Source organism: Kogia breviceps, chromosome 17 (assembly GCF_026419965.1).
Source record: "Kogia breviceps isolate mKogBre1 chromosome 17, mKogBre1 haplotype 1, whole genome shotgun sequence".
Classification (NCBI taxonomy): Eukaryota; Metazoa; Chordata; class Mammalia; order Artiodactyla; family Physeteridae; genus Kogia; species Kogia breviceps.
The window spans coordinates 43,914,076-44,040,869 of NC_081326.1; the positions used below are offsets into that span (position 1 = coordinate 43,914,076).

At 42.0% G+C, this 126,794-nt stretch overlaps 2 protein-coding genes across 2 annotated transcripts; one reads left to right on the top strand and one right to left on the bottom strand.

Annotated features, from left to right (window-relative positions):
- Positions 1-4,204: 4,204 nt before the first annotated feature.
- SNX31 (sorting nexin 31) lies at positions 4,205-71,801 on the bottom strand. The gene is made up of 14 exons (XM_059042981.2): positions 71,469-71,801; positions 71,284-71,358; positions 60,246-60,360; positions 56,732-56,796; positions 44,439-44,549; positions 40,075-40,165; positions 39,027-39,114; positions 35,697-35,766; positions 26,874-26,966; positions 22,288-22,491; positions 17,341-17,454; positions 14,326-14,403; positions 8,983-9,039; positions 4,205-6,496 (listed from the first exon to the last, which is right to left on the bottom strand). The coding sequence occupies exons 1-14, from the start codon at positions 71,532-71,534 to the stop codon at positions 6,404-6,406; spliced, it is 1,320 nt and encodes a 439-aa protein (XP_058898964.1). The 5' UTR covers positions 71,535-71,801; the 3' UTR covers positions 4,205-6,403.
- On the top strand, positions 61,201-63,080 carry LOC136792949 (zinc finger protein 211-like). Its single transcript, XM_067018049.1, is given in 3 exon segments — positions 61,201-61,364; positions 61,679-62,155; positions 62,158-63,080. Coding segments are annotated over 3 exon segments (1,560 nt in total). The 5' UTR covers positions 61,201-61,204.
- Positions 71,802-126,794: the final 54,993 nt, after the last annotated feature.

Here is a 126,794-nt window from a genome sequence, read left to right on the forward strand (position 1 = left end):
TGAGAACATCTGTGTGACTCGATAATGGATTTATTGAGAACATCTGTGTGACGCGATAATGGATTTACTGCAGGCATTGCGTCTCACACAACTGGGAGAGGAGTCCAGGAAGTGAAGGTTTGGAAGGAGATACTGGAGGCTCAGATAAGAAGTTACAAACTTGTCTGCCTGAGGGGGCCCGCTGAAGTGGGGCCACAAAGGGGATCTTTAGGACCCGCTGCCTCTGTGCAGCCAGCTACTTCTGTGTGAGGCCCCCACCAAGCATCTGGTGGTGGGCCTGTGCTGTGTTGCTCAGCAGGGCTAGAAGGCAAGAAGAAGAGCTGGACATGAAGTGGAGGGGGACAAGGACATGCCAGAAACTGCCAGGACCTTGCCTTTCCATGTCACTGTATCTGATTGTGGAAAGACTGTCAGAAGATAACAGCCGCTGCCTTGCTCTGTCTCCCAATTCTCCTGGAAAGTCCTCCTTGTGCTAATTTTAAACTGGAATCATACCGGAGAGGGGACACTGGGAAACATAGTTCCCACATTAACCAAGTTGACCAAAAAAACAAAACAAAAGAAAACAAAAAAACAGCACACATATAGGCTCTTACAACTAATTTTGCAGATGAGAAAACTAAGGGCCACATAGTTAGGTAAATTGCCTAAACTCACATTACTATCTCAAAGCAGAAGCAAGCTCAGAATTTAAGTCAGAGGGGTTATCTTCCACTCCACTATCATGCCTCTCTCATCCTTTGTGGTACTTAAGTATTTCAAGAAAATGGTAGAAAAATTTCATGCATCACTTCTGAGTTCCCTTCCTAGGCTAAGAGTCTTTGAGTAGCCAGTGTACCATCACTAGGCATAAATCAGACTATCTTGCCCCGACATAGCCTGGGCATCTGGGTTACAGGGGCTCTTTAATGAGAAGTTATGCCTGTGGCCACCAGATCTCAAAATCATTGAGTAATGAGATACGAGCTATTAGGCATATGTGATGGATCGTCTTACTTGGGGTGGAGGATTATGGGAGAACTTGGATTCCAAACCACCTAAGAATTGATTGCCCAGACAGGACTGTTGCATATCATAGAAAACATCAATAAAAACTCTGCAAAGTGCCTAAGAAATTAGGATGTCCATATATTTGATCATTTCCTTTATACTTCAAAACAAGCACCAGAAACTCATAAAGTCAAAGGTATGTAAATTTTTTCAGAAACGGACAAGGAAAGGCAAAAGGAGATAACACGGGAAAGTCCAGGCTAGCTTTGCCTTTTTCTATTCCTTTCTGGCGCTGGGTTTCCTTTCTAACCCTTTAACATTCTCACTCCTTAGAAACCACGCTAGTTCAGGGTTTGTTACATCTGGCCAAAGAAAAGCTAAGGAAGGGTTCATACTGATCCCAGAAGGCTCTGAGATGTCTTCTTGATCCAGATAATGAGCAGTGTAGAAGATTCCAGCAATCTGTGTTGTTAAAGGGTCCGCTTCAGCCCTAGAATGACACTTAGCTCACCCCAGGGGCTCAAACCAAACTGAAATTTTAGGCTGAGAGGGATCTTACCTCTCATCTTACTCTCACAACAAACTCCTGGTGATCATTCAAACAGAAGCAAAGCACATCTTCCTAGTCTTGAAATATACTCCAGGAAGTGAATTTTATCAGAACGGGCCTCAATTCCACTCTCTTTCTCTCAAAACACTGATCCTGTGATTTCATTTTCATCTTCACAAAATTTTGATGCCAAAGTCAAGATAAAGTCCAAGCCTATTCTACTTTGACAATTATTTTCTGCAAACATGACTGGACTAAAGCATCTTTTGACCAACAAGAAAGGAAACTTCTGACATTTTTATAGGGAAAAAGAGGTGGAAAAGTCATACAAATTGCTCTTAGCCTATGCATTTGTTTTTAGGCAAACAGAATGAGAAAAGACTTACAAATGATTTTATTTCTTAAAAACCCCAAAAATGTATTTTACATGTTTACCTTCCAATCTCACAAGGTACATTAAAAAAAAAACAAATGGATTTAGTTACTTTTTGTGTTTGTTTTTGTTTTGTTAATCATCTAGCAGGATTTTGTAAGTCCTAGGTAAGGAACTTTGCAATAGGGCAGTAAGGTTTTAGAATTTGTCTTCAGTGAATTCACTACCTAAGATCTCAGCCTATCTTCACTGTAATCTCCAGACTGCATGTCCCCTGTTTTAATTTTGACAAATGAAAAGGAAAAAGAGGAGATGAGGTAAGAAAAAGGGGAAAAAAGAACATCTGTGATACAGACAACCCATAGTTAATTGCAAAAGACTAATATTTACATACATAATGGATATATATTCAGTTACCTGTAAACATCTTAGGTTTAACCACTGTGGTACGTGTTCAGTCAATTACATGAAAATAAACTCTGATGTACAATCTTCCTATTTTCTTCCTTAATGTGGTGCTATACAAGTGATGGGAGTAGAACTGCATTCCCTCTGAACATAAGGATGTGTACTTGTTGGCCTAGTGCTTCTGGAAAGCATGAAGCTCCACCAGCTCTTGTGAAGCAAAATCCGGGAATCAACTCTACGATTAATTGATTTTTGAATAAAACTCGTCTCCAAGTTGTTGATTTTTGCAACATATATGTTTAATAACTGCCATTTCACTTGTCTTACTCATCATTTTTGTTCTGACCTTCCCTTGATTGGGACCCCAAAGTAGTAGATTTACATCATCTCTTCCTCTGCTCACTAGACCCCATTCCAAAGGATTGGAGCTCCTCAGAAATTCCACAGGGACCAGTTTCTAGTGAGAATAAGAGCATGCATGTGCACAGCAAAGCCAACTCAGACTTTTCAGTCTGCTGCTCCGAACGCTTCCACCCCAGGCAACTGCTGTACCACAGACCCCATCAAATATGTGCTCATGTGGACAGTTGGAAAACCCATTAGGAAGTACAGCCAACTCTGTGTTCCCACATTTCCAGGAGAGAAACCACATTTGGTGCAAGAGCAGTGCAAAACCACTAGGGTCAGTGCCTTTAAATCAACTGAATGTCTAACCTCTTCTAAAATATTATACAGGCAAAGTCCATATGGTTCGCTAAAGACTACCCTACAAAATGTACATAGGCTGGGGCTACACCAAAGACCCAAACCCACTACGTATTTTTTCTATAGCTCTTATCTAATTTTTCTTATTTGGAAAATTGTTATACAAATGATTTGCTTATTAAGAACACTAACAAATAGCTATTATAAAGCAACTTATAAGTACAATTATAGCTCAATAAAGTGGGGGGAAAGTACAATTAGAAGACTGAAAAGCCATCTTCTAAGGGATTATTAGTTTGCCATACTTTTTCTAAGTTAACTCAGCACATCTTTTTTGGGGGTGTTATGAGCCAGCAAAATGTACCTAACTTTTTCTGGACATTTTTTTCTGGGATCACCGATGGCAGGATTGAGAGCTTCCTCATGAAGGAGAGAATCGCTTTCTACTCCATCTCCTCCCTGAGTCCACATGGGCCCCTCCTTGAGCCTGCCTGTGCACCATTGCCCACACACTGCAGGGGGGATGGCCAGAAAGCACCTGGAGAAGTAGCTGCCTCCATGTGGAGTTTTCTTTCATTCTGTATTTTAGGGTCATTTTGGCCATTATTTTCCCACTGAGGCTTGTAACCTATTTGGTTTTCTGCAAATTAAGATGCCTTAGCTCTTCTTAAAATCGCTCTGAGGGGGAACGTAAGGTAATTTCTAGTTTACATATTTCACATAAAATTTGCTTCCCGATTGTCCACATGGGGACGTGTGCAAGCCGTAAGCTCACCACATCCTGGCGGCTTTGGCAAGCACATCAGGTCTTCAAACAAAGCCCGCACGTGCTTCCCTCTGTGGGACGCAGAGGCTCGGACCTCCGGGCCTAACTACAGTTTAATCAGCTCTGTCCTTTTTTTTCTCATAATTATTTTTGTGAAATTTTGAAACCCAAGTGTGTTTGCCCACGGGCAGAGTGCTTATGACAGTTATTTTAGGAGTTTAAACCTCAGTAGAAACAAATGCATATGTCTACGCATGGAGAGAAGTGATGTTGGTGAATGTAGATGTAGCAGGAGAAAATCTGGCTGAGTGGGGACCGTGAGGAGTGAACCTATAGATTAAACCATACGTTAATTTGCAAAGCCACATCACACCCCTTATGAGTTACTTGAAGGAATTCAACAGTTGCCTACCTTTATAACCCATGCCCTGCATGATGTCTTCTCCCTTGCTGGATGGTTGTGCTGTTGGGAAGGTCCTGACCCAGCAACACCACCTGAAGAGTGAAGGCATCACCCCCAGCAGAGACGGGGTCTCACTCTCCATCTTCTCTCGTCACCTGCAGCAGGGCAGGACACTCTGACAGGGGGAGCTTAGGCTTTTTACTCAACGATGAAGTGCTTCGATCCACAAGTGATTCAAACTCCCAATGCCGTCTAGAGAAAGATAGGCCCAGTAACCCCCAAAGGGGCTTACAGCCCCTTCTTCTCTTGCATAGCTGCTGAGGAATTTTATTTTCTGCTGTCTCAGTTCCTTTATTCTTCATGTTGTATACTGTGGAATGTACTTCACCACTTGTATTTTTCTTCACTTGTATTATTATGATATTCATGATCATCTCCATGTCTTGGAAAAAATCTATTAAATTCAATGTTTCAATTTTTGCCATCTTCAAATGGGGATAAATCGCTCTATTATATTATAGGGATGCTGCAGTCGTGTACGCATATATACTGATCTCTCTTTCCTCTTATCTCCTAATCACTCCCTTAATCTCAAACTTTGCTACAGCACAGTTGCTTATCCTTACCTAAACACCGTATTCACTCTCCCATCAGTGTCTATGCTTTCCTTTTACGTGTGTGCCCTCATCTCTGCCTCTACTTGTCTCTACTCTTTCTTCAACTTTCCTCTTCCCCTCAGGCCTTCCTGACTCACCCCACCCACCAACTTCCTGTGACACACAGGTCCACACTACACATTGGACACCTACTCCATGCTGTCTTGGATTACTCGCAATTATGTATCAAGTTGCAACATATGAAATGGGTAACATTCAACTATTTTTGACCTACAAAACAGCAGTTACATATGGTTCCATCTAATATATGCATCTTCACACCCCAAATACAAATTCTCTTTGCATTCCTAGGGTCTTCAATAGATCCTTATACGGTGTAGGCATTTGCCATTAAGTAGAAGTAGACTTTGACTATTCCTAAACTGGCAAAATAGAGGATAAGCTTCTATTTTAATCTGAAAATGCATCCTAGCCCATTAATGCACCCACCACGGGTGAGCTGGGATGTTTATGATTCCCCCTTGCAAAAATGTCCCACTACAGCCTAAAATATAAATATAAAACTTTACGGCACTAGAAGTTATGGCTAGAGACATTGCTTTATAAATATTATAGGGCTTTAATAGATTCTACACTTCAAAAAATGATTCACAGAATCTTCATCAATAAATTCTATGTTCACTGGAATATATTTCATATTTATTATATAATTACACAGCCCAGTTAGAAAAGAACATTATAATATCACACTTTACCTAATTACATTGATTCCTCTGTCCCTCTCCCTTACTGCAATCTTAGTTCTATATATAATTCTATTCTATAATTCTATTAATTAATGATGAACTGAAACTGAATAAGAAAAAGTCTAGAGAAAAAGTATACATAGCTTTAAAGCTAAGGTATCTGATATCAAGTGCAGGGCCCCATTGGTTTCCAAAATAAAAATATTCAAAATAGTGTCATGACTATTGAACTGATTTCAGTATTCTAAGAACAGAATACAACTACAACAGTGGAGAAACAGAGAACTGGGCAGCCTGTTACTTTGAGTACATCCATATCGGTAGGCTCAGAATTATATAAGGAAACAAATCGGTATTTCATCAACTCCTTGCTCTGGTGATGAATTAGTGAAGTCCAGATTTCTTTTTCAATGATTCCATTTCTTAGAGCTACAGCTGATGAGTCATGTCCTCAGATCTTAACCCAAAATGCATTTTTAGTGTTTTATATTAAGCCTTTCATTCATGCAATATCAGAACATATAAAAGGTTTCATGAAGCCAGGTAAATATCTATTTTAGGAGGGAAAAAAACCCAATGAGCTTTGTACTAATTGGTTCAGATTTGCCATTTGTCATATATAAGTCACTGAAAACAAACTATATAACTTCGTTTTGCATTTCCTTTTAATCTAGAGATGAGCAGAGTTCTGAAGTAGTCTTGATGAATATGGTCCATCTTAATGTGAAAAAAATGGGAAGGAGTCACATTTCTTCCACTGGTGGTAGGAAGCCTACTTTCAACCCCCAAGCTCTCTCATGGTCAAGACAGCCTTTGAGAACATTTAAAAGAGTTAGACTTTCTCTTCAAAGACCTTCTTCCTTTATGGTCCCCAAACCACAGTCAACTCCAGCTGTCTTAATCTTGCTTTTTCTTGGCAGAAAACTAGAATAGTCTTTCTGTTACGAAGTAAACGGAGAGGTTAGAAATATATAGGAGAGGAAATAATTTCCATAACAACAATAATAGTTAAAAAGCCAAAGTTTAAAATAATATAAAAAAGGCAACTAAAAGGTTGTATCTGTTAAGCACTGGTTGTCTTAAATGGTTTTATCGTGTAGAAGCTTTGTTTCCGAGGTAGGTATACATCTGTTAGTGCTGGGAGTGCTTCCTACCGGTATGGAGAGGTACGCATGTCCAGAGCACCTTTCCAGGCACTGGGATCTCTCCAGGTAACACTTGAACTCTGCCTCTCTTGTCTTTTTCCCCTCTCTTAAAGACACGTGACTTTCAATTGTTAACTTCACCCAAAACCTTTAGTGCACATCCCACACAAAGTTTTAAAAAGCATTATAGTTATTTTAAAATATTTTAAGAAGTTATGATTGCTGCAAACCTTCAGTAAGTGAACAGTTAGCTTTCAGTGTTTATAAAATCTCTAAGACAGGGCCATGGAGAGTGGGCTTTGGCCCTGGTGAAATAAATGTGTGGCAGCTCACCAGGCAGAGCAGCTAAAATTTTTTTTTCTCTGAGAGATTTGTCTTGATAGAGAGGCCCCATGGCAGAGTGGTTAAAGGAACAAATAAACTTTATTTGTTAAATAACAAATAAAGACTGCTTGGGTACAGATACTAACTCCGTCATTTACCAGCTGTGTGACCTTGGGCAAGTTACTTAACCTTTCTGTGTTTTCAGTTACCTTGGCTACAAACCAAGGATAATAACAATACTTGGGTTGCTGTGAAGATTAAATGAGTTATATGTGTAAAGTAATTATAACAGTGCCTAGCTCAGGATAAGCTCTCTATAAACGTTGGCTAAAATAAGTTGGAATTCAATATAATTGGACGCCAGGCCCCCTTCCGACATGCTGGCCCTGCTCAGAGCATGAGGGAGGTTTGCCTGCTTCAGCATTGCTGCTCACCCATGCTGACTATTGTGTTGTCTGTTGTTCTAGGACAGCGGCTCTCAAACTCAAACATGCATCAGACTCAACTGGAGGGCTTGCTAAATACTGATTTCTGGCCCCCAACCCCAGAGTTTCTGATCCAGTAAGTTGGGGGTCTGAGAATTTGAATTTCTAGTAAGTTCCCAAGTGGAGGGTCTAGGGACTCCACTCTGAGAACCACTGTTTTAGGATAATAGTTCCAATCCTGGCCGTACTTTAGACCACGTGGGGAGCTTTAAAAAATTCTGCTGCCAGGCCCCTCAGATCAGGTAAATCAGAATCTTTGCGGGTGCGGCCCAGCCATCATTAGGTTTTCGAGCTCTCCAGGTGATAACAATATGCAGCCAAGGTTGAGAACCACGGCTCTATGCCATCACTCTGCTGCCGAAATGGATTACAGATAAAGAAGCTGAAGCGTGGTGCAGTGTTTCCCACTGGAGTTCTTGCTACAAATGCTGATTTACTGAATCCATCTTTGGGGTTGAGGCCCAGGAATTTGCATTTCAGTAAGCACCCCAAGAGTCCTTATACACATTTAGTCTTTTGAGCTGCCTGAAGACACACAGCCAGTAATTGGTGGAGTTCTCACCTCCTGTCTCTGATGTAAGCAGCCAGAAATGCTGTTATTATGTAGGAGAGACAGCTCTGCACTTACTCTGTTTTTGAAACTTTTCTCTGAGCTCATTCACTCAAGGAAGGACCTTATATATTTATAAATACTGTACTTATATACTATCTTTATATACACAGCAGACTCTGTGACAGGAGCTGAACCAATAATAAATCTCCCATTCAAATGCTACTTAGAGGCTACCTTTATTTTGTTCACCCACACTAGGATTTGAACCTTGAAAGGAAGAGTTAGGTTAAGGGCGCGGCTCTGGAATCAGACTGCCTGCTTCCTCCTACCATTGATAACTGTACAACCTGGAGCAAGCCACCTAACTCTCTGTGCCCCAATTTCCTCAACTGATTTGCAGGATCATGGTAAGGATAAATGCATTAATCCACAGAAAAGTGCTTCGAACAGTGCCTGGCAATGAGTGTCTATTAATGCTTTCTATTATGATATTTATTGTTATTCTTATCTGCACAGTAGACCTAAATGCTTGAAAAAGTAGTTTATAAACTTAAAAGTTCTTTTATACAGAGTTCACGGCAGAAAGTCGATGAAACTAAAATATACAAACTAGAAAGAGGATTTTTTAAAAAAATGTATGGAGTGTAGAAGAAAATTACTAAAGAATTTTGTATGCTTCTTGGAAGTTTTCTATATATAAATTCAGGAAAGTATTTCTCCTCTCCCAACTGGATGCCATGGTAAAAAAACACTATTTCTATGATGGTTGTCCAATTGGACCAGCCTATATGGAGGAGCTTCTGTGAAAGACAATTCTGGCTTAACCTTAAAAGTAGAATGACTGGTTACTTAAAGGGGAAAAACGGGCAGATTTATCAGAATTATAATATATCCATTACATAATTTTACTCACAGACCTGGCTTTGTTGACTGTGGTGTTTTTTACTTTTGCCTTGTTCTGGAACTTCAATCTGCTAAACAGATTAGTGAAATGTCAGTCAGCACAGCCGGAGAAGTGAGCACACAAATAATCTATTTAACCAGCACATTTCTCCTTCCACAATAATCCTCTTAATGGTCCCAAAGGCTGCCAGTCAGCAGGACACCTGCTCATCATCTGCACAGGCCCCCTTCGTTTGCAAGTATCTCAGCGTTACAGAAATTGAGTCCCCAAAAGTGAAGTGAAGCTTCATGTTTAACATTGGTGGCTGCCTGTGGATTTTGTGATTTAACACAGCTTTTAAAAGGACTTCACACGAAATGAACTCCTAAATCCAGAAATAATCCACGGAGCTCCAATCCATATGCTGAACCAAAGCCAGATGGGGCTTTGATTAATCAAAAGGCATCATTAATCAAGGGAAGAATCAAACCAAAGTTTAAAATACTTGAATATATCTCATGCACATAAGGTAAACTTAATATAACGGTCAGGGACCCAGCAGAAAACAGATGGCCCACTCCTGGAGTAACTGAGGGGAGTTTCTAAAAGAAACTGCCTAATGGAGGTGTGGGGAGGATTCAAGTGAATCCGTGACGGGGTGTGGGAGCCCTCAGAGGCTATCAGTGAGGGGCTAGGGAGGGTGGGAGTAATCCTTACTGCTTCTAGGCCTGAAGGGGCGAGGGCAGCAGCTGGTACTGGAACCAGAGTGGCCGTAGCAGCAGGGAGGAGAGGTCACCTACAGGAGCTGCGGCCCTCAACAGAGGGCCGGGCCAACCCCAGAGACCCAGCTGGGACAGAGTTGGAGAAATAAATACCCCAGTCTGCATTTTCTCCCACTCTCCAACCTCACTGGGTTTCCCCCTGGGTGACACCGGTCAGAGGCTGGAGGTCAGAGGGCAAGGTCACAGCACACAAAGGTCAGTCTCCTAGCCAGGGTTTAGGGAAAGTGCTCTTAGACTCTCCTTATAGAAAAAGAAAAGAACTGCTATTAAACAACTATGCATTATGTGCGTATCTCAACTTATCATTCTATAATCCTGAATGTTTCTGTACTAATTGCCTTTCTCCTTCAACAAATAAACTTCTTAACACTGGATTCTCAGTTTCTAGCCACTGTATGGTAAATATAGGCATGGGTAAATGATAGAATGAGGGGGTGAATTAACTAAGTTATTTTTTTATTTTTTATTTTTTTTGTGGTACGCGGGCCTCTCACTCTTCTGGCCTCTCCCATTGCGGAGCACAGGCTCCGGACGCGCAGGCTCAGTGGCCATGGCTCACGGACCCAGCCGCTCCGCGGCACGTGGGATCCTCCCGGACCGGGGCACGAACCTGTGTCCCCTGCATTGGCAGGCGGACTCTCAACCACTGCGCCACCAGGGAAGCCCCTAAGTTGTTTATTATTGCTTATTATTCATGAGACTATAGAGTAGGACATTAAAAATAAGTGGGATCAATAACATGACACTGCAAAAGAGCATTATCTTTTAACTTAATTTTGCCATAAAATACATTGCTTTGAAGGTGATATGTAGGACTTCCTTTAGGTTAATATTCTCAACAGAGATAGTTATATAGTTGAAGCCTATCTCAATAGTTGAAAAAAATCATTATTAGGTGTTGGCAAATAGGAAATTAATGTTCTGATATCTTATGTGTTTCATTATTATTATTTTACGATATTACATTATAGTTTGTAAGTAGTCTTGTGCGACGAAATACAGAAGTTGGGAGAAACCTCCCCAAATTTTTCTCTCTCCTAGTCTCCTTCCCTTCCCCCTCCCCATGTAGAAATGAAATAAAATAGAACCCACTACAAATGTTAAGCAATTTCTGATATAATCAGTTTCCTTGACTTATTTCAATAGGCTTTATATATTTTATATACTGGGGTAATCAAGTTGGGGGGAAAAGGTAATCCTTTTTTCCTAATGCAGTATTCCTGCACTCTCTCTCATCAACAGAATTTCTGTTAATAATATAACCTTCATTCCTGCACAGTAACTTCCCCCAGCTCTCTAAAACTTTGTCCTCCTGCTGTGCTCAGACCATTCTTGTGATGACTGTAATGTCAGTACATTTTCTGTTTTCTGAACTGGACCAGCGATGCAAAGGCTACCATTCTTGGGACATCAGGCACTGCCCTTGGTGTTTTCCCTTCTCATCACATAGCAGAAGCACACTTCAAAGCACCCATCTCTGAACCGAGTGGCCTTTTACATAGTCTGATCTTGCCCCAAATGAAAGAGGAGTGGAGAGAGAAATATTTACGGCAATGGTAGTTGGGGAGGGGATGGGAGGTATGAGGCAAGCTGGAATCAGAATGCTACCTGTTCTTTGCCATTTTTTGGAAAACCAATTTAGAGATTCAGACCCACTGAAGATGGTAGAGCAGAAAGGTCTCTGGTGACATCATGGAGTCACCATCCCAGCCCCAGACTGCCTACTTCTTGGCTTCTTTTAGATGAGAGAGAAACAAACTTTAATTTTGTCCAAGACACTTATTTTGTCTTTTGTTTTTTGTTACAGGAAGCCAAATCTACTCCTAACTAATAGACTTTATTTTCAAATAAAATAATCCTTTAACTCTGTTCTAGTTACAAGTAGCAAATATTTTAAAAAAAATTTAGGTTTCTGTGTAGGAGCATAGCTCTAAGAAAAATGTTACACTTCTTTTTCCCTTTCTGGTTTTCAGTGAATACTGTCTGAAGAATTTAACGTGTTTTTTGTTGCGTGTTTACATTTTTCTTTAGTGCATTTGTTTGACTTCAAATTTTAATGATCTCTTCATAAATGATTCAAGTCTTACCTTTGAAAGCATTGCTTAAAGCTAACTAAGCTAATTAACTTTGTTAGCACTAAATTTTTTCTTTCACTCCTTCCTTCTCACCAGGATAAAACAGTACTATTTAATCTCCCTAGGGACCATCTGCTTTATTTCTGGGGCTCATTTGGTTACAGTTTTCTTAATTTCTCTTTCCCTCCCCAGATTCTTCACAATTATCAAAATCTTAGAATTTATTCTGCCTTGCATATTAGAGACCTCTGTATCTTAGTCCATACAAGCCTTCTATAAGCAATAGGTGTCAGTTCAGATGTTATGTGTTTACCTAGAAAATGAGTGAATGTCACAGTCAAACATTTATATGGCTACTTTAAGCTCTATAAAATGACTTGTTCTCATCAATTGTGCTTTGTGAGGAGGTCTAGAACTTAGTCGAAGTTCAAACAGCTGATCTGTCTGTTCTCTTTCCCTTCCAGGGTCCCATTCTACCCAGGGGTTTGTAGATGAAATTCCAGAGTAAAATGTGTACTATTCCTACAACATCCAATTTTCAAGAGGAAGGGTCTTAACTTTTCTTTCTAAGAACCAAAATAAGGGAAGAAATAAAGAATTCATGGAAATAAAACTTGAGTATTTGGATAAAGCAGTACAAGTTTTATTGACTACCATGCCGATTTTGCTGTCAGCCACTGGGATAACTATAGATTTTAATTTGCGTGCAAATCTAAGGAATGTGGTAGCGTGCTTGTTTTTCTTTAAAACTTTAAATAGACTACTACCTTCTCCTATTATAGAGCAAACTCTTTTGCTATTCACTGTACAAGTATTTCCTGCATCAAATAGCTTACACTTTACTGAACCACATTTGAGAGTACCTTTCCCTTTTAATGGGGCTACTTTAATTACTTTTCTCTCTCTGTCTCTCTGTATTTGTCTCTCTCTCTCCCTACATATATATATATACACACACATATGTATAATGACATGATACATTTGTTTATACATATTTATCATATATATATGTAAATATGTAAATTGGAGCCTAAGAGGGTCCATCCTGCCTAGGAGGTTAGATTTTATTACTCTTTGAAAAAGAGCATCCTTGGGACTTCCCTCATGGCACAGTGGTTAAGAATCCACCTGCCAATGCAGGGGACACAGGTTCAATCCCTGGTCCAGGAAGATCGCACACACCATGGAGCAACTAAGCCTGTGTGCCACAATTACTGAGCCTGTACTCTAGAGCCCACAAGCCACACCTACTGAGACTGCGCACCACAACTACTGAAGCCTGTGCACTCTAGGGCCTGTGTGCCGCAACTACTGAGCCAGTGTGCTGCAACTACTGAAGCTCATGTGTCTACAGCCTGTGTTCTGCAACAAGAAAAGCCACCACAATGAGAAGCCCGCGCACCACAATGAAGAGTAGCCCCCACTAGCTGCAACTAGAGAAAGCCCATGTGCAGCAACAAAGACCCAACACAGCCAAAAAAAGAAAAAAAAAAAAAAGACACGTTCTTAATTTTAAAAAAAAAGCATCCTTGATTCTTTCATTGCTTTGATTTGCTACTTTCTAGCACATTTTGAAGTGTTCGAACACCAAGGGGCAGTGAATTTTATCTTCCCTGGGAAAATATTTTCAGTTCTAGAAGAAAGAGAAATAAGTATAAAATGCAAGTTTTTTCTTAGAAAAAAGCTGCTAAGTCAAGTAAAGATCAATGTTAAACTAACGGTATTATTCACCCTTTAATAAAACACTAAAATTAAATGAAAACATTAGGGGAAGTTTTCAAATATTTTCTGTTGTATTTTTAAACACCAGTGTACTATTCTGCAAGAGAATTATGTTTATAAATGTCAACCAAGCATTAGTATTTGTAATCATTTTAAATTTAGAACCAAACTGTACTATCTTATTTGGGACAAGCTTTTTAATGATGGTGACAAGGCAAGTAGAAAGTTTAAAATCTCAGGAACTCTCTTTATAGCACCAACACTTTTAGTGAGTAATTAGGCCTTTATTGAAGAGATGAAGACTAGAAAAAGTAAATTTTACACTGAGGAAAAATTATAGCCTTGAGAGCTTCTTTTACTCAATGGCTTCTCCAAACTGCTAAAGGCATTTTAATTTGGCACAGTGGAAGTATTAAGAGGCTGTGGGTTCTTTCTAGAGATAAAACTGCAGAGCTTATGTAAGCTCATCGCTGCTGTGTTAAAGACCTCTTAAGATCCTGTCTTTATGATGTTGCTTTTGTGGTAAATCTGGAGTCTTCCGTTTGGGGGAAGGCAGAAATACAAGGATACAGAGTAGAGGATTAGAGAGTTCTCAGCAATCCAAGGACGACTTCTCCTTGGAAAAAATGGCTTGCATTCTGAAGACTGAGCTCCCAGAAGGCAGAGAAGCTCACTTCTGGGCAGTTGGGCTCTTCCCTTGAGGACCAGACTTGCTGGCCCAGGGAATTCATCAGTGTAGTTTAGTGTCAGCTGATGGTGGAAATAAAGTGAAACATATACACAGATAAGAGCACTTACCATTTCTGGATTCTCTGCAGCTTGCTTTACCATCTTTTCTGAGATCATCTTTTTCAAGCAGCTACTCAGCAAAAAAGCCTAAGAGACCCAGAAATAAAGAACTCTCTCAATTGAAGAGACCCTCATTCTCTTCCTTCCCTCTTCATACAGCAAAGCAGATTTTGTGCTCTGCCCTACAGCAGTATGCTTTTAAGCATTTAGAGTTCTTCTTTAACTTTCATTAATTTGCATAAGATATAATTAGCAAATAACCATAAATTTTCTCAATTACATGGATATATTCGCAGTGATTTTTTTAAAAGGTAGATTAAAAATGACCAGGATCTCATTATTAATCTTTTTCCCTTTCAAAACTCCCCCCTTACATCCCATTTTTTTCCCCATTACTTTGTAAACAGCTCATGTCTTATGAGCAACAAATAATAAAAACTGCTCATAATTGCAATCAAATCAACGGATGATGGTCAATTTTATATTTAACTGTATGCATAATGACTGAGGGACCTATTATTAGGCATGCATACTAACCTGTTTGAAAGAATGTATGAGTACCTTATGGCTTTTACTGAACTAAAGACAAAATTAGTTGTTTTCCTTAATTTTAAATTTTCTGGTATTCTTAATCGTTCACTGTCAAGATTGTCCGTTGCCGCCAACATCACCTGGAGCTTTTATCGCTGGCTCATCACTGTTAGTGCCAAGACACACATGTCATCCTTCTTGCTGCACAGAAGCCGGGGCTAAGATTCCCTGTGATTTTCCCATTTGCTCCTTTCCCACAAATCCTTTTTTTGCCCTCTTTTATCTTCTCTCAACTCTTGGCTTGTTCTTTTCTTATTCAGCCCGACTGAGGTTTGAGACAACCGAAGCTCAAAGCTTGAGACTATAGCACTTTAGTATAAATTTGTGCTCAAGGATGGTCACTGAACAGGGTGGCTGGGGACTGGGGAAATGAGGGAGAGGAGGAGCGGGGAGAGGGAGAAAAAACTCAGCTAGGGGTGGTAGCCAATATACAAAACCCTTGGAGGACAGGACATAGAAAGCAGAATTAGAGGGCGACTGGGCTACAGAGAGGGAGGATTCCAAAGTTTTGCAGGACTGTAGAGCATGATGGGTTGCATTTTATTCAAGGGGAGAGAAAGGAGGGAAGGGAAGAGAAAGGACTGACACCAACAAGAAAAAGAGTCACAGATGTGGGGTTTATACACAGAAACAAAATTTGCCTTCCTGTTTTAGCTGAAAACTAACCCTGTTTATCTGTGCATATATGTAATCTATGCAAAACCAGGGTACGACATAGTTAAACAACAAAGTCTGAGCTGATGCAGCTAGGAAGAGTGTATAGTGGTGTCTCACAAGGTGGGGACTGATTCCATACTCCTATACAAAGTTACAGAGGTATGTAGGTTGGGATTCTGCTATAAGCCAGGTAAGGCTTATTAAATATGAAGGGACTGAGCTTCCGTTTAAAGGGCTAAGGAACGATTTGGGCCCCAGCCCTCTTTTGTATTTGCAAGGCACACAAGCCACATTTCTGTCTTTTGCAGAAGTAGCCCTTGGGTGCATATCAAAAAACCCACACTCCAAAGGAAATAAGACCTTACCAGGAATCCTTTAAAAGAATGTTTATTGCACCTCTCTATAGTGGCTTAAACTCATTTGCCTCGGACTAGATTAAAAGACCAAAATAAAATTTAACTACTGCACATAACATTCTAGCGGAAGGGCGTGGTTTCACTGCCAAAATCTCTCTGTGTCTCTCCACGTGACTGCAGATCTCGCCTCAGCAAACCATCCTATCATTTCCCTAAGAATGTCTTCTATTCAAGGTGAACCTGGGGAGACATTTCTTTAACCTAGGATGTTGGTTTAGTACTTTGTGTTTTTCAGAGGATGTTGATATCTATTATCTCCTGATCAACACTGTACCAGTAGGAAGTTGAAAGGGAGCTTTGTGCCTGAGACCAGAATGCTCCATGGAACACAGAAGTGAGTATGATCACCAGGGACTCAAGTTGAATATAATGTTGATGCAAAGATTACTTTGATATTTTGGTTTCATTTTAGAACTTTTGTAGTTTTAACTCCAAATTGAAATAGTTTATCTCGGTAAAAAGAATTTTCAATTGGATTTGGCATTTAGAAAATTCGATTTTTTAATGGATTTTTAATTTCAATTATTTCAAATTTACTTCAAATTTAATTACTGCTACCCAACAGCCATTGTTCCTTCTTCCCTCATAACAGAACACTGATTTTGGAAGTACCCAGCTCTAGGCAGTGATGCTTATTCTAAACTGATCATGAATCCAGTTCCCCTATGCTAAATGCTTGATTCCCAGACTCCCTTGCAGCTAGGAGTGCTCATGTGACCCAGTTCCAGCCAATGAGACAAAATGGAAAGTCTAATGGGGGGCTTCTGGGGTAAGGCTTTTGCTTCCCAGATAAAAGGGGTAGCTTTTATCCACTTGGAAAATGCCAAAAGAATTATAGATATGCCAATCATTTGCCTCCAGTATTCTTATTAAATGAGATGACAAATATCTGTATTGTCTAAGCCAGGGGTTGGCAAACAAATCTAGCCACCCCACCTCTTTTTATAAATAAAGTTTTATTGAAACACCCATTCGTTCATGTATTGTCTGTGGCTGCTTTTGTGCTACAATAGAGTTGAGTAGTTGCAACAGCAGCCTTATGAACCTCAAAACCTAAAATATTTACCAACTGGTTCTTTGAGAAAAAGTTTACTGACCCATGGTCTAAGTCACTGCTAGTTGAGTCTTCTGTTACTTGGTAACTAAATTCATTTCTAACTGACATGAAAGCTTTGGTGACTAGTAAAATAAAATAAAATGAAACCAAACAAAATAAATGACATCACAGGCTCAAAAGAGCATGTGTAGCATACTCTAGTACTCTGCTCCAGTTGGGTTAGGGTAATGTGCTTTGTCCACCCCAGAGTGCAAGAAAGCATTTTAGCACAGAAGGTTTTCCTGCTCTGCCCTAAGAACTTACCTGTTTGGTGTAAATAACAAACCACTGCCAGTGACTATCCTCACTATATTGAAATCTGAACTCTAAGTTCTGGTTGAGAGTTTGCTGGGGTCCATCTGTATCCAGCAGAGTCCCCTACAAAGGAAAAGATATTATTTGATATTCAGTAGAAATGTAAGTGGCTATTATGTGCTGGGCAAAATATCAAAACAAGTGAGACTATTCCTATTCTCAAGAAACTATAAATATCAATCTATTTGGGAGCCATTAAAATAAATCATAATAGTGTAATATAATAAGTATCAATATTATAAGGGAAATGAATACAGGTCTACGGAAGTAAATAGGATGGACACCTAATCCAAACTAGGATGTAAAGGAAGGCTGGCGGAGGCTGGGGGCGGGGGGAGGGGGCAGTGTTATTCAAGCAGAAGTAGAAATTATCCAAGTTTGTTGTATGTTTTTTGGGGGGGAAGCGAGGTGATGGTGACAAGTGGTTCCTGGTAGAAGAAAGAACAAGTGCAAATGCACTGAGGCCTGAGGGAACCTGGCACACTGGAGTGTGGCTGAAACACAGACTGTGAGGCATGGGAGGTGGTGAGAAAAGGGGCTTAGAGAAGCAGGGTAGGGCCAGATCCTGAAAGCCTGGAGAAAGCCCCTGTGGTTTTTGCTATACAGCATCTACCCCTTTCTCTTCTAGTACTGGAGTTTCAAATTCCCTTGGGAAAAATGTCCCTCTTCGCTGTGGCTCTCTAGGTAGGACTGTCAGGAAATGCTGCCCTCCTGGAGGGTGGCACATGTATTGCATGGTTTATGAATTATATCTCACTAAAACTGTTACAAAGGAAGAGAATGATGGTGTGGTATTGGTGGAGGGATAGACACAAAGATCAGTGGAACAGAGCAGAGAATCCAGAAATAAACCCACACAAATGTGCACAACTGATTTTTGACAAAGGTACAAAAGCAGTTCAACTGAGAAAAGATAGTCTTTTCAACAAGTGGTGCTGGAGCAATTGGACTTCCATAGGCAAAAAAAGGGAACCATGTTCTAAATTTCACACCCTATATGCAGATTAACTCAAAATGGGTCATGGACTTAAATGTATAACCTATAACTATACAACTTTTAGGAAAAAAAAAACAACAAAAAAACCCCGGGAAAAAAATCCTTCAGGATTTAGGGTTTGGTAAAGAATTCTTAGACTTGACACCAGAAACACAATAAAATAAACAGATGAATTAGACTTCATCAAAATTAAAATCTTGTGCTCTGCAAAAGGCCCTATTAAGAAAATGAAAAACTGCAAAGTGAAAGAAAATATTTGCAAACCACATATCCAACAAAGGACTAGTATCTAGAATAAATTTAAGTACTCGCAAAACTCAACAGTAAACAAACAATCCAATTGGAAAATGAGTGAAAGATATGAAAAGACATTTCACCTAAGAAGATATACAGCTGGCAAATAAGCACATGAAAAGATGTTAAACATCATTAGCCATGAGAGAAAAGCAAATCAAATCAAATCATTAAATACCATTAAACACTTATCAGGGTGGATAAAATAAAAAATAGTGAAAACACCCAATTGCTGAGGAGGATACAGAGAGACTGGATTGCTCATACATCACTGGTGGGAATATAAACTGGCACAGCCCCCTTGAAAACAATTTGGCAGTTTCTTAAAAAATTAAATATGCAACTTCCACATGACCCGGCAATTGCACTCCTGGGCATTTATCCTAGAAAAATGAAGACTTGTGCTCAGACAAAAGCTTATACATGAATATTTATAGAAGCATTATTCATAATAGCTAAAAACTAGAAACGACTAGATAGTGGTTAAACAAATTTTAGCCATTCCCTACCATGGAATACTGCTCAGCAACAAAAAGAAACAAACTCCTGAAATACACAACAAGCTGAATGAATTTCCAAAGAATTATGCTAAGTAAAGAAAATCCCCAAAAGCGACATAATGTTTTATTATATTCATGTAATATTATTTTATTTTTTAAGGTAATCAATTCCTTGCTTTTATTTATATTTTTACCTCCTAAACACAGTCAATTCTTAATATTCACAGTAGTCATGTTCTATAATGATACATAAGCACTAAATTAGTGGGTACTGAAAAACAGCCCAAGGGCAAATATAGGTTTAGGTTCCTGTGAACCTCTGGTCACAACATTTTCATCAACCGATCAATACATAACCTTGTTTTATGTGTGTTTGTTTTTTTCAGTTGAGGTATAATTGATATGCAAAATACTGCACATATTTAATGTACACAATTTGAAGAGTTTGGACATACACATATATACATGAAATCATCACCACAATCAAGTAATAAATATATCCATTACCTCCAAAAGCTTTATATAATATTTTTGAAATGATACAATATGAAAATGTCAAATAGATTAGTGGTTGCAAGGGTTTAAGGAGAGATGGGGGTGGGAGAAAGTGGATGCAGCTATGAAAAGCCTACATGAGGGATCCTTGTGATGATGGAAATGTCTTGACTCTTCATTGTATCAATGTCAATACCCTGGGTGGTGATGTCATACTATAGTTTCGTAAGATGTAATAATTGGAGAAAAGTGGGTAAAGTGTATGCAGGATCTCTGTACCATTTCTTTCAACTGCATGTGAATCTACAATTACGTCAAAATTAAAAGTTTACCTAAAAAATAATTAACTGTTTAAAGCAAAAATAACTATAACATAGCATGAGGCTTATATGTAGAAATAAAGTATAGCAAATACCACAAAGGACAGAAGGGACAAATAGAGGTATACTGTTGTAAGGTTTTTACCCTTTTTGTGAAATAGTGTAATATTTGAAAGTAGACTGTAAAAAGTTAAAGATATATATTAAAATCTCTTAAATGACCATAAATTTTAAAGGTGTAGCTAAAAAAAAAAAAAACCAATGGTGCAAATGAGTAGAATCATAAAATAGTCACTCAGTCAAAAGAAGGCAGGAAAAGAAGGAAAAAACTGATAAAACTCAAAGAAATGGACAAATCTACAATTATAGTTGAAGATTTTAACACTCCTCACAATAACTGACAGAAAAAATAGAGAGAAATGTGTAAGGACAGAGGCTATTTGAACACCATCAACTGCTTGACATAATTGACATTTAGAGACTATTCTACCCAATAGTGGCAGCATATATTTACATTCTTTTCAAGTGCACATTGGACATTTCAAGATAGACCAAACTTTGGGCCACAAAACAAGTTCCCGGGCTTCCCTGGTGGCGCAGTGGTTGAGGGTCCGCCTGCCGATGCAGGGGACACGGGTTCGTGCCCCGGTCCGGAAGGATCCCACATGCCGCGCCCGGAGCGGCTGGGCCCGTGAGCCGTGGCCGCTGAACCTGCGCGTCTGGAGCCTGTGCTCCGCAACGGGAGAGATCACAGCAGTGAGAGGCCCACGTACCGCAAAAAAAAAAAAAAAAAGAAAAAAAATACGAAAACAAGTTCCCATAGTTTTAAAACCCTGAAATCATATGATATATTTTTTTCTGACCCCCAGAGGGAAAGAGTGGTGCAGAAAGAAGGGTTAGGAGGCTGTGGATTTCATCCAGGCAAGCAATGTTGAGACCAAGCTGTGAGGGCAGAGAGAAAGGGAGAGTTTTGAGGGATAGCAGGGTCATAGAATAGATAGGTCTCTATCAGCAATTAAATGTATAAGGTGGGAGGAGGATAAATTAGGAATTTGAGATTAACAGATACACACTACTATATGTAAAATAAACAACAAGGACCTACTGTATAGCACAGGGAACTATATTCAATACCTTATAATAACCTATAATGGAACAGAATCTGAAAAAGAATATATACATATATATATATGAAACTGTATCACTTTGCTGTGCACCTGAAATATTGTAAATCAACTATACTTCAATAAAAATTTTTTTTAAAAAAACCATGTAAGGTAAGAGAAAAGCCAGAGATTACTTCAAGATTGCTGGTTTGGCATTTAAGGAGTGGTGGTAGAGGTTCCCTTTATCCCTCAAAAGGTTGAGTCTGAGGTGTCTATGAAAACACTTGGTGAAAATGTCAAGAATGCAGTAGGAAATACTGGACTTTTAACCAGTCATCTGTAATGGATTTCAGGGAATATGTAGAGGAAAGATGCTAGAAATGGAACCCCAGGAAGCACCAGCATTTCAGGAGTAGTCAGAGGGAGAGGCAGCCCACAAAATTAGGGGAGGAAGCAGGGGAAGTTTTGAAAAGGAAGACACAGTTGACTGTATCAAATGCCACAGACAGGCCTAGTACCAAGCCAGCTAAAAAATCCCCGTGGGTTTCATGGATTTAGCAACTGGGTATCATGGTTGCTCTAGTAGCATTCATCCTCTACTAGTTAACCTCCATTTCCTGTGTAAAGGGTATAATCCCTCTTAGCTCACTGGGTTATTTTTAAGAACTTAATTCAACAGCAGATGTGGCATTGCCCAGCACAGCACCTGGTACAAAGCAGGCACTCAATAAGTCTGATCAGAAGGGTTTCTCTTGGGAGGAGATGGCAATGTAGGTATAATGCCAGGGATCCTTAAAAATAGCTCTGATGGGCAGCGTTCAGTTTCCAAGCATAGAGATCTTGTCGGCACTGAGAACGTATTGAGTGCTCAATAAATGGTAGCTGTTATTGCTACTCGTTGTTATTACTTTAAACACCCTTCATGCAGTAAAGAAGCCTGAAGGTGGAAAGTGGGAAGATGGTTGTCTGTACCGCAAGGGTGGGGAACTTGTACCAGATAATAGACAGGTTTTTACCACTAGGTGACGTTTACTGTGGCTTAGATGCCAGCCCACTCGAGGTACTGATTCGAATGGCAAATCGGTCTCCTCAATACCACTGTTGTCATCCAAGAACACTAGGATTTCAAAATCATGGGTGGAGGCTTTAAATCATGGGTAAGGCAAAGCTGCCAAGATACTCACAAGGAAAGTGACCTGCCAGCACTTCACTCTGTTCATCTGGAAAGTGACATCCTGGGTCTGGTTATCAGGCAGGGTTATGCAGCAGCTGATCTCATTATTGCCAACAGAAAGAATGGTCCCACAGCCGGGTTCTGGGTAGTCACAGGTACAGGGATCCAGCTGCACGTATCCATAGCGCCACACCTCTTGGGATAGCTCCAAAAACTGCTCCAAAGGGGGGTGGGGGATGGAGGAAGCAAAAGACTGCTTGAAGCACATGAAAATCTCAGGTCAGAAGCTACTACCATTCTAATGCAACACATGGAATGGAGTCACAGTGAAAGCACCTTTGTCTTCTGGACGATACAAATGAAGACAATGCCCCTTGTGCTGACAATAAAGGCTGCCCACGTTCATGGTGTGTCCTGCCTCGTGGACCACCGTGTCCCTGCTCCTGTTACAGCGCTCAGACATAGTGGAAATAAAAATATTCGATGTGTGAATGAAGGAGGAAGAAAAGAATAGCAGGAAATCGAATGAATAGTTAGGATTCTATCTCAGCAGATTATAGCAGCAAAATAAACAAAAAGTGTATATTTAAAATGCTGTGTGTTTTAAAAAACTAAGCTGAGATCAGTGTAGGAGGAAAGTAGCTCATTTGTACAGGCTGTTTTATATGCTGGTGGCATTAATTGTCAGAGACAGAGTTTTTGGAAATGGCAACGAAATGAGGGCAAGAGAGAGTCTTCTCTCTACGTAGAGTTCCACAGCCCCAAAGTGCCAAGGGAATGTTTAATGTTAGTGATGCTTAAGGTTTAGATTTTCCCTCTGCTTCTGATGTTACTCAAGAACAGAGGACAGCTGCATTTCACACCTGTGGTCCCGGCATCCTGTCTTGTTAATGTCTATTGAGGACAATTTTTTTTTTAAAGTGATTATTAATGACTGCATTCAAATAACCTGCTATCAGTTTAGTGACCTCCACCTTGTTCTTCCAGCCTTCACCATGGTCCTGCCTGATGGGGTAGGAGACGTGTGTTCAGAGAAGGTAGTTCTCACTTTACCACATGGTTAAGTCAGAAGGACCACCCGGTGACAAGGTGGCTCTCTCCCCATCCTTCCCTGAAGCAAGGTAACTTACACCTCCCTTTCAAGGACTACTGAGTGCTCGCTCGCTGATAAAGGGAAACCTGCTGAGACACATGCGGTGAGGGACAGCTGACTCTTCCTAGAAGGTGGCAGAGGATTCCAGGCTACTGTCCCTCCCGGCCACATGTTGGACCAGCTCATTGTGCTGCAGCCCATGCATTCAGCTTAGGAGATGCGTTAAGCTGCCGGGCCTCCCTTTGGGTCAGTGGGCGACAACAGAAATGACAGGTTGTAAGTAGATGCTACCTACCTGTGTGGGTGGGGACCGGGGCTGAGCAATCTTGCCACAGAGCATTTAGAATAGTTTCAGGGCTTTTACTACAAAAGTTCTTTTTTATTACATGGTATATACATCTTTAATTTAATTAATTTAAATTAAAATAAATTTAGTTTATTCTTTGGTAACACTTAAAAAATTTGTAATAAACTCTTGGCTGCAATGCTCTAAAAGAGATGAAAGTATTTGTCTAATTAAAAGTTAAGCTCCATTTTTCAAGAAAGTTGTTGACGAATAGGTACTTTGCTCAAAATGCTGGCTGGCATTTGCCATTCAAAGGAGGTGCACTGATATTACTGACTGTGTGAAAACCTGAGGACAGAAATCTAAAAGAATCATCTATTTGAAAATTAGTTCTCTTTTTGTTTTTGGCTGTGCCACACAGCTTGCAGGATCTTAGTTCCCCAACCAGTGGTTGAACACGGGCCATGGCAGTGAAAGCATAGAGTCCTACTCACTGGACCGCCAGGGAATTCCTGAAAATTAGTTCTTTTAAGAAGTACTTTAAAGGGACTTCCCTGGCGGTCCAGTGGTTAAGATTCTGTGCTCCCAGTGCAGGGGGCATGGGTTTGATCCCTGGTCCAGGAACTAAGATCCCGCATGCTGCATGGCGTGGCCTAAAAAAAAAAAAAAAAAAAAAAAAAAAAAAGTGCCTGAAAAAGATAATTTAACATGTGTAACTGCCGAAGGTATGGTTATGTATTTTCATTTAGATCAGGGTTTGTCAAACTTTTGGTTTTTTTAAAAATAAATTTATTGATTGATTGATTTTTGGCTGCGTGGGGTGTTCATTGTTGTGCACGGGCTTTCTCTAGTTGTGGCCAGCGGGGGCTGCTCTTCATTGTGGTGCCAGCTTCTCATTGCGGTGGCTTCTCATATTGTGGAGCACAGGCTCTAGGAGCCCGGGCTTCAGTAGCTGTGGCACGTGGCTCAGTAGTTGTGGCTCACGGGCTCTAGAGCTCAGGCTCAGTAGTTGTGGAGCAGGGTTTAGTTGCTCCGCGGCATGCGGGATCTTCTCGGACCAGGGCTCGAACCCGTGTCCCCTGCATAGGCAGGCGGATTCTTAACCACTGCGCCACCAGGGAAGCCCTGGCAAACTTTTCTGCCGAGCCACGTAGTAAATATTTTCAATTGTGTGGGCATATGATCTCTATCGCAGCTACTAACCTCCTCCACTAGCACAAAGGCAGCCTTTGACGATACATGCATGAATGAGCGTGGCTGTGTGCCCGTGAACTTCATTTACACAAACAGTGGTCCATGGGCCATAGTTAGCCTCTCTCTGGTTTAGATCAAATGACTGCTCCTTTAGATTAATTTCACTCATTTTCAATTCCAAGTTTTCTTGTACATGTGCATAAAATTAAGCAATAGTTGTTCATGTGTTCACTCCATTAGCAGAACTTCACAAACACTTAAATAATGCTGGTTTTATAGCAGTATTCTCAGATGCTTCAAGAGAAAATCATTTGTTAACTCGAATAATGTTCAGTATTTTTTCAAATGAAAAAAAACCCCACACATACCCTGTCCAAAAGTAGTATAGATGAGTCTGACAAACAAGACATATTTTAACAAAAGAAATGGCCTCTGCTTCATTGTGTTATCTTTTTTTATTCTTTATATTTGGCCAACCACTGAAGCATTGATTTTGAACCAAATGCAAAGAAAATTTAGAGGATTAAATTCATACACTCAAAGTGAGGTTTTTAAAAGACCACTATCAAAATATTATGATAAAATCAGGTAAAACATTCAACATAGAAAGTAAAATTTAGGGCTTCCCTGGTGGCACAGTGGTTAAGAATCCGCCTGCCAATGCAGGGGACACAGGTTCGAGCCCTGGTCCGGGAAGATCCCACATGCCACGGAGCAACTAAGCCCGTGTGCCGCAACTACTGAGCCTGCGCCCTAGAGCTCGCGAGCCACAACTACAGAGCCCGTGCTCTGCAACGAGAGAAGCCGCCACAATGAGAAGCCTGCACACCGCAAGGAAGAGCAGGCCCCACTCCCTGCAACTAGAAGAAAGCCCATGCACAGCAATGAAGACCCAATGCAGCCAAATAAATAAATAAAACATTTTTTTAATGAAAGAAAAGAAAATTTGTTTTGTGGCAAAAATACGAACACAAATTTTGGTAGAGCAAAGCAGCATGGTTAAAAACGGCATTCTTACTAAATTAAGAAGTTTATAGAGCAGAAATGCCCTTAGAAATGGTAACTGTATCCAAAGTAGTAGCAATATGTTGTCCATCAAAATAGAAGCTGTAATTATAAAAATTTACAAATACACAGAGAAACTGAACTTCAAAATTTCTCAGACAAAGCTGTGGTGGAATACTTAGGGGGGAAATACTAAATCATGGCAGTATATGCTTTTGCTCTTTTTTTGCAGCTCATCAATAAAATTCTCATGGTAGACTTTGAAGAATTACTTTCTATATCAACCTAAGTTTAAATGAGTCCTCTAAATTTGTTGGCATTTTCTTCAAAATCAGTGCTTTGGTGGTGAACACTGGTGAAGTATAAAGGATAAAAAAAAAAAAAGACAACACAATGAAGCAAAGGTCATTTCTTCTGTTAAAATATGACTTGTCAGACTCGTATACATTGCTTGGGGGAATGTGAGTTGGTAACATATTTATGGAAGTTTTTAAAATGGACATTTAGAAATACATCCTAAAGAATAATAGAACATGTATTCAAAGACAGAGGATGTTGGCTGCTGTGTTCAGGGACTTTCAGCCAGGAACCACACCAGGTGCTGGGAACACACAGAGTATATGTATAAATTAGACTCAGTCCTGGGCCTCATGGTGCTCGCTGCCAACGTGATTTATAGCAGCAAAGCCTGGAAACAACCTGACTTCCGATAATAGGAAATTGGTTGGCTAAACGATAACTATAAAATGGAATACCGTGTCATTAAAAATGATGTTGAAGGTCTATATTAATTAACCTGGCAAAGGACTCACAATATACTGTCTGTATTGTTTAGAATCTTTAAACAATAAGCCTTTATTAATTTTATGAAAAGAAAAATCAATGAAGGTATTCTCATTTTTTAAAAGGCCCCATTTTTAGTGCTTCATGGGTTTATAAATTACAAAAACAGCTCAATTCCAGTCTGTTTCTTTAACTCCCTTCCAAGAGATTTCTCTTGGTGCAATATTTCATTCACCTTAGTTTGGTTGTCTTCTTTCTGGAGAGCCTCTAATTTCTGCCTCTGCACCTCTGTGGGTTTGGCCCATTCTTTTTCAATGTCCTGTATTGCCTTAAAACAACATAAGATGTAAGATTAGCAAAATTAACAGAAATGAATTAATCTGATAAAAACATACTCGTGTATGAAAGGCTATAAAAAACAGACCCAAGTGGACACATATAAGGATTTGGCATGTTATAAAGGTTACTTTTTAAATTAGTTGGATGTGGGAAGCAATTTCTCAATGATTTGGGGACAACTGGTAGCACTTAGGAAAGAAAATAAAATTAGCTCTTTCCCCACACCACCCAATCAAATAAACACAGATAGGTTAAAGATTCGAATGTAAAAACCATAAAAGAAACCAGAAGAAAATAAAACATATTTTTATCTGACCTTGTGATAGGAAATACCTTTCTAAGATACAAAGATAAAATGTCATATAAATGAATGTATAATTGCATAAAAATATAAAAACTTCTGTATATAAAACCACCAAGAACAAAACTAAGAAGCAAATGGCAAACCAGGGGAAATGACTGCATCATATGTGGCAAAGAGTTGATCTTATTTATGTAAACCACCAGCAAAAATGTAAACATCCCTAACAGGAAAATGGACAAAGGATATGTATCAGCAATTAATAAAAAGGAATTCCAAATGACAAATATAGACTGAACCTCACTAGTAGTCAAAGAATCTGTTTGCCTCTCAAATTGGCAAAGACAAAAAATATATATAATATTCAGAGTTGGCAAGGGTTTGGAGAAACAGGAAGTTTCATATAGATCTGATGCAATTTAAACTGGTAAAATTTTATGGAGGTGACTTGGCATATAAATCTAAAACCACCTATAGGCATGAGAAACGTAGACGTGGGCTTCCCTGGTGGCGCAGTGGTTGGGAGTCTGCCTGCCGATGCGGGAGACGCGGGTTCGTGCTCGGGTCTGGGAGGATCCTGCGTGCCGCGGAGCGGCTAGACCTGTGAGCCATGGCCGCTGGGCCTGCGCGTCGGGGTCCTGTGCTCCGCAGCGGGACAGGCCGCAACGGTGAGAGGCCCGCGTACCACAAAAAAAAAAACCACACAAAAAAACACACAAAAAAAGTAGACGTGGGGAAAATGTACTGATAAGGCTATTACTACTATTGTTTGTAATACTGAAAAATTTTCAACTATTAATAGTGGCAAACACATGTATAGTGCTTACTATGTGTCAGGCAATGTTCTAATTGCTCTAAAACTTTCTTTTTTTTGTTTTGTTTTGTTTTGTTTTTGCGGTACGCGGGCCTCTCACTGTTGTGGCCTCTCCCGTTGCGGAGCACAGGCTCCAGATGCGCAGGCTCAACGGCCATGGCTCACGGGCCCAGCCGCTCCGCGGCACCTGGGATCCTCCCGGACTGGGGCATGAACCCGCCTCCCCTGCATCGGCAGGCGGACTCTCAACCACTGCACCACCAGGGAAGCCCTAATTGCTCTAAAACTAAAGTCAATCCCACCCCCTTCCCCTCTGGTAACTAATTTGTTCTCGGTATCTATGCGTTTGTTTTTGTTTGGTTTGGTTTGTTCATTTATTTTATCATTTATTGATTATTTAATTTATATTTCAGTGAAATCATATGGCATTTGTCTTTCTCCATCTGACTTATTTCACTCAGCAAAATACTGAGTGAAATACAACATGTCACTCCATGTTGTCACAAATGTCAGGATTTCATCTTTTTTATGGCTGAGTAGTATTCCAGCCAAGGAATGCTCAGAGCCACCAGAAGATGGAAGAGGCAAGGAACAGAAACTCTCTTAGCGCCCTGAGAGGGAACATGGTCCTGCCAGCACCTTGATTTCAGACTTCCGGCCTATGGAACTGTGAGAAAATAAATTTCTATTATTATAGCACTCCTCCCCACCCCACATAAAGAAAAAAGTCAACCCTCACAGCCACCCTATGAAATAGGTACTATTATGACAGGCCCCAAAATAGGTGATTGAGTTTAGGTACAACCAAATAATAGCTTATGCTATCATTTAAACCTATATAGAATATTTAACAACATGGGGAAAGTCTGTGATGCATTGATACATGAAAAAATGTCAAGTTACAAAATAAAGGCATAGTAGTAGATCCTGATTTTTATAAAACAAAAAATATATATCAAACGAAACCCCAAAGACCTTGTATCCACACTTAGGAGTCAAGAAAATGGATGTACATATGAGTGAAATGTAGTATATGAAATAAACACATCAAAAAAGTTGAGTTTATACGTATGATTGACTTAAGATTTGGGATGATGTTTACTTCTGTTTTTGAGCTCTTCCATATTTGCATATTTTTATAAGATGAAAACAAATTTTATAATTGAAAAACAATTAAAAGTGAATATGCTGTTAGGCCCTTTTTGCTCAGCTTTGGGTAACTGCTACCAGCTAGTGTTCCCAAACTCCAACTCCCTGATGGGCTGCTCAGTTCTGTTTCCTAATCTGCACTGACGATTTAAGCAGAACCACACTGGTCTTAAAGACAGAAATCACCTGAAGACAACTTAAGCCCTCAGCCATTTCTTCTGTGAGAGCAGAAATACCTTCTTTTCCTGGCATCCAGCCTCCCTTACCCTTTATCCCGCCTGGCCCCAGGGCAGGCTCTGAGATCAGCTTTCCATCTCATCAGCTGCATACACTTAGCCTGTGCTGTGCTGCCATCATGCTTTCAAAGAGTTTTCCAGTGGTCCTCAGACTGTTAACACCTCAAGGAAAGGGCCTGAGTCCTTTGCCTCAGTGTATCTTGTCCAATGTCTTACATACAGCAAAACTGCAAACAATTCTTTGCCAATTATCAGCACTTATTTATATCTTAGTCTGAATGTAAGTCTATGTGTTATGTCCCTCATATCACTGAAGGACAGGTTATGCCTTATATCCAAGAGGAGAAAGAAAAGCTGAATAAATTTTTGACGTTGCTCTTTAGGTTGGAGGAAAGGAGATGGATTTAGAGAGAAGAATAACTACTATTTGTTGAGAACCTGTTTTACATAAGTTTTCTCATTGACTTTTTCCAAACTGTTCTGTGGGTTAGGAACATTTACCCCCATTTTACAGATGGGTAAAATCAAGGTCCAGAGAGGTTATGACTTTCGAGACAACCCTGTAAGTAAGTGGCAAGGGTTGGATTAAAACCCAGATCTGATCACTCCACCAAGCCCTCCTCCTATTGCCCAAGACACTGAATTCTGACCATGTAGGCAGCTACACACCCCAAGGCTTTCTCCTTGTTGCCAACTATTCTCAAAACTGAACCGAGATACCACACCAGAATGGGATCAGCATGGGTGTGAAGAAGAAAACACCTTTTTCTTTCCAGAATTCTACTAGATCTTAGAGCCCTGTAAGGACTGTTAGAACAGGGCAATGATGTCAAAGAGAAACATGGCTAAAAATACAAGGTAAACAGCAATCATGGCGGTTAGTATGTAAGTACTAACCAAAGATACATGATTCATCATTAGAAGATCTGGGAGTCTCAAACACAGAGATTTACATGCCCTACAGGAGAGGTAACATAACTGTTTTTGTTTTACTACCTTTGAAAATCCTTGCCCCTGATTATGACTTCAGAAGTCATCACTCAAATGTATTATATACAGTACCTCACTCCAGGCAACGAGAGAGTCAAGTTTAGATAAATGTCTCTATTCAGTTATATGGTCCCCCAAAGACTGGCTGATGGAGACTCACGAGGAACCTAATTTTTAAAATTGCGTGAAATCACGTAAGTCGAGGTTTTCTTGAGTTTCAATCGCGCATACGCTAGTGCCCTCTGTAGAGGCGTTTGTAGTGAGAAATGGAGAGTGCATGCCTTTTTAAACAAGGCATCAGCCACTTGGCTCTGGGTGTTTGAGGCTGGGCAGAGCAAGGCCAGGGCTGCGGGAGCAGACTGGGCCCATACAAGGGCACTGAGCCATGGAGGTATTAGGAGGCTAGTGGTCAGCCCACACTCCCCTTATCGTACCGTGGGCCCTGATGCAGGGCTGGGCCTCCCTGGGGGAAGGGGCACCTTTTTCTAATTTGCACAAATTGTAAATGCGCCAGTGGTGGCCCTGCTGAATGTAGGCCCAGAATTGGCTGAGCCTTCAGTATTTTTTAGAAAATCCAGAAACTTACACTTTTATATGCAATCTTCCATTTTGTTTAATGTCACTCAAATTTTTAAAAAGAAAGAGGAAGGAAACACCTTGCGGGAGCCCACTTGGCTCTTGGGACGTCACTGGACACGCTTGCTTTAAAAAAACGGAGAGTATTCCTTAATGGTTAATTATGATGACACTGTTATTTATCAGAACTCCTCAGAACTTTTTCCATTAACTTTTTTTTTTTTTTTTTTTTTTGCGGTATGCGGGCCTCTCACTGTTGTGGCCTCTCCCGTTGCGGAGCACAGGCTCCAGACGCGCAGGCTCAGCGGCCATGGCTCACGGGCCCAGCTGCTCCACGGCATGTGGGATCTTCCCGGACCAGGGCACGAACCCGTGTCCCCTGCATCGGCAGGCGGATTCTCAACCACTGCGCCACCAGGGAAGCCCTCCATTAACTTTTTAAAAGGATGATTGCTTCTCACTCACATATCCTAAGCACCCAGGACACAGTCTGTGCCCTTGGCCATTCAGAGTCTAGCTAGGGAGATACTATGTGAACCAGGATTCACAATACCAGGTGCAGGCACCATAATGGAGGGCAGAACAAAATACCATGGGGGCAGGGAGGGAGAAGGCAAGTCAGGCTTCCCAAAGGAGGCAGCTCTGTGGTTCCCTCCCTCCTGCTGGCCTGGGGACCCCTTTCCATTTCTCAGTGGCTCCGCTCGATTTCAAGGAACGATAATGGCACAGGTTATTATGACATCAACTACAGTTTTTTGAGGACTTTGCCAGGCAAAGAGCTAAGGTTTGAAAGTCAGTCTGTTAAAGCTGGAAGAAAACTTACTTAGAGACTATTAGTTCAGTCTCGTCGCTTCGCAGGGAGAAATTGTAGTTCCAGTTCCAGAAGGATGAAGTGACCGTCCTAAGGTCACCCAGAGAGAGAGAGCCAGTGACAGAGCAAGGGATAGAATGCATTTTTGAAACTACAATTCAGTGTGCTTTCCATGAAGCCATCTTTCCCCCAGCCATAAGAGGAGGAGACACCATAGATATCTCTCTGGTTTACAACTCCTTAATGAAGACAGGTAAATATCGTATTATGATGCTAACAGTTCCTAATTCTCACTACTCTGTATCCCTGGAAACCATGCCACAGAAACAATATTAGAATTGGGTGATGCATTCTCAATGAAGGATGTGCTGGCAAATAAACCAGACACTAATAATGTATCATAACAGCAAGACTACAGTGGCGCAGAGCCTCAGTAAACATTTAAAATGGTAAATTATGTTCCAGCTCATGTAACAGGGGTGTAAGTACACTGAACATGGTTATACATGGATCAAAGTGGGATATGAAATGAGTTCAAAACTATATCCTAGCCATAGAAGTTACCATAGTGAACATTAACTATTTAATAAGTGATATTTTGATTTGCCTGCTTAGAATTTTAGAAGGGTTTCGTGGAAATCATTGACTAGATGGTCTTGGTCTCTGAAAAAAATCACCTAAGGAGAAATGTGTATTAAGGTTGTGAGTCCTGTGACATTCTGGCTGCTGGGGTCTGCTGTGTCTGTTCAGTCATACACCCAGGTTCTCTGCCCTGTGTTGAAAAAGCCAAGGTCCCTGTGTGGAGCTGGTGGTCTAGTGGGGGAGATATATACACAAATGATGCTCTATTTTGTCAAACTGATGATTCCGTTAATTTTACAATATGATGGTCTTGTGTGACACTAAGAAAAAATACTGCCAATTGAATTATAACAGTGCCGTGTGGCAGTCCTGTGCAGTGCATGAACTGCTCATTTCAGTCTCTCCCGGCTGGTAATTGCTTTCATCTTCTGAGGCATGTGGCAATTTCTCTCACCTTCAGCAGCACTACTCAGCCTGTGTTAGGGCAGTTCTTTCGCTTAATCTTAGTATAAAATGGAGCAGTTTCCTCTCTCTGGGAACATAAAGCATCTGGTTGTTGCTCTGTGAGAAAATGTGAAACATGGAACTGTGGTCATTTCTTCAAAGATGAACATTTGCTTTTCCAGTATAAAAGGGAACCCTGACACCCACTCTTTGCCTCTCTGTGTAAGCAATAACTCCCATTCCATGCAGAATCATACTCTATGAAGTAAGTTTAAATGACAATTAGACTCAACACATATGTCAACAACACACCTAATCCAACTAAAGGGAAAACAGTATGAACAGCTATGTATCAGTTAGCTATTGCTGCATAACAAACCACTCCAAAATGAAGACTTGCTTAAAATAATCCAATTAAAGCAATGTAGTTGCTTAAAACAAAACCAGAAGTCACCTAAGGAAGTAAGTGCTTTACCTCTTCTATGCTCTTTTGTAAACCAAAGCATCAAAATCCACCCTTTCACTTTTTTGCTACAACCAAAGTACTGCAGGAGGTTCTATCAATGTTTCCTTGTCCCCTTGCAAAGCTCATTAAAAGTAATGTCTGACCCGACACCTCCCCTCTCTTCAATTTTACCTCCTTAGTTTATGAAAAGCCACAGAGTACAGCAACTTAGAACCGCACTACATAAAAGCCACCTGCAAATGTGTTAAATCCCTTTTCTAAATCCTCCACGTCTAAGCCTACTCAATCCTTTGTCAGCAAACGTTATTTTTTCTTTTTCTTAAAAATGCAGATGGTACCAACTGCCTGACAGAATTATTATGAAGCTTAAAGGAAACAATGCATTTAAAACAGTTAGTACTATGAGAGGCCCCCCAGGAGGCTTCATGCTAAGGTCATGCTGGGAATAGTTCTAGTTTTTGGAGATACAGCAGTGAACAAAACACATTCCCGATTTCATGGAGAAATCATTCTAGTAGGGACAGAGACAGCAAACAAAAATGTTATATACAGTGAAATGGTGGAAATGCTAAGGAGAAGATAAAGCAAGTATGTCAGGATGTGGGGTTTAGTCTGAGGGAATAGAAAACCGTGGGAGGGTTTGAACAGACAAGGAATTCGACCCACCATTCTGCTGCTTGAGAACAAACTGAGGGATAACCTCATGGAACACCTTAAAAGAAGTTTCCAAACCTCCCTCCCACAACTGGCAAGGCAGGCCTGGGAAAGGATCAGGCCTCAGAAGATGCAGCCTCAGGAGGGTGAAGAGTGGTGGGGAGCTGGGGAAGCAGGCGGGAGCTGAGACGGGGGTAACCAGTGGTGCATCACAGAGGCAGCCTCTGCTGACCACGGCTGAGCGGAGCCTTCACCACCTTAAGTCGGGCAAGGAAAGGAGGCCAAAGTCTAAATTTACTTTTCTGGAGACTGAGGGGCAGGGGTTAGGCAGGACCGACTACGTAATCTGCAGGGCCTAGTACAAAATGAAAATGCAGGGTCCCTTGTTAAAAAATTAAGAATTTCAAGATGTGACAGCAGAGCATTCAACAAGCCTGGGGCCGTCTGAGCACGGAAGGCAGGGGGCAGTGCAGCCCCACAGGCCACTTGCCCATGAGGCTGGCCCCCGGGGGTGGCTATGCTACTTGTTGGTTTAGGAAAAAAGATTATGCTATCGTAAATAGAGCTGCAATAGCCAGGACATGGAAGCAACCTAAGTGTCCATCAACAGATGAATGGATAAAGAAGATGTGGCACATATATACAATGGAATATTACTCAGCCATAAAAAGAAGTGAAACTGAGTTATTTGTAATGAGGTGGATAGACCTGGAGTCTGTCATACAGAGTGAAGTAAGTCAGAAGGAGAAAAACAAATACCGTATGCTAACACATATATATGGAATCTAAGAAAAAAAAATGTCATGAAGAGATTAGTGGTAGGATGGGAATAAAACACAGACCTACTAGAGCATGGACTTGAGGATATGGGGAGGGGGAAGGGTAAGCAGTGACGATGTGAGAGTGGCATGGACATATATACACTACCAAACGTAGGGTGGATAGCTAGTGGGAAGCAGCCGCATGGCACAGGGATTTCACCTCTGTGCTTTGTGACCACCTAGAGGGGTGGGATAGGGAGGGTGGGAGGGAGGGAGACGCAAGAGGGAAGAGATATGGGAACATATGTATATGTATAACTGATTCACTTTGTTGTAAAGGATAAACTAAGACACTATTGTAAAACAGTTATACTCAAATAAAGATGTTTAAAAAAAAAGATTATGCTAAAGTGAGATTTAGGGACCATGCGTGACTTTAAATTAGCAGGGATATCCTTTCCAGGCTCATGTAAATTAGCCTAGGTGATGGAGTATCAGCTGCCAATTCGGAGAGATGGTTAGAATGGGGTAGAATTCTTTTCCCTCTAAACTCTACTTCTTTAAAAATATTTATCTATTTATATTCTATTTATTTAGTTACTGTGGTTAACATATACATAACATTTATCTTTCTAACCATCTTTAGGTTTACATTTCAGTGGCACCAAAAACACTGACAAATGTTGTGTAACCATCACCACTCTCTAAACCTAAAAATTTTTCATCATCCCTAGCAAAAATTCTATACCCATCAAACAATAACTCCTCCCCTCCTCCCAGCCCCGTGTAACCTCTATTCTACTTTCTGTTTATATGAATTTGCCTCTTCTAGGTATGGAGGTAGAATTCTGAACCGCCACACGTGTTCTATTAATGGTTTCAAACTCAAAAGGCCTGTAGTATCTGGTGTTCTGATAGCTCTTGGTTTGCCTCACCTGCATGTAGATCAACTCTACAGCTGCTCTGCAGTCCATCAGCCTGGAGTCGAGGGATGGGTCCAGGTACCTGCGTGATTCAGGAGCGTTCAGTTAATTCATGACACAGCTAATGGGCACAGCTGGGAGTGCATATGCTCTCTGAAGTGGCGGTCCTCGACGCTTTGAACCAAGGCCCCCTCTTCTAGCAAAGCCACAACCCTCTGCTTGCCTAGTCTTCAGCTGTCCTTCCACCTCTTCTGTTTCCTATTGTCCTTATATTGTAAGCTTACCTGGTGGGCCCTGAGAATAGAAATGCAAAAAAAAAAAAAAAAAAGCTTGAAGGGAACGGTACACATCACTGTATCACTGTTCACACCCAGCTCCCCTCTTGGTCACCGAGTCTTCACGCCCTCTCCTCACCCGCAATTCCTGGCATAACGATCTGCCCTATACCCACATCTATATCACTGCCCGGTACCCAGGCCACGCCATCTCTTGCCTGAGCTGCTCCGGTGACCTCCTCACCAGACTTTCTGCCTTGGTTGTGTCCCCTCGGTCCCACACTCCACGTTCTAATTGGAGTGGTCTTTCCCAAGTAACTTTTCAGACTCTCATAGTCCCAGGAGTTAGAGCATTTATCCTGGTCGCTCCCAAGAACCCCAATGTCATTTCCAGTTGCATCTCTGGCCTCTCTCCCCTCCCCCACACTCTACATTCCAACCCTGTGTTCTCTTCTCTCCCTCCACCCCGAAGACCACTCACTCGCCTCCACAGCCTGCTTCCCGGCCTCCCCGGCCTCTCCCACAAGCTTCACCCTCATGTGCCCTCCGCTGGTCCCTACTCCCCAAGTCTGTGTTAGCAACCCACCCATCCCCTGTGCTTCCTCAGCTGAGTTTATCCTGATTGCTGTTCTGATCAAGCTCATCTTGACAGGGGTGTGAAGACCCCTTAGATCGGGGCTGGGTCTTATTCAGACTCGCCCCTCTGGACCTCGGCAAAGGGACTTGCAAATAGCAGGGCCTCATGTCTGTCTAAGAGCTCGAGAATCGCCAGGATGAAGTGAAGTTACAAGTACTGGGCGAGCCCAGTGGCATGCTGAGAACGGACAGAAGCCATCAGCAGAGGGTGCCCCAGTCTGAAGGCACAGGTGAGCAGAATCAGGGCACTGAGCAGTGGAGGGGGAGGAGACAGTGGGACAGGCATAGACCAGGAAAAGGGTGAAAATGTTGCTTGAAGATCAGCTTCATTCTAGGGGCTGGGGAGGAGAAGCTGAAGTATTCCTCCCTATATTCCACTTAGCTATTTCACCCCTTCTCCCCAGGTGCCCTGTGTGGCAGAGAATAGCAACTGTTGCACCAGAGTTGGAGAAGTCCCAGACCCACCCCAGACTGGGGCCCTGCGAGGCCAGGGCGGGCACCCTCTGGTCTGGAAGGAACTATACCATCTTTGGAGAGATGCACCAGGGAATTCACAGACAGAGAAAAATCCCTAAAACTTGACTAGGTCTCACTGCGAGGCCTCACCAGCTGGGAATCCCACAGCCAGTGTTAGTCCAGCGAGCCTCCCTGCTCCAACCCAGGAAGACCTCACTCTGGACAGAGGGCCGGGCGCCTGCGGGATCCTTTCTCCAGGCTCTCCCCTTCCAGTGACCTCATCCTCAGCTCTAACAGCTGAAGTGGGACCTCCTTTCCTCCCAGTCCCCAGGAGCAAAAGGCAATCTGCCCAGATCTGAGAGACAGGCTGGTGAGGGGGTAGACATTTTGTCTTGCACTTATGATCCAGAAGTTATCTATTTAATGAAGACATAGGCAAAGCCCAATTTCCAGTTCAAGCTTCGAGGTGAGGGACAGAATCCTCATCTCTTCTTTGATCTCAAGTTCTCTGGAGAGTCCATGGACAAAACAGTCTAAGCCCCAGGGATTTGGGGGGTAGTGGTGGTTACTATTATTGTTATTATTATCATCAATATAACAATAATAAACATGACCAACATTTATTGAGCATATAGGATTACTTCATTGAACTCTCACTATAATCCTATGAGATAGACCCTATTATTATTATTTCCCATTTTACAGATAAAGAAACTGAGGCTTAGAGAGCTTGAATAACTTGACTAAAGTTCAGCTAAACCCTGCGATTCACATACTCAGATCCCAGGAACAACTATGCTTAGCCACCTGTTATTATGGGCAGCTTCCAGAAGAATAACTACTCTCTAAACTCTCAGACAGAACTGCATTCTTTTCCCCTTCTCAGGGCTCCATGCCACAGGTTTTGACTGTTTCTCAGAATACTTTTGAATAGCAGTATATGAACTTCTAGCCTTGCTGGGAATCTTCTTCCAAAATTCAAAGCTACAGCCTGGAGCTCTAGCAAGGCATCACAAGGTCAAGATATCTACTATTCCACGATGTCAAAATGCCTTTCTTTGAAAACTTCTGTGTTCAGATTACAGATTAACCGGGCTGGGCGAGAGTGAGCCAAAGAAGCAATCCAATACAGCCACAGTAATAAACATTGGGAATTACAGATTCATCCCCCCATTCTCCCATTGTTACTTTGTTTGTTCTTCAGAGGACCCCTTGTTTCTGTGAGAAACAAAAGTATTTTCTGCAACAATACTGCAGATTTTTTTCCTAGATTGTGTCCTATCAACCTAGGAAAATATGTCTGGCTCTAGTAAATAAGCATGTATTGTTGGAATCCTTTAGGAATATAAGCCAAATACGTAGAGTTCAAATTCACTGTGGGGGAATTCCCTGGGGGTCCAGCGGTTAGACTCTGCATTTTCACCGCTGAGTGGGGGGTAAGTTCAATCCTTGGTCGGGGAACTAGGATCCCGCAAGCTGTGTGGCATGGCAAAAAAAAAAAAAAAAAAATTCACTGCAAATCGGCCGAGTCCACTCTTTGCCTTCAGGGAATACCACAGTTCAACAGATAAATCAGACTTGCTTGTAATCATCCACAAAGTCCTTCAGTTAAATACAGTCAGTCACCTATTCCAAAGCAAACACATGACCTATAATTCCTCACCATTACCTGCTTCAATCCCCAATATCCCCCTACCCACAGCCTTACCTTCCTGGCTGCCATCCTCATGATAATATCCCTCAAGTTTTTAACCTGAGACCAGTGAAAGTCATCCTCAACGTCCTACTCTTTAGCACAAATGTTCTGGTTCATTCCCTCCTTTCTCTTCTTCATTGCTTTCCTGGACCTTCCCCAAGCTCCTGAGCTCCCTGGAGCCGTCAGACTGTGAGCCGGATGTGGCCGATTCTGACAAGCTCTGATCTGCAAAGCTAAGATATCCTGAGATACCTTCCGTCACAATAAATGCTTACTCACCACTTCCTGAGTCCAACCTTGAAGTTTTCCACTTCAGAACTGCGAAGGCTAACATAAGGGAGCTCAAAGTCCACCAATTTTTTAATGACTAGAGAAAGGGAAAAGAGTCTTATTGGTTGAAACAGCACAGATAGTTTTCATACAGTGCAGTGCTTTAAAATGATAAAATAGAGCATTACTATTGCAAGAATAATGATACTGTCTTGCATTTATATGTAATTTTTAACTTTCTGAAGTTCATTTAAAAAATAAGTAGCATTTGATCCTCATAAAAGACCAATGGCTTGAGTAGGGGACATTTTCACTGTGATAGAGATGAAGAAACTGGGGTCCAGAGAGGTCCAGTGCCATCACCAGCACACCACAGCTCCTGGGGGCCAAGCTAACTTCCACCTCCAAATCACCTCCCCACAGCTTCTGGGGACATATGTAAACTACTCAGAGACAACTGATACCATCTCACAACAAAAAAAGTTGTAATATCTAGAAATGCACTGTAGAGAAAAGCAAAAGCTGTATGAAACAATGTCATTGGTCACTATCTCACTGCATGTATATTTTTTAAAGAACCTAAGAACTTATTTATATCATCCACATTTCATAGCAAATATTCCTTAACAAGGAGATATTCCTTAACAAGGGCTGATGGGACCTGCTGATGCCCGGAGTCCAGCACTCCATCCACAAGGGGGTTGTGGTGTGGCTGGAGACCAGCCCCCAGTGTGCAGGGATAAAGGTGCACCAGACGGCAGCGCTAGGGCTCAGGAGGCACAAGAGGAAGTGTGGTTACTGGAGAGAACTGATGTCTTGCTCCTGACCACGCTGCCTCTCTGGAGCTGCTCAGCCCCAGCTCACCTTGAACAAAGGCACAGCCCCCATCCCCAAATGTCCGGTTCAGGGGCCGAGAGTCGTAGTAGAGACCACACACTGGGGCGTTCCCCTGGGGGGGTGACTGGCCCCTCAGCTGCAACCCCACATCTCCTGGCTGAATGCCTGCCCACACCTGCCCACCCCATCTCAAGCTGCCTGCATTTCCTTCTCTCCTTACCGGACAGCTTGCCCTCTTTGTAAGACTGAATGAGAAATAGTCCAAAGTATCCCAGCAGCTCCTGACACAGTCCAATCTTGTGCGATACCACCTTTAACCAAAGAGGAGAAAGAGGAGGGAAAAGTTAGGAGTGTCTGCCTGTAAATATCAATTAAAAGATCTTTAAGGGGCCAGTGGACGTTAAGAGAAATCTTTCCCGAATCTAAAAATGGTATATACTCATTTCAGAAAATTTAGAAATTTTTAAAAATTACAGTGAAAAAAAAAAATCAGTCCCCCCAACAATGGACATGAACTGGCCCCAGCTGAGACTGGTTTGTCCCATCTGGGATAAGGACTCGTCTCCCAGATTGGTTTGGTCTCTATTGTCCACTGGAGGGCAGTAGCCATTCTCCAGGATCATCAGCCCTTCTGTAATACCTGCCCCCGGGGCCCACACTCCAATTTACCTTCCCTGGGGGCTGGATTACCAGATATTGGGAAAAGGGATGTTCCCCACCATTGGCTGGCATATAAAAGTATACAGGCTAATGTCCGCCTATGACACTCCAGGCCTGCTTCTCTCTGATGTCTGCTGTGATGCTCAAGTCTAATTTATGTGGCTTTTGCTCAGTGAAACCTCAGATCCCGGGCACAGGCTGCCCTCATTGCATATTCCTCTTTGACCTTTACCTCAAACAGCTTTCATTTCAACACGAGTGTTTTCATTTTTACCAACTGATCATGAGACTGTAACCTCGAAACATTTCACATCCATTCACCCTCCCTTAGTAGGAACATTCATGCTTCCACAGGCTCTTTCCCTCTCCGCTCGGCCAGCCCACCCCCTCTTTAAGGCTGGGTTCCTGGGTGATTTCTTTGCATGCCTAGTCTGAATTCGCTAGATCACCTCTGCAACCCTCTGCGCGCGGGTCCACCCGTATGGCTCTGTGCGTGAGCTGACCCTTTGACCATGGCTCCAAGTTCTCAAGGTGGCAGTTGTACCAGGCTCAAAGGGGTACTTTCTTGTCTGAGGTCTGTAAATTACCTTGGGAGACAGTCTGATTAGGTGGATGGTATGAATAGGTGTTCTCAGTATAGCTCTGAAAATAAAGAAGAGCCTGGGAACTTTTCACAACTTTTACTCAATGTTTATCCCCATTCTCCTTCTTTCTACCTTACTCTCTTCCCCATGCCCTTGCAAAACAAAAACAGAAACAAAACAAAGCAAAACCCTGAACCAAAACACAGGGCACCTCTGTGCGTGGGGCCGAGTGTGCACCATGGTAACAGATTGCCAAGCCATCCTCTCCTAGAGTAAATATGAACCCATGCCCACTCAAATTAGATTTCTCTCTTCTCTGACTCATTCAGTGAAAGCAGCAAGCTTACATGCCAGGGAAGATAGAGGAGTGGGAACGGAGACACTTTCTATAATTCATAGAGACATAAATACAGACACCTTTCGAGGAGGAGAAAGCAGCACAAAAAGAGACACAATGGTATTTCCTTCTTAGCAAACGTTAATGATGCTTCAAAACACAAAACACCACCAATAAAACTACATCAGCACAAATGCATAGAAAGCAAAAAAGAGATTTTAGTTTGTTGCTGGTCCTTAAAGAGCCCATCAGGATGGCTGGAGAAGCAAAGTGAGCGTGGTGACAAGTATGCGTGAGAAGATACGGACAATAATTTTTAATTACAAAATGTACGTTACGTTTTTATGTCAGCTAGAGAAGTTCCAAGCCCCTGGAAGAGAATTCACATCTGTGCCGGCCAAGTGCTCGCTTTACCTTATACAGAAACTCCTTTACTTCATTTTACCTCCAGTGCTAATGATGTCCACGCTACGGATGTGAATTTCTCACGAGCCAATGTGACAGAAGAGGGGAAGTACATTTTTCTGACGTTAATGTACCTCATTCAACTTCTGCTATCAGTTAAAAGGGGAACTGGACAAAGCGAGTGGCACCGCGGAGCCCTAGACTTACCGCCCTACTCAATACTTATTCAGCACTCCCTCTAACACCATACTAATAATGATAAAGAACCATACTCACCACGGCTGATGGATCGTGAGCTACTGCTATAATTACTTCGACATCATTTCAAAAAATTAAAAAACTTACCCAAACTCACATGTAGCAGCTCTGTAATTTGAATCTGGGACTTGTCCTAACCCCATCAGATAGGAGACCCCACACTCCCACCAGCAGCCAACTTCAGCCACAGTTATGTCTAGTTTGGCCAGCAAGCCCAGTGTGTGTAAAACATGTCAATAATGGTGTCCTTGGGCAGGGTAGCTGCTCTCCGGTTCTCTGAAGGCCCAACCATTTCCAAATGAGCTTATATCCTACAGCTGCACCCCTGACTTACCTGCCTGGCCACAGAGTACCTGAGTTTGTGGTCCCTATCCTCACTATTTCTGTCTTCTCCTCTTTCTATTATGTGTCTGTCTCCCACTTCGTAAGTCCTGGGAGGGCAACTTAGGGAACTGTGTTTTGGGGTCTCTTGGTATAAAGCCACTCAAGTGTTAAGCATCAAGGGCCCTTGATAATTTCTAGAAAGATCATTCTAGAAATCAGTACAGATTAGCAAGACTGGAAGCAGGGAGATAGTTTGGGAGCGGCTAGGGCCACGGGGATGAAGAGGAGAGAGACTTGGGATGTAGTGTCAGTAGGATTTGGGGGGTGAAGGAGGAGGACCCAGGGTAACTTCTCAACGGATGGCCTCAGCAACCAGGTCACAATCCAGGAGCCAAGAAAAGGGTGTATGTAGTGACTTTGGTAGGAAGGAAGTTGCAAAATAATCATTCTCGAGCAGAGCAAGATCTAGAGGAGGAGTATTTCCTAATCTGGGGACTCAACCAGGAGGGCATAGGTGGGCTCAAATCTCCAGGCTGGGAAGGGGAGCCATAATGCAGGAGGAAGGTCCCACAGTCTCAGGTAGAGGCAGGCTCAAGAGCTGGGAGCCCAGCAAAGGAGCACTTCCGGTCATCGGCTCAGAAGGTGGCAGACACCAGGACCCTAGCACAAGAAATTTCCGTCCTTGGAAAGGTCCTAGAAACTTTCCGACTTCCTCCTGTTTATAACTTCTTATTCTCCCTTGAATGTTTCTCGGGAGGATTAGAATTTGTGAAAGAATTTCAATCTAAATGGAACTGGAGTATATAAGATGGAAAGCCCCACAAGTGTGCATCAGGAAGACAAGACTTAAGGACTGAGAGGCTGATTTCCCGTAAACGCCTAATTCACAGAAAACAGATAATATTGGAATTTTCTTAAATGATAGGGAGTTAGTCCGGGGTTGCCTCGTATCAGCCTTGGGAAATTTTGCTCATGGTTTCCAGAGACCCAAACAAGATATGACCCAGGTCAGGTTGGTCTCACAAAATAAGTGGAATTGAGCTTTGTTTATGTGACCGGACCGGTTTTGTCTGCTGGGGGAATTTTCAAATCTGGTCTCCGTTTGTTTCGATTTTAGTAGACTCTTAACTGAACTCTCCCCTCTTTACATTCCCGGCCCATAAATAAAGCCTCCCCCAAACCCCCAGCGGACATGCCGGCAGCCTTTCCAGTTTTCATATCCCCAGCTGCAATTCCTCTGCTATTCCTGAACTCATCTTCTTGACAATTTTGAGCTGCCTCATTTTACCTTTTTATATAAGTTGACAAACTAAAACCCTCCAAAGGCAAGGGACCTGGGAGCTGGCGCTAGAGCAGTGTGTGGGTGTGAGAAGACACAGTCCTTTCTGAAGCCCAGCTCGAGGATGGAAGGGCCTCAGGGACAGAGCTGGTAATGGCTGCATCTGGAGAAGGAAGGATGCTTTCTGGGTCTCGTCCTCTGAGTCCTCAGAGAACCGACCAGAACTCAGTTCTGGCCCTGTGGACCCAGAATTAGAAGTGCTGGGCATTGGTTTCAGGAGTTTTCCTTCCTGTGAGGGAGGATGGACCACTCTTTCTGGCTTTGACAACCCCACGGCCACTCTCTTCCAGAAGCTGTCACCAGCCCACCTGGGTAGTCTCATCTGGGCTCCACCCTCCTTCCTGCTCCCAAGTAGGGACATTCCATAATAAAGCACTTGGCATATTTGCAGGGCACAGCCCTGGCTGAGTTCCAGAGGACCAACAGCAGCCTTAGCAAGGACCTGGAAAGTTGATGCCCACAGAGGGGGAAAAAAAAAACAAAGAGACCCTGGCGATTGGCTGTAGCTGAGATTCCTCCATCAGTCTGTCAGAAAAAGCCAGCATCTCTACAGATAAGTCATCCAGAGTAAAATGATAGGCAGGAAGCTTCTGGAAGGTAACCGTATCCTAGTCCCTGCCTTCAAACAGAATGATTCCTAAATTCAGTTCTGGGGCTGGAATTTGGATAGAATTTACCTCCAGGACTCTTTCGGCAGTATCTGATGTTAGAATTTCAACTTTAATGCTCCTTCCATCGGGCAGAAATATATCCAGAGACGCTTTCTTGGTAGTGATGCTAAATGTGTCCTGTAAGCACAAGGAAGCACAATAAGTGTTGGCGCCCTTCCGTGGGGCACATCAATGCAGGAGACAGTCATCTTCCTCTCTGTGGGCCCTTGGGGCAAACAGTATCCAAAGCCAATGAAAGCCAAGTGCAGAGGCTTGGGGGACTGGTTTTGGGGGTGGGGTGGGGGTGAGGAGAGGGTGGAGAGGCACTCAGGCAAAGCAATGACATGCAGCTTGAATAATTTCCAAATACACAAGGCATCTGTCTTAGGAAAAAAGCTTTTGAGAAAATCATCCACGTGACTCTTGCTCACCCCAGATTTTAACTCTCATATTGAATATCGCCAGGCGTCCCTAAAAGTTTGTAATATGCGCTAATTTATGGTTCTGCTGCAGCAAAACTCTGAAGCTGCAAACTTTGAGGCCTGTGTGGGGATCAGGTCTCTATCTGGTGAATGGGCACCCAGCTAAGGGTCCAACACCCCAGCTCAGCACAGCCCTGCCTGCACTTTCGCATTCTGGCCTTCTGTGAGGGGATACGTGTGTGCCAGAGGGGACTGCGAATCCGGGGACCTGTGAACCTCTCGGACGGAGCATTCTAGGATGTCAGAGACATGCTAGAGACAGGGGAAGCCCGTCTGAGTTCAGGAAAGAGCGAGACTGAGGTTGGCACTCAGTTACCATAGAGAGAGTGACCCTGGCGGGGAGGCAGGGCCAATGGCTGCCCACAAGGGCCTCCAGGGCAGCTGCATGTGGGGATGGCTGTTCTCAGTGCCTCTGAATGGGACCCTGTCAGTCCACAGAGCTGCTTGTCTCTGGGAGGCTGATCCTGGTCACGGCGTCTCATCTCAGGTTCCACGATGGACTAAACCCTGATGCAGCCACTGCATGCAATGCGTTCACTTCTCTCCTAGGCATTTAGAATGGCACTAGTGATGTGTCATCCTTGGGAGAAATGAGAAAAGAGCCATTCAAATCATTTTCTATGTTCTGAGCCTGCTATATAAGCCAACATATTAGTAATTAGCAACACAGTGTGTGGGGATGGGGGCGGGGGTTTGGGGGGAGAGGCAGTATCTCTTTTCAGTGACCAGAAAATTTACCTCCAGATCACCTCCTTCCTGGTATCGGTTTGGGGGAGGGAAGATCCTGATGATTGATCAGATTATTGGAGGGTCACGGGGTTGGGGCTCAGGTCAGCTGACCAGCTGAGACCCCTTTCCCCTCAACAGGCGGCACCTTGCCCTCCTGAGCCCTCCTGACCACCCCCTGCCATTCACAGACACCGCGGATTAGGCACCAGGCTTTGTAGGGAACCGGGAAATCCAACAACGCTATAGCACTGCCAAGGTACCTCAAAAGGTCCATCATGTTAGTGACAGGCTTATTTTTTCCTAATTGTGTTATCTAAGGGCAAGCTTTGATTTCACATCTTAACCACGCCTGTCCTGAACCCACTTACTTACAATCACTAAATGTCTATGATTCTGAACCTAAGTACTTTAGAAGAGAAATGCTGCTGTTTCCCAAATTCAAAGGGTTCGTCCACAAAGACAGCAGTTTGTGAATGCGTTATATCTACATATACAGGCACCTTGTAGAGACAGCATCTCATTTATGAATAAATATAATATCTATGTATTTATTACATACAAATATATTGTTAGATCACGATACTGGTAATTGTGCTCTGTGCTAACTTCTTCACATATATTGATAGTAGCACATGTAATTCTCATAACAACTCCATGAGGGATATACACTTATTAAGCCCCCTTTTTCAGATGAAGTACAAGTCTACAAAGGTTAAATTACTCCTCCAGGACATACTGCTAGTTGGTGGCAGGGGTAGGATTCAAGGCCAGCTCCTCATGACTCTACAGCCTGGGCTTAACTAGGTTGGACTTATCTCCTGGCTGGTCCAGCATTGCCTTGGAGTGAATGTTTGTGTCCCTCCTGCCCCATTCATATGTAAGCCCTAACCTCCAATGGGATGGTATTTGCAGATGGGGCCTTTGGGAAGTGCTCAGGGTTAAGTGTCCCTCATGATGGGATTAGTTTCCTTGTAGGAAGAGACACCACAGAGCTTGCTCTCTCTGCACACATGCACAAAGAAGAAATTTATTTCTCACAGTTTTAGGAATTTCTGTTCTTTAAGATTCCCAGTTATGGCAGCCCGAGCAGACTAACTTAGCATAACCATCATAGCCCTCCTTCCACTCTCGAAAGTGCCCGAGTTTGGATAAGGTATATGGCTGCCATGTTACTACCATAGTACCAGCATAAGGGACCATGTTATGCTGCCCCCTCCATGTACAATAAGCGTCTGTCTGCCTGAGTGAATCTGCCACTTATTGATCACTGTGTTGGTCACTTTTCAAACAGTCCTGTGGCTTCTTCCCGTCAGTACTAGCCTCCAAATCAGCAGAGGCTAAACCAACCACCTGCCAGGTTTTCCCTTCAAGCATCCAGTGCTGGAACAACCCACCTCCTGGAATCCTGTGAAAATGACCCCAAGCCCTCCCAGAGCAGGTCAGGGGCACTGGTTTCCCGCCTCTATAGCAGCACAGGCCCTGAGTTCTCCCTACACAACCTCAGCCATACTTGCTTCACTTCTACCTTCCTGGGGGAATTCTGGCAGATTTGCCCACTTCCCCCGCCGTTATGATAACTGATAACAGTAGGGCTCCCAAGACCCCATATCTAGCAGAGTAGTCAAGGGTCAGGGGTTTCCCCAGAGCAACTGTTGCAAATAGTCCCTTTCTAGGTATACCTTTGCCTAGGTATTGGGTTCTTAAAGGTATTTGGCCTCACAAACACTTCTTACCTCCGAGGAAAAACACTCTTGAAATGAACGGAAAGATATCATTGCCTTTGGATATGATTTAAGGAAAAGCTACCGTTAATTTGTTACTTCAGTGCAACTCCCAACTCAAACTACATTGCAGACCAATAGATATCTAAATTATATAAACAGTTAAAAAATAGAAACGTATATCTTAAATTCTTCTGCAAAAGAAAAGTGAGGAAGCAGATTGCATTGGTAGAGTGGGTCAGATTATAGATGGCCCTGAAATCAGACACTTGAGGATTTTATTTAAAAAGGCAAAAGGGGGCCATGGTGGTTCTGGATCAGGCACATGGAAGGATGTAAATGGAGTTATGGAAAGATTTGTCTGGCACTGTGGTGAAAATGAACTAGAGGAGGGACTGGAGGATGTGGGAGACTTGAGGGAAGTTGGAGACAGTCATCCGTGTGCGAGGTACCAAGGGACAGGGCTAGACCGTGTGCTTAAGAAACGCATGATCCACAGAGTGGACTGCTTGGTTCCAAGCCTAACTCCACCCTCACTGCATGTGACCCTGTGTAAACCTTGACAGGTGATTTCCCTTCTGTGTACTCCATTCCTTCAGCCCTAAAAGTAAGGATGGCAAGAGTGGGACGCCATTCATTGCAAACACTCAAATGACAGCTTTACTGTTTCATTATTGTTAGCAGTAGGAATGATGAGGTCATTATGTACCTTTGATTTGACTTAGTGGCAACAGATAAGAAATAAAAGAGTCAAGAAAAGATTCAGGGGTGGGACTTCCCTGCTGGTCCAGTGGTTAAGACTCTGCGCTCCCAGTGCAGGGAGCCCAGGTTAGATCCCTGGTCAGGGAACTAGATCCCACATGCCGCAACTAAAGATCCCGCGTGCCACAACTAAAGATCCCGCGTGCCGCAACTAAAGATCCCACGTGCCGCAACTAAAGATCCCACGTGCCGCAACTAAAGATCCCGCGTGCTGCAACTAAAGATCCCACGTGCTTCAACTAAGACCCGCGCAGCCAAATAAATAAATAAATAAATTTTTTAAAAGGAAAAAGAAAGAAAAGAAAAGATTCAGAGAGATGTTTTCAACACTCATATCCAATCAAGTTCTGAGTCCTGTATATTCATATCCTAAAGTATCTCTTCAATACATCTACTTCTCTTCATCTTCACCACCAGCACTCTAGTCCCAACTGATATGTCCTCCCCCCTAGACTCCTGCAATGGTCTCCTTATAGGTCACCTTGTTTCCATTCTTGCCCCACTCCCCTGCTCCCCACAAGGCACTCTCCACACAGCAGTCAGAGAAATATATTTTTAAATGCAAACCTGAAAATGTACCTCTCGTGCTCCAAACTCTCTAATGTCCTTACATCATTCATGGGACACTAAAAAGAAAAACATTATTTTTCTCTACACCACTCACATCAACATTTTTGACACTAATTATGTGTTAGCACAGATCACACAGATTAAGGACTGAGTCCCACAGGTCTGCCCCTCCCTCACTTCAGAAGCCAACTGCGAGTCCAGGCCTCCCATTTGATCAACTCGCTCTAAATCTGGGATTCCCAGCACGTCTTACTTGAGTTTGATAATTTTCTAGAATAGCTCATAGAACTCAGGAAAGCTCTTTACTTACTTACTATAACCCATTTATTATAAAGGATACAACTCAGAAAGAGCCAAATGGAAGAGAAGCACAGAGCAAGAGATGTGGGTGCACCACCCTCCCAGCTCCTCTACATGTTCACCCACCCAGAAGCTCTCTCAACACCATAGTTCAGGGATTTTTATGGAGGTTTCATCATGTAGGCATGATCAATGATCAGCTCAATTTCCAGCCCCTCTCCTAAACCTGGAAGCCAGGGGGTGGGGCTGAAAGTTCTAACCTTCCAATCATGCCTTGGTCTTTGGGGTGACCAGCCCCCATCCTGAAGCTCTGTAGGGGCCCCCAGCCACCAATTATCTCAACAGCATGCAAAAAAGACAAACTTAGCACTCCAGAGGTTCCAGGGGCCTTAGGAACTCTGTCAGATGCTCCTATCATCCCCATCACTCAGGAAACTGCAAGGCTTTTGTGAGCTCTGTGTTAGGAACCGGGTTCAGAGACCAAATATCTATTTCTTATTCCGTCTCGGAGACCCAACCCTTTGCCATTGGTCAGCATGAGGCAAGTCAGTTGGCAGCTGCCCTTCACTCTCCTTCCTCCTTCTCTCTAGCAATCACCCTACAGGTTGCTTCAGCCAGTGGAGCTCTGACCCCATCCGAGACAGGGAGGAGGGAAAGGAGGGTGCTCTCCTTCAGGTGGGCCTGCCAATCCTGAAGCAGAGGCCATGGCATGAAGAGGCTCTGTGAGAATGAAATCAACACAGAGGAAAGCAAAGCTCGGGGTAGGGAGTGGAAAGAGTGTGCCAGCCAAGCTTCCCCAGCTTTTCAGTTAAATGAATACATTTCCCTTTTATGGTTGTCCCTTGCGGTCGAAAAAGACCTGACTAATATGGAAATAGTTGAACTCCACCTTACCTATGCTACGTATTCATTTCTTGCATGCTCTATTTTTTTTAAATAAATAAATAAATTTATTTATTTTTTTATATTGCGCTGCGTCGGGTTTTTGCTACTGCATGCGGTCTTCTCATTGCGGTGGCTTCTCTTGTTGCAGAGCACAGGCTCTAGGTGCGTGGGCTTCAGTAGTTGCGGCACGCGGGCTTCAGTAGGTGTGGCTTGTGGGCTCTAGAGCGCAAGCTCAGTAGTTGTGGCGCACGGGCATGTGGGATCTTCCTGGACCAGGGATCGAACCCATGTCCCCTGCATTGGCAGGTGGATTCTTAACCACTGCGCCACCAGGAAAACCCTGTGCTCTTGGCTTTTTTATACGTAATTTGTTTAAAGCTGGGCCAGATGGCTGCTTAGATGATAAATTCCTTCAGAGCACGGATTATGCAGTACACTTATTTTGAAGGGTGCCCTGTGCAAACAGATATTTGAATAATCTTGGTGCCATATTTCTCAAAATAATCCAAGTGAGAGGATCAAAGGAACTATGATAGTGGCATCTAAAATGGCACATTTAAAATTGATTATTTATGCACATAACCTCCCTCTTGAGCCCACCACTCCATATTTACATGACCTCAATTTGAGAAGAGAATGTTAAGATTGAAGTCTCCAATGTTCTGTTTGACACAGGGACACTGGTTTCAGTTGGGCAACCTCCTCTCCGTGGGTAACCTCCACATCAAAGGAGGTACAAAGTTTAAGCGCCACCCAACTCTTTGCCGTTGGTTAAAAGGAGACGTGTTGGTTGGCAACCGACCCTCAACTGCCCGCTTCTCCAGCTTGTCCTCTTGGTTGCCTCAGCTAGCGGAGTTCTGACTCTTACTCTGCTTCAAGCTTCCCCACTTTCCCCAAGACTCCAACCATATTCACCTCCTCCTTCATCCCCACCAGGTGACCTCACCTCTTATAAGTCACAGGGGAAACATCAAGAGGGGACTCAGTCTACTTCAATTCACAAACCTCAGACCTGCCTGTAGCCTTGCCCAGTCTTTCTCTCTGTCTCACATGCAGTTCAAGAGGAATCCTTCCTCCACCCAATCCCAGTGCGTGTTCAACCCTCCTTCCTTGAGGACTTGGTCCCATTGATTATCAAGGCCAATCCCATCTCCTTCTCTACTGGCTACTCCCCACCAGCAGGCAGACTGACTCAAATCTCTCTCAAACCTCAGAAAGACAGAGACTCTGGGTGGATCACCTCCAAGAAAAGGATCTGACTGGTTTGACCATGGGAGAAGTTCTGTTTTCAGCACTGCTGTGGGTATGGATAGAGTCACATGTTTAAAAACAACCAAGCATTTTGTTTTCTTTTAAATGATGCCGTTTTTAAACTCCCCCCCAAAAACCCACAAAAGTTGTTCAAGAAAGTAAAGGTAATCATAAACATTATTTGTTCAGTAGTAAGAAATATTTATGTATTATAATGGTCAAAATACTAATTAAGGATTTAATTTTTTAAATTGTAATATAACAAAATTGGGGAGAAGAGGGCAATGAAAGAAGGTGATACAAGAAAGCTGAATCCTCGTCCCCCATAACAGGCAGTCAGTGGATAATGTCTTCAAATTGAAGAACAGGGGAAAGAGATGTATATCATTGACTTCTAGATATTTAAATATCGAATGAAAAAGCTAAAAGATTTGAAACCCATTGCCTCTGGAAAGCAGGAGATGGTTATAGTATAATCCTTTCTAGCACTATTTTACTTTTAAATCCTTTTTAGCACTATTTTACTTTTAAAACTATCAGCACATTTTGCTTTGATTAAAAAAATAAACATTTTTAGAACAATATGGTAAAGAGGAGAAATAAACCATTGAAAAACCTTTGTATTATGAGATAAAAGCAAGTGAACAACAGATAAAACATTTGGAGTGGTGACCAAGGAGGAATTTGGCTCTATTTGTGATATTTGCATTTTACTTGTACATACATAATTTATAAAATGTAAAAGCCATACAAAAACGCAATTAGAGGCAAAAAACCAAAGTGGTGGGTTCGGATTGTAGGAAAACAAAACTTAACTCATCTTGATCTAAGGCAGATCAGGAATTAAAATACACAATTCACAGTAGTAAACGGAATGCATTTATCTTTAAGAAACCTCGAAATCCTGCAATACCATGGGCTGCCTGAACACATTTTGAAACATGTGCTAATTCTTTACAAATCGAATGTAATATCCTGAGAAATTGTTTAATTTATCAAAGAAGCTCCATCAGTGTGCTTTATTCATATTCTGCTCTGAGGCAGAAGAATGTCTGGTAGCCACGGTGCTTACCCTGAGCTTTATTATCCAAGAAAATCCATATTTGGACTTGCCAACCTCTAAATTTCCATCACACTTAATAATCGGCCCTAATCATTTCACCCCAAGGGACACGGAAAACATTCTTAAGAGGAAATGGGGAAACAGTCATTTCCTAGAGCCCCCAGATCTAGGGTGGGCAACTCTTCCCAGATACATAAATTGCCCCTAACTTCCCAAGTATACAAAAGCCATTCCAAATACCTTCTTAGTCTCCTTTTTCTCAAACATGTTGTCCACACTTTAGATTAAGAACCAGGAACGTAAAATGTCTTTAGTCTGAAGACTTTGGTTTTGCCTTTTCAGAAGTCCCTTCATCTCAGAGGCAATTGCAGGGCAAAAGCACAGAGCATGGTAAGTCGGGGGGCGGGGGGTGGGGGTGGAGGCTAGACACACACAACAAGGGGCACCTGGCGGGGGCCGGGGCTGGGGGGCCACCACCACTCTAGAAATATCTCATGACATCAGCGGATCCAGGCTCGCTGGCCTTCCACTTATGAAGATGTGGGTCCTTGGACACATTACTTAACCTGAAAAAGAGACATTGACAGCACCGTCCTCAACAAGTTGTGAGGGATAAATGAGATTCCACGCAGAAAGCACTGGGTCTGGCTCAGATTGAATGCCCTGTAGAGGCAACCCCCTCTTATGACTGCAGCTTGCCTTTGGCCATCCTTTTTTTTTTTTTTTTTTTTTTTGTACGCGGGCCTCTCACCGTTGTGGCCTCTTCCGCTGCGGAGCACAGGCTCCGGACGCCCAGGCCCAGCGGCCATGGCTCACGGGCCCAGCCGCTCCGCGGCACGTGGGATCCTCCCAGACCGGGGCACGAACCCGTATCCCCTGCATCGGCAGGCGGACTCTCAACCACTGCGCCACCTGGGAAGCCCTGGCCATCCTTGATAGAGGCTCCTCTGGAAGGCTCCTACGCGGTCACATGTATTCACGTTTCTCACACGGTGTGTCCTTGCCCAGAGACAGGAAGGTGTGCTTGTACTTGCTGAGCCCTGGAGAGCCACACCCGTGAGCGTGTGATTATTTGGCAATAACCACTGGGAAACTGCAGGCCAGGCACTTATCAAAGGCAGTGAAAATATTTAGGTGGGGTCTGTATAATATTGAGGTGGGGAAACTTCCCAATCCCTGCTCCTTGGGCTCCTTTAATGGTCTGGCAGACCCACACCTCACCATCTTTGAAGGAGTTGAAAATGGTCCCAAGCCTGGACAACTGGGTTTTCAGAGGGGCCGTCTCTGGTGAAAATTGGGTCTGGTCAGGGAGGAGGGAAGCAGAGGTACAAAGATGCAGCAGGCAGGACTCAAGCCACATAGAAGCTGTGTTAAAGCATTTCATCAGGAGGCACTAGGCAGGTCTGGGAGCACAGCTCTGGGCCCTTTTGACACCACCTAGTGTCTGGGGAGAGATGTGCTGGCCCGCCATCTTTGCCGGAAGCAACCTCTCAGCAGGCTGGGAAGAGGAAAAAGGACTGGCGTTGGTAATAGCAGGAGGACCTCATAAGTGTTATAACATTGGCCAGATTACAGTTAAGTGACTTAAGAGCACTGGCTCACTTAATCCTCCCAACAACACTAAGAGAGGAGCCATTCTCCCCATTTTAGAGATGGGGAGACTGAGATACAAAGAGACTAAGTAAACACAAATCCAAAGTAGGGCAGCCAAAATTTGAACCTTGGCCATCTCACTTTGAGCCTGCACTCCTAACCACTAAGCCAGTTCTGAGGCTGATTAGTCAGCAGGATGGTTGAAGATGTGATCTTGATAAGAGGAACTGTGGTTTGGGTTTCACTGCAGACATGTTGCTCTGGCCTGGGGCAAAGTGTTAGTGAGAAAGTCCTCAGAAACGGAGAGGCAAGATCCAGAAGTACGGCAGACAGGTTCCACCAGCTCAGCTCCAGCAACTCCCAACACCGTGGGTCAGCCATCAGCTGGCTCACTGAATGCACCCCTTTCAAAGTTGATGGACCACCTGGGAAGAACCAGAGGCAAAAATCCCACAAGAAAGGAGGAAAGAAACATGACCAACTAAGGGTGAAAAATATATCCCCCCCAAAAGTCATGCCACCAAGGAGATGAAAACAATGGCTGTGTTAACCAAAATAAGGCTTCTCTGAACTCAGACCTCAAAGAACAGATCAAGGTCTCAAAAAAGAGGTAAGTGAAAGGAAGCTGGCCAAATTCACGGAAGCAACAGAAGCGAAAAATAAAGCTATTGCAAAGGTGAAAATCTCATCAGAAGAAGCAGGAAGAGACACTGCAAAATGCAGCAGGGGCAAAAGGTTTCTGTGCAGAGTTATACAGATAAAAAAAATACTGAGAGCACTAAAATCAAATAAAACAGATGTAGAGAACAAATGTATGGACACCAAGGGGGGAAAGGTGGGGTGGGATGGATTGGGAGATTGGGATTGACATGTATACGCTAATATGTATAAAATAGATAACGAATGAGAACCTGCTGGACGGCACAGGGAACTCTACTTCAATTCGCTGTACAGTAGAAACTAACACAACATTGTAAAACAACTATATCCCAATTAAAAAGAAAGAAAGAAAGAAAGGAGGAAAGAAAAACACATTAAAAAAAACCCCAAAACTCCTTTAAATTATCAGGAAAAAAAAAAAGACACTCAAAACAAAGCTCCAAAACACTGCCACCCTCTGAATGATTTTTAGAAAGCATTGAAAGCAAAAACCGTAATGCACACAAAGATGACAGAACTACGGCTGACTGTACCTCCATGCATTCGCATAGAATGATTTGCAAGATGTAAACTTTGAAAAACAAGGTTCAGCAAGTGGGTAGTGTGTGCTTATCTGTAAAGCAAAAAGGATATGCATACATATGAATGCTTACGCGTGCATGGAAATGCGTAGAAGGGACATACATTAAACTGTAAACAACAGTTGTCTCTGAGGGGGGCCCTAGAGACCCGTGCTGGGAGCGGGGTTACTTTCATCATAGACCCTTTTGTGCTGTTGGAATGTTACCACCAGCACCGCCTCAAAAACAACCTTTCCAAAGAAAAGAAAAGTATATACATATACATATATACACACACATACCATTAAATGTATGTGAAAGTACGAGCAATTATACAATGGGAGGGGAGACTCTAGGGGCATTTCTCAGTTGGCTGGACCAGTAAGTTTGTCAACACACTTGAACAACTGAGTAAATGCAAATTTGCTCCCAGTTTTTAAACGTCTGATCAAGGTATCATTCCTCCCTGACCTAAGGAGCCAGTTCAATAATATCACGTCATTGTGTAATTTCAATCCTTTTGAAGCTCTTCCATTCAGTCAAGAAGGTACACGCAGGGCTTCCCTGGTGGCGCAGTGGTTAAGAATCCGCCTGCCAATGCAGGGGACACAGGTTCGAGCCCTGGTCTGGGAAGATCCCACGTGCCGCGGAGCAACTAAGTTCATGCGCCACAACTACTGAGCCTGTGCTCTAGAGCCCGCGAGCCACAACTACTGAAGCCCGCGTGCCACAACTACTGAGCCTGCACTCCTAGAGCCCGTGCTCCGCAACAAGAGAAGCCACCGCAGTGGGAAGCCTGTGCACCACAGCGAAGAGTAGCCCCCGCTCGCCGCAAATAGAGAAAGCCCACACACAGCAACAAAAACCCAACGAAGCCAAAAAATAATTAATTAATTAATGAAATCTACATATTTTAAAAAAAGAATGTACATGAAGGCATAAAAATATTCCTGTGTGGGCTTCCCTGGTGGCGCAGTGGTTAAGAGTCCGATGCAGGGGACATGGGTTCGTGCCCCGGTCCAGGAAGATCCCACATGCCACGGAGCGGCTGGGCCCGTGAGCCATGGCCACCGATCCTGCACGTCCGGAACCTGTGGTCCACAACGGGAGAGGCCACAACAGTGAGAGGCCCATGTACCGCAAAAAAAAAAAAAAAATGTTCCTGTGTGTACCACCTGAATGGGTGCTGTGCTAAACAAATGTACTTGGCCAAGTTCCAGCCTCTAGGGGACAAGAGGCCAGTTGTTCTTTAGACCAACAAAGGAGAGGGAGTTGCTATCTGTCATTCTGTTGAGACTGAATTTTCTCCATGATCCATTTACGATAAAGTTAGGAACACAGAATATACAAGTGATAGCTGGCATGGCTATTACTGCTGTCCTGATGTCTTCACTGTGGCACACTTGGAAGTCCCAGCTACAAAAGTAGGGTCCCACAATTGTCATGGGGGCCCTTAATGGTAAAAGGTTCTCTTCTCCATGGCCAGTTTTGAGATGCACAATGCTTAAGCTACAGGAAAAAAGGTACCTGCTTAAATAAAATGGGCAAAAGGTCAAGTGACACACTTAATTTTCCATCTAGAATCTAAACTTCCAAAGCAACAAAATAGGAACCATTTTCCTGTTACTCCAAACGAATGAATTTTATCTGAATCCAGGCTCTTTAGGGCTGATGACCAGAAAATCACACATGGAGACATATTCTGCAGTGAAATAATCACCTTAGTCAAGAAAAGCAAGCTTACCAGCTGCACCAGTTTCAAAAAATCAACGAAGACATCACTTCTCAACATGTTTGGGTCCATGGTTACTGAAAAACAGGGACAGAGAGCCAGGTTACTGCGGGGCTGGGTTGACTGCTCTGTCAAACTTCTCTGTCCTCCAGGAAGCCCTCCAGGCCTTGCCAGTGCACGGCTGCCTCCTTGAAGGCGATGGAGCCTGTGACTTCTCAAATTCAAGAAAATCTACAAAGCCTGCCTCCTCCAGGCAGCCTCGCAGGCAGCATGAACCCATCACACCAATCCGGCTGACTGTTTCCAGGAATCCTACTTTATTCATGTACACCCCTGGCCCAATATCCATCTAGCTGCCCCTACTAGAAGGATGATGAGGTTAATACTAGGTAGCAACGAGATCTAAAAACTTGGATCTAGACTCCCACTTTAGCAAGATGCTTGGTAATTTGAAAATTTTAAATCAACCAAGAAACACTGATTGAGAGGACCTCTTTTCACAATGGGAGCTCTCAAGAGGTTACCAAAAAAAAAAGCAATTATAAGGCTGTCAGATATTTAAAATTTCATTCTTCTATACTTATAAGAGCAATTTCCCCCTTAGTTTTAAAGCCCCAGATACCAATACCCAGCGCTGTGGCTGGAGCAGATGGGCCAAGACTCTCCCCTGAGGACCTCACACTCACACGTGAAATGCTTCTCAGCTGCTTCCTCACTTCTTATCTTCCTCCCCACAAGTCCTCTCCTGGACCCTGCACTTGAGCTAAACTTATCCAATTTCTAAATCTGTATTAAATGTCTTTCTTTTTGTTGCTGTTTTACTGATTTTGTCAAATAACTTCTACCAGCATTCAAAACTAGCACTGACTGAGGTCATTTGAGGTAGTGCTTCCCAAACGATGCCATGTTTTTCAAAATAAAGTAACTAAGAGAGAGAGTGTCTCTGTAACAGGAGAAACTTTTTTAAATAAAAAGTTATTTGTAGGGCTTCCCTGGTGGCGCAGTGGTTGAGAGTCCGCCTGCCGATGCAGGAGACACGGGTTCGTGCCCTGGTCCGGGAAGATCCCACATGCCGCGGAGCGACTGAGCCCGTGAGCCATGGCCGCTGGGCCTGCGCGTCCGGAGCCTGTGCTCCGCAACGGGAGAGGCCACAGCAGTGAGAGGCCCGCATACCGCAAAAAAAAAAAAAAAAAAAAAAAAAAAAAGTTATTTGTAAAAGGTATTCCCTCTTTTTTAAAGGGGGAAAAAGCTCTTGTCTTATTTTCTGGAATATGTGTGCCATGTATGCAAACTAATCATTATAATCATTAGCATGGATCCTTGGGGATGGGGAAAGCTATTGAAAAAGTGTTCATCCAACCAGTATTTACTGTACAACTGTTAAGTACCAGGTACTATGCAAAGCACTTGGTATATTTTAGCTCACTTAATCTTCACAACAAAAGAAGATTATCTGAAGTAAATAGTATCTCCATTTTACAGATAAAGACACTGAAGCTCAGAGAAGGTAAGTGTATTGCCCCAGGTCACACAGCCAGTGAGGTGCAAACCTGGGACTTGACTCTAGGTCTGAATAGATCACAGCACTATGCTGCACTGTCTCCTTGCTTTACCTTCCAAGAGGATTCACGAAGCATCCTGACTACAGATAAAGGCCAGGCATGGAGAAGTGACCCTTCAAGCAGTGTGATCATTTGTGAAAAGGCCAGTTGTTAAAAGGAGTATTTCACGAAGATATGAGAACACAAACCAAGAAGGAATGAAAATTCAAAAGATATTACATTTTGAGCTTGAAAGGGTTTATTTAACAGGTCTAAAAGAGGTATAGTCTCCAGTACAAAAGATGAATGGAAAATAGATGACTTCTAGAATTTCTATTTACTATGTTTAAAAAAAAAAATATGTGCAGCCCTGAGAAATAATGAGGTAAATCTATAATCTCTAACCTAGAATGACCTGTAAGAGTAATATTTTTGGGCTTCCCTGGTGGCGCAGTGGTTGGAAGTCCGCCTGCCGATACAGGGGACACGGGTTCGTGCCCCGGTCCGGGAAGATCCCACATGCCGCAGAGCGGCTGGGCCCGTGAGCCATGGCTGCTGAGCCTGCGCGTCCGGAGCCTGTGCTCCGCAACGGGAGAGGCCACAACAGTGAGGGGCCCGCGTACCGCAAAAAAGAAAAAAAGAGAGAGTAATATTTTCAAAGGAATAAAATAGCATGCAGAAGAAAAAGCTTTTTTTCTTTTGTTATGAAGGACATTAGTGGGGTAGTTGGTGAAGTTTGAATAAGGTCTCTATATTAGATAGCATTATTATATCAGTGCTAATTGCCTGATTTTGATAACTATACAGTAGTTACAGAAGAGTTGTCCTCGATCTTAGGAAATACCCATAGATGTATTTAAGGGTAAACTGGCTTGTATATGCAAAACAAGCATCTCAAAAAATTATATATAATATATATGTATGCACACATTCATAATACAAACAGAGACATGGGAAAGTGAGAGAGAATGATAAAGCAAATGTAAAATGTTAACATTTGGGAAATCTGGGTAAAGAGAATACAGAAAATTTTGCATCAATTTTGCAACTTTTCTGTAAATCAGAAATTCTTTCAGAATAAAAAGTTTCAAAAACTCAGATACAGAAATGTGTATAAGGTAAGTTTCAATTTGTGTTTAACCAACAGGGATGTACCCACACATTAGGATACACATCATGGTTTCTGAGAAATACACAAGCCACTTGTAATAGTGTTTTCTTCTAGAGGCTTGGGAATCTGAGGTGGAAGGGAATGTACCTTTCATTTTATACTCTTTGGACGGGTTATATTTTTAAAACATTTTATGTCTGTACCATTTCCCCCTTTTTAAACATTTAAATATTTGAATGCCAATGTTTCTGTTTCTCCCCACCCGCTTCTCTTTGTGAGAGCTCAGTCCTGCCGTGCACAACACTTTTCAGGAACCCAGCAATGGGCCAGGACCTCTGTATTGCCAGCCTCACAGGGCCAGAGCAGACCTCCGAGTATCCCTGGTGCCTTAGCATGGCTCCTGGGGAAGACAGAGATGGAATAACCAACTCTGGCACTGCCAGGAAACATCTCCACTATCTCCTGAGAGCTTTCACGTAAGCGGTTCATTTTCTCCGTTTGTTCAGTCTTAATCCAGAGATATTTCTTTGACTTCTACAGCAGGGGCTGTGGGGTGGTGAATCTAAACAAAGCATTTTTAAACCAAATACAAAGACCTCATATTTTATGACTCCATTTACATGAAATATCCAGAGCAGGCAAATTTATAAAGGCATAAATTAGTGTATAAAGACAGGGGCTGGTGGAGGAGAAAAACAGGGATTGACTGATAATAGGTATAAAATTACTTTTTGGGGTGGTAGAAATGTTCTCAGATTAGATTATGGTGATGGTTGCACAATCCTGTAAATATACTAAAAACCACTGAGTATATATATAAAATGGGTGACTTTCACATCTCGATAAATCTGTTATAAAAAGTCCAAATACAAACCATTTTGCAAATACTGTTCCAGCTGGTCCCTTCTCTCATCAGCCATAGATGCGGTCACTGCGAGATAGTACTTTGGTGGAAAGGGTGGCAGGCAATTTCCAAACACCCGCCTCAGCTGAAAGATCCAGAAAACACACAGTTAAGGCAAAGCGTCTGAAATTCAGGGTTGGTGAGATACCAAAGCCTCCTCTTAGGGCAAGTCTCTCTCCAGCACTTTGTTAAAAATGAACCCTTCCTGGTGGCCAAAAGGAGATACCTTGATTTTCTTAAGGAGCAATTTATTTCTGTATAGGTTTCTAGAACACTATTAGAAATATCATGGACTCACAACTCCAGTCTGAGTTTGGTAGATTTGGTGTACATTTTAATCTCTCACTTGTTTTTACAAAACTGCCCACCAGTCATATCATACAATATTCCTTTAATTAATTCCCCAATAGTATCTGTGATGTCAATGATGAGAGTTAGGAGTTTAATTCCCCCACCATGCGCCCCACCCAATCTGAACATAACAGCAGATGTTTACAGCTGTGCTATCTAATTTGGTAGCCACTGACAATGCAGCTAGTCTGAACTGAGATGGGCTGTAAGTGTAAAATACACTCTAGACTGTGAAGACTTAGTACAGAGAGAAGACTCTAGGACCGAGGCAGGAAATATACAAGGTGAGTCTGGGGCATCTTGTAGCACCAGAATATAAGAAAGTGTGCAAAACAAACAAAAGTCAACAATAGGGGTATGTCAAAGAAACACAGGAGCAAACTGAAAGACCTCCCATAGGACAAGCTGCCACAATTTGAACAGTAAAATAAAGTCTTACTGAAGTACAACCTAAAGTATAAAGCAAATATCTAGGAGTCTACATAGATATAAATTATTGAATAGGTGGGGAGTAACCATGCCGAGTCGGACCCAGTTGCTGGACTGTCGCTGCTCCGCTCCTCCGCACAAAGGATCTGATGGCGGCGCCTGCACTGACAGACCCACCTCAGGGCAGTGTGACCTTTGAGGATGTGGCCGTGTACTTCTCCTGGGAGGAATGGTGTCTTCTTGATGAGGTTCAGATACACCTGTACCTTGATGTCATGGTGGAGAACTATGCACTTGTATGCATGCTGGGTAAGGCCCTCACACCCACCCCTATCCTCTGAGCTAGGTTCTGCCTTTCTCTTTTTCCCTAGGGGCTGCTGTGTCATTCTCACATCTGGAACGTCAATACTGCTTTCATCTTCAACTGCTTGGTCATGTGTTGTGGTTACTATGGCTAGCCAGAGTGAATCCCTACTCCTTAGTGCCCTAATACCAGTAGCCCCAAAGTTGCAGCTAAGGATTCAGGCGTGCAGTGTCCTAGTTCCCTGACCAGGGATTGAACCCAGGCTAAAGCAGTGAAAGCTCCGAGTCCTCACCACTGGACTGCCAGGGGATTCCCGCAGGTTCTTTTCCTGGAGTTGAGGATGAAGAGACACCTTCTGATCAGAGCGTATCTGCAGAAGGAGTGTCACAGATGAGGACCCCCAGCACAGGTTTGTCTCCTGAGAAGACTCAGCCCTGTAAGATGTACACCCCAGTCTTGAGAGACATTTTGCACTTGGCTGAGGAGCAAGGAACAAATAGGGGGCAGAAAGCATACACATGTGGGGTATGTGGGAAACAATTCTATTTCACTGCAAACCTTCAAGAGCACCAGAAGCCGCATATTAGAGAGAATCCCGTACGATATGATATAGGGAGACCCTCATTTTGGAAGAGCTGCACAATCCACACAATAGGGAATCTACCTACCTACATGGAGATTGGGAACGACTTCGTGGCCAACATGGGGCTTCAGCCACAGGCCACTAATACCAGGAAGAAATCGAACAACAGTAAGAAGTGTGAAGCTGTTTTTCACAGTGGAACAGGTCATCACAGCGGGGAGAAGGCAAGAAAGCCTCCAGCCACACAGAAATACTTGTTCAGGATGAGAGAGTCCTTACTAGTAAAGGGTTTTGTGAGTGCAGCAAACGTGGGAAAGCCTGCACCCAAACATGTAACTTTATTCAGCATGAGCCAGTTCACACTGGAGAAAGGCCTTATGAATGCAGCCATTGTGGAAAATATTTTAGCCACAAATCTGGTCTCCTTGGACATCAGAGAGTTGACAGTGGAGGAAGACTCTATGACTGCAGTGACTGTGGGAAATCCTTTAGCCTAAGGAAGTACCTCAGAGCACATAGGAAAATCCACAGTGGAGAAAAGCCTTATGTTTGCAAGGAATGTGCTAAATCTTTCATCCAAAAGTGCATCTTAATTGAACATCAGAGAGTTCATACTGGAGAAAAACCTTATCGATGCACCCAGTATGGAAAATCTTTTGCCCGCAAATCCAATTTGCTTGCACATCAGAGAGTTCACACTGGAGAAAAGCCTTATGAGTGCAGTGAATATGGGAAATCTTTTGTTGCTAGGAGTAGCCTCTGGTATCATCAGAGAGTTCACAGTGGAGAAAGGCCTTATGACTGCAGTGAATGTGGGAAATGTTTTACTGGTAGCTGTAGCCTTCTTTGTCATCAGAGAGTTCACAGTGGAGAAAGGCCTTATGAGCGCAGTAAATGTGGGCAATCTTTTACTACTCGATCCTCTCTCTATGATCATCACAGAGTTCACTCTGGAGAAAGGCCATAAGAGTGCACTGAATGCAGGAAAGCCTTTAAGCAAAGACAGCTCCTCTGCATCCATAGGAAAATCCACACTGAAGAAAAGCCTTTTGAGTGCAAGGAATGTGGCAAATCTTTCACCCAAAGGTACCACTTGATTAAACATCAGAGAGTTCACCCTGGAGAAAGGGCCTTATGACTATCGCACATATGGCTGGCAGTGACATTGGAGGAGTTTCAGGTGGTTAAGAGAGTAAGAAGAACCTGTGCAGCTAATGGAACCTTTCTAGAGAGGAAACTGAGGCACAGAGACGATGTGTCATCTGTTTGTGATCTCCCAGAAATGGACAGGGATCTGGGCTTCAATGCCAGGTTGCCTGGTTCAGGATATCGGGAGTCTGGTCACTTCACTCCTCCCCTGCCCCCCACCCAGGTTTGGGGACTAAAAGAGCACTTTGTCCATCCTGACACTTCTGCCAGCCGATCCCCACACCAGGAGCCCTGCTCATACCCCAGCCCCATGCTGATGGACAGGATTATCTTCTCTCTGGGAACCAATATTGATGACTTTCCTGTGACTGACTCCATTTATCCGCCCAACCAAACTACTGCTGTGATTCAGTTATTATTATTGCCATTTATGAAAGGAGGGATGTCCAGCTCAGAGAGGTTGAGGGACTTCCACAAGGGCTCACTACTACCAGGCCTTTGATGAGAGTGGTTCATCTACACACTAAACCTGTCCACTGGCTTCTCTCCTGCCCCTCCGAGCCAGTCCTTCATTTGTCCTGACCATGAACTACCCACACCTGACATCTGCACCTCCACCAGGGTCTCCAGCTTCATTTTCACCAGTGCACATCTCCCGGAAACACCTTCCTTCTTATGATTTATTTATTATGATTTTGGGGGCTTCCCTCGTGGCACAGTGGTTAAGAATCCACCTGCCAATGCAGGGGACATGGGTTCAATACCCGGCCTGGGAAGATCCCACATGCCGTGGAGCAACTAAGCCCATGCGCCACAACTACTAAGCCTGCGCTCTAGAGCCCGCGAGCCACAACTCCTGAAGCCCCCATGCCTACAGCCCGTGCTCCGCAACAAAGAGAGGCCACCGCAATGAGAAGCCTACGTATCGCAACGAAGAGTAGCCCCTGCTTGCTGCAACTAGAGAAAGCCCGCGCTTAGCAACAAAGACCCAATGCAGCTATAAATAAATAAATAAATAAATAAATATATTTTAAAAAAAATAAATTGGAAAGAATAGACAAATTTCCAAATAATGTAGGTAGATACTTATCCCACAAGGAGATGAAACATAAATCCTTACTCTTTAAGTGTGGGCTGTGCATGGTGACTTCCTTCCTAAGAGCATACTGTGGAAAAGGAGGGAAAAAAGTAACTTCATATGGAGAAACCTGACAAACACTACCTCAGCCCGTGACCAAGATAAACATCGATAGTGTTAAGTCATGTCAATATCAAGTATCCTAGCCATGATATGATTAGAATGGCACTTGGCCCCTGTGGTTTTCCTCTCAAAACCATAACCCCAGTCTGGTCATGTGAAAAACATTGGACAAATTCCAATAGAGGGACATTCCACAAACTATCTGACCAGTGCTCCTCAAAACTGTCAAAATCATTCAAAACAAGGAAAGTCTGAGAAACTGTCACTGTCAAGAGGAGCCTAAAGAGACAGGACAATTAAATGTAATGTGGGACCTGGGTGGGATCTTGGAACAGAAATAGGACATTGGGTAAACACTAAAGAAGTCTGACTAAATAACATGGTATCAATACTGGTTCATTAACTGTAACCAAAGTATAATACTCATGGAAAACAACAGGGGAAACTGGGTGCAGGGTAGATGGGAGCTCTCTGTACTATCTTTGCAATTTTTTTAAATAAATGTAAGATTGGGCCACAAAAATAATGTTTATTAAAAAAAGAGGGGCTTCCCTGGTGGCGCAGTGGTTGAGAGTCCGCCTGCCGATGCAGGGGACGCGGGTTCGTGCCCCAGTCCGGGAAGATCCCACATGCTGCGGAGCGGCTGGGCCCGTGAGCCATGGCCGCTGAGCCTGCGCGTCCGGAGCCTGTGCTTCGCAGCGGGAGAGGCCACAACAGTAAGAGGCCCGCATATCACACAAAAAAAATAAAAAATAAAAAAAAAGAAAAAAAGAAAAGTTCTGACTTCTCTTGCAGAATCAGAAGGTCTGGAATCACCAAGTTTACATTCGCTCAGGCTGTTCCCACCACTGCCTCTCACCTGATCCATGCATCTCATTTAAATTACATGCCTGACCCCAGTAGCCATTTAGTTTGCCATCTTCCCTCTAAATCTAGTAGCATAAAATATTAGAGCAACGATACGTTTCTTTTAAATTCAAGGAAATTTTCCTGCTGTGACAGAGATGGTTCAAAGGCCCCCCAGTTAGAGCACCATCCCAGGCAGGGCTGCTCAAATGACCTGGAATTTATGCACCCCATCTCTGCTAATTCTGTTAAGTAAAAGCAGGAATTTGTCTTCTTTGCATGCAATTATTTCTTGATGAACTGAGTGAGTGATCTTTAAAAGGCAATTGTCTTCCTTGGCACGTATTCATAAATGCAGCAGAAGCTCCTAATTGGTTGGAATCACAGCAGCCTTGAGCCAGTAGGGCTGCCTGGGTTACCCATCTACAGGGGAGCGTCTGAAGAGGGGAGCCCTAAGGCCAAGAGCTGGGGGAAAAGTCAACAAGGATTAAGGTCCTAATACCCATCCCAGAGCAAAAACTCTCCCAGCAGGTTTTACAACCTGAGCTGACTTCTCAAGGAATCTTTCCCCTCCTTTCTTGAGCACTGGTCTAAGGAGGGGGAGAACACACAATAAACTGAGCAGTTAAGTCCACCAAAAGTCAATCACCAACTCCACAAGTTCTTCAACTCTATCAAAATACAGTCTTTTCCACTGGTCTGAAACAGCACATAGTTTAGCTATTAAAAGCACTCACATACTAAGAATTATCTGGCATTAGAGTTTAGCTCCATCACTCTTTCAAAAACTGTTTTAAGAGATCAAAAGGAAAACACACCTCTTCTGTTCATTTATCATGAGGTGTTTTTGCTTGTTTCTTTGCTTTGAAAGACCATGTTCAGATAGCATAATTTTTAATCCCAGCACAATCTCCTGTTCTAATTTCTCCATCGTACAGTTCTGCCTCTTAACATGAAGAGAACTTTACTGGCCAATTGAAAATGTCACCTCCTTCCCCATCCCATGCACTCACAGCCCCCTATTCCTATCCCACAGTGGTGACCTGGGACAAGTGGAATTACAGTCACAAATGCTGTCCTTTTCACAGTCTCCTTTTTCTACTGTTGACTCGTTCATCCCACCTCTCCAAGGCCCCTGGTAATAAAAATCTCAGATTCTCCAGATAAAGGGCCACAAGCTCAAAGCAATCTAGACTGTGATATCTTGTACCAAAGAACACTAGTCTTGTATATTATCTCATTTCTTCCTCAAAACAGTTCTGTGAGGTAGATGATCTTCGCTGCCATTAACATTGTCATCCTCCCACCTTGACAATGACGGCAAATCTCACAACATCCTTCCACCTTGACAACAAGGTTACTTGACAATATGAGTAACCTGAAGCTCAGGCAGCTGAAGTGACTTAAACCAAGATCCTATAGCAGCAGAACTTGGACACAGTCTTTTTACTCTTTTTTCCTTCTCCTTGCCCTCTTTTCCTCCCATCCTCCTCCTCCATCAACCCTCTATTGGGCATCTCCTAAAGCAGGATTCTGTGCTGGATACACTATGCCTACAACCTTCATTCATTCCTTCATTTAAGTATTTGGGTTTTTCAACTAAATAAACAGGGGAAACAAGATCTTCACACACACAAAAGGAACGCGACAAGGTCTAAACATAAAGTGGCACAGGGATCAGAGAAAGGCATCTTGTGCAATCAAGGGGGACTTCCCAGAGGAGGTGAGGCTTAAGGTGAGCCTTGAGAAAGGGCTGGTCCCTAACCCATGGGCCAGAAAGCAGGGGTCCTCCCAGAAGGGGGAAGTGAGCCAGGCAGAGGCAATGGGCTGCTTGATGAGAACAGAGGGTCTGAGTGGGGGGAAGAGGGGAGATCAGGTGAAAGAAGGGAAGAAGCGAGGCTGAGTCAGCACTCGGCAGGGAGGAAGACTGAGCCGCACTGGCAGCCCTCTTGGGCAGCCCTCCTCTCCCATTGAAGGATCCTCTGCAAGCTCCCATGGCTTGTCCGCATTGCCATGTCTGGCACTGTTTTCAAAGAGGCAAGCATCCTTTCCACAGAGTCTAGCCTCACTTACACAGGATGGCCAAAATGAGCTAGTTAAAGGTTTCTTTTACAGATTTCTTTAAGTCCCCTTGAGGGAGGTGGTACAGACAAGGGCATAGATCAAACTGGTTTTATTCATCTAAAGGCACAGAAAGCAGTCAGGTCAGGCAGTTCACACAGCGGAGAGACGGGCAGCACTCAGCTGCCGAGGGAAGCCGCCAGACCTTAAAGGAGCCTCACTGGGGACAGGGCTGCCAGTGATGACTTCAGAGAGCACAGCTGACCTCTGGGAAACACAACCATCTCTCCTCAGGTCAGTCGTATAGGCATTAGCCTCCACACAGCTTGGCTGAGAGCAGCAGGGGCCACTCACCTGGGCCACGTTCTCCTCCTTGGTTGCAGAGTTCTCCAATATACAAAACAGAAATCCAATTCGTAAATCCAAAAATCACACATGCTAAAGTCAGAGTCTTCACTTAATTTAACATAGTGCTTGGTATTTAATAGGTACTTAGTAAATAGTCTTAAGTAAATGAGTAAATAAGTTAATTCTATTAAGATGAAGTTTGTTCTATTGTGATGCAGAACTTCCCAAAAAATCAATTGGAAATGAACTTATACTCACCAAACATACACATAACACACACATACACACACACACACACACACACACAAACACAGATGGGGCCTTTATACTGTTGCCCTTTTTTATAGTACTTAGTATTAAATCAGATTAAGAATTCTGAGCCATTTCACATCTTCCATGGAATAGGAAGAATAAAAACTAGCTGAGAAGTGGCTGGGAGAAGTCACCCAACCCTTCAGTCTCAGACTTAGGGTTGCCAGATAAAATAGAGGATGACCAGTTAAGAGTACCCCAAATACTGCATGGGACATACTTATACTAAAAAAATGTTCACTGTTTACCTGAAATTCACATTTAACTGGGGATCCTGTATTTTTATTTGCTAAATCTAGCAACCTTACTTGGACTCCTCACCTTGCAATACCAACCTTACAGGGGCTTCCTGGGCAGGTGGAACAAAATTCTGTGCCTGGAACTCTAATAACAGAAGTCAGATGTTGTCTGGGGCTAGAGGCAGAGGGAGGGGACCAAGGGCAAGGGCACAAGGGAACATTATGCATGTGGAAACTGTTCTCTGTCTTGATTATGGTGGTGGTAATTGTATACATTTACCAAAATTCACCACACAATACATAAACTTGGGGACTTTTATTATGTTATGCCTAACAGGATGGTAGTTTAGAATGCAACTGTTTTTCTGATGCAATTTCTTTTGTCAACTTTGATAAGGAACCACAAAATGTAATGGGTTAGAGCAGGTTCTAGAGATCAAATCCTGGCTCCAACACTTACCAGCAGTATGACCTTGGGCAAGTTGTACCTCAGTTTCCTCATCTGTTAAAAGGGGCGAATTAATCCTAACTCATAAGACGGCTGTAAAACTTAAACACGATATGACATGGAAAGCTCTTGGCACCAACCTTAACACAGAGTAACTGATGTTAGTTATTGTTTTAAATTAATAATAATACCAATAGCCACCTCCTAAGATCTAAATAGTTTCTTTAAAATGAAGTTGTTCCTACAGAAAAGGGAAGCAATGACATGTGTAAGGTAGTTAAAAACTGGATAAAGAAATCCCCACTTTAGAATTTTGAAAAACCTGGGACAGATATGAAGTATTCATTAATATCTCTTGTATACTTCACAAAGGGCACTGGGCTGTGGCAATTCCATATGTAAAAGTCCATTGCAGGGACTCCCCTGGTGGTCCAGTGGTAAAGAACCTGCCTTCCAATGCGGGGGACGAGAGTTTGATCCCCGGTTGGGGACCTAAGATCCCACATACCGCAGGGCAACTAAGCCCGCACGCCACAACTACTGAGCTCGCGTGCCTCAACTAGAGAGCCTGCATGCTGCAGAGTACAGAGTCCACGCGCTCTGGAGCCTGCGTGCCACAACTAGAGGGAGAAAACCCACACACCACAACTAGAGAGAAGCCTGCACGCCACAACGAAGATCCCACGTGCTGCAACTAAGACCTGACACAGCCAAAAAAATAAAGAAAAACAAACAAACAAAAAGTCCACTGCAGTGAATAACAGACGGTTTCTTGTTCATTGCTTCCAAAATAGAAGGTCAAAAGAACTGGCTTTTGCGGAGCGGCTGGGCCCGTGAGCCATGGCCGCTGAACCTGCGCGTCCGGAGCCTGTGCTCCGCAACGGGAGAGGCCGCAACGGTGAGAGCCCCTAGTACCACAAAAACAAAACAAAACAAAACAAAACAAAACAAAACAAAAGAACTGGCTTTATACCTCCACTTCTGGACCCTCCAAGATTGGATAGGTCCGAATTTTCCTGAAAACAAGCATTTTCCTGTGTCTGTTGGTTAATAAGGACCAGATTCAGGAATTCTCCAAGCATCTGAGTCAGTAAATGTTTACTGAGCACGTAAACTATGTGCCACGCTCTGTGAGAAACTGGACCCTGATCTTCATAAGTGCCCTGTGAAGTTGACATCCATAACCAATTACCTGATTATTTCTGAAAGGGAAATTGAAGATCAGAGAAGAGGTGAAGTGTCCAGCCAGGAAGTGGTCAGTCAATTCCACGCCCTCCCTGCTTCTCCCGGCCATCTCCTGCTTTTCCCCATGACAGTCACCTCCCTGATCACACCTCACACACAGCAAGACAGATGAGGGCGGGATATGACCCTCAAATTCCTCCTCCAAATGCCTAAACGACCTGTCCTTTCTCTTCCTTAGAGATCCTCATCTGCCTTCCTCTGCAGTCCTCCCAACTCCCCAGACATGTTTCGGTCACAAGTAGCTTGTCATCCTTCAGAAGTCTGAATCCATGACCTTTTTATTCAGCCATTGACAATCATTCCTGAGGACCTACCAGGTCACAGGCACTGTGTTAGGTGCTACCGATTCAAAGACAAGCACAAAAATTAACTAACGACCACATTACACCTGTTTTTGTTGACTCCAAAGAAACTTAGTCATACCTTGAAAATGGACTTTTCCAATGCACTATGATGTGCGAGCAAGAAGGTTCACTGAAATGTTTTTCATAGCAGAATAATGGAACTGAGCTGTCTATCAACAGAAAATGGTCTTAAAGGAAATGTGATGCATCTACTCACTAGAAACCAGGATTGTCTGAAAGGACTCTCCCCAAAATGTTAATAGCTGCTGCCTAGGCAAGCATCTTTCTTTCCTTCCTCTCTTCCTTCCTCCCTCCTTCTCTCTCTCTTTCTTCCTTTCTTTCTTTCTCTCTCTCCTCTCTCTCTCTCTCTTTCAACTTTAGGTATGTGCTCTTTATAATCAGTACACAAAATCTTAAAAAAAAAAAAAAAACACTGTGCATGAGTGTGGGGGAAGGGTGGAGTTCATTTCAAACTCCATGTACTCCTCTAACCCACTTTGAAGACTTGCAACACTTCCTTATGAGGAAAATAAAACCCATTAGGGCAGGCTAATAAATCAGTCTACCTTCGGGAAGAAAATGCCATCAGGACTTGTGAGAAACTAGAGTGAGAAATGGCCTTCTGACTTGATAAGTCGTTTGTTCCCTGGGTTTCCAGACCGCCCGTGTTTGAAGCCTATGGATACCCTCGTTTGAAAACAAAAATAAAGACACACCTTTTTAAAGAGGGGGAAATTAAACTCTGGGAGAAAGGAGATTAAATACCCATGTACAAGATTCCTAAGACTACGCCTTGATCTAGACTTGGTTTGCTCATTTTGAACAGGGATATTGTCCTGAGGGAGCAGCTGGCACTGAGATGGAGCCCAGGTGGGGCTGGTGCGGATAACCGGGCTGGAAAGGGTTGGGATAAGTGCCTGCGCCCTCGTCCCTCATTTCACAGCTATAGGTGATTAGGAGCGATATTATGTATTCATTGAGCTGTATGACAAGCAATTCACAATTAATTGTTACCACGACCAGGATTCAGAGCCTGAAGCCCTCAAGAGGTGCAGTGTCCTGCCAGTCAAGCACCCAGAGCCCCCTGGGCGCACTTTTCCTCACCTGCCTAAGGTGGGTGGGCTGGTAGCCGCCTCGGATACACTCACCTGTTCGTTCCAGCGATGCAGCTGGCTGTAGCGCACCTTGCAGAACAGGAACCCGTCCAGGTACACGGAGTACAGCTGCAAACAGAGTCATCACGTCCGGATTAGCCGAGCGAGGTGAGCTCCCACCCCCGCCTTGTCACCGGCCTCCTCCTCCCTGCCCAGTCGGACCCCGACCCCCGGCGCACCACGTAGCGGCCCCCCAGCGCGTCGGGCCGCTGCTGGGACACTGGGATGCAGAAATGCATCTTCATGGCTTGGACGGAGGCCCCGGAACAGCGCTGGGAACCCGACCCGTGGCAGCGGCGGCGGCGCGGTTAGCGAATCCGGACTCCGCGATCGGCGGGGCAGCCGGACCTGCGTCGGCGGCGGCGCGGTGCTCTGCTCTGAGCCCCGCGGCGGTGGGTGCAGTGGGCTGGCCCCGCGGTCCGGGGCGGGGCCGGGCTCCCGCTGACCCCTCGCCTCTAGTGTCCGCAGGTGGGGCCGGCCTCCTGGTCGCCGCCCCGCTCCGCCTGCGCCACTCGGGTCTCGGGGAGGGAGGGAGGCGGAGCGCGTTCACGGGCCAAGGGCCCGGGCCCCGTGCACAGACCGCAGGCATGCGCCTCGGGCAGGGCTCCCAGGTGCGAGGCGGGGCCTGAGACGCAATTCAGGGTAGAGAGACTCTAGAAGGTGCCAGTGCCTCCCTCGGGCCAGGGGTTTCACCCGGGGGTCTATGGACTCCTGGGGGCTCTTTGGGGAAAGTTGTGCGTGGATGGGTGAGGTGATGGAATTCTTCTGGGGAGAAGGTCCAGGGTTTCATCGGATTTTCAGAAGGTTCCTCGAACCCACAAAAGTTAAAAATCGTTGCTCCAGCTGCGTAGATGTCCCGTACCCCTGCCTGAGGAGTATTTCACGAACTACTCCCCACACTGGCCCAGCATCTCGGCCCAGGCTCCTTGCTGGGGGTTAGGGGTGAGGGAGGCACAGCTGAGGAGAAGCCCCTCTTCTCCAAGTGCCCACCCCAGGGCCGAGTTCTGATCTCTGTGCCCTGAAGAATGTCCGGTCTGCCTTCCATTGGGTCAGGCCTGAGAGACAGAGACAGATCACATTCAGATCGACACGCAAACTCAAAGTGTTAACATTTTCTGCAATTCAGTGCCCTGACAGGGTTGAAAAAATTTTGTGTCCCATTACCTGCCACCACTGCCTGCGGTACACTGTGAATTAAGGTTTTCAAAATATGCATACATCTAGTAATTACCCTATGACTAGAACATTTCTATTAGGTTCAGTTTTATGTGTTAACATTTGTGAAATGTAACACTTAAGGTATTCCACAGTATTTATAACCCTGCTTTAGTATTTTTTAAATACTAAACATTTTTGCTTTTAAAAAAACTTTTTTTTCCTTAATATACGAGAAACTTCAACAATTATTTTCCCTTTAATATTCCAAAAACCTCATCAACTGGAAGTGGTTTGGGCAACTCTTGATCCCCAAGAAGCCCTGATTTCAAATAGGTGCCGGCACCCAGTTAGCTACGTTCATATAAACCCTTTGTTCTCTGGACTAACCATCCCAAGTTCTTTCAACAATCTCTCATTTTTAGTTGCTGTGGAAAGCAATCCTCCTAATTCTGTTATTTTAGTTAAACCAAGATAGCGTTCCTTCTGCCTTGCCGTGGTCATCAAGGTGGAAGGAGGCTGGAGGGAAGCAGCAGTCACATGTGTGTCCATCATAGGCAGGCACTGGGCTCTCTCTGTGCTTCCTGCCCTTCAATCCTCCTGTAACTCTTTCAGGTAAACAGTAAGAGCAACATCCGACCAATGACAGGCCCAGAGAGTGGAATAACTTTTCCAAGGTCATAGATCACTTTTTCATAGGTCTGAATAGTTTATTCTAGGATTTCATCAGAATCATGGAAAGTCCTTAAAGATGCAGGTCACCACTGGGTGAGAGCTGGGGGCCTGACGTGGGCATCTGAGACGAGGGAAGGAGAACAGCACCGCTGAGCCCCCGTTCATTCTCACAGGCTTGCTGGGTGCCAGGCTCTGATGCACATCATGCCATTTAATTTCCCCAGTAACTTTGAGCTAGGAACCTTCGACTGTTCTGGTTTTTCAGAAAAGGGAATCAAAACTTAGGGCCTTAGAGTTAGGGAGACCGTATAAGGCAGCAGCTAAGGATGGCAGCAGGAATTCATATCCCAGCTCAGCGGTCTCTGGCTCAGGGGCCTTGGGTATGTTAGTGGATTCTTAAACTGTGCTTTCCTCCTATGAAATCATGTTAATCACTCTACCCACTTCAAGAGGATTTTCATTCCATCCTTTGCCTGTAGGCCATCTCTGATCTGGAGGGCCACTCTATAGCAAGGCAGGGGTGTCCCTGAACGTCCCTTTGACTAGAGGCTAATCAGGTATGCTCTGGGATCTGGTGCAGTCTTCAGGCTGCAGAGCGGAGCATCCTGGTGTGGCTCCTCCTCCTGGGAACTTACTTCTACCTGTGAAGGGCCTGGGCCCTGGCTCAACCCCATGGCTATGTCCAAACGAGGCCATTTCCTTCCTTTAACTAATGCCACACCTGAAACTGAACTAAAACAGGACTGGTCTCTGTGTAAGTCCCTGCCCTCCTCCATCCCCAGTCTCTGCCCCTGACAGTCAGCTCTTAATCACTCATTGCCAGTGAGCATTTTTTTGCTAGAGTATTTTTTTCCCAACTTTGAGATATAAATGACATATAACATTGTGCAAGTTTAAGGTGTGCAATGTGGTGATTTGATACACATATATACATCACCATAATATAGTTAATTAATACATCCATCACCTCATATGGCTACATTGTTTTTTTTCGTGAGAACATTTAAGGTTTACTCTCCTAGCAACCTTCAAGTACATAGTTCAGATTATTAACTACAGCCACCACACTGTACGTTAGATCACCAGAACTCTTTCATCTTATAACTGGAAATTTATACTTTTGACCACCACCATCCATTCCTGCAGCCCCAGCCCATGGCAACCATCAGTCTACTTTCTGTTTCTATGAATTTGTTTTGTTTTAGATTCCACATATGTGAGGTCATATAGTGTTTGTCTTTCTCTGTCTGACTCATTTCACTTAGCATAATGCCCTCAAGTTTCATCCATGTTTTTTGCACCAGGCAGGATTTCCTTTTTTATGGCTGAATAATATTCCATGGAGTGTGTGTGTGTGTGTGTGTGTGTGTGTGTGTGTGTGTGTGTGTGTGTGTGTGTGTATTCATGGACAGTTAGGTTGTATCCGAGTCTTGACTATTGTAAATAATGCTACAATGAACATGGAAGTACAGATATCTCTTTGAGATATGACTTAATTTTCTTTGGATTTATACCCAGAAGTGAGATTGCTGGACCATATGACAGTTCTATTTGTAGTTTTTTGAGGAATCTCCATAATGTTTTCAATAGTAGCTATATCTTTACCTTTAGGCAAACAGTGCACAAGAGTTCCCTTTTTTCTACACCATTGCCAATACTTGTTATCTCTTTCATTTTTTTATTTTTTTTTATTTTTTTTTATTTTTTTTTTTTTTTTTGCGGTATGCGGGCCCCTCACTGTTGTGGCCTCTCCCGTTGCGGAGCACAGGCTCCGGACGCGCAGGCCTAGCGGCCATGGCTCACGGGCTTAGTTGCTCCGCGGCATGTGGGATCTTCCCGGACCAGGGCACGAACCCGTGTCTCCTGCATCGGCAGGCGGATTCTCAACCACTGCGCCACCAGGGAAGCCCTATCTCTTTCATTTTTGATAACAGGCATTCTAACAGTGTAAGGTGATATCTCATTGGGGTTTTGTTTTATATTTCCATAATGATTAGTGATGTTGAGCACCTTTTCATGTACCTGATGGCCATTTGTATGTCTTCTTATGAAAAATATCTATTTAGATCTTTTGCCCATTCTATTTATTGAGATATAATTGAAATATAACATTACATTAGTTTCAGTTGCACAACATAATGATTTGATATTTGCATATATGTATTGCGAAATGATTACCACAGTAAGTCCACTTAACATTCATCACCATACATACTTACAAAATATTTTTTCTTGTAATGAGAACTTTTAAGATCTATTCTCTTAGCGACGTTCATATATGCAATACAGTGTTATTAACTCTAGTCATCATGTTGTACATTACATCCCCATGACTTATTTATTTTAGAACTGGAAATTTGTACCATTTGACCACCTTCACCCATTGTGCCCACCAACACCCCACCCCCTGCAAGATTTCCTTCTTTTTCATGGCTGAATAATATTCCATGATATAACTACCACTATCAACACCAATACTCACTACAAACTTCACATTCCACATTCTTTTATCCATTCATCCATTGATGGACACTTAGGTTGATTCCATGTCTTGGCTATTGTAAATAATGCTGCAATGAACATGGGGCATATTTGTCTTTTCAAGTCAGTGTTTTTTGTTTCCTTTGGATAAATACCCAGAAGTGGAATTGCTGAATTATATGGCAGTTCTGTTTTTAATTTTTTGAAGAAACTCTCTGTTTTCAACAGTGGCTACACCAGTTTACACTCTCACCAACATTGCTCAAGTGTTCTTTTTTCTCCACATCCTCAATAATACTTGTTATTTCTTCTCTTTTTAATAATAGCCATTCTAACAGGAATGAGTTGATATCTCATTGTGGTTTAATTTGCATTTCCCTGATGATTAGTGATGTTGAGTTCCTTTTCTTATACCTGTTGGCCATCTGTACACCTTCTTTGGAAAAGAAGATCTTCTGCCCATTTTTAAATCAGAATTTTTTTTTTTTTGCGGTACGCGGGCGTCTCACTGCCGTGGCCTCTCCCGTTGCGGAGCACAGGCTCCGGACGCGCAGGCTCAGCGGCCACGGCTCACGGGCCCAGCCGCTCCGCGGCACGTGGGATCTTCCCGGACCGGGGCACGAACCCGCGTCCCCTGCATCGGCAGGCGGACTCTCAACCACTGCGCCACCAGGGAAGCCCTAAATCAGAATTTTTAACTTTGCTGTTGAGTTGTATAAATTCTTTATATATTTAGGGTGTTAACCCCTTATCAGATATATGACTTGCAAATATTCTCTCCCATTTGGTAGGTTGCCTTTTCACTTTATTGATGGTTTCCTTTTCTGGGCAGAAGCTTTTTAGTTTGATGTAGCCCCCTTGTTTATTTTTGCTTTTGTTGCCTTTGCTTTTGGTTTCACATCCAAAATTCATTGCCGATACCAATGTCAAAGATCTTACCACCTATGTTTTCTTCTAGAAGTTTTAAGGTTTCAGGTCTTACATTCAAGCCTTTAATCCATATTTAGTTAATTTGGGAGGTACTGTGTAAGATAGTTGTCAAGTTATCCCAGCACTATTTATTGAAGAGACTGTTTTTCCCCATTATATGACTCTTTTGTAGTAAGTTAATTCATCTGTATGTGTGGGTTTATTTCTGAGCTCTCTATTTTTTTCCATTGATCTGTGTGTCTGGTTTTGTGCCAGTATCATACTGTTTTGATTACCAGAGCTTTGTAATATAGTTTAAAATCAGGGAGCATGATGCTTCTAGCTTTGTTCTTTCTCAAGATTCCTTTGGCTCTTTGGGGTCTTTTGTGTGTCCATACAAATTTTAGGATTTTTTCTTCTATTTTTGTGAAAAATGCCATGAGAATTTTGATAGACGTTGTGTTAAATATGTAGATTGCTTTGAGTTGTATGGACATTTTTTTTTAATTAATTAACTTATTTACTTTTTATTTTTGGCTGCGTTGGGTCTTCGTTGCTGCGTGCGGGCTTTCTCTAGTTGCAGTGAGCGGGGGCTACTCTTCGTTGCAGTGCTCGGGCTTCTCATTGCTGTGGCTTCTCTTGTTGTGGAGCACAGACTCTAGGTGCATGGGCTTCAGTAGTTGTGGCACACAGGCTCAGTAGCTGTGGCTTTCAGGCTCTAGAGCACAGGCTCAGTAGTTGTGGTGCACGGGCTTAGTTGCTCTGCAGCATGTGGGATCTTCCCAGACCAGGGCTCGAACCCGTGTCCCCTGCATTGGCAGGTAGATTCTTAACCACTGCACCACCAGGGAAGTCCTTGTATTAACAATATTAACTCCTCTAATCCATGAACATGGAATGTCTTTCCAATTATTTGTGTCTTCTTCAATTTCTTTCTTCAGTGTCTTGTAGTTTTCATTGTATAGGTCTTTTACCTTCTTGGTTAAATGTATTCCTTTTTTATGCAGTTGTAAATGGGATTGCTTTCTTCTCTTTCTGGTAGTTTGTTGTTAGTGTATAGAAACACAACAAACTTTTACACGTTGATTTTTGTATCTTTACTGAATTCATTTATTAGTTCTAACAGGTTTTTGATTGAGTCTTTAGTTTTTTTCTACGTATAATACCATGTAATGTGCAAATAGTGACAGTTTTACTTCTTCCTTTCTGATTTAGATGTCTTTTAGTTCTTTTTCTTGTCTAATTGCTCTGGCTAAGCCTTCCAATATTATGTTGAATAAAAGTGGTGAGAGTGGGCACCTTGTCTTGTTCCTGATCTTAGATGAAAAGCTTTCAGCTTTTTATCATTGATTATGATATTAACTGTGAGCTTGTCATATGTGGCCTTTATTATGTTGAGGTATGTTTCCTCTATACCCACTTTGTTGAAAGTTTTATCATAAATGAATGTTAAATTTTCTAAATGATTTTTCTTCATCTATTGAAATGATCATATGATTTTTAAAATCCTTCATTTTGTTAGTTTGGTACATCATATTATTTGATTTGAGATACTGAACCATCCTTGCTTCCCTGGAATAAATCTCACTTGATCATGGTGCGTGATCTTTTTGATGTATTGTTAAATCAGTTTGCTAATATTTTATTGAGAATTTTTGCATCTATGTTCATCAGGGATATTGGCCTGTACCTTTCTTTTCTTGTGGTATCCTTCTCTCATTTTGGTATCAGGGTATTGTTGACCTTGGACAATGAGTTTTGGTGTGTTCCTTCTTCTAGTTTTGGAAGATTTTAAGAAGGAATTGTGTTCATTCTTCTTTAAATGTTTGGTAGAACTCACCAGTTAAGCCATCTGGTCCTGGACTTATGTTTTTTGGGAGATCTTAAATTACTGATTCAACTGCCTTACTAGCAATTGGTCTGTTTAGATTTTCTATTTCTTCATCATTCAGTCTTGGTAAGTTGTATATTTCTAGGAATTTATCCATGTCTTCTAGGTTGCCCAGTTTGTTGGCATATAATTGTTCATAGTAGTCTTTTATGATCCTTTAAATCTGTGGTATCAGTCATAACATCTCTTGTTTCTGATTTTATTTGAGTCCTTTCTTTTTTCTTGGTTAGTCTAGCTCTCCAGCAGCTCTCATCCCTCCCTCTTGCCTACACAACTCCCGACACATTTCGTCAGGGCCAGTTCAAAACTGAACCTGTTCACTGCCATTTTCACAGGAAATAACCAGTGCCAGGGATGTAGGGGAAGACAGTTGGAAGAGGACAACAGTACTGTCTCCAGGTTCCCCCACAGGAAGATCAAGTGGAGATCCACCGAATTCAGACGAAAGGGCTGGTGGCCTAACAATAATGTAGTCTAACTAAAATGGGCTGGAGAGGAGATAGGGTAGGCCCATCCAAGGCTTTAGAGGACATCTCTTGGGCCTATGTCAAACCCAGAGAAACTGACGCTGGGAGAATGGGGAGGACCAGGGAGACAGTCTTGTGGAAGTTTCACAGTTCTCCCATGTCAGGAGGTGGGGAAAGTTTAGAGGGCACTAATGGCCCCACGCATTTTGGCAGACAAACTTACTCTAGTGTTAGGAAGTCACAGAAATGTCGCGGACACTGAGAAAGGCCTTGAGGGCGTGCAGTTTCACAAAGTACAGTGATCGCAGACCACAGTGGTAGAGATCATGCTGCTGACACAGAAACCATGAAATCCAAAAGCAGGGAATGTGGCCTCTCAGGAGTAACTCTGCACCAGTCATCCCAACTTGACCCCAGGTCAGACAACTTGGTGAGTGGCACAGAGCAGCTGACAACATTGGGGGGGGGGTGTCACATAAAAAGGACTTAGAACAAACAGCCAGAAGAAGGGAATGGTAGGAAACTGCTCCAGGGCTCTCGGGAATCCAGGGCAATACCGAGGGCTGGGTGGACAGATGCACAAGAAATGGCACCAAAGAGGCTTCCTGTTCCACAGTCAGCTGGCGAGGGGGAAGAGGATCCAGGAGGCAGTTGAATGGAGCAAAGATAGGGTCCGGGAGGCGAGTCTCTAGAGGCTGGATCGGAAGAAAACGTGCACACCATGCACCAGTGATGGAACACGATTCTGGACCCCAAGTAAGGGACGTACTGGTGGGGTTGGACTGACTGAGGGTGGCGGGTGGAACAGCCTCACAGTAGCAATTACGGCCACAGGGAAGTATGTGGCCACTAGGTCAGAGAGCTCCTTCCAGTGTGGATGGGAAGGCACAGTCTCACAGAGGAGGTCCATTGACACCTGGGTGATAGAAGGGACAGAGGTCCTCGTCTCGACAGTGGCCCTTTTTGGCAAAGTGTCGGCAGACAGCGTGGTCGAACTTGTCTGACTTGGGGTCACCAGTCTTTCCATTGGCCCTGGGGGAGGGCCCAGAAGGCTGGGGGGTCCAATGGGACTCATCCTCCTCATCTCCTGGCTCTTCCCGCTCTGGCAGTGGGGAGGGGTGGGGGGACTGCACCGATTCTGCTTCTTTCGTTTTGGCATCATGGTGCGGCAACCCATCTACTGCTTTTTAAGCCTTTTAAATGTTATTTGCATATAGCCCCTTATCTACTTTGTGTAAGTTTTTGGTCCTTTGCTGTATGGTACCCACACCCTTTTGAGGGTGTGGATAATGAAGTTGAGCTTTCTGCCTCTCCTGAGTCCTTCACACCCTTGGGCCTCTGGGATGCGCAGTGTAGTGGGGTCCCCTAGAGAGCCAGCTGGGTGGTTCCTAATGGCTGGTGCCCTCATGTACACTGCAGGGACCCATCCAGTGTGTGCATAAGTGCTCTTGGCTCCCTCCTTTCTTATAGCCCAGCCTTAGGGCACCAATAGTCAAAGCTGTGAGCCATCTGAACAAAGGCACTTGAGCAAACATGCAAGAGTTTCTGGTTTGGTGGGCAGCTTTTTTGAGCAAATATACCAAGGTATAAGAGGCATAAGACAAGGGGTGTGGAATTAAATCTTCCTACCCTATTTTTCTTCATTTGTCAGCATTCTCTTTAGTCCTTCGAGGTTCAGACAGGTGATTCAGAAAGGTAAACTGGAGAGCTTGGGCTGTGTGTCTGTCTTTGTCTTGACTCTACCTGTATTGGGCTATGTTGAGTGTTTGGGGTCCTTCGGAACTTGAGAAAACATAAGAGCTGCAAAATTTTACTAATGGGTAGTTAGGAAATATCCATGGTTCCTGGGTGATTTTCTGATCTGGAACACCTAAACCCAGAGACTCACTGTAATCAGTTAGATAGTGTTCTCCCAAAATTCACGTATACCTGGAACCTCTGAATGTGACCTTATTTGGAAACAGGATCTGTGCAGATGCATTTCAGGTAAGAGTTGAGATGAGATCCTTCTGGATTAGGGTGGTTTATCCCATTAAAGTGTCCTTCCAAGGCACAGAAAAGGTCACATAGACATGCACATAGAAGGCCATGTGAGGAGAGAGGCAAAGAATGGAGTTTTGCTGCCACAAGTCAAAGGATGCCTGAGGTCACCAGAAACTGAAAGAAGCAAGAAACTATTTCCGGCCAGCTGGGTGGTTCCTAATGGCTGGTGCTCTCATGTACACTGCAGGGACCCATCCAGCATGTGCTTTTGTACAGCCAGGACGAGGTATCACGCAAGATCATCCAGTTTCCTCTGCTTTGACTTGATGTCACCACACAAACTTCTGATTAGTAATTTGGGTTTCTGGGGATGCCAGCAAGGGGGCGGTGCCCTGGAGAGCCCAGCCTGCAGTATCCTGTCACCCAGAAGTACCCTACCCCTGGTAGTTCAGTCGATCAGAGCCTGGCCAGTACATTGGCCTCCTGCAAGCCTGGTTCATATGTCCTTTGTGAGCCTGACCAATTCTAGGTACCAGGCACACCCGTGGTGACCACAGGAGACACTTGCCATGACACTGTGTGAGGTCCAGAGGGGGCAGGCCATAAGCACACACTCTGGCAACTGTCCCTAAGGGCAGCACAGCTTTTGGGGTAAAGATAGATGTTTTGATGAAGGGGATAAAGAACAAATGACCTTTTGTAGAGAAATGGGATATAAAGTGAAAGCACACTGTTAAGTTATTACAGGTGGTGTAGATGTCAACCATGATTATGACACAAACACAGACCTTGGACATCAGAGTTCAAAGACCATCCAAAGCATTACCCAAAAGCTACAATGGAGAGGAGTTTGCTGCCTCTCAAAAGTTTCTCAAAGAAAACTTAATTCAGGTTGTAGAAGAGTCTGAATAACCACTGCTACTTAATATTGATGATGATAATAATAAGCACAGCTAAACCTGTAAGGGTCTTCTCAGTGCCAAGCACTATCTACTTTCCATATGCTGTATTAACTCAGTCTTCACAGTGACCCTGAGATACATGCTATTATCCCCATTTGACCTTTGAAGAAACAGGCACAGTGTGGTTGAGAAACTTTCTTAGGGACACACACCCCTCGTCCCTCCCTCATGGCCTCCTCCAGCGTCCTCTCACCTCTTCAGAGACTCTCCATAAGCCCCCTTCTCTATGTTCCAGGCACGGCTCCCACTGCACCTTCCGCATGTGCGGGAGGGTTGGTCGTTTTCCCTTTATACATCAGTTCTCCTCCGTGAGGGCCATTTCAGAAGTGCGAGGCTCAGCTTTGCCTTTGCCCAGCCCTGCCTTTGGGTTCACGTAGGAGGTTCCGAGAGCAGGACAGGTGTTAGCAAACAAGAGGGAACTGTTCCCCTAAAGCTCTGTAAATTACAAGAACACAAGCAGTACTACCTGAGGATCCCCCAAACCAAGCATCTTTTGAAAAGGAGGTCAAATACTATGGAGCTTTGACATCCTAACGTTACTGATCTAGGTTCTTGGACTCTTTAATCAATAGAAATTGCTAAGAGGCCGGGCGAGGAATTCAGGCAAGGCTTTATTGGGACTCCCGCTGCAGAACGAGGGAGCGAAAACCAGTAACAGGTGCCCTTGCTTAGCCCCCGAGGCGGGGTGGGCTGGTCCCTTAATGGGGGGAGGGTGGGGGAGGACTGGTGGGTCAGGCCAGAGGGGCGGCTTAGGTGGTCTGCCCGCCCCCGGGTGGTGCCGTGTGCAAGGATCATGCCCAGTCCCTGCTTTTGCTCCTGGCACCTCAGAAGTGGAAGCTGGGTGTTGGCCTTTTTGTATCTGTTGTTCATAATTTGCCCCCACTGAGCATTCAGGCAGTTATTTTTAGTCCCTTATAGTGTCTTTGTATCGGGTTGGCCAAAACGTTCGTTCGGGTTTTTTCCGTAACATCTTACGGAGTTTGTTGCTCAAAGAGTTGTCTGTCCAGGTGCAAGCACTGCAGCAAAGGGTCCCGGGTCCCAGCCTGTCTCATTAAAGGGCCCCATTCCTGAACCTTTTCTGCCCCCAATCTTGCCAGTTTATTAGCATCGCATATCTTTAAATATCAACACACATTACTCACCACCTGTGACCCATTACTACTGTGAAAACATTCATAAACCCATGACATTTGGTTTAGACCCAGGCAGCACTTCTCAGCCTTGACTGCCCATTAGAATCACCTGGGGAGCTTGTAATACTGAAGCCTAAGCCCCACCTTCAGGGATCCTGATTTAATCGGTTTAAGGATACATCCTGAGCATCTGGTTTTTAAAACTTCCCAGGTGTGAAAGTTACGGGAGGGTGAATAAAAGCCATTACAGTCAGAGCCCCTCATAGGCTTTTAGGATTCTGAAGGTTGAGTTTGGTTCCAACTTGCTCTATGCGAGATGATGTCTAGTCGTGGAGAGATGGCTACGTAGGAGGCTGCACTAAGAGCTTCATCCAAGCTGCTTGCTGAGATAAAGCTGAAGTTTGTAAAGCATCGCCTGGGATTTTATTGAAAGTCTTTTTTCATCATCTGCTGAATGAAGATTTGCTTCCCATGCTGCTGGGGACCTACTGAGGGAGGTGAGTGGATGCTCAAAAGCCGAGCAGAGGCACTGGGCAGGAACAAAAATAGCTCACATTGGGCTTCCCTGGTGGCGCAGTGGTTGAGGGTCTGCCTGCCGATGCAGGGGACGCGGGTTCGGTCCGGGAGGATCCCACATGCCGCGGAGCGGCTGGGCCCGTGAGCCATGGCCGCTGAGCCTGCGCGTCCGGAGCCTGTGCTCCGCAACGGGAGGGGCCGCAGCGGTGAGAGGCCCGCGTACCAAAAAAAAAAACAAAAAAAGTTCACACGTATGAGTACTTACAGTGTGCCAGGCACTCCTCAGAGCACTTTACAACATCAATTCACTTAATTCTCATACCAGTCCTAAGAAAGAGATATTATTGTGCCCATTTTACTGACAAAGAAACTGAGGTACAGAGAAATTAAGTATCTCACCCAAGGTTACACAGCTGGTAAATCCCAGGATTTGAAATTCGGCTGTTTGGGCTCTGCAGTGAAATGTAAGACGAAAGGACAATGGTGGGGCATGGCCAAAGTGGACGCATGAAATGCTCCTGGGATCACCATGCTTTTTAGAAAATTCTTTGTGGTGGCTTCTGGTCTTGGTTTGAGCAGGGATGGCCATGAACCAGTGACGGTGTTTCATCGCTCTTGGTGGCACCCAGTGACTAATAGTCTTGGGGGAATTCAGGGTACAATAGGATTAGTCTCAAGCTGAGTCATACAGGTGGAAAACGTTCGTTCAAGCAGAATTGAGATTTACGTATGGATTACAGAGCAAGATCTAGCGTTAAGGGACATAAGGAGGCTTGGGGACAGCATTATCTTTTTCATTTGGGTGTCAAGGGGCATAGCAGGACCTTCCTGAAACTACCCAGTGGCACAGCTTTCAGAGGCGGATGCCTGAGCTGGCAGATCATACTTAGGCATTTTAATTCTTTTTCTGTTTACAGCTGATGTTATCTTTATTGGTTAGAGGTAACAAGAATGTTTCTTGCTTTTCTGAACAAAGGTAGAAATTCCATACCAGAAATACTTTGGTTTAGCTTTTTTTTTTAAGTTTCTTATTGAAAAAGTGATGTCCACTCGTAGAAAATTTAGAGAATACAGATAAGCTGAAAGAAGAAAGTAAAAAGCTTAACCCTAAGTCAAAATGTAACCACCGTTAGTGTTTTGGTTTATACCTCTTGGCACATACTTGGTACAATTTTAGTTTGCATCTTTCCAGTCTTTTTCACTCGGGTTTATAAACTCCCTCTCACCCCTAAAATGAGGTCTTCTAACAAGTGCTGTTTCTTGCAAACACCCCTGCAGGCTCTCTGGAGTGATACTAAACAATTGTCTTTTTCTAACACAAGGGATCAAACCAGGCCCTGCTACACCACTCAGCAGCAGACTTAACTCATCAAAGGGCAAGGGGCCCTGGCCAGAAGGAAGAAGCTTTGATAGGTAGCAGAGTCTCCACCTGGAAAATTCCTCTATAAGATGATCCAGCTAACACTGGCCATGCCTCTCTCTCTCCAAGTGGCCTGGCCTGGGTCCCTCAAGACTCTGACACCTCTGAATCCCTCCTCTTCATAGCCTGATGAGTAACCATAAAAATGAGCTAAAACGGTATTCATACAAAAACCATAAATCCAAGTAGTATTTGTAAAAAGGGCTGCTTTAAGAGGTGCTCTGCTGGCAGACCAAGTCCTGGCAAATACATCAGATATTCAAACGAGTACAGCAATGTCAGTCCCTCGTGTTTGCTTAACACTGTACTGTGTTTTGGAGCACTTTGATGAACGTTTCCACATTCAACCTTCACAACTATCCAGAAAGGCAGGTAGATATAATTTCCATGTTCCTGATGGAAAACATGGAGGCTCAGAGTTTGTGACTTGTCTAAGGTCAGGGCACTAGTAAGTTACAAAATCATAAATTCTCAAAAGTAGGAGAGGATCAGAAAAGCTCATCTAAACCAGGGCTAACCAATAGGACTAGAATTGAGTGACTCTGATCCATTAATGACTGCCTGGGGCACTGTGTAATCAAGGGTGGGATTAGTGGGAAAGTGTAATGGCTGACATTTTTTTAAGAAGTTTTATTGAGACATAACTGACATACAAGCCGTACGTTTAAAGTGTATAATTTGATCAGTTTGGACATATGCATACACTCCTGAAGCCATCACCACGGTCAGGACAGTAAACATAACCATCACCATCAAAAGTTCTGTTGTGCCCCTTTTTCTTCCCTCCCACCTCCTCACCAGTCCCAAGAAACCTCTGATGTGCTCTCACTATAGATGTGTTCGTTTTGTCACGAGTTCTGTGTAAATGGAATCATATCGTTTTTTTGGCCTAGGTTCTTTCCTTCAGCATGGTTATTTGGAGATGCATCCAGGTTCTTGTGTGTGTTAATAGTTTTTCTTCTCATTGCTGAGTAGTATTCCATTGTATGTATATACCACAATTTATCTATTGGCTTGCTGATGGACACATGGGTTGTGTCTAGTTTTTGACTTAAGAGCTTAATATTTTCTGGGCTTCCCTGGTGGCGCAGTGGTTGAGAGTCCGCCTGCCGATGCAGGGGACGCGGGTTCGTGTCCCGGTCCGGGAGGATCCCACGTGCCGCGGAGCGGCTGGGCCCGTGAGCCAGGGCCGCGGAGCCTGTGCGTCCGGAGCCTGTGCTCCGCAACGGGAGAGGCCACAACGGTGAGAGGCCAGCATACCGAAAAAAAAAAAAAAAAAAAAAAGCTTAATATTTTTTGAGTACTTACTTTGGGCCAAACACCCTTCTAAGTGCTTATATATATATATGTCAAATCACATAGTCATTCAGCCAATCACACAATATGAGGCAGGTACTCTTCTGCTCCCCCTTTGTTGATGAGCTAACTGAAGCATTATGTGGCAGAGGAAACTGCCCAAGGCCATGCAGGTGTTAAAGGGCAGAGCCAGGATTCAAACCCAGACATCGTGATTCTAGAGCCAACATTCTCAACTGTCCTGCTTAACTGTTACCAAAACTTAGCCACCCCTGTCATGTGTCAGGGTGGGGAGGTGGCAGCTGTACCTGGTATTTGCAGTGCCCAGGCTTTTAATAACTGCCATCATTTGTCATCTAAATGGTCCTACCACATGCTTAAGTCCCCTTACAACATCTATTTCAGGTGTTCATTGGATGGAAAATATTTCTAGGTAGGAATTTGTTTAGCGCTAGAAATTTCTGTTCCAGTGATAGACTATCATAACACAGTTGGCCTTATCTTTTTAAAAGGATACTTTTGACTTCTGAAAATCAGCAGAAATCAGGAACACATGATTGCCACCGAATAGTATCTTTGTATTTGAAAGTTTAAAAAGAGAAGTAACTCTTTTCCCAACAGTACAACTGGAAATGACCCAAGCCACCCTTTTCTGAGGGTACAGGGCTTTCTTGGAATGCCTTTTCGGAAAAGCTTTGTTTCTGCTTTTGATTCTTTTTGGATCCTCTTCCTCAGTTGCAAGGATACCATGGGAATTGCAGTGATGCCCCGCAGCTCTGCAGCAGAGCTGGGCTCTCCCTGCCACTTGACCCTCTATTGTTTAAGGATTCATATAAAGAAGATTTGGTTCCTTCAAGAGAAATGAGAGCCACAGGTCCATGGCTGGCGGTGAAGACAGTGAGTTCCCAGCCAGGCCAGGACACTCTGTAAACAGTAACCTGCCTGGGTATGCCCTGCCTGCTGAGCCTGTCTTACTAGTCAGCTATTGGACTTTGCTTTTGTTGAAATAAACATGAACTTGAGGACAACCAGCTTTTCTGCATCTCTAGTCAGGGAGTTGGAAGAGCAAGGCTGAGCTGGTGGTTCCAGCAGTGAGCTGGTCCAGCAAGATGGACTGCTATTCAGCCAAGAGAGAATGTTTAGTGGAGATCTACCATGTGTCTGCCCTGTGCCTGGGCTGTGGGTACCTGGGGACCGTGCAGATGTTGTTTCAGTGCTCATGCAGTCTCAGACATTCAGCAAGAAAAAACCACAATAGATTCTAAGCACTATCTGTTCTATGCAGGACAAGCATAGAGCACAGAGCATGCATGGGGTTGGGGAAGGGTGTGTGTGGGGGTGGGGGGGGTCATCCCTGAGTCAGGGGCAAAGGCTAAGGCTTCCCTGAACCAGGGACAGTTAGCTGAGACCTGAGGTGTGAGTCAGGATTAGTCAGATGAAGAACCTGTGAAGAGAGTGAGAAAGAGAAGTGTTTAAGGTAGAAAAATGGGCAAGTGTGAGGAAGCCCTTAGTTCAGTTGGAGAAACATAAATAAGGCCACTGAATTGGAGTGGAGGAGCAGGAGGTAAGATGGGGCCAGGTGAGGCCCATTGTGCTGATGAGGAAAATGAGGCTCTGGGAAGCCACTACTGTGCCTATGCTTTTGTAGCTGGAACTCACAATCATCACTCATCTTCACACAGCATTTGACCGTGTCGTCCCCCTTTATTCCTGTAAGTCCTTAAAAATGTGCCCATTTTAGAGATAAAGAAACTGAGGCTCAGAAAAGGTTTTCTCAAGAGGACATAGCCAAAGGCATCCGAGCCAAGACTTAAATGCTGAAGTTCCGTCTCCGAAGCTCTCACTGCCTTGGCAGCGACTCTCAAACTTGCATTGAGTGTAAGACAATGCTTAGAAGCTGACCTCAACCTCAAATTATCTAAGTGGGGCTTTGGGCAAGTCACTGGTCTTGAACCACTTCAGCTTCCTGATCTGCAAAATAAGGGAGCAGATCCTCATTTTCTATAGTGAGATGTCAATAGATGATGCCTGATCCCGAAAAATATGTGGCATTACAAGCGTGGTATTTGGCGGCATGGAGGCTATCAGCCAGATACAAGGAAAGATTGCCTCTAGGGAGGGTAAGATGGTGGTGAGGTCTAGAGACTGCTGTTTGCCTTCATAAGCCTTATAGAATTAGTTGACTCTCTAACCTATATGCAACTCTAATCTTTTAAAAATTAAAACAAATTTAAATTAAACAGTGTGGGGATTGGACTAGATAACCTTTAAGACCCAATCTTCCTCTATCATTCTGTGCTTTGTCAGAATTTCAGATTAAAATTCAAGTGCAAGAGAGGCATTACCTGTTGTGCCGATACTGAGGAACTGGTTAACAGCTAAGAGCAAGGTGGCAAAGAGGAAAGGGGAGGACGTAGGAGAAATATTTACTGAGCCCAGATGACTGTGCTGAGCACATTTCTGTCTTCATCTCACTGAGCTGCCATTGCAACCCTGGGAGGTAGGTTGTCATTATTGCCCAGGTTTAAAGACCAGGGGAGTTAAATAACTTACCCAGAGAGACAGCTGATGAGGCTCAGAGCCTGGGTTTCTAGATTTGATTGTGAAAGCCTGTGGTTGTTTCTTGTGTTGACCTTTGATTAAAGCCAAGGGGGTAAGCTGGAACAGAGTGAGAGAGTGGCATGGACATATATACACTACCAAATGTAAAATAGCTAGCTAGTGGGAAGCAGCCACATAGCACAGGGAGATCAGCTCGCTGCTTTGTGACCACCTAGAAGGGTGGGGTAGGGAGGGTGGGAGGGAGACACAAGAGGGAGGAGATATGGGGATATATGTATACATATAGCTGATTCACTTTGTTACAAAGCAGAAACTAACACACCATTGTAAAGCAATTATACTCCAATAAAGATTTTTTTTTAAAAAATGAAAGAAACTCTGAAAAAAAAATTAAAAATAATGCCAAGGGCAACACTTAGCTCCCCGTCACCTCTCCCAACCCCCTGGTTCTGCAGGGACGACCCACCCCCTTACCCTCACCACGCAGTGTGGCTTCCTGGTGATCTGATTTGATGTGAGGAGAGAACTTAGAATACCTATAGGAATTAAGTGTTAGGTTAGAATTCTTTAGAGACAAGTAATAGAAACCCACTGGAGATGTAAACAAAGACTGGAGATTCACTTAAAGATACAGGGCTTCTTAAAGAGCCCAAGAGCAGACTATAGTTGGATCTTGGGAAGCAGTGGGTCTTGGAACTAGAACGTTCCTGAAACTCTGTCTCTTTTCCTCTTTCTGTGTATCTGCTAATCAGTTTCCCCTATTTCCCGAAATCGCCTGGCAGAATCAAGCTGCCTTACAGCTCTCCCCCTCCCCGGCCCTAGTGCTCATTGTTACCTGGTAACAGTTCCAGCCCTGGAAAGAGTGCTTCTTTCTGTCCACCAGGCCCTGGGTTGAAATTCCAGGGAAAGAGAATTTGAGTGGTGCATCCCTGGTCCAATCAGTTATACCCAGAGGACGTGACCATAGTGTATGAATATGCCTGCTAGAGTTCATGTGTGTGTGGCGGGGGGTGGGGCGGGGTGTAGATCAATTCCATGAGAAAAAGAGAAGGTCGAGTCACTTGCTCATACGCTTCACTAAGTCTGACCTCCTGGAACGTAACACCCTAGAGTTCACCTTCCCTTTCTATTCCTACTTTGCAGGAGAAAAAAATTAGTCAGTAGTAATGATAAAATATCACTGAACAAGCAAAAAAAAAAGTTGTGTCTACAACTGTCTTTTGAAGCATGTATTAGACTAAATTTTTGTTTGCACATGTCAGAAACCAAACACAACAAAAAGGACTTTTAATGTTCATGTGAAGGAGGAAGTATAGATGTTAGACTGACTTCAGGCATAGCTGGATCCAGGAGCTCAAATAATAACTTGAGGACTCTGCCTTTCTCTCTTGCCCCCTCTCTGTTCTGCCATCCTCTCCACGTTGGCTTCATATGTAGTTTCCACAAATGGCTGCTTCCATGAAGCTGGGAGAGAGGACCGCAGGCAGCCCTAGCGTAAAGTTCACCATCTTGGAACAGTGCTACTCAATGAGAGGAGTGGGGGTGGGGGGCAGCAGCAGCACCCCCCTAGAAGTCATCTTGGAAATCTTTGGGGATGGTTGGAGTCGTCACAATGATGATGGAGAGCTACTGCTTGAATTTCATGCTAGACATCCTGCAGAGTATGGAGCACTCCTATACAAAGAAGAATTCTCATGTTCTACACAAATTTCTAACATCCCACTGGAAATTCATGTAGGTGGAAAGCCTATTTATAATGAACTGAGTCTAGACTCATTTTGCAGAGTCTAGACTCTGCAAATAACTTTATATATAAAATGGGGTTATCTTTAATTGAGATGTATATAACATAATGACATAACATTAGCTTCAGGCATACAACATAATGATTCAATACCTATATATATTGTGAAATGATCACCACAATAAATCTAGTTAATTTCTATCACCATACATAGTTACACATTTTTTCCTTGTGATGAGAACTTTTAAGATCTATGCTCTTAGCAACTTTCAAATATACAATATAGTATTAATTATAGTCACCATCGCATTATATTCCCATGACTTTTTATAACTGGAAGATTGTACCTTTTGACCTCTTTCACCCATTTTTGTCCACCCTCGCCTCTGGCAACCACCATCTGTTCTCTGTATATGTGAGCTCAGGTTTTTATTCTTTTTTAGATTTCATAAATAAGTAAAAGCATATGGTATTTGTGTTTCTCTGACTTATTTCATTGGCATAATGCCCTCGAGGCCCATCCATGTTGCCACTTGGGAAGATTTCCTTCTTTTTTTTAAGGCTGAATATTATTCCTGTATGTGTACACCACATCCTTTTATCCATTCATCCATTGATGGACATGTCCATGTCTTGGCTATGGTGAATAATGCTGCATTGAACATGGGGGTGCATATCTTTTCAAGTTAATGTTTTTGTTTCCTTTGGATAAATACCCAGAAGTGGAATTGCCAGATTCATATGGTAGTTCTATTTTTAATTTTTGAGGAAACACCATACTACTTTCCATAGTGTCTGAACCAGTTTACATTCCCACCAAAAGTTCACAAGGCTTCCCTTTTCTCCACATCCATAACTAACATTTATTTCTTGTCTTTTTGATAATAACCATCCTAACAGAAGTGAGGCTATCTCTCATTGTGGCTTTGATTTGCATTTCCCTGATGATTAGTGATGTTGAACATGTCTTCATGTGCCTGTTGGCCATCTATATGTCTTGTTTGGAAAAGAATGTCCTCTGCCCATTTTTTTTATCAGATTTTTTTTTTTTTTTTGCTCTTGAGTTGTATGAGTTCTTTATATATTTTGGGGTGTGAACCCCTTATCAGATTATATGATTTGCAATTATTTTCTCCCATTCAGTAAGTTGCCTTTTCATTTTATTGATGGTTTCCTTTGCTGTGCAGAAGCTTTTTAGTTTGACTTAGTCCCACTTATTTATCTTTGCTTTTGTTGTCTTTGCTTTTTGTGTCACAACCAAAAATTCATTGCAAAGACCAATGTCAAGGAGCTTACAGCCTATGTTTTCTTCTAGGAGTTTTATGGTTTCAGGTCTTATGTTTAAGTTTTTAATCAATTTTGAGTTAATTGTGGGTATGGTGTAAATTAGTGGTCCAGTTTCATTCTTTTGCATGTGGCTGTCCAGTTTTCCCATCACCGTGTATTGAAGAGACTGTCCTTTCCCCATTGTATATTCTTGACTCCTTTGCCATAAACGAACTGACCATATATGTGTGGGTTTATTTTGGAGCTCTCTATTCTGTTACATTGATCTGTGTGTCTGTTTTTATGTCAATACCATATTGTTTTGGTTACTGGAACATTGTAATATAATTTGAAATCAGAGCACATGATGCCTCCTGCTTTGTTCTTCTTTCTCAGGATTGCTTTGGCTATTTAGGGCCTTTTGTGGTTCCATGCAAATTTTAGAATTTTTTCTAGTTCTGTGAAAAATGCCTTTGGAATTTTGATAGGGATTATGTTGAAACTGTAGATTGCTTTGGATAGTATAGACACTTTAACAATATTTATTCTTCTAATCCATTCTTATGGAATATATTTGCAACTAGTTGTGTCTTCAGTTTCTTTCATCAATATCTGATAGTTTTCAGTATAGAGGTCTTTTACTTCATTAGTTAAATTCATTCTTAGGTATTCTTTCTGATATTATTTTAAATGGGATTTTTCTTAATTTCTCTTTCTGACTGTTCATTATTAGTGTATAGATGTTGCAACTTTACTGAATTCATTTATTAGTTCCAACAAGTTTTTGTATGGTATCTTTAAGATTTTATATACATAATATTGTATCATCGGCAAATAATGACAATTTACTTCTTCCTTTCCAATCTGGATAACTTTTGCTTCTTCTTGACCAATTGCTGTAGCTAGGACTTCCAACATTATGTTGAATAGAGGTGGCAAGAGTGGGGATTCTTGCTTTGTTCCTGATTTTAGGGGAAAAGTTTTGTTTCTTATTCTAGGGGAAAATTTTCACTTTTTTTTTTTGGTTTCTTGGTTTTTTGTTTTTTGTCTTTGCTTTTTGCTGTTGAGAATGATGTTAGCTATGAACTTGTCATATATGGCCTTTATTAAACGCACCATATATGTGTGGTACATTTCCTCTATAGCCTCTTTGTTAAGAGGTTTGATCATAAATGGATGTTGAATTCTGTCAAATCTTTTTCTGCATCTATTGAGATAATTATATGGTTTTTATCCTTTATTTTATCAATGTGGTATCACATTGATTTGTGGATACTGAACCATTCTTACATCCCTGGAATAAATTCTACTTTATCATGTATGATACTTTTAATGTATTGTTGAATTCAGTTTGCTAATATTTTGTTGAAGACTTTTGCATCTATATTCATCAGGGATGTTGACTTTTTCTTGTGGTGTTCTTGTCTCATTCTGGTATCAGTAATGCTGGCCTCATAAAATGAGTTTGGAAGTGTACATTCTGTTTTTTAGAATAGTTGAGAAGGATTGGTATTCTTTAAATGTTTGGTTGAACTCATTAGTTAAGCCACCTGGTCCTGGACTTTTGTTAGGAAGTTTTTGATTACTGACTCAATCTCCTTATTACTATTTGGTCTGTTCAGATTTTCTATTTCTTCATCATTCAGTCTTGGTAAGTTTCTAGGAATTTATTCTGGGATGTCCAATTTGTTGGTGTATGATTGTTCATAGTAATTATGATCCTTTATATTTTTGTGGTATCAGTAGAAACATCTCCTCTTTCATTTCTGATTTTTAGTCCTTTTTTCTTGATGAACGTAGCTAATGTTTTGTCAGTTTTGTCTTTTCAAAAACCTTAGGTTTTTTATGTTTACTATTGTATTTTTAGGCTTTATTTCATTTATTTCCACTCTGATCCTTGTTTTTTCCTTAGTTCTATTACGGGTTTCGTTTGTTCTTTTTCTAATTCCTTAAGATGTAACAATGGGATGTTTTATTTGAGATTTTTCTTGTTTCTCTGTGTAGGCATTCATTGTTGTGAACTTCCCACTTAGAACTGCTTTGCTGCCTCCCATAGGTTTTGGTATGTTGTATTTCCATTTTCATTTATCTCAAGGTATTTTTTTATTCTTTGACCGTTGGTTGTTCAGTAGCATGTTGTCTAATCTCCACGTATTAGTGAATTTTCCAGTTTTTTTCTTGTAATTAATTCCTAGTTTCATACCATTGTGGTTGGAAAAGATGCTGACATGATTTCAATCTTCTCAAATTATTGTTTGTCTTCTCAAATACTTGTTTGTGGTCTAACATATGATCTATCCTGGAGAATGTTCCACATACACTTGAGAAGAATGTGTATTCTGTTACTTGGATGGAATGTTCTCTAAGTGTTTAAGTTTATCTAGTCTACAGTGTTGTTTATGACCAATGTTTCCTTATTGATTTTCTGTATGGATGATCTATCCATTGATGAAACTGAAGTATTAAAGTTCTCTACTATTATTGTATTACTATCTCTTTCATCAGGTCTGTTAATATTCTATATTTAGGTTCTCCTATGTTGAGTGCATAAACATTTTAAAATGGTATATCTATTTATTGGATTGATACCTTTAGCATTATGTAATGCCCTTCTTTGTCTCTTATTACAGCCTTTAGCTTAAAGTTTATTTTGTCTAAGTATAGCTACTCCAGCTTTATTTTGGTTTCAATTTTCCTGGAATATCTTTTTTCATCCCTTCACTTTTAGCTTGTGTGTATCCTTATATCTGAAGTGAAGCTCTAGTAGGCAGCATGTAATAAGTCTTGTTTTTTTTATATCTATTCAGCCACTCTTTTTTTGGCAAACTTATAATTTTTGAATTATAAGCAGCAGGTTCTTATTAGTCATCCATTTTATACACATCAGTGTATACATGTCAATTCCAATTCACCACACCACCACCACCACCCCTCGCTGCTTTCCCCGCTTGGTGTCCATACATTTGTTCTCTACATCTGTGTCTCAATTTCTGCCCTGCAAACCAGTTCACCTGTACCATTTTTCTAGGTTCCACAAATATGTGTTAATATACGATATTTGTTTTTCTCTTTCTGACTTACTTTGCTCTGTATGACAGTCTCTAGATCCATCCACGTCTCTACAAATGACTCAACTTCATTCCTTTTTATGGCTGAGTAATATTCCATTGTATATATGTACCACATCTTTGTCCATTCATCTGTCGATGGGCATTTAGGTTGCTTCCATGACCTGGCTATTGTAAATAGTGCTGCAATGAACATTGGGGTGTATGTGTCTTTTTGAATTATGGTTTTCTCAGGGTATATGCCCAGTAGTGGGTTTGCTGGGTCATATGGTAATTCTATTTTTAGTTTTTAAGGAACCTCCATACTGTTCTCCATAGTGGCTGTATCAATTTACATTTTTATATTGAGCTGCATGAGCTGTTTATATATTTTGGAGATTAAACCTTTGTCCATTGATTCATTTGCAAATATTTTCTCCCATTCTGAGGGTTGTCTTTTCGTCTTGTTTATGGTTTCCTTTGCTGTGCAAAGCTTTTAAGTTTCATTAGGTCCCATTTGGTTTTTTGTTTTTTTTTATTTCCATTACTCTAGGAGGTGGATCAAAAAATATCTTGCTGTGATTTATGTCAAAGAGTGTTCTTCCTATGTTTTCCTCTCAGAGTTTTATAGTGTCCAGTCTTACATTTAGGTCTCTAATTCATTTTGAGTTTATTTTTGTGTATGGTGTTAGGGAGTGTTCTAATTTCATTCTTTTACATGTAGCTGTCCAGTTTTCCCAGCATCACTTACTGAAGAGACTGTCTTTTCTCCATTGTATATCCTTGCCTCCTTTGTCATAGATTAGTTAACCATAGGTGCGTGGGTTTATCTCTGGGCTTTCTATCTTGTTCCATTGATCTATGTTTCTGTTTTTGTGCCAGTACCATTTTGTCTTGATTATTGTAGCTTTGTACTATAGTCTGAAGTCAGCAAGTCTGATTCCTCCAGCTCCATTTTTTTCCCTCAAGACTGCTTTGGCTATTCGGGGTCTTTTGTGTCTCCATACAAATTTTAAGATTTTTTTGTGCTAGTTCTGTTAAAAAAAAAAAAAAATGCCATTGGTAATTTGATAGGGATTGCATTGAATCTGTAGATTGCTTTGGGTAGTATAGTCATTTTCACGATATTGATTCTTCCAAACCAAGAACATGGTATATCTCTCCATCTGTTGGTATCATCTTTAATTTCTTTCATCACTGTCTTATAGTTTCCTGCATACAGGTCTTTTGTCTCCTTAGGTAGGTTTATTCCTAGGTATTTTATTCTTTTTGTTGCAATGGTAAATTGAAGAGTTTCCTTAATTTCTCTTTCAGATTTTTCATCATTAGTGTATAGGAATGCAAGACATTTCTGTGCATTAGTTTTGTATCCTGCAATGTTACCAAATTCATTGATTAGATCTAGTAGTTTTCTGATGGCATCTTTAGGATTCTCTATGTATAGTATCATGGCATCTGCAAACAGTGACAGTTTTACTTCTTCTTTTCCAATTTGTATTCCATTTATTTCTTTTTCTTTTCTGATTGCCATGGTTAGGACTTCCAAAACTATGTTGAATAATAGTGGTGAGAATGGATATCCTTGTCTTGTTCCTGATCTTAGAGGAAATGCTTTGTTTTTCACCATTGAGAATGATGTTGGCTGTGGGTTTGCTGTATATGGTCTTTATTATGTTGAGGCAGGTTCCCTCTATGCCTGCTTTCTGGAGAATCTTTATCATAAATGGGTGTTGAATTTTGTCAAAAGCTTTTTCTGCATCTATTGAGATGATCATATGGTTTTTATTCTTCAATTTGTTAATATGGTGTTTCACATTGATTGATTTCCGTAGACTGAAGAATCCTTGCATCCCTGGGATAACTCCCACTTGAAAATGGTGTATGATCCTTTTAATGTGTTGTTGGATTCTGTTTGCTAGTATTTTGTTGAGGATTTTTGCATCTATATTCATCAGTGATATTTGTCTGTCATTTTCATTTTTGGAGTATCTTTGTCTGCTTTTGGTATCAGGGTGATGGTGGCCTCATAGAATGAGTTTGGGAATGTTCCTTCCTCTGCAATTTTTGGAAGAGTTTGAGAAGGATGGGTGTTAGCTGTTCTCTAAATGTTTGATACAATTCACCTCTGAAGCCATCTGGTCCTGAGCTTTTGTCTTTTGGAAGATTTTAAATCACAGTTTCAATTTCATTACTTATGATTGGTCTGTTCAGATTTTCTATTTCTTCCTGGTTCAGTCTTGGAAGGTTATAACTTTCTAAGAATTTGTGCATTTCTCCCAGGTTGTCCATTTTATTGGCACAGAGTTGCTTGTATTAGTCTCTTAGGATGCTTTGTATTTCTGCGGTGTCTGTTGTAACTTCTCCTTTTTCATTTCTAATTTTATTGATTTGAGTCCTCTCCCTCTTTTTCTTGATGAGTCTGGCTAATGGTTTATCAATTTTGTTTATCTTCTCAAAGAACCAGCTTTTAGTTTTATTGATCTTTGCTATTGTTTTCTTTGTTTCTATTTCTTTTATTTCTGCTCTGATCTTTATGATTTCTTTCCTTCTGCCAACTTTGGGTTTTGTTCTTCTTTCTCTACTTCCTTTAGGTGGAACATTAGATTGTTTATTTGAGATTTTTCTTGTTTCTTGAGGTAGGCTTGTATAGCTATAAACTTCTCTCTTAGAATTGCTTTTGCTGCGTCCCACAAGTTTTGGATCATTGTGTTTTCATTGTTGTTTGTCGCTAGGTATTTTTTGATTTCCTCTTTGATTTGTTCAGTGATTTCCTGGTTATTTAGTAATGTATTGTTTAGCCTCCATGTGTTTGTGTTTTTTACATATTTTTCGCTGTAATTGATTTCTAATCTCATAGCATTGTGGTCAGAAAAGATGCTTGATTTGATTTCAATTTTCTTAAAATTACTGAGCCTTGATTTGTGACCCAAGATGTGATCTATACTGGAGAATATTCCATGCGCACTTGAGAAGGAAGTGTAATCTGCTGTTATTGGATGGAATGTCCTATAAATATCAATTGAATCTCTCTGGTCTATTGTGTCATTTAAAGTTTGGGTTTCCTTCTTAATTTTCTGTTTGTATGATCTGTCGATTGGTGTAAGTGAGGTGTTAAAGTCCCCCACTATTAATGTGTTACTGTCAGTTTCCTCTTTTATAGCTGTTAGCAGTTGCCTTATGTATTGAGTTTCTCCTATGTTGGGTGCATATATATTTATAATTGTTATATTTTCTTCTTGGATTGATATCTTGATCATTACGTAGTGTCCTTCTTTGTCTCTTATAACATTCTTTATTTTGAAGTCTATTTTATCTGATATGAGTATTGCTACTCCAGATTTCTTTTGATTTCCATTTGTATGGAATATCTTTTCCCATCCCCTCACTTTCAGTCTGTATGTGTCCCTAGGTCTGAAGTGGGTCTCTTGTAGACAGCATATATATTCGTCTTGTTTCTGTATCCATTCACTGAGCCTGTGTCTTTTGGTTGGAGCATGTAGTCCATTCACTTTTAAGGTAATTATTGATATGTGTGTTCCTATTACCATTTTCTTAATTGTTTGGGGTTTGTTTTTGTAGGTCCTTTTCTTCTCTTGTGTTTCCCACTTAGCAAAGTTCCTTTAGCATTTGTTGCAGAGCTGGTTTGGTCGTGCTGAATTCTCTTAGCTTTCGCTTGTCTGTAACGCTTTTGATTTGTCCATCAAATCTGAATGAAATCCTTGGTGGGTAGAGTAATCTTGTTTGTATGTTCTTCCCTTTCATCACTTTAAGTATATCATGGCACTCCCTTCTGGCTTGTAGAGTTTCTGCTGAGAAATCAGCTGCTAACCTTATAGGAGTTCCCTTGTAGGTTATTCGTCATTTTTCCCTTGCTGCTTTCAATAATTTTTCTTTGTCTAGTTTTTGCCAGTTTGATTACTATTTGTCTCATTGTGTTTCTCCTTGGGTTTATCCTGTATGGGACTCTCTGTGCTTCCTGGAGTTGGGTGGCTGTTTTCTTTCCCATGTTACGGAAGTTTTTGACTATAATCTCCTCAGATATTTTCTTGGGTCCTTTCTCTCTCTCTTCTCCTTCTGGGACCCCTATAATGCACATGTTGTTGCATTTAATGTTGTCCCAGTAGTCTCTTAGGCTGTCTTCATTTCTTTTTATTTTTCTTTATTCTGTTCTGCAGCAGTGAATTCCACCATTCTGTCTTCCAGGTCACTTATCCGTTCTTCTGCCTCAGTTATTCTGCCATTGATTCCTTCTAGTGTAGTTTTCATTTCAGTTATTGTATTGTTCCTCTCTGTTCTTTAATTCTTTTAGGTCTTTGTTAAACATTTCTTGCATCTTCTCAGTCTTTGCCTCCATTCTGTTTCCGAGGTCCTGGATCATCTTCACTACCATTATTCTGAATTCTTTTTCTGGAAGGTTACCTATCTCCACTTCATTTAGTTGTTTTTCTGGGGTTTTATCTTGTTCCTTCATCTGGTACATAGCCCTGTGCCTTTTCATCTTGTCTACCTTTCTGTGAATGTGGTTTTTGTTCCACAGGCTACAGGATTGTAGTCCTTCTTGCTTTTGCTATCTTCTTGCTTCTGTACTTCTTCTTGCTTCTCTTCTTTCTTCTGCTCCAGCCACTCTGTTTTTTGATTGGAGAATCTAAGTCATTTATAGTTTATTATTGATAGTCATGTACTTATTGACTTTCTGTTAATTGTTTTATGGCTGTTTTGTGATTACCCTGTCCCTTTCTCTCTTGCTTTCTTCTTTTGTAATTTGATGATTTTCTATAGTGGTATGCTAGATTCCTTTATCTTTTGTGTATTTACTATAAGTTTTTGCTTTGTGTTTACCAGGATACTTATGTAAAACAACTTATATTTATAACAGTCTATTTTAAGTTGATAACTTAAGTTTGAACACATTCTAAAGCTCTACATTTTTACTCCCCACCCTTACATTTTGCTTTAATTTCACATTTTACATCTTTTTTTCTTGTGTATCCCTTAAATTATTATAGTTTTACTACTTTTGTCTTTTAAGCTTCACACTTGCTTTATAAGTGATTAACCCACCACCTTTACAACATTAGATTATTTTGAATTTTACTAATATTTACCTTCACCAGTGAGATTTTTAATTTCACATGTCTTGATACTAATTAACACCCTTTGGTTTTAGCTTAAAGGAGTCCCTTTAACTTCTAAGGCCAGTCCACTGGTGATGAACTCCTTTAGCTTTTGCTTTTCTGGAGAACTCTATCTCTTCAATTCTGAATGACAGCTTTGCCTAGTAGAGTATTCTTGTTTGGCTTTTTGGTTTTTTCAGCACTTGAATGAATATATTGTTCTACTCCCTTCTGGTATGTGAAGTTGCTGCTAAAAAAAGTCTGCTGATGGTCTTATGAGGGTTTCCTTGTATTATACATGACAAGTTGTTTTCTCTTGCTTTTAAGATTCTCTCCTTGTCTTTAACTTTTGACATGTTAATTGTAATGTATCTTGATGTAGGTCTATTTGAGTTTCTCTTATTTAGGATTTTCTGGTATTCCTGAATCTGGATATCTGTTTTCTTCCCCAGTGTGGGAAGTTTTTCTCCATTATTTCTTCAAATAAGTTTTCTGCCCCTCTTTTTTATTTTGCAGATGCATATAATGTGAATGTTGGTCCACATGATGTTTTCCCATGAGTCTCATAAGCTTGCTTTATTCTTTTTCATTGTTTATTTCTTTTTGCTACTCTGATAGGGTAAGTTCCACTGCCCTTTCTTTGAGCTCACTGATCCTTTCTTCTTCTGCATCTAGTTTGCTGTTGAATCCCTCTGGTGTATTTTTCAGTCCAGTTATTATATCTTCAGCCCTGTGACTTATATTTGGTAATACCTTATATTTTCTATGTCTTTTTTGAAATTCTCACTTTGTTCATCCATTCTTCCCCTCAGCTAGGTGAGCATCTTTGTGACCATTATTTTGAACTCTTTATCATATAAATCACTTATCTCCATTTGATTAAGGCCTTTTTCTGAAGTTTTATCTTGTTCTTTCATTTGGAACATATTCCTCTGTTTCATTTGCTTTGACTCTCTGTGTTGGCTTCTATGCATTAGATAAAGCAACCACCACTTCCAGTCTTAAAGGAATAATCTCATACTGGAGATGAGCCTTTTTGTTCAACCCTGCCTAGCTCTTTTTTTGTCCTCAAACCTTTGTGTAGCCTTTTTTTTTTTTTTTTTTTTTTTTAAGTGGCTCCTAGTAGTTGAGAGTGTGCAAAGACCTGTCAGTGTCTCAGAGGAGATGACCTCAGTCAGCACCTAGATTCAGGCTTATTGAAGAGTAGATGCTCAGGCTGCAGCTTTTAAAGTATGTAAATTTCTTTTTCTGGGGGAAGACTGAGATGGCTGTTTCTGTCTGCTCCCTTTGCACTGAGGCCTGGGGTTATAGCCAGTTAAGAATAGCTTCTTTCTTTGCTACAATCTTATTTAACTTGTGAACATAAGCCCCACAGGCCACCACAGACAGGTGATATAGGCATGTCCCCTGGGTGGCAGCCACAAAAACCAGGGTAACAGATGTAAAAACTGGGGCACTGCCAAGAGTACCTGCACTCTGAAGCATGGCAGAAAAGTAACGCAAAGATAGCACCCACACTCTGAGGCCTTTGGAGAGCATTACGGATGGCCTTATGTGTGTGTCTAATTAGAAGCCTGAGCCTGAGGCCATAGCTATGAAGATAAGCTAATAGGCCTCTTTCACAGAAAGACTGGGCTCCTCAGTCTGTTGCCTCTCTGCTGCTCTGCTCTCCCCGGGGTTGGTAGCCAGTTAAGAACTCTTCATTTTTTCAGTTCAATGGGGCCCACAAGCATAAACCCCACTGGCCACCAGAGCCAGGTGGTCTAGAGGAGTCCCCTGGATGGAAACCACCAAAATCACAGGCCAGAAGTGTATATAAACTCCTTTCTGGGAGATACCGGTGACCTGGAAAGAGGCAGAAGAACAGAGATCAAAGATAGAGTACCCTGGCCCCCCGTCCCGAGAGAGCACATTGGTAGGACCCTAGATGTGCTGTGAAGTTTTTTGTTAAACATCTTTATTGGAGTATAATTGCTTTACAGTGTTGTGTTAGTTTCTGTTGTATAACAAAGTGAATCAGCTATATGTATACATATATTCCCATTGCTGTGCAGTTTTAATATACACTGAATTGTCCATGAATACTACCATGTGTAAAGTGAGGGAAAAATTGTACTTTCTTTTGTTTGGAATTTTAACAAGGGCTGTTCACTATTTCAGGTATCACATCACCAGTGGTAATGTCACTAATGGTATTAGAGGTACCATACAGCTCACCTGTACATGTCTCTGTCTGTCACTGTTCTGCTCACAGTGATTCTATATGTTTGGAGCAAGCATATAATTATCTTATATCTTCTAGTGTAGGTATGCCCATGCATGTATATATTGATGCATTATTATTCCATTATAAACTGTTTCTATAAACTATTATGTTATTTTTTATGAGCGATTTTTCTCTTTTGCATTAGAGTTAGGGCAACATTTTTTTAATGGCATATGTATTATCTGTGAATTCCCTTTTGGTGTGTTAAAGGGATAATAACAAAATATTTATAAAAAGGAAGTGTTGGCTTTAAGAACCACTGTCCTAGAGGAAGAGGGCAGCCTGATCCCTCCTAATGAGCATCAATTTGCCAACTCATAGTGAGGACCCTGATCACCTAGAATGGGTCAGAGCCCATCCCCGAACCCAGGCTCACTATGGCTAGAAGAAGGATATGCTCTTCTTGGCTAGCCTGGGTAGCTGAACACCCCTGGGGCAGGGGCAAGGAGGGAGGCAGGGGAGGCAAGACTCCAAGTTACACAGCCCGACTAGGCACACGAGGGTTGGCGGAAGGGGTCCCCAAAGTAAAACTGAAGTGCTGTTTCTGCATGAAAGCAGAAGCTGGATAGGCTAAAGTGACAATTAGGCACAAAAATAAATACACACAACTTAGAACCTAAGTGACGGAGTAGTGTTAAGGAAACATTCCCTACCACAACCTCCAGGGCTGACAACACAAACCCACAATGAACCAGATTGCCAAGGATGAAAAGAAACAAAAAGTTATCATTAAAATGCAAGAAAAACTGCAAGAGAAAACCATGATCCTCTCTAAACAACACTGATGATGCAATAACAACAAAGCTTCCACCTAAAATTGGCAGGAATTCCAGCTATGCCATGCACACGCACAGCAGGAGATGGCAACACCTGAGAACAGGATTTGCCATCCAAGCTCCCCCATTGAATGTTAAATCAGTCCTTAGGAAACACTAGCAAAGCACTAATTTTGGTAACCCTTGGCTGCATATGAGCAATTGCACATAATAATGGCACTCTAGGGAATTGTATCCACTCCATGCCAGAAGCACTCCTCCAGGCGTGACAACCAAAATTTTCTCTCCACATTGCCTGGTGCCCTGGTGTGCAAAATTACCCCTGATTGAGAACCACTGATCTAGGGGAGCACTTTAAAAATAATTATTGTCCACACAAACACTTGTACCTGAAGGTTCATAGCAGATTATTCAATAGCCTAACACTGGAAGCAACCCAAACGTCCATCAAATGATGACTTGATAAATAAATGGTGGCCTATCCATACAATGGAATATTATTTGTCCATAAAAAGGAATTGAATATTGATACATACTACAATATAGATGAATCCTTGAAAACATTATACTAAGTGAAAGAAGCCAGTCACAAAATATGACATATTATATGATTCTATTTATATAAAATGTCCAGAATAGGTAAACCTATAGAGACAGAAGGTAGATTAGTGTATGCCTAGGGCTGGGGTGATAGCGGGATTGAAGACTGATGAATGGGCACAGGGATTTTTTTAGGGGGTGATGAAAAAGTTCCAAAATTGGTCATGGAGGTGGTCGCATCACTCAGTGAATATACAAAAAACCACTGGATTGTACATTTTAAATGGGTGAATTGTAAAATATGTGAATTATATCTCAATAAAGCTGTTAACCAAAAGAAAAAAGAAGTCTCTGCCACATGTGCTCACTCACTTCCTATCCCAGAACTATTGAGTGAGGTTCTATAAGGAGCAGACCCTGAGAATCAGGCATGTGTTGAAAACTTCCTATGTCATCCTGATGCAACTGGCCAGCTGTCCAGTGTTTGGGAATCTCCACCAACCCCATGGTTCTCTCCAAATCTCAGGCTGAGCCACAGACCTTTTTTTTTAATTGAAGTATAGTTGATTTACAATACTGTGTTAGTTTCAGGTGTACAGCAAAGTGATTCAATTATGCATAATATATATATACCTTTCCAATTATTTTCCATTATAGGTTATTACAAGACATTGAATATATAACATAGTTTCCTATGTTCTACAGTAATCTTTTGGTAACCATAAATTTGTTTTCTATGTCTGTGAGTCTGTTTCTGTTTTGTAACTATATTCATTTGTATCACTTTTTAGATTCCACATGTAAGTGATATCATACAATATTTGTCTTTCTCTGTCTGACTTACTTCACTCAGTATGATAATCTCTGGGTCCATCCGTGTTCCTGCAAATGGCAATATTTCATTCTTTTTTATGGCTGAGTAATAATATTCCATAGTGTATGTGTGTACCACATCTTGTTTATTCATTCATCTGCTGATGGACACTTAGGTTGTTTCCATGTCTTGGCTATTGTAACTAGTGCTGCTTTGAATATTGGGGTGCATGTATCTTTTTGAACGAGAATTTCACTTTTTCCAGATCTATGCCTGGGAGTGGGATTGCAGGATCATATGGTAACTCTATTTTTAGTTTAAAGAACCTCCATACTGTTCTCCATAGTGGCTGCACCAGTTTACATTCCCACCAGCAGGGTAGGAGGGTTCCCTTTTCTCTAACCCTCTCCAGCATTTATCATTTGTGGACTTTTTGATGATGGCCATCTGACCAGTGTGAGGTGATGCCTCATTGTAGTTTTTGGTTTTGTTTTTGTTTTTTGTGGTGAAGGAAAGTGCAGCGTTTGTTGCAGGGCACCAAGTGAGAAGTCCAGACAGCTAGTGCTCAAAACACTGGGAACTCCTCAATGGGTTTCAGCAAAGCATTTTTAAAATTAATTTTTATTGGAGTATAGTTGCTTTACAATGTTGTGTTAGTTTCTGCTGTATAGCAAAGTCAATCAGCTATACATATACATATATCCCTTCTTTTTTAGATGTCCTTCCCATTTACGCCACTATAGAGCATTGAGTATAATTCCCTGTGCTATACACTAGGTTCTCATTAGTTATCTATTTTATACATAGTAGTGTATATATGTCAATACCAATCTCCCAATTCATCCCACCCCTCCTTCCTCCCCTGGTAACCATACATCCGTTCTCTATGTCTGTGTCTCTATTTTTGCTTGTAAGTAAGATCATCTGTATCATTTTTCTAGATTTCATATATAAGGGATATTATACAATAATAGTTTTTCTCTTTCTGACTTACTTCACTATGTATGACAGTCTCTAGGTCCATCCACATCTCTGCAAATTGCACAATTTCATTTCTTTTTATGGCTAAGTAATATTCCATTGTATATATATGTGCCACATCTTCTTTATCCATTCTTCTGTTAATGGATATTTAGGTTGCTTCCATGTCCTGGCTATTATAAATAGTGCTGCAATGAACACTGGGGTGCACGTATCTTTTTGAATTATGTTTTTTTTGCAGATACATGCCCAGGAGAGGGATTGCTGAGTATATGGTAGTTCTATGTTTAGTTTTTTAAGGAACTCCATAGTGGCTATATCAATTTACATTCCTACCAACAGTGCAAGAGAGTTCCCTTTTCTCCACACCCTCTCCAGCATTTATTATTTGTAGATTTTTTGATGATGGCCATTCTGACTGGTGTGAGATGATACCTCTCTGTAGTTTTGATTGGCATTTCTCTAATAATTAGTGATGATGAACATCTTATGTGCCTCTTGGCCATCTGTATGTCTTCTTTGGAGAAATATCTATTTAGCTCTTCTGCCTATTTTTTAATTGGGTTGTTGGGGTTTTTTTTGATATTGAGTTGTATAGCTGTTTGTATATTATATATATTAACCCCTTGTCAGTTGCATTGCATTATTTGCAAATACTTTCTCCCATTCTGTAGGTTGTCTTTGCATTTTGATGATAGTTTCCTTTGCTGTGCAAAAGCTTTTAAGTTTGATTAGGTCCCACTTGTTTATTTTTGCTTGCATTTATTTATTCATTTAGCCTTAGGAGACTGATCTAAGAAAATATTGCTACAATTTATGTCAGAGAATGTTTTGCCTATGTTTTCTTCTAGGAGTTTTATCATGTCATGTTACATTTAAGTTAAAGTATTTTTAGTTATTTTTGTATATGGTGTTGAGGGAATATTCTAACTTCATTGATTTACGTGAGGCTATCCAGCTTTCCCAATACCACTTGCTGGAGAGACTGTCTTTTCTGCATTGTAGATTCTTGGCTCCTTTGTCAAAGATTAATTGGATGTAGGTGTGTGGGTTTATTTCTCTAGGCTCTCTAGTCCATTCCATTTATCTATACATCTGTTTTTGTGCCAATACCATGCTGTTTTGATTACTGTAGCTTTGTAGTATTGTCTGAAGTCTGTATTGTCTGCCTCCAGTTTTGTTCTTTTTCCTCAAGATTGCTTTGACAATTCTGTGTCTTTTGTGGTTCCATATTAATTTTAGGATTATTTTAGCTCTGTGAAAAATGTCAATAGTAATTTGATTGGGATCACATTAAATCTGTAGATTGCTTTGGGTAGTATAACCATTTAGACAACATTAATTCTTTCCAATTCCAATTCTTTCCATTTCTTTGAATCATCTTCAGTTTCCTTTCTTAACGTTTTTTAGTTCTCAGCATATAGGTCTTTCACCTCCTTGATTAGGTTTATTCCTAGGTATTTTCTTTTTTTGACAGTTTTAAAAGGGATTATTTCTTTACACTAACAATAAAATATAAGAGAAAGTAAAGAAATGCAACAAATTTCTATATGTTAATCTTGTGTCTTGCTACCTTGATGAATTTATTAGGTCTAGTAGCTTTTTTGTGAAGTTCTTAGAGTTTTCTATATAGAGTATCATGTCATCTACATATAATGACAATTTTACCTCTTCCCTTCTAGTTTGGATACCTTGTATTTCTTTTTCTTGTCTATTGTTGTGGCTCAAACTTCCATTACTATGTTGAATAGAAGTGGTGAGAGTGGGCACCCTTATCTTGTTCCAGAATTTAGCGGGAAGTCTTTCAGCTTTTCACCATTAAGTATTATACTGACCATGGGTTTGTCATAAATTGTTTTTTATTATTGAGTGTGTTCCCTCTATACCCACTTTGGTGAGAGTTTTTATCATGAATGGATGTCAAATTCTATCAAATGCTTTTTCTGCAGCTATGAAGATGATCATGTGGTTTTTGTCTTTTCTTTTGTTGATGTGGTGTATCATATTGATTGATTTGTGTATGTTGAACCATCCTTGAAACCCTGGGATGAATCCAACTTGATCATGGTGTATGATCCTTTTTATGTGTTGTTGGATTAAGTTTGCTAATATTTTGTTGAGAATTTTTGCATCTGTATTCATCAAAGATATTGGCCTATAATTTTCTTTTCTTGTAGTGTCTTTGTCTGGTTTTTGTATAAGAGTGATGGTGGCTTCATAGAATGATTTTGGGAGTGTTCCCTCCTCTTCAATTTTTTGGAAGAGTTTGAGAAGGATAGGTGAATGTTCTTCTTTGTATATTTGGTGGAATTGCCCAGCCAATTCCACTTGATGCCCAAGCCATCAAGTCCTGGACTTTTGTTTGCAGGGAGGTTTTTTTTTTTTTGGGGGGGGGTGCTATTTATTTATTTATTTTATTGCAGGCTCTATTTCACTTCTAGTGACTAGTCTGTTCAAATTATGTCTCTTCTTGACTCAGTTTTGGCAGCCTATATGTTTCTAGAAACGTGTCCATTTCTTCTAGAATGTCCAATTTGTTGGCATATAACTATTCATAGTATTTTCTTATGTTTTTTTTTGTATTTCTGTGGTTTCATGGTATCAATTATTTCTCCTCTTTCCTTACTTACTTGATTTGTGTCCTCTCTCTTTTCTTCTTGGTGAGCCTGGCTAGAGGTTCGTTGATTTAGTTTATCCTTTCAAAGACCCAGCTCATAGTTTTATTAATTTTTTTCTGTTTTTTAAATCTCTACTTTATTTCCTCTCTGATTTTTATTTCCTTCCTGCTGCTTACTTTAGGTTTTGTTTGTTCTTCTTTTTTAATTCTTTTAGGTGGTGGTTTAGGTTGTTTATTTGAGATTTTTCTTGTTTTTATGAGAAGCCTGTATTGCTATGAACTTCCCTCTTAGAGCTGCTTTTATGTTGTGTTTTCATCATCATTTGTCTCGAGATATATTCTGATTTCCTCTTTGATTTCATGATTGACATATTGGTATTTTTTAGTAACATGTTTAGTCTTCATGTAATCATTTTTTTCTCTGTTTTTTTAGGCTATACTTTAATTCTTTTTTAAATTGAAGAATAGTTAATTTACAATGTTGTGTTAGTTTCAGGTGTACAGCAAGGTGATTCAGTTATACATATATTCTTTTTCATATTCTTTTCCATTATAGGTTATTACAAGATATTGAATATAGTTCCCTGTGCTACACAGTAGGTTCTTGTTGTTTATCTATTTTATATGTAGTAGTGTGTATACGTTAATCCCAAACTCCTAATTTATCTCTCCCCTCCCCTCATTCCCTTTGGTAACCATAAGTTTGTTTTCTATGTCTGTGAGTCTATTTCTATTTTGTAAATAAGTTCATTTGAACTTTCTTGTTTTTCTTTCTGTGGTTGATTTCTAGTTTCATACCATTGTGGTCAGAAAGGATGCTTGAAATAATTTCTATCTTCCAAAATTTGTTGAGGTTTATTTTGTGTCGTAGTATGTGGTCTCTCCTAGAGAATGTTCCATGTGCACTTCCATTCTGGGTTTTGTCTTTTTGTTTTTTTGGATGTAGTGTCCTGTAGATATCAATAAAGTTCAACTGTGCTATTGTGTCATTTAGGATCTCTGTCTTACTGATTTTTCTGTTTGGAAGATCTGTCCATTGATGTCAGTGAGGTGTTAAAGTCTCCTTCTATTATTGTATTTCCATCAGTTTCTCCTTTTATGTCTGTCAGTATTTGTTTTATATGTTTAGGTGCTCCTATACTGGGTGCATATATGTTAATGAATGTAATATCTTCTTGTATCATTATATAGCATCTTTCTTTTTCTTTTTTTAATGGACTTTGTTTTAAAGTCTATTGTGTCTGATATGAGTATTACTACCTCCACTTTCTTATTTCCATTTGCATAAAATATCTTTTTCCATCCCCTCACTTTCAACCTATGTGTGTCTCTCACCCTAAAGTGGGTCTCTTGTAGGCAGCATATTGTAGGTTCTTGGGTTTTTTGTTTGTTTGTCTTTAATTAGTAAAAGTATATTGTGCACATATGAAAAAGATAGCTTGCAAACCAGGAGCACTCAAACCAAAACATGGAATGGGGCTCAGGGGTGTACTGTTATAAAGCAGCTTATATAGTGAAAAAACATTACCATTTATTCTTCACAGTGGTTGTTTACAGTATTAGAATTTTCAGTGGTTAGGTCATATCAACCTAGGGAAACAGTCCAAGTTTTGCCACAATTTCCAGAGATACATGTAAGAAATGACCCAGGTCACATTAGCCTCCAAAAATAGGCTAAGTTAAGCTTTATTTCTTTGACTAAACTGTTTTTTTCTGATCAGGGAATTTTCAAGGCTGGTCTCCCGTTTTTTGTTTGTGTTTTTGAATTGAAGTATTGTTAATTTACAACATTGTGTTAGTTTCAAATGTATGGCAAAATGATTCCGTGTATATATATATTTTTTCTTTTTCAGATTCTTTCCCATTATAGGTTATTACAAGATATTGAATATAGTTCCCTATGCTACACAGTAAATCCTTGTTGTTTCTCTGTTTTAAATACAGTAGTATGTATGTTAATCCCAAACTTCTAATTTATCTCCCCCAGGCTATCCCCTCCAATAAATTTGTTTTCTATGTCTTTGAGTCTATTTCTGTTTTGTAAATAAGTTCATTTGTATCATGTTTTTAGATTCCACATATAAGTGATATCATATGATATTTGTCTTTCTCTGCCTGACTTCACTTAATGATAATCTCTAGGTCCATCCATGTTCCTGCAAATGACAATATTTCATTCTTCTATATGGCTGAGTAATATTCCTTTGTGTGTGTGTGTGTGTGTGTGTGTATACACACACACACACACACACACACACACACACACACACACACACACACACACCACATCTTCTTTATGGACATTTAGGTTGCTTCCATATCTTGGCTATTGTAAATAGTGCTGCTATGAACATTGGGGTTCATTCATCTTTTTGAATTAGAGTTTTCATCTTTTCCACATATATGCCCCAAAGCAGGATTATAGGATCATACGGTAACTCTATTTTTAGTTTTTTAAGGAACCTCCGTACTGCTCTCCATAGTGGCTGCACCACTTTACATTCCCATCAGGATTCCCTTTTCTCTACACCCTCTCCATCATTTATTATTTACTGTAGGTTCTTGTTCTGTTATCCAGTGTGCCATTCTATGTCTTTTAATTGGTGAACTTAGTCTATTGACATTTAAAATAATTATAAGTATGTATTTATTGCCATTTTGATCCTTGTTTTCTAGTTTATTTTGTAGTTCTTTTTTCCTTTCTTCTTTTTGTTTTTCCTTTTGTGATTTGATGGTTTTCTTTTGTATTATGCTTGAGTTCCTTTCTTTTTGGTTTTTGCGAATCTATTACGTTTTTGATTTGTGGTTACATTGGTTTTCAAGTATGTTAAGCCATAACTATATCTACTTGCTTTTAGACTGATAGTCATGTAAGTTCAAACACATTCTAAACGATCTACATTTTCTTATTCCCTTCCCCTACATTTTGTGATTTTGATGTTCTATTTTATGTCTTCATGTTTATCCTTTTGCTGTTCATTGTAGTTATAATTGTTTTCAGAAAAGTTGTTTTTTAATCTATGTACTGACTTATGTAAGTGATCTTCAATCCTTTTATATAGTTGCCTTTCCTGTTGTGATTTTTCCCTTTCCTATAGATTCTTGTTTCTCTTCTAGAAGCCCTTTTAATATTTCTTTTAGTTTAAGTTTAATATTGCTGTATTCTTTTAGTTTTTGTTTATCTGAGAAATTCTTTCTCTCTCATTGTATTCTAAATGATAATCTTGCTGGGTAGGGTATCCTAGGTTGCAGGATTTTTCCTTTCAGGACTTTGAATATATCTTGTTACTTCCTTCTGGCCTACAGAGTTTCTGTAGAGAAATCAGCTGATAGCCTTATGGAGGTTCCCTTGTAACCGACTTTGTTTTTCTCTTGCTGCCCTTAGAAGCATCTCTTCAACATTTGCCACTTTACTTATGTTATGTTTTGATGTGGGTCTGTGTGGGTTCATCTTGTTTGGGGCCCTCTGTTTCCTCTGCCTGGACATCTGTTTCCTTATTTAAGTTTGGGAAGTCTACAGCCATAATGTCTTCAAATGCATTCTTGATGTCCTTTTCTCTTTCTTCTCCTTCTGGAATCCCTGTTATGTGTAGGTTGGCATGCTTTATATTATCCCAGAGATCTCATGTGTTACTTTGATTTTTTTTTTTTCATTTGTCTTTCTATCTGCTGTTCTGATTGGGTGATTTGATTGGTTCCTCTTTATAGTTTCTAGTTCCCTGTTACAGTGATCCGCATTTCTATTGATAGTCTTTCTTAATTCCTTTAACGTTTTTTTTTTTTTTTTTTTTTTTTTTTTTTTTTTTTTTTTTTCGTTATGCGGGCCTCTCACTGTTGTGGCCTCTCCCGTTGCGGAGCACAGGCTCCGGACGCACAGGCTCAGCGGCCATGGCCCACGGGCTTAGTTGCTCCGCGGCATGTGGGATCTTCCCGGACCAGGGCACGAACCCGTGTCTCCCGCATCGGCAGGCGGATTCTCAACCACTGCGCCACCAGGGAAGCCCCCTTTAACGTTTTTATAACCTGCTTTTCGAACTCAGAGTCTAGTAGACTGGTGAGGTCTATTTCATTGTTTGTTTTTTCAGGGGATTTCTCTTCTTCTTTTAATTGGGAGTAGTTCCTCTGTTTTTTCATTTAACTTAAATTTCTCTGGCTCTATGAATTTAGGAGAAACAGTTATCTACTGTTAGCCTCCGTGAGTCTAATATTTTTGGTGCAAGGGCTGTTTTTGGTATGAATGCCTGCCACATCTTTCCTCAGAGTATACTGGCCATTGTCCCCTTGATTGGAGGTGTGTTTGGTGTTGTAGTGACCAGAGCTTGCACTGGACATTGGGTGGGGCCTCCTCTGCTCTGTAGCTGACACAGCCCTTTTGGGGGCAGGGTCTGCTCCCCCATTGTTGGAGTAGAAGCCCCCAGATCCAGTTCCAAGATGCAGTGTGAGGTAGGCAGGACTGGAGCACTCCCACTGGGAAAGGAGCCACTGTGTGTTCCTCCCTAGGGGCTGTCCACCAGGAGGTGCGACTCTGTGGCAAAACCCGCAACCAGGTGTGCACGCCTACAAAGTTTGCTGCTGCTGGCGCTGCCCCTAGACCCGCCCCCCCTGCAGGAGTGCTGGTACTCAGCTCAGATGTCAATCCCACCTCTGAAGTCCACTGAAGCCCCACCTCTGTGGGAGTGCCTATAATTGGCTCCAAGGTTGCTCCCCCTCCAGCACATGCCCACTCGCAAAGCCTGAGGTGGCCCAAACCAAGCCCTGCCATGAACATGCTGACAATGAGTCTCTTATGGTGGACCTGCACCCCACCCTTTGTGCACTGATAATGGCGCTTCTTTGGTGGACCCATGCTCTGTCCTGCTCATACCCACAGTGGAGGCCCAGACCACGCTCCAGGCCCTTCAGGCTGTCCAGCACAGCCAAACAGAGTCCTTTCCCCAGGCCTGTTAGCTGAAGCCCGAGTTTCAGCAGCTAGCTACTGCAAAGGAGGTTTCCAGGGCGAGGGAAACTTTCCTCTTTCACCACTCCCTCCCAGGGGCTCAGGTCCTGTCCTGATTTCTTTCCTTTCTTTTTTTTTTTTCCCTTTTCATCCTACTCAACTACGTGCAGCTTTGGTTGTATGACAGATCTTCTGCCAGGTTTCAGATGGTATTCTGTGAGAACTGTTCCACATGTTAGATGTATTTTTATGTGTTTGTGGGGGGAGGTGAGCTCCATGTTCTTCTACTCTGCCATCTTGATCTCTCCCTAACCTTTTCTGTTTTTAAAGTATATATATAATATATATATGTGTATATATATATATATACATATATAGTATATATATATATATATATACACATACAGAGAGAAAGAGAGATAGATAATTGGCATGTCACATTATATTAGTTTCAGGTATGCAACATAATGATTCAGTATTTGTATATATTGTGAAATGATCATCATAAGTCTAGTTAACATTTATCAACACACATAGCTACAAATTTTTTTCCTTATGAAGATAACTTTTAAGATCTACTCTCTTAGCAACTTTCAGATATACAATACAGTATTATTAACTATAGTCACCATGCTGTACATTACACCCCCAGGATTTATGTATTTTATAACTAGTAGTTTGTACTTTTTAAACCCCTTCACCCATCTTGCCCACTCCCTATCCCCCTACCTCTGGCAACTACCAATCTGTTCTCTGTACCCCTGAGCTCAATTTTTTGTTTGTTTAGTTTGGTTTGGTTTTTAAGATTCCACAAAATCTAAGTTGTGATTATTCACTGGGAATCTGATTGTGACTGGAAACCTCACTGTGGTTTTCATTTGCATTTCCCTGATGGTTATTCATGTTGAGCATCTTTTCATATACCTGTTGGCCATCTGTATGTCTTCTTTGGAAAAATGTTTATTCAGATCCTCTGCCCATTTAAAAAATCAGAATTTTTGGTTTTTTGCTATTGAATTGTGTGAGTTCTTTATATATTTTAGATGTTAACCCCTTATCAGAAACATGATTTGCAAATATTTTCTCCCATTTTTCAGGTTGCCTTTTCATTTTGTTGATGGTTTCCTTTGCTGTGCAGAAGATTTTAGTTTAATGTAGTCCCACTTGTTTTTGCTTTTGTTGCCTTTGGCTGACCTTTTCTGAAAAAACAATCAACCCTTCCCATCAGAAGAGGAGTATAAGTTAATAAAGAGATAAAAACAGAGTTGTCATTTGTTTGTGTGTAGGAATTGTTTGTGATGTTCAGGTGTCTAGTGACGGAATAGAAAGTTCCATAAATTATGAATTGGCATGCAATGCCCCCCTGTGGACTATAGCAACAAGAAGTCTCAGTGTTTGGATTGCTTTCAGCTATTTTAACCATATAACTCAACCTTTCCTGTTGGTATCGTCTTCTTGTCAGTTCACCTGTCTTAGAATATTAGACAGCGCACATCTTAGTCCTTGGAAATACAAGAAGAGAGAACACACCTTAAAAGGTGACATTCACAGAACTGGTGGAATTTCAAGAACAGATTTCCTCAAGGTCAGAGAGATCTGGTCGCATCTCGTTCTTTCCTGTTGCCGTCACAAAAGGATCCAGCTCCTTCGCGTTTTCCTCATCCCTTCACTGGCCATTTTCAGTTGGTGATAACAAATGTTGGTGAGAATGTGGAGAAAAGGGAACCCTTTTAACTTCATTAACGGGAATGCCAATTGGTTAAGCCATTATAGAAAAACTGTGTGAAGGTTTCCCCCAAAACTAGAACTACCATATGATCCAGTCACCTCACTCCTGGGCCTATATGCAGGGGAAATGAAATTAGTTGGTGAAGCAGTACTACGTGGTCATGTTACTACAGCATCTTAACTGCTCTAGTGGCAGATGAACCTGAGTGCTCCCTCCTCTCCTTTTGCTGTCTCCCTTCTTACTAGATGGACCATGGCTCCACATGCTTCCTAAGCATTCAGACAGGCCTGGGCTCCAGTTCTGGCGTGCCTGGGCATGTTGACATGCACTTTTCCTTATTATCTTAATCAACTATCAAAACAATCCTATGAGAGAGATGTGGTTATTATTAGGGTCTTCAGATAAGGACACTGAGCCACCAAGAGCTTAGTTCAATTATCTGAGGGAAATTGGATGTGAAAAACACAGGCCACAGTGCCTGCATGCAGCTGGGTCACATTATCCTTTGCCTTATTCTCCAAGTTCTATTCTGTCCTTTGCTGATTTCGTTTGATTAATCCTTGTTAAGTGTTTATGTCTTCTACTGACTCATTGTGTTAGCACTTTCAAGTAACACATTTGCATTTTTACAGGAACCTTCTAGCAATCAGACCATAAACTCAAAACCTGAATCCCTAAAGCTGGGATTTCAAGTGCTCCGGCTGATGTGTAGAAGGATAATTTTGGACAGAGGCTCTTTCCAGGTGGCTCTCAAAGTACCATCTGGATACATAACATTAACTCCAATTTGCTGAAAGCCTTTCTGCTTGGCACTTTATATATTCTCTCTGTTTTAATCCTCCTGATAACCTGCAAAGGTATTATTATCCCCATTAAGAGCAGAGGAAACTAGGTAAGGCTCAGTGTCAGTGAGCCAAAGAGCCAAAATCCACATCCAGGGCTTTCTGACTCTTACCAGCATGCTGCTGCCCTACCCATCATGCAGCCTGTCAGAAGTTAGCTATTTCCCTCAGACGGTAGGGAAAGACCTGAACAAACTTTTTGGCCAGCCCAATACCTGTCTAGTTCTGAGCACTTTCTATCCTGTCCACAACTGTGCCCCACCCCCTAACAAACCATACTGTAAGTCTCTCAAGGAGACTGGATCCTATCCATCTGTGTTCCATATGGAAACTCTGGTACACGTAGTGGGCACACAATACATGTATGTTGCAAGAATGGATGGCTGGTTAGATTGGCTGATGCTTGTTTGCTGCAGAAACGGACTCAGCCTTCGGATGAAATACTTGAACCGTGCCCCAAATGCTTGCCGGCAGATTACAGACAACTTCCCTACGGCCAATGGCCATCAGCATTCGTGCCATCTAATTGTAGCAGGCAAAATTTGGCTTATCAAATACAATTTTAACTTGCCTTTAGGCTGATTGTTTGTTAAAGGCCTAACATGATGCGTCTCCAGTCCTAGCTCTCTTGGCTCATGCCACCAGGTTAACTTGCCTTAGCCAAGAATCTTTCTGTTGCAAGCCACAAAACCCCAACCAGATTGTATAACCTGGGGTTTTACTGGCTCTCACAGCTGGGAATGACTTGGGGAGGCTTGGAGAACTGGGGGGAGAGCTCCAAGCTCAGGGCCTGGGATGGAACAAGGGACGCCACTCTGGCAGGACCTGTCTCCCCTCCACTTGCCAGGTTTCATCTTGTGGACAGATGAGCACCAGAGGCAGGAAAGATGGTCATCTGCAACCCAGAACCTGCCTCCTGGTAGCTCATGAGCCCAAGACAAAAGAAAGCAATTCTCCTTCACCTTTGACTTGGGAAATCTGGGGAAAGGCTCCAGTCAGCCCAGCCTATGCTGGGTGCCCGCCACGTGGACCAATTCATTGTCAGTCATTCAACAAATATAATGAGCAAAATGACACCATAGTCATAAAGCTCATAATCAGTAGGGGGAGACAAATTTAAATCAATGGCCACAAGTGCAAGATTGCACTGTGGCAGGTGCGTTAAGAAAGAGATAGGTGGTGTTATGAGAGTGTACATGAGGACTTGACCTCGGAGGTCAGGGAAAGCTTCCCTAAGTAAATGATGTTTGAGCTAAGATCAAAAGGATGAGTAACCTAGGTGCAGAGTTAAGGTAGAGGTATTTAGGGTGGAAGGAACAGCATGTACAAAGCAGCATGTTAATACCAAGGCCTGGGGCCGCAAGAAGGCCTGAGTAGCTGGAACAAAAGTACCCTGTGGAGAGTAGCTCAAGTGAGACAGGAGGAAAGGGGAGGTAGCAGTCCATGGAGTGCCACGTGGGTGACATTAAAAAAATGTGTCTTTATCCTAAGGCCATGGGAAGCCAGGATAGAAATGGGGAATGGATGGGGTGACACAATCATGTTTGTCCTTTGAAAGAAGGACTCCAGCTGCAGTAGACTGGATGGAAGTGGCTGTGGTGGATGTGGAACATCTGTTAGGAAGCTATACCGTTGTTTGGGAGAGGCAGTAACAGCTGGGATTAGGGCGACAGGAGAGATGGACAGGAAAGCTATGTAGGTGGTGAAATTGGCAGGACTTGACAGCTTGGATATGGCAGGTAAGGGGGCAGTTGGTGTCAAGGATGACATACAGCTTTCCAGCCTGCTCAATAATGTCCAAAGATAGGCAGGTCCGAGACTGGCCTGGCAGGGTCATAACCTACCCCTGTAGACAGGATCAAACACAGTGGCTTGTCAAACCCACTAGAGTCACCTGCAGTTGAGGGGACATTTCCTGAAGGAAAGGGGGTACTGTTACCAGGAAAAGAGGAATGGGAAAACCGGCCGAAGAGACCCCAGCTGTAGCTACTATGGCCCACTGCAGAGACGACATGGAGGGTCCAGTCTCTGGGCTCCTTGAGACACTGGCAATCAGTGCCATGCTTATTGTCTCCATTAATCACTAGTTTGCACTTGCCATCAGGCCAGATACCAAGGGACACAATCCGGCTGCTTCAGGGAGCCCCCGGGAGAGATTTCCGATGGTCAAGTTCACTGTCACCGACCCACACCTGTAGGGGGCGATGTTACTCTTCTCACTTCTCTGGTTTCTGAGGTGGCCAGCCAGGTGTCATTTAGATCCCAGTTTAAATCACAGGTTAAAAGGGCAGAGAGATTACTTCCAACGGTTTCAGCCAAACTGGGAAGTGGCAGAAAGAGCTAAAGCAGAGCTGCCAGGGACATTTAGTTCTGATTTTGCATAAACACTTGCTCACATGTTCACACACTTGTTGGCATTCTTCAACTCTTTCCCCGTCACGGTGACATAGACTTAGGAAGAAAAAATGCTCTTTGTTTATCTTAGGAATTTCTTTCAGTGATACCTGGAAGCCTTTGGCAAATATATTAGAATTACAAACCCAAATGATAAGACGTGAGGAGGTTAAAATAACAAGAACTGGTCTTTCAAGGTCCCCTAAGATACTCGGCAAAACCAGAGTATTAATGAGAAAGTAAAACCAGATTGCCCAGGATGTTTGTCTAAGAAAATTATAGTGTCCCTTTTCATGTATCCAGTGGTGAATGTGGATTTGCCAGGGTTCGCTAAGTCCTTGTGAAGGGACAGTGGTGGCTGCAGGCTTTATCGTGGAAAAGATGAGTGTAAGGTCAAATGCTCTATCTAGTAGGTTGGTTTTTTGTTTAAGTATTGTTCAAAAAAAATGCTTTGGGAGCAGTTCAAGTAGTCAAGAAGGGAAACAAAACTCAAGGAAAGAAAAGACACTGTGGGCTTCCCTGGTGGCGCAGTGGTTGAGAATCTGCCTGCTAATGCAGGGGACAGGGGTTCGAGCCCTGGTCTGGGAATATCCCACATGCCGCGGAGCAACTAGGCCCGCGAGCCACAACTACTGAGCCTGCGTGTCTGGAGCCTACACTCCGCAACAAGAGAGGCCGCGATAGTGAGAGGCTCGCGCGCCGCGATGAAGAGTGGCCCCCGCTTGCCGCGACTAGAGAAAGCCCTCGCACAGAAACAAAGACCCAACACAGCCAAAAGTAAATATAAAAATAAATAAGTAAATAAAAGATGACTATTAATTAGAAAAAAAATACTGTGCCATAAAATAACAACAAAGAGGAAAGTCCTGGGGATTTGTCACAAAGGTGTTAAATAGTAAATGAAGCTAGTTGCCTTCTTCTCTAAGGTGGTGGGAATATTGAGCAAAAGTATTAAGTAAATCGCTAGCACTTCCAAGTTGGTGGTTCCCATACTTCCTGCGCGACGGGTCTCTGTGCCCAAGCCCGCTGTCAGGGTAGGCGGCCTTCTCCAGGGAGGTCATGTCTTTGCTTGTGGTAGTTCTGGTAGCTTAAGAGTAGCTACTGTTTGTGGAGAATTCACATGGGCCAGGTGCTCCCAGAGCTTTGCATGGGTGATTTCCATTACATCTTGGCAAGAACCTGCGAGGTAGGCCTACACTCATCCCCATTTTAACAAGAGGCCATTGAGGCCCAGTGAGGAGACATAATTTACTGAAAGCCCTACAGCTGGTAAGTGATGGTGCTGGGATGTGAACCTGGAGGTCTGCTTCTAGAGTCTTCCAGCCTAAGACACTGTGATAAACTAGGCCCCCTAGACTTTCAGTTCTACCCTGTTGCTCCTTGAATTCTGGCCCTTGCTGGGCAGAAGGTGGGGTGGGCAGGCATGATGGTACCAGAGCCTAAATGAAAGGCAGATTTTTACCTCTGTGCTTCAACTCTGGGTTGGCCCTGGTGACCTCCCTGCTGTCCACATATGGGTGATTGGCAGCTGTACCCAGCGTCGGCTGCTGCTACATGCTGAGAGGACACAGAGGGATTACCAAATGAGGCCAGAGGGACAGATTCCTGTAACCTTCCCAATATGCATCCTTCCCTTTCACCCCTAGAAACAGATTGCTAGTTTTACTCTGGGTGGCAATAGGCGCAGCTGGAAAATCTAGATTTTCCTGCCTCACTTGCATGCAGACAGGTGAATAAGTTTGAAGCAATGAGCTGTTAGCAGGACTGTTGTGAGGGTTTTCTGGGATTAAAGGAAGGTGACACAACAGGGAGGGGAGTCCTTCTACCTTCCCCCTTCCCGATGCCTTAGATGCAGCTGTGACACCTGACATGCCAACAGTTGGCCTAGGACATGGCAGTCTTTACTCTATAGGTGGGCTGTGTGTCTCAAACTTTAATGTGTGTGTGAATCACCCTGGGGTTTTGTTAAAGATGTGTACTCTAATTCAGTAGGTCTTGGGTATATTCCCTAGCATTTTCACTGAGACAGCTTAGGAGCAGAGACCCTCTTAATATATATAATCATATATACATAATATATACACCCAGGTCTTGGTTTATAAATGCTATTTTCCACTAAAAGAAACCAGGGCTCCTTAGAGAAAATGGCTCATTTTAGGGCTGGAGCAGGAAAAAGGTAAGAAAAGCCTGGAATATCTTGTGGCCCCAAACAAGAAAGTGCTCAAAGCATAATGGGAACATGTCAAACACATAAGCCAGCTTGAATGGACTGCTACCAGTCACCTCATGGACACTTGGCACACAGTAATTAATAATGAGAGTAACAGATTATAACCTATTGAATAAAGGTTATAAATAAAGGACCATGACTCCACACCGATATCAATGAATCAATGAATCAGTGGAATGTTTAAGAAGAAACTGGGTATGTACATAGTTTCAAAATATTCCTTACAAAATAGTGATTAATTACAAAGGGAAAAATAGCTACTTTACAGGGTCAAATACCAACTTAATCCAGTGTTCAAAATGAACATCATCAGTCATGGGACAAATGGAAACTGTGGGCCACCTGACAGGATGTGATGAGAAGAAAGCACCAGTTCCGTGACATTCCCACCAAAAATGTATGTACTCTCAATCTCATAATGAGGAGACATCAGACAAACCCAAATGGAAGGATATGCTACGGAATAACCGGTCCATCATGCCCCACAGTGTCCAGGTCAGGAAGTTGAGAAGAGACTGAGGATTGCCCCAAATCGAAGAAGACAAAAAGGCATGACAACTAAATGTAACACGTGCTTTTAAACTGTCCCACCACTGCTTTTCAACATTATACTGGAATTCCTTGCTAACACAAAGACAAGAAAAGGAAATAAAAGGTATACAGACTGAAAAGGAAGACATAAAACTGTCTTTGGTTGTAGATGACATGATTGCCTATGTAGAAAAGAAAACTGACAAACTCCTGTAACTAATAAATTACAGCAAAGTTAAAGATACCAAGTTAACATACAAAAAACAATTACTGAGGCTTCCCTGGTGGCACGGTGGTTAAGAATCCACCTGCCAATGCAGGGAACCCACGTTTGATCCCTGGTCCGGGAAGATCCCACATGCCGCGGAGCAACTAAGCCCATGTGCCACAACTACTGAGCCTGCACTCTAGAGCCTGCGAGTCACAACTACTGAGCCCACGCACCACAACTACTGAAGCTCATGTACCCTAGAGTCCATGCTCTGCAACAAGAGAAGCCACTGCAATGAGAAGGCTGCACTGCAACAGAGTAGCCCCTGCTCGCCGCAACTAGAGAAAGCCCGTACGCAGCAACAAAGATCCAATGCAGCCAAAAAAGAAAAAAACCAATTACTTTGCTGTACACCAATAATTAACAAGTGGAGTTCGAAATTAAAAACAATACCATTTACATTAGAACAAAAAACTTAGGTATAAATCTAACAAAATATGTACAAAATGTATATGAGGAAAACTATAAAACTCTGAATTAAATCAGAGAACTAAATAATGGAAATTTCATGTTTATGGATAGGATGATATTGTCAATATCGTCAAAGGTGTCTGTTCTTCTCAACTTGGTTTATAGACTCAATGCAATCCCAATCAAATTCCCAGTGAGTAATTTTGGGACTAACAACAAAATGATTGTGAAGATATGTAGAGAGACCAAAGACCCAAAATAGTCAACCCAGTATTGAAGGAGAAGAACAAAGTTGGAGGACTGATGCTATCTGACTTTAAGACTATGAAACTACAGTAATCGAGATAGTGTGGCACTGGTCAAAAGACAAATAGATCAATGGAACAGAATAGAGTACCCAGAAATAGATTCCGAGAAATATGGTCGAGAAATATGCTTCTTTGACAAAGAAGCAAAGGCAATAAAGTGGAGCAAAATAGTCTCTTCAACAAATCGTGCTGGAACAGCTGACTATTTTCATGCAAAAGACAAAACAAAACAAAAAGAACCTAGACACACAACTTACACCCTTCACAAAAATTAACTAAATGGATCACAGTCCTAAATGTAAAATGCAAAGCTATAAAACTTCTAAGAGATAACAGAGATAACATAGGAGAAAACCTAGATGACTTTGGATATGGTGGTGCCTTTAATTTTTTTTTTTAGTTCTTTTTCTTTTTTCCTTTTGGTTGCATTGCACAGCTTGCGGGATCTTCGTTCCCCAACCAGGGACTGAATATGGGCCCCTGGCGGTGGAAGCGCTGAATCCTAACCACTGGACTGCCAGGGAATTCCCTGGTGGTGCCTTTTGAAATACAACACCGAAGACACAATCCATGAAAAATAACTGGTAAGCTGGACTTCATGAAAATTAAAAAGTCTGTTCTGTGAAAGACACTGTCCAAAGAATGTGAAGACAGGCCACACACTGGGAGAAAATATTTACAAAAGACATACCTGATAAAGGACTGTTACCAAAATGTACAAATAACTCTTTAAACTCAACAATAAGAAAACAAATAGTCTGATTTTAAAATGGGCAAAGAAATGCAAGGGACATGGGTTCCAGCCCTGGTCCAGGAAGATCCCACATGCTGCGGAGCAACTAAGCCCGTGCGCCACAACTACTGAGCCTGTGTTCTAGAGCCCGCGAGCCACAACTACTGAGCCCGCATGCCACAGATACTGAAGCCTGCGTGCCTAGAGCCCGTGTTCGGCAACAAGAGAAGCCACTGCAATGAGAAGCCTGTGCACCGCAAGGAAGAGTAGCCCCCATTCGCTTCAACTAGAGAAATCCTGTGTGCAGCAACAAAGACACAATGCAGCCGAAGATAAATAAATTTATTTTTAAAATAAAAAAAAATGGGCAAAGATCTTAACAGACACTTCACCCAAGAAGATATACAGATGACAAGTGATTATATGAAAAGATACTTCACATGATATATAATCGGGGAAATGCAAAGTCAAACAATGAGATACCACTATACACCTGTTAGAATGGCCAAAATCCAGAACACTAACACCACCAAATGCTGATGAAGGTGTGGTGGAGCAACAGGAGCTCTCATACATTATTGGGGATGTAAAATAGTTTGGTCATTTTGGAAGAGTTTGGTCATTTCTTACAAAATTAAACATATTCTTACCATATGATTCTGCATTCATGCTCATTGGTATTTACCCAAATGAGTTGTAAACTTATGTCCACACAAAAACCTGCACACGGATGTTTATAGCAGCTTTATTCACAATTGCCAAAACTTGTAACCAAGGTGTCCCGCAGTAGGTGAATGGATGAGTGAATTGTGGTACATCCAGACAATGGAATATGATTCAGTGATAAAAAGAAATGAGCTATCAAGCTATGAAAAGACATGGAGGAAAGTTACACGCATGTTACTAAGTGAAAGAAGTCAACGTGAGAAGGCTACATACTGTATGATTCCAACTGTGTGACATTCTAGAAAAGGCAAAACTATGGAGGCAGTAACAAGATTAATGGTTGCCAGGGATGTGGTGGGGGTGGAGAGATGAATAGGCAGATCACAGTGGATTTTTAGGGCAGTGAAAATTCTCTGTATGATATTATAATGATGGATATGTCATTGTACATTTGTCCAAACCCATTGAATATAAACCCAAGAACATACAATGTGAATCCTAAGGTAAACTGTGGACTTCAGGTGATTATAGTGTGTCAATATAGGTTTATCCTTGATTTAAAAGTGTACCGTTCTAATGAGCAATGTTGGTAACGAGGGAGGCTGTGCATGTGTGAGGCCACAGCAATTTTGTTATAAACCTAAAACTGCTCTAAAACAAAAAGTCTTTAAAAAAAAAAGTAAATGAGGTAAAATGTTAAATTTCAGTGAATATGAGTATGTGAAAATTCTCAATACTCTTCTTGCAACTTCTCTGTAAGTTTGGGATTATTTCAATGAAAAGTAAAAACTAAGAGTATGCCATCCTTCAAGTAATTAGTTTCTCACTTTAGAAAGTAATAACCTGAGAAGAAATACTATTTGATGTTTGAACCATTGATTCAGCAAGTATTTATTGAATACCCACTCTGTGCCAGGCACTAAAGCTAGAGAGAACACTCGGTAAGGACCCTCCCCTTAAGTGCCCTAGCAGAGAGGGAAACCCAGCTCTATTATCTACTTTTATCTATTCTGCTGAAGTCACCTTCATCCAGGATCTTAGCAGTCGGGTCGGATTTCAATGCAAATCCCTGAATCGTCATCCATTGCCTTTGTTATTATCATCATTGTTGCAGTCCACTTCTTCAAAGAGCAAAAGCCCTTCCCAACAGTTGAGAAAAGGGGAATAAAGAGAAAGAAAATTATATGTAGGTTTGTTTGAAAGTCATAACAGTAAATATACACTTCAAGACATCTCATTTGGGCTTCCCTGGTGGCGCAGTGGTTGAGAATCCGCCTGCCGATGCAGGGGGACCAGGGTTCGTGCCCCGGTCCGGGAGGATCCCACGTGCCGCGGAGCGGCTGGGCCTGTGAGCCGTGGCCGCTGAGTCTGCGCGTCTGGAGCCTGTGCTCTGCAACGGGAGAAGGCACAACAGTGAGAGGCCCGCGTACCGCAAAAAGAAAAGACATCTCATTTTATTAAGACACTAATAGTACACATTTTAAGATTTGCTCTGATTTTGCAGCACCTTGAAGACATTTTTCCCTTTGTTTTGGGGATCACCATGTAAACAATGATTATATTGCAATGAATAATGAACTTATATCGTCTCTGGAGTTTGGAGCTTGTTCTAGAGCACTAAATCAAGTTACCCTGTTGGCCTTAGCAGAGCAATTGTCACTACAGTATATGACATCCCACTTGTTGGGTTTTCTGTAGTTCAAAGGCCTGGTCACAAGCTTGTTTTTTCATAACAGCGAAAGACTGAAAACCCAAGTTTCCATCAACAATGGTATGGATAAATTGTGGCACATTCATACAATGGAATACTATACAGCAAAGTAAGCAAACTGCTGCTGCACACAATATGGATAAATCTCACAGACATAATGTTGGACAAAAGAAGCCAAGCACAAGAGTCCATTTTGTGTGAATTCATTTCTCTGAAGTTCAAAAACAGCTAACACAAATATATGGTGAGAGAAGTAGGAAAAGTGTTTACCTTTGGAAGAGGGGGGTGAATATTAACTGAGTGGGGTTGCAGGGGAGCCTCCTAGGGTTCTGAAAGTGTTCTGTTTCCTGGTGTGGGTGGTGATTACACGGTGATTATAAACATTGGCTAAAAATCATAAAGCTGTACTCTTTAGATTTTTGTACCCAAATGAATATAAATACCTCAATATAAAAAAATAGAATTCATGTAAAAATGAAATCTGGTTGTAGTAAACACAAACAACAAAACCCCTCAAGGCAGGGCATGGGGTAATGTTCCCAAATTGCCATGTATCAAAGATGTTATTAGAAGGAAATACACCAAGGATACCTCATTTACAGTATGCTAAAAGTCTCCTGGCTACACTCACACATGATAAATACACCATCTCTCCATAAATCCACTGGTTTGTTTCTTCATGGGGAGAGCTGTGGTGAGATCTATGTTTACACTCAAATGTCACAGAACATATGTATTTGTCATCTATAAGTTTTTAAATTGAAATTTATTTGGCATATAACATTGTGTAAATTTAAGGTATACAATGTGTTAATTTAATACATTTATATATTATGATTGCCATTGTGGTGATAATTAGCAACCCTATCATATTACATAATTACCATTTCTTTTCAGTGATTGGAAACATTAAGTTCTAGTCTCTTAACAAGGTTTATGATTATAATACATTATTGTTGACTATGTTTGCTAACCCGTGCATTAGATCTCTAGGACTTATTTACCTCTAGTTGCAAGTTTTTACCCTTAAACAGTATCCTCCTATCCCCCCAACCACCAACCCCTGGTAACCACACCATTGGTGGCTACATGAGATTGGCTTTTTAAGAACATTATTTAATTTCATATTGATGTGTAATTGGCATGTAACATTATATTAGTTTCAGATAGAGAACATAATCACTTGATATTTTTATCTATTTTGGAGTGATCATAAGTCTGGATAATATCTGTCACCGCATATAGTTAAAAATTTTTTTCTTGTGATGAGAACTTTTAAGATCTACTCTCAGCAATTTTCAAATATGCAATATAGTATTACTAACACTAGTCACTATGCTGTATATTACTTCCTCAGAACTTATTTATTTTATAATTGGAATTTTGTACCTTTTGATCCCTTTCATCCATTTCACCCACTCCACACCTGACTCTGGCACCTGCCACATGTTCTCAGTATCTGTGAGCTCAGGTTTTTAATTTGCTTTTGTTTTTTAGATTCCACATGTAAGGTGAGATCCTATGGTATTTGTCTCTGTCTGACTTATTTCACTTGGCGTAATGCCCTCAGGGTCCATCCACGTTGTTGCAAATGGCAGGATTTCCTTCTTTTTTATGGCTGAATAATTTCCCATTTTATATATGTGGGAAATTATATATATCTATGCATATATATATATATATTGAATATATACACATACACACAGTCAGACCTCCATATCTGCAGATTCCACATGCATGAATTCAACTGAGACAGAAAAAAAATTTTTTTTAATTCTAGAAGGTTTTAAAAAGCAAAACTTGAATTTGCTGCATGCTGGCTGCTATTTACAAAGCATTTATATTATGTTAGGTATTATAAGTAATCTAGAGATGATTTAAAGAATATGGGAGGATATGCATGGGTTATAAGCAAATACTATGTCATTTTATATATGGGGCTTGAGCATTGGAGCTTTTGGTATCTGTTGGGGGGTGCAAAAACCATTCCCCCTCAGGTAAGAGGGATGACTATACTACATTTTCTTTATCCATTCATCAATATCTCAGCTACTGTAAATAATGCTGCAGTGAGCATCGGGGTACATATATCTATTCAAGTTATCATTTTCATTTATTTTGGATAAAT

Coding starts and splice junctions, on each gene's coding strand:
- SNX31 (XM_059042981.2), bottom strand. CDS start 71,534: ATGAAGATGCATTTCTGCATCCCAGTGTCCCAGCAGCGGCCCGACGCG. Junction 56,797..60,245: donor GGAACAGTATTTGCAAAATG/GTTTGTATTTGG, acceptor CCTGTTTTTCAG/TAACCATGGACCCAAACATG. Junction 40,166..44,438: donor CTGCCGAAAGAGTCCTGGAG/GTAAATTCTATC, acceptor CTTTGGTTAAAG/GTGGTATCGCACAAGATTGG.